This window comes from Carcharhinus amblyrhynchos, chromosome 13 (genome assembly GCF_965287045.1).
Source record: "Carcharhinus amblyrhynchos chromosome 13, sCarAmb.v2.hapA, whole genome shotgun sequence".
Classification (NCBI taxonomy): Eukaryota; Metazoa; Chordata; class Chondrichthyes; order Carcharhiniformes; family Carcharhinidae; genus Carcharhinus; species Carcharhinus amblyrhynchos.
In genome coordinates, this window is record NC_137336.1 from 34,839,311 (window position 1) to 34,983,489 (window position 144,179).

A 144,179-nucleotide genomic window follows, 5' to 3' on the forward strand; every position below is an offset into this window, starting at 1 on the left:
GGAGATTCTGCTTTCACAGGTTCTTGAGGAATACAAAGTCAACAGGAATGAGGTTAAACAGGGACTTAAGGAGGGCAAAAAAGGGCCATGAAATGTTCTTGGCAAACAGGACTAAGGGAAATCCCAAGGCTTCTTACGCATATATAAGGAGGAAGAGGGTAGCTAAGGAAAGGGTTGGTTCACTCAAGGACAATGGAGGGAATTTGTGTGTGGAGCCAAATAAGGTCCTTAACGAATACTCTGCATCAGTATTCACAAAGGAGAAGGATGTTGTGAATGGTGAGTGTAGAAAGGAGGATGTTGACATTCCAGGACATGTTGAGATAAAAAGGGAGGAGATATTGGAGGTTTTGAAACCTAGGGCCAGATTGGATCTATCCAGAATACTAAGAGCCGAATGAAGAAATTGCTGAGGCCTTGGCCAAAATCTTTGTATCCTCTTTAGCCATGGGTAAGGTAACCAGAGAATTGGAGAGTAGCCAAAGTTGTTCTTCTGTTTAAGGACAGAAGAGACAAACCGGGAAATTACAGCGCTGCTAGCTTTACATCAGTGGTGGGGAAATTAGTGGAGAAGATCTTTGGGGGCAGAACGTACTCACATCTGGAAGAGAATAGGCTTATTAACGATAGACAACATGGTTTTGTGAATGGAACGTCACAGCTTACAAACTTAAAGTTCTTTGAAGTGACAAGAAAAATTGACCAGGGCAGGGCAGTAGATGTTGTATATATGGACTATGGTTAAGACTTCAATAAGGTTCCTCATGACAGGCTGATAAAGATGAAATTATAGGGGATCCGAGGTGAGCTGGTATGATGGATACAAAACTGGCTTGGGCGTAGAAAGCAGAGTAGCAACAGTGGAAGGGTACTTTTCTAACTGGAGACCTGTGACAAGTGGTATTCTACAAGGATCAGTGCTGGGGCCTTTGTTGTTTGTAATATATATAAAGAAAATGTAAGTGGTCAGATTAGTAAATCTACAGATGATACAAAAATTGGAGTAGCAGATAGTGAGGAGGATTGTCAGAGGATACAGCAGGATATCAATCAGCTGGAGACCCGAGCCAAAAGATGGCACATGGAATTTAACCTGGTTAAATGTGAGGTGATACAATTCGGAAGGTCTACTCCAGAAGGAAAGTATACAGCAAATGATAGAGCCCTTAGAAATATTAGCATTGAGGGACCTAGGCACGTAGATCCACAGTTCCCTGAAGGTGGCAACTCAGGTGGGCAAGAAGGCATATGGCATGCTGGCCTTCATCAGTCAAGTATGATGCAGCTAAATAAGATAGGCTGAGCAGTGTGTATAATTCTGGTCACCACATTACCAGAAGGATGTCGATGCAGAAGAGATTTACCAGTACGTTGCCTGGTTTGGAGGATATGGACCATGAAGAAAGGTTGAGCAAACTATGATTGCTTTCATTGGAGGATGAGGGGGGAATCTGATAGAGGTTTACAAGATTACAATAGGCTTGGATAGAGTGGATAGTCAGAGTCTTTTTCACAGGGTCGAAGGGTTAATTACTTGGGGGAATAGATTGAAAGTGAGGGGAAGAAAGTTTAAGAGAGAAGTAAGGACCAAGCTTTTCACACAGAGGGCAGTGAATGCTTGGAACATGGTTGGTGGTGGTGGAAGCAGATTCTATAATAATGTTCAAGAGGCATCTGGATAGATACATGAATAGGCAGGGAAGAGAGGATATGGACCATGTACAGGCAAGAAAATATTAGAGAGGCACCTGTGACGGCACAGACTTGGTGGGCTGAAGTGTCTGTTCTTATCCCAGAAGGGACCGATAACATTTAAAATGAGATATTTCCTAATGACCAACTCAAGGTCCTGAATGTAGCCCAAACCATCATTCAAGCCAGCCTCCCATCCACTGACTTTGATTACACTTCCCACTGCCTCAGCAAAGCAGCCAACATAATTAAGGACCCCACGCATCCTGAACACTCTTTCTCCATCTTCATCCGTCAGGAAAAAGATACAAAAGTCTGAGGTCACGTCCCAGGCGATTCAAGAACAGCTTCTTCCCTGCTGCTGTCTGACTTTTGAAAGACCTTGATCTTTCTCTATACCCTAGTTATGACTGTAAAACTACATTCTGCACTCTCCTCGTTTCCTTCTCTATGAATGGTACGCTTTGTCTGTATAGCGCGCAAGACACAATACTTTTCATTGTATGCTAATACATGTGACAATAATAAATCAAAAGATTACAGCAAGATTTTATGTTAAGCTTTTACTGTAACAAATAGTAAAATCAACATTGACTAAACATTACTTATTATGCATCTACTAACTTCTTCATGCAACTGAAATCCCCACACAACTTTTATATTTCCTTCTTGACATGCCGATGTAGCTACGCCTGGTGCTTAATGAAAAGGCTGGACACTACTTTTGAAAAACAGAATGGAAAATGGACAGTTTACCACAAAAGATGGAACCTGGGGTACTTGACTGCAAATATACACGAGACTGTCCAAAGCTGGAAGTAGCCTGCTTAAATGGTCAGGACATTAAAATGGAAATTATTTTTGGAGGGATTCTTGTCCTAAGTGAAAGGGGAAAGCTATGTTACATTTGTTACCACAGCAATAGTAGACTAATTACAAAAATCAGAAAATTGAACTAATGAAATTTAATTGTGAACACCAATTAATTACACATCCCTCTATTCTTGTACACCAAAGGTAACCTAACAATGAAAATACCTGCACTTGTTATAACTGGATTAAGATTCAACCAACAAAACATTTGATGTTGTGGCTACAAGAACAGGTCAGAGGCAAGGAGTACTCATCTCATGTCTCTAAGGTCTGTCCACCATCTACAAGCCACAAGTTAGGATTGTGGCAGAATAGTCTCCATTTGCCTGGATGAATGCAACTCCAACACTGAAGAAGCTTGAAGCCATCCAGGACAAAGCAGCAACCTTGATTGGTATCCCTTACACAAAATTTTCAATCTCACCACACCTACAATGATAGTGTGTATTATTTACAAGTTGACCTGCAGGAACTCACCAAGACTCCTTGGGCAGGACCTTTCAAACCTATGACTGCTAACATCTAGAAGGACAATGGCAGAAGAAACCTGGGAACACCATTATCTGTAAAGTTTCCCTCCAAGTCATTTAGCATCTATCTATAAATATATCGGGGGCAATTCTTCCATCCCGCTGCGCTGCTTTTGTAGTGCAGCAGGCCGGGAGACATAAGTGGCAGCCGATTTGCCGGATTCATGCTGGGCAGCAAGACGTATCTCCCAACCTAAGTTTTTTCGTGTCGATGGATCCATGCTGCAAATCAGCGTAGTGGCAATTTGCATTCATTAATATACCTGAACATCTCATTAGCAGGTCTTTTAAAATTTCTGCTTGGTGTGGGGAAGTTCCTGGAGAGCTGCAAGTACTGTCCCCAGACCCAGGGATGTTCCATGTAGTCTCTATGCAGTGGGTAGGGCATCTTCCTGACCGCTGGTCAGGCTGCTCTCTGCAGCCACTGTGCTGTTCCCTTTGGGTACGGCACCTTACTGAGTGCTGATCAGGCTGCAGTCATAACGTGCAGGTGCTGGTGTTGGACTGGGGTAAACACAGTAAGAAATCTACAACGCCAGGTTAAAGTCCAAGAGGTTTATTTGATAGCAAAAGCCACTAGCTTTCAGAGCGCTCGCTGCTCCTTCATTAGGTGAGTGAAATTTCAGTTCACAAACAGGGCATACAAAGACACAAACTCAATTTACAAAATAATGGTTAGAATGCAAGTCTTCACAGGTAATCAAGTCTTAAAGATACAGACAATGTGAGTGGAGAGAGGGTTAAGCACAGGTTAAAGATATTGTCTCCAGACAGGCCAGTTAGTAAGATTTTGCAAACCCAGGCAAGTCATGGGGGTTACAGATAGTATGACATGAACCCAAGATCCCGGTTGAGGCTGTCCTCATAGGATAGGATAGTGTGCAGAACATGGCATTCAGTCTCTGCTCAGTGAGTCTGCACTGTCGTGTGTTGTGAAGGCTGCCTCGGAGAACACTTACTCAAAGATCAGAGGCCAAACGCCCATGACTGCTGCAGTGTTGCCCAACAGGAATAGAACACTCTTGCCTAGTGATTGTCGAGCAGTGTTCATTCATCCATTGTTGTAGCGTCTACATGGTCTTCCCAATGTACCATGCCTTTGGACATCCTTTCCACCAGCATATCAGGTAGACAATGTTGGCCAAGTTGCAAGTGAATGTACCGTGTACCTGGTGGATGGTGTTCTCACATGAGATGATGGCATCGTGTCAATGATCCGGCACATCTTGCCACTTCTTGTCTTCAAACAACCGCACGACCTCAAACAGACCATTGTCCACAGCAAACTACCCAGCCTTCTGGAGAACAGTGACACGACACTACACAACCCTGCCACAGAAAGACGTGCCAGATCATCAACACGGTTGCCGTCATCTTATGTGAGAACACCATCGACCAGGTACACGGTACATTCACTTGCAACTTGGCCAACATTGTCTACCTGATACGCTGCAGGAAACAATGTCCCAAAGCATGGTACAACAGATGAATGAACACCACTCGACAGTCACCAGGCAAGAGTGTTCTCTTCTTGTTGGGAAACACTTCAGCAGTCATGGGCGTTTGGCCTCTGATCTTTGGGTAAGCGTTCTCCAAGGCGACCTTCACGACACACGACAGCACAGAGTCGCTGAGTAGGGACTGATATCCAACTTCTGCACGAGGACGGCCTCAACCGGGATCTTGGGTTCATGGCACACGATCTGTAACCCTCACGACTTGCCTGGGCTTGCAAAATCTCACTAACTGTCCCAGCTGGAGACAATACACATCTCTTTAACCTGTGCTTAACCCCCTCTCCACTCACATTGTCTGTGTCTTTAAGACTTGATTACCTGTAAAGACTCGCATTCCAACTATTATTTTGTAAATTGAGTTTGTGTCTTACGTCTGTTTTTGAACTGAAATTCCACTCACCTGAAGAAGGAACAGCGAGCGCTCTGAAAGCTGGTGGCTTTTGCTACCAAATAAACCTGTTGGACCTCAACGTGACGATGCGAGACTTCTTACAAGCTGCTGTCTACAGCCACGGCACTGTTCCTGTTGGGTGGGGTACCTTATTGAGTGGTCAGGCTGCCGTCTGCAGCCACTGTGCTGTTACATTGTTCTGGCTGTGGGGTGTGGTGAGGAACTGGATTGAGTGCTGGGGTTTTAGTTGGGGGTGGGGGGAGCGGTGCACCATGTGCTTGCTGCCTGAGGGCTCATTAACTCAGCAAATCAGGCAGCTATTGCTCCAAGCAGGAGCACTCATGGTAACAGAGACACTCATGCTGCATGTGCTCTGCAGTGCTTGAGACATCTTGTCTCAAGGAATCTGTCCCTGACCTGCAACACATACCTGGAAGGGAATGCTGTAGTTGCAGTCATGGCAATGGCTCAACGGAGCGCAATGGTTACCCCCACGTACCAATCTGTATGCTCTTCCTCCCTGCCGTGTTCATGATGCCAATGACAAGCAACCTGTCAGGTGACGCATAGCACCACAGATAGTGTAGTGCTGCCAGCATCCACATAATGGAAGCACTGGTCCCAGTGAGGGATGGGGAAGAGGGGCTCGAACTGGGGTAATTGCAAGCAACGATGTGTATCTATCCACCTCTTTCTCTCTAACACCCACTGTGCGAAATGGATCTCGGTCTTATTGATTTAGAGCTGGCCATCATGGCTGAGGAGGAGGAGGGAGGAGGTGGAGGGAGTAAGTAGGCCACCCCTACTGCAGCCAGTGGCAGGTCCTCAGGAAGGAGGACAGGGCTGCCACTGATGCCAATGAGGGGGGAGAGCAGTCTCCCAAAAGAGTGGCCAGGTGAAGGAGAACCTTTACTCCAAAGCCTCTTTAAAATGCATCGATTTCAATACAGCGTAGAGTGTATATTACAGGACTGTGTTAACATTCTGACCTGCTTTCATGTTATATATAAACTGCGGTGGTGATTAGGACAGAGGTCCAAATTTGGGGGTTTTTTTTGGGGTGGGTGCAGTTGTTATAATCAGTTTTGCGGTTCACTCTGCCCTGTGGGGGAATTGGAATGGATTCTGAAACTTCATTTTCTTGTTCTTGAGGCAGTACCGGACCAGGACATCATTTGAGGGCTGATTGGAAGCCTAAGGACATGGTCCAGCACTTCTGTGATATGTTTGTATACCTGGCACCTAGGGGAGGGGAGGCCACCCACTCCCAGTAAATGTTAAAATGACGGTGCACTTAATTCCTATGCAACCAGGCATCCAGTGGCGACCAATATGGAGTCTCGCAGGCCTCAGTCCACAGACGCGTTCAAAAGGTGACAGATGCCTCGTACGCCTTGGTAGGCCATTATATCCGTTTTGATATTGGACAGGGTCAGCAGGAAGCCCAGGCTGCATGCTTCACCACCATTGCCAGGACACCCCATGTCTGGGGGGCAGTGGATGGGCACACATTGCCCTGCAGTCACCCCAAAGTGTGGAGCAACCAATTATTATCAGGATGAGGTTCCACTCCCTCAATGTTCAAATTGTACGTGACCACTGGATGAACATCATGCAGGTCTGTGCACGCCACCCAGGGAGTGTCAATGACAGCTACCTCCTGAGGCGGTCAGACAAACCTGGGCTCTTTGAAGACCAGCCCAGATGGCTCATGGGGGATAAGGGCTACACGCTGAGGTCATGGCTGATGATGCCAATACAGAGGCCTGACATCGAATCACAGGCCCCCTACAATGAAGCCTATGCTGTCACCCAGTCTGAGTGGAATGTTGCATAGGCCTGTTGAAGATGTGGTTCTGCAACCTGGACTGCATGGAGGATGCCCTCCAGTATGACCCTGTGCTGGCCTCACGCCTTATAATTGTGTGCTGCATCCTGCAAGACATTACACAGCAGTGGGGAGACTAGCTGGAGGATAAAGAACAGGAGGATCGATACCAGGCAGAAGTCAACAACTTGCTACATGAGGAGCCGGGGGATGGAGGACAGGCGGCAGATGTCCAGTAGAGCAGGGCTGCACGGGAGGCACTGATAGCAGCCTGCTTCGCCTAGTTGATGCCGTGCATGTGGTGTCTGCTCCTAACATTCTTCCACTACACCCCAGGAGAGCTATTGCAAGAGCAGCACCCCCCTGCCCCACCACCACCCAAAGCTGGCCACTCAGTCCACATTATCCTTCCCCTTTCCCACTCTCTCTCTCACCCCTGACCGAGAAACAGCAGGTTAATGGGCCTGGCTGGCACTGGTAGCGAGTCTTTGGTGAAGGCCAGAGGATTATGATGACTCGCTGTAAGGCACACTGGGATCCTGCCCCTGGTGTCACTCAAGTCTGACTCCTACCTGGGCCCACGATGTAATAAGGGTTGGGAACACAACTGTGTGGAGAAATGGGTTGGGGGCTCAACCGGGTGGGGGGGCACGATAGGGGCTGCAGTTTGACTAAGGATGCAGCGGGTGGTGGAGAAAGTAATGCAGGCGGTCTATAACTTTTGGCTGAGAGCTGGTATCACAGTGTAGTAGTCTGTACCTCGATGCGCGGGATTGGGGTGCACGCCATTCTTTGGGAGAGAATTAGAGACATTAGTACCAGCTATGAGATGCAAATAACATTTAATTGCACTCTTAACATTTACAAAAATATAACCCTGACTACTGTTGACCTTCCTCAGTTAATTTGATTTTGGTTAATTGTTTAGTCAAAAACATTGACCACTGCTGACCTTCATCCAGGCCTTCTTAGCAAACCTACAACTTTCTAATCCTGTGCGGCTTACTGCTTCATCAAGGTGCTCGCCCAGGATGTGCAGAGGTGGAGGGATCCAACTGTAATCTGTGTCCCGTTGCCTGTAATGCTCTTTGTGGCTGCCCTCTGGGTCCAAGAGCCGGAGGGCCCCGGTCGACTTGTGAATAACACTGCTGTTTCTGTGCCACACTGTTCATCCAGCTAGCCCTAAGATGCCCCAGCATGAGGAAGGTAGGTATTGGAAGATCTCAGGACATCCGGAGTCTCACGGGTAGAAGGCCCTGGCTTGGGCTCTAGCTGTTCCTCCTCTCTCAGGGTGCCCATAGACCCTGGGGACACTCCATCGAACACCAGGATAGCAGGACTGAACTTCAGAACCCCCAGCATCACTTGGATCTGCCAGAGCTGGAGACCCATATGCATCTGTGATCCCTTTGCCCTGGCCCTCTCAGACTGGGTCAGCTGTGGAATCCCATCGCTACATCATTCTGTGGAGCAATCCAATCTCTGGAGCCCCTCAGCATTAGTCCTCTGAGACTGGGCTAAATTGTCAAGGCCCATAGCCATGGCCTGCTGTGTGTCCAGAATTCCAGCGAGAGTCCCAGCCATGGCCAGCATCATCCATGGATTGAGGGTGATTTAGCGGTTTGAATCAGGAATTGGCCAGCTGAAAGATAGAGGGTGGTGGTTGATGGGAAATATTCAACCTAGTTCAGTTACTGGTGGTGTACCACAGGGATCTGTTTTGGGGCCACTGCTGTTTGTCATTTTTATAAATGACCTAGATGAGGATGTAGAAAGATGGGTTAGTAAATTTGCAGATGACACCAAAATTGAAGGAGATGTAGACAGTGTGGATGGATGTTATAGTTTGCAGAGTGACACAGATAAGCTGCAGAGCTGGGCTGAGAGGTGGCAAATGGAGTTTGATGCGGAAAAGTGAGAGGTGATCCACCTTGGAAGGAGTAACAGGATTACAGAGTAGTGGGCTAACGGAAAGACTCTTGGTAGCGTGGATGAGCAGAGAGATCTCGGTGTATATGTGCATAGATCCCTGAAAATTGGCAGCCAGGTTGATAGGGTTGTTAAGAAGGCATACGGTGTGTTAGCTTTTATCGGTAGAGGGATTGAGTTTCGGAGCCGTGAGATCATGTTGCAGCTGTACAAAACTCTGGTGCGGTCGCACTTGGAGTATTACGTACAGTTCTGGTCGCCGCATTATTAGAAAGATGTGGAAGCATTGGAAAGGGTGCAGAGGAGATTTATCAGGATGTTGCCTGGTATGTCTTATGAGGAAAGGCTGAGGGACTTGAGGTTGTTTTCATTAGAGAGAAGGTTAAGAGGTGACTTAATTGAGGCATACAAGATGATCAGAGGATTAAACAGGGTGGACAGTGAGTGCCTTTTTCCTCAGGGGTGGTGATGGCTAACACGAGGGGTCATAGCTTTAAATTGAGGGGTGATAAATATAGGACAGATGTCAGAGGTAGGTTCTATACTCAGAGGGTAGTAAGGGCATGGAATGCCCTGCCTGCAGCAGTAGTGGACTCGCCAACTTTAAGGGCATTCAAATGGTCATTGGATAGACATATGGATAATATTGGAATAGTTTAGGTTAGAGGGTCATTAGATTGTTGTACCGACCAGTGGAACCATCGAGGGCTGAAGAGCCTGTACTGCGCTATAATGTTCTATCCAACATGCCCCAGATACCCATGGCTATAGACTGACGCGCCTCCAGGATGCCGGTAACACCCTTGGCCTGTTGTGTCTCCGCCATGACCCACTGTGTCTCCAGAATGTCCTGCACCCTGTCATCTATGAGTCCAAATTCCTGTGCCAGACTTTCCACTGCAGATGCCACCCTTGCAATGCTGGCCTGGTTAACATGCTATGCCAGCACTAGCACCTGCGACAGCACTCTGTTTGACTCCTCTAAACAGTTTTGCAATCGCAGCATGGTTGCTGACCACCTAGAAAAAACTCCCCGGGTTTGCTGATGCACCTCCACCAGCTGTGGGATGAACAAACCCTGAAGCCCGGCATCTGGCTTAGGGCCACCGGCAGACTTGTGTGCTTGAGCCCTGGGATGTATCTGCCTCCACCCGATGTGCATCAGCGGCTGTGATGTGCTCATCTGTAACTGAAGCCTCAGCACTAACACGACCCACTGTGGTGATAGTCTCTTCAGGGCCTCCCTCCTGTCCATGAGAGTTGGTTCAAGTGCAGCAGGAAGGGCCTAGTGCATGAGGGTCCAGCACTGTAACAAAGAACACACCTTAGGGGAAGGGACAGAAAACAGCAGCATGGCACTTACTTCAAAGACAACTCATGAATAGGGTTCAGCTGATTCTCCCTTGCATGCCAGATGCTTACCTGGCTGTCGGTTGCCACTCTAGGTGTATCCTCCTGCCAGCACCAAAGCATAATGCTTTCAGTCGGTTAACAGCTGTAGTTTTGGAACTCTTCTAGCAGTTTTTTTTCCCCTCTCATGGCAGCTGTGCGCATTTTTCTCCTATGGGATCAGAAGCAGGTTTGAAAGCACGATGCATAGAAGTGCATGGGGTGCAATGCGTTGGGACTGGGGAGTTCACATTGGCCGTTTTGGGGAAATGAATCCCCACTGGGGGTGGGGGGGGGGGGGGGGAGTTGGTGGCTGCTCTTGAGGTGTCTGGGGTTGATTTGACATCGTAAGCACAGCACATGTACAGGTTTCAGAATGGGATGCCAACTCACCCTTGTTGTCCGAAGAAAGTCATTCATTTTCTTGCGGTACAGTTCTCCAGACCAAGAGATCAAATTCCTGGCATTCAAAGCAGATGCCACTGCCATCCATAACGCACTTGCTGCGCGACCCCTTGGGTGACAGTCCTGAGTGGGATACAGCAGCTGGTGCCTCTTTTCCACTGTGACTAGCAGGAAGGCTTGCTCACTTTCTGAAAATCTGGGACCACATTTCTTTGGGGCCATCTTCCTGTGTGTCCATAATTGCAGCTTACATACAGCTCTGGCTTGTTAATGGAGTCATGATGTGGAGATGCTGGTGTTGGACTGGGGTAAACATAGTAAGAACTCTCACAACATCAATAGGTTTATTTGGTAGTAAATGCCTGTAGCTTGTGTGGCTTCGCCCCTTTGTCAGGTGAGTGGGGAGTTCTGGTCACAAACAGGGCATATAAAAGGCACACACAGTTTACAGAATACTGACTAGAATGCGAGTCTTTACAGGCTGATCAAGTCTTAAAGGTGCAGACAACGTGAGTGGAGATAGCATTAAGCATAGGTTAAAGAGATGCGTATTGTCTCCAGGCAGGACAGTAAGTGAGATGTTACAAGCCCAGGCAAGTCAGGGGGGTTACAAATAGTGTGACATGAACCCAAGATCCCAGTTGAGGTCATCCTCGCGTGCGCAATCGATGCCATTACACTAGATATATCGATGACATTTTCTTCCTTTGGACTCATGGTGATCAATGAAACAACTATACAATGACATCAACAAGTTCCATCCCACCAGACTCACCATGGACTATTCTCCAGAATCAGTTGCATTCTTGGACGCACACATCTCCATTAAGGTCAGTCACCTCAGCACCTCACTGTACTGCAAGCCCACAGATAACCTCACGATGTTCCACTTTTCCAATTTCCACCCTAAACACGTTAAAGAAACCTCCCCTATAGACAAGCCCTCTGTACACACAGGATCTGCTCAGATGAGGAGGATCACAACAGACACCTCCAGATGCTGAAAGATGCCCTCATAAGAACAGGACATGGTGCTCGACTCATCGATCGACAGTTCCAACACGCCACAGCGACAAACCAAACCAACCTCCTCAGAAGATTAACACGTGACACGGTGGACAGAGTACCCTTTGTTGTCCAGTACTTCCCTGGAGCAGAAAAGCTATGACATCTTCTCCACAGTCTTCAACATGTCATTGATGAAGATGAACATCTCACCAAGACCATCCCCACAACCCCACTTCTTGCCTTCAAACAACTGCACAACCTCAAACAGACGATTGTCCGCAGCAAACTACCCAGCCTTCAGGAGAACAGTGACCACGACACCACACAACCCTGCCACAACAACTGCTACAAGACATGCCGGATCAGTGACACGGATGCCATCATCTCACGTGAGAACACCATCCACCAGGTACACGGTACATACTCTTAGAACTCAGCCAACGTTGTCTACCTGACATGCTGCAGGAAAGAATGTCCCAAGGCACAGTACATTGGGGAGGCTATGCAGATGAATGAACACTGCTTTACAATCACCAGGCAAGACTGTTCTCTTCCTGTTGGCAAACACTTCAGCGGTCCGAGGTATTCGGCCTCTGATCTTCGGGTAAATGTTCGCCAAGGCAGCCTTCACAACATACTTCAGCACAGAGTCGCTGAGCAGAAACTGATAGCCAAGTTCCGCACACAAGGATGGCCTCAACTGGGATCTTGGGCTCATGTCACACTATTTGTAACCCCCATGACTTGCCTGGGCTTGCAACATCTCACTTACTGTCCTGTCTGGAGACAATATGCATCTCTTTAACCTATGCTTAATGCTATCTCCACTCACATTATCTGCACCTTTATGGCCTGATTAGCTGTAAAGACTCGCATTCTAATCAGTGTTCTGTAAACTGAGTGTGCCTTTCGATGCCCTGTTTGTGATCAGAACTCCCCACTCACCTGACGAAAGGGCAAAGCCCTGAAAGCTAGTGGCATTTGCTACCAAATAAATGTGTTGGATTTTAACCTGGTGTTGTTAAGGGAGTCCAGGTGCAGTCAGTTTGGGCCAGTTAAATTTCAAGGTGTATAATGTATAGGCAATCTCATTTCAATCGAAGGTGAGCCATCTCCAAAGATAACTGATTGGCTTGACTCAACACAGTACTGTGTCTGGTGAATTGGTGGAGCTGGTGGGGGGGGGGGGGGGGGGGGTGAATTTGCAATGTTTAAGGTTCTCACTCGACAAGGTAGTGTGTCTGGAGAGTGCAATGCTCAATGCTCTCACTCAACAGGGAGTGTGCGTGGCAGCACAGCAGAGAGAGTGTGTGTGTGTGTGTGTGTGTGTGAGTGTGAGAGAGAGAGAGAGAGAGAGAGAGAGAGAGAGAGAGAGAGAGAGAGAGAGAGGGAGTGGGGGTGGATGGGAAGGGCAGGAGGCCAGCAATGACCGGGTCAGTGGGGGATGAGGAGTGCCAGCGATATCTGGGTCAGTGGGGGATGGTACCTACATCCTAGGAGCTGCAATGGTTCAGGAAATCAGCTCATCACTACGTTCAAGGGAAATTAGGGATTGGCAATAAAATGCCAAAAATTTTCTGTTTTTACGTTTCTATTCTTAATGTAACAATTAAGACACCTCAAAAAGTATGTCGCAAAACTTGCTTCCATTTGCAAATCTTGCTTCCATTTGCAAATCTTGGTTTACATTGAAGTGAGAGCAGGAAAATCGCAACTGATTTTTTTTTTTGTTTGTAACCAATTCAATCCAATCAAAGTCCAATTCAAAGTTGGCTGGACAACAACATCCACATCCCATAAATGAATAAACAAAACTTTAATGAAGGTCCTAAGTGCCAACTGTATTTCCTTCTACATCTTTGAAATAATAATTTGCTTTTGAGGGAGGGTGGTGGGAAGACAGTGTAGGCACTGCCTTATGAATAATATTGCAAAGGGTGATAAAATAATCAATTTTAGTTTTCCCCTCCCAGGCTTCTGATTTTCTCTCGATGTGAACCCACAGAGCCATCTGCTGGTACACCTCAAATTTGAAATTGTGCACTGTTGGATGGCAAATCACAAGACTGCTTCTGCAAATCTTTCATCATTGATGAATGAAGAACAACAATCATTTTTATAATGGATTTACTGAATGCATAATATCCATTTGAAGTCTCTTTGATCCTTTAATATTATTCATCTCCAAGGTGAAACATAATTAGAGCTGAAAAATATGCACTCCACAATGAAAGCAAATTGTTGCTGACCCTGGAACACCCAAATTGCTCGCCCTCTTCCCCTGCACCCCCCACCCCCATCCCTCCAGGGGGAATTACTTACATTAACAATGGAGTATTTCATATGTGCTGCAAGTCAGCCAACATTAGTGCACTAATGCTCAGTCATCAAACTGACTGTATGTAAACTTCCATGTGACAAAATGGATTATAAAGTTAGTGAAAAAAGTTAGTCCTGTTCTGATGTGTAATTTTTCTGGTAAGAAACAAATGATCACCAGAACACAGAACAATCTGTAACTTCATGGCACAGCATATCCCTCACTCTACCATCACCAAACCAGGGGAGAAACTTTGGTTTTGTGAGGAGTATGGGGCAGCATGCCAGGCATTCCTAAAAATGAGGTCCAACCTGGTGAAGCTAGTTTGCAGGACATGCATGCCAAACAGCAAAAGCAACAAATCGATAGAGCAAAGCAATTTTACACCAATGGTAAAAGCACTGCAGAACTGCCACATCCAGCCATGAAGAATGATGGACAGTTAAACAATTAACCAGAGGAGGAGGCTGAAACATTTGGAACAACCTTCAGCCAGAATTGGATTATCATGGCCTCCTCCAGATATCCCCAGCATCACAGTTGCCAGTCTTCAACAAATTTGACTTACTTCACAATTGTTTCTCGACCTTTTGGCTAAGATCAAGTATAATTTTGTTGTCCTGCACTTGGTTGAAGTCATAAGGTTACATTGAGGCTTCTTTAGAAGCAATTTTTTTTAAAGCAGCATTGAGGCCTTTTGGCCAAGACGCAAATGAGATCAAGCCTTGGAGGAGGTGCAATGTCTGCTCCAATCAGCTTGGATCATTTAGTTCAAGCCCAAGTCAGGAAGTGGCCAGCCCGCCTTGTCAGCTTGGATCTGGAATGGCTGAGACTTTGATTGGATCGAATTGGATATATAAACAAAAAAAGAATCAGTTGCAGTTTTCCTGCTCTCACTTCAATTTTAACAAAGATTTGCAAATGGAAGCATCTTTTGCTACATACTTTTGTGTTGTAATTGTTACATTAAAAATAGAAATGTAAAAAACAGAAAACTTGGAATGATTTGGCGCCATTTATAATCTTAGTGGTGGTGTTCTGGCATTGAGAGAAGAATCCTATCTCTGGGCAAGATTTGGGTTTGAGTCCCACCCCAGGATTTGATTTTGATTTGATTTATTATTGTCACATGTACTACCATACAGTGAAAAGTATTGTTTCTTGCGCGCTATACAGACAAAGCAAACCATTCAGAGAGAAGGAAATGAGAGTGCAGAATGTAGTGTTACAGTCATAGCTAGGATGTAGAGAAAGATCAACTTAATGCAAGGTAAGATGGTCAAAGAAGGTGCATTCCTAAAACAGTCAGCTGGAGTACCAACCTGCAAAATCTTTTCAACATGTGCCAATGGCAAACAGTTATAAGAGTTGACAGGAGAAAATCCTGGTCAGCCATGCATGTGGTGGTGTGGCACTCCTCAAGCTACAAGTCTCTGGTGACAGGCTAGTGACTTGTTCCAGGAAAAACTAGTTATGGAAAACTCTGCCTTGTGCACCACTTGGTGCAGAAAGAGAAACAATAACAACCACCATCTGAGGACACTGCATAAAACCAATTAAGAGCACAGTAAAAGTCACATGAATATCAATAATATTGAGTCAAAGCAAATACAACCATTCAGTATCAGTACACAACAGAAGTAATTATAATAGATGTAATTTCTCCATATAATGAAGGACGTAAAGTAAATATGTCCAATTTGTGGTTCTGTAGCTATATGTAGCCGAAACAACTCATTTTTATTTAAATATATATTTCTTATATGTTGGTTGGTCTGATTTGAAAGGGGTGATGTTTTGAAACAGATTGTTTTTAGTGTATGTACATTGAAGTTGGACATATCCCTGGTCAGACCACTAAAATCTATGACCTGCATGTTGCAATTTAGGCAAATTAATGGAAATATAGATTTAAACCATCTACATGGTAACTTTTTTTTAAAACATGACTTGTAATGATAAAAGCTTGGAAAGCTATGCTGTGTACAAACATAAGCAACAGATGACATGCATGGCTTTTTTCTCGTTCGTCAAGGATATGTACTTACAGAAATCTGTCAAATTTTTGTTCCAGCACTTTTTGAAACAGAAAGATGCCCTAAAATGGAGTTGGACAAAGGAATTTTCCTAATGATCAATCCATTGAAAAATGGTGACAGCTTTGAAAGTGATAATTTGGTGTTCACCATTCTAATTATTGCCACGAATCTCAGGGCAACTGCTTGAAAAAAATCTGTAAATTACTGTTAATTTATCACATCAAAATATGTGAAAGTCTAAAATAATTTATTTTTGCAACTTCAAAATGTATTACAACATAAGAAAAATGGAGGACTTGTAAATATCTGGTTTTTTCAGTCTGTTCCACACAATTATGAAACCATTGCAATATGTACACTCTCCACCCCACCCAGACCCACATAATCTCCTGAGAAAGGCAAAAAAGATAAAACCCCAGTCAACTTAGTGGGTAAACAATCAGGGAAATTCCTTTTTGACCCAATGAGGTGACTGAAACTAGGCCAGGAAATCTCACTGACCCTGAATTTCTTACCTTTGTAAGAGGTGATCAAAAATGAGTATAGCTCTTGCTTAATCATTTCAATAAGAGAATACAACAATAATAAGCAGACGATAGTGACTTTATGAATAAAATTAAGAAATAGAAAAGCATTTAAAACTAATGGGAGTTATGTATAAGCTGCCCAGTGGCAGTTGGGAGGGAGTAAATTGTATAAATACTTAGACAAGCATGTAAAGGTCGACTGATTTTTGTGAATATTTTAACTTACATAAAGATCACAGATGCCAGCCTTCAACCAATTGGATTCACTACATGTGATGAAGAGCTAGCTGATTTCACTGGTTACATCAAGTTTTATGGGCACCCAAAACATTCTGACTGTGGCGCTGAAGACTTGTATTCCAGAATCAGCTGTGCCCTCAGCAACTCTTCTAATACAGCTTCCATACTGGCTGCTACTTGACTATGTGGAAAACTACCCAGGTACATCTGATCCATAAAGAGCAGGACAGTCCGAATTTTGCTAATTGCTATCCCATATTGGGGAGGTGATGGCCTTGTGGTATTATCGCTAGATCATTAATCCAGAAACTCAGTACTGTTTTGGAGACCTGGGTTCGAATCCCATTATGACAGGTGGTGGAATTTGAATTCAATTTTAAAAATCTGGAATTAAGAATCTACTATTGACCATTAAACCATTATAAATTGTCAGAAAAAATTCATCTGGTTCACTAATGCCCTTTAAGGAAGGAATCTGCTGTCCTTATTTGGTCTGGCCTACACCCGACTCCAGATGCAGAGCAATATGGTTGACTCTCAACTGCCCTTGGGCAGCTGGGAATCAGAAATAAATGCTGGCCAGCAAGCCAATGCCATGTCCCATAAATGAATAATAAAAAAAACCTGCTGACAACACCTGCAAAATGTTAGGAGTGCTATCAAATGGCACTCATTTACCTATAACTTCTCCATCAATGCTTAGACACTCAGCTCCAGACCTCATTGCAGCCTTTGGCCAAACACAAAGTAAGAGGTGAATTCTGAGGTGAAGAAAGAGATGATTGTCTTTGACATCAGGTGGTATTTGACCAAGAGTCAAGGAGTCCCAATAAAAATCGAGATCAATAGAAATTCTTTACTAACTGGAGTCATTTAGCATTAAGGGAGATAGATTGTTGGAGGCCAATCATCTCAGGCCCAGAACATCGCTGCGAGTTTGGCAGGGCAGTGTTCTAGGTCCAATCATCTTCACCTGTGTCAATGAACTTTCCTCCATCATCACGTCAAAAGTGGGAATATTGACTAACGATTGCAGTCTTCAGCTCCACTCAAAACTCTTCATTTTATGAAGCAGTCCATGCCCTATAAGAACAAATCTAGGCAATATTCCAGCTGGGCTGATAAGAGACAAATAACATCCGTGGCATACAAGTGCCAGGAAATAACTATCTTCAACAAGAAATAGACTAAACACCTCTCTTTGGTAGTCAATGGCATTACCAATTCTGAATCACTCTAACATGCTGAGCTAACCACTGACCTGAAATTTTAATTGAAATGAAACCATACAGATCATCATCCAGCATTGTATTCTCCAGTGCCTAGGTCAATGACAAAGTCAGCCATGTTGACCTTGCAAAGTCCTCCTTACTAATACTGGAGGAGAGCTAACTTTAACTGGTCCCACAGACCAGTTAAGCAACAGTCTGAAATAGTGATACTCAAGGAATCACACAACATCACAGACATCACCATTACCAGGTCTGACCTGTTCCAAACACAGGACAATTTAATCAGAAGTAGAGGCACAGAGGTTTACAGAGGGGATTAGAGTTGCCTAGAAATCCTCAGCAATGGCTCCAGACTCCATGAAGTCTCATGGCATCAAATCAAACACAGGCAAGGAAACCTACTACTGATTAACATGTATCATTCCCACCCTAACCCTGCTCTTCCTGAACTGCTGAATCAAAACTCCTTAATGTTGAACACCACCTGGAGGAAGCATCGAGGGTGGCAGAACACAAAATGTACTCTGGATGGGGGAACTTCAATGTGCTCGGGAGCACCACTGCTGACTGAGTTGGTCAAGTCCTAAAGGACATAGCTGCCAGGCTGGGTCTGCAGCAAGTGGTGAGGGAACCAAGAGGAAAAATCATACTTGATCTCATCATCACCAATCTGCCTGCTGCAGATGCATCTGTCCATGGTTGTATCAATAGGAGTGATCAGTCCTTGTGGAGGTGAAGTCCCATTTTCACATTGAGGATACTATCAATTACGTTTTGTGGCACTAACACCATACTAAAATGGGATAGATTTGAATAGATCTAGAACTTTAAACTAAATAATGGGGAAGGTGGGTTCAACTGCATGGAAAAATTATGAAAAAAGTTAAGGGAAGGAGGGCTCAGGAGAGGTTATTAATGTCTCCAGAACAAAAATTGGACAGAGAGTTTGAAAACGTTTAGAAATCTTATATACTTCCTATAGTAGTAAGGGGACGACTATGAGAAGGGGGATGGTCAATGCAGGGCTGAGGGTGTTGTAAATATGCGCAATATACAAAATAAGGTAAACGAGGTTGTAACGCAGATTGAAATTGTAGGGTACAACATTGCAGGCATCACAGATGTGGCTGCAAGGGGATCAGGGCTGGGAGCTAAATATCCAAGGATACACATTCTATCAAAAAAGGTAGGCAGGTAGGTTGCGGGGGGTGGGGGGTGGGGGGGGGGGGGGAAAAGGGGTTGCATTGCTTGTAAGAAATGAAATTAAAATCAACAGCAAGAAGCGATATAGGGTCAGAAGATGTAGAATCTGTGTGGGTAGAGTTGAGGGACTGCAAAGATAAAAAGACCCTGATGGGAGTTATGTTTAGGCTGCCCAGTGGCAATTGGGAGGTAGTAAATTGTATAAAAATTCAGACAAGCACGCAGTAAAGATCAATTGATTTTTGTGGAATGTCTTAACTTACGTATAGATCACAGATGCCAGCTTTCAACCAACTGGATTCACAACATGTGATGAAGCAGCTGATTTTGTTAGTTACAGTAAGCCTCCAAACAGTAGCCAGGATGTGGGGCACAAAATATGTTAGGAGATAGAAAAGGCATGTAAGAAAGGCAATGTTACAGTATTCATGGGGGACTTTGATATGCAGATGCACTGAAAAAGTCAGGTTGGCACTGGATTCCAGAAGAGGAATTTGTAGAATGTCTAAGAGATGTCTTTTTGGAGCAGCTTATGGTGGAGCCCACAAAGAAACAATCAATTCTGTATTTGGTGATGTGTAATGAGGCAGACTTGATCCTCATTTCAAAAGGCAGAGCTTAAGGTGAAGGAATCTTTAGGAGGAAATGACCCATAATATTATAGAATTCACCCTGCAGTTAGAAAGGAAGAAGCTGGAATCAGATCTAATGATATTATAGTTGAGTAAAGATAACTACAGAGGCATGAGGGGAAACGTACCAATGCAAGGTGGCAGATTTTCAAGGAATGTTTGTCTGGAGTTCTGCACAACAACTTTCTGATGAGACAGGGAAGTTTTGGTAGGTTACAGGAATTGTGGTGCACGAAAGTTGTAATGAATCTAGTCGAAAAGAAAATGATACAAAAGGTTCAGGAAACTAGGTAATGTTAGGGATCTAGAAGAGTATACAGCTTGTAGGAAGGAACTTCAGAAGGAAATTAGGAGAGCCAGAAGGGGTCATGAGAAGGCCTTGGCAGGTAAAATTAAGGAAAACCCTAAGGTGTTCTAGAAATGTGAAGAATAAAAGGATGAGATGTGAAGGAATAGGACCTATAAAATGTGATAGTGGGGAAGTTTGTATAGAAGCAGTAGAAATAGCAGAGGTGCTCAATGAATACTTTACTTTGGTATTCACGGTGGAAAAGGATCTTGGTGGTTATACTGCAGGCTTGCGGGGGACTGAAAAGCTCGAGTATGTGGACATTAAGGAAGAGAATGTGTTGGAGCTTTTGAATAGCATCAAGATAGATAAGTCACCAGGACTGAATGAGATGTACCCCAGGTTACTGTGGGAGGCGAGGGAAGAGATTGCAGAGCCTCTGGCGAAGGTCTTTGTCTCATCGATGGAGATGGGAGAGGTTCCGGAGGATTGTGGATGTGGTTCCTATGTTCAAGAAAGAGAATAGGGATAGCCCAGGAAAGTATTGACTGGTGAGTCTTAACCTTAGTGGTTGGTAAGTTGTTGGAAAAGATCCTGAGAGACAGGATTAACGAACATTTAGAGAAGTATAGTATGATCAAAAGTAGTCAGCATGGCTTTGTCAAGGGCAGATTGTGCCTTATGAGCCCGGCTGAGTTTTTTGAAAATGTGACTAAACACATCGATGAAGGAAGAGCGATGGATGTGGTTTATATGGACTTCAGCAAGCCGTTCAATAAGGTCCCCCATGCAAGACTTACTGAGAAAGTGAGGGGGCATGGGATCCAAGGGGACGTTGCTTTATGGATCCAGAACTGGCTTGCCCACAGAAGACAGAAAGTGGTTGTAGATGTGTCTTTTTCTGCATGGAGGTTGGTCACCAGTGGAGTGCCCCAGGGATCTGTTCTGGGACCTTTGCTGTTTGTGATTTTTATAAATGACCTGGATGAGGAAGTGGAGGGATGGGTTGGTAAGTTTGCCGATGACACGAAGGTTGGAGGTGTTGTGCATAGTTTGGAGGGATGTCAGAAGTTGCAGTGTGACATAGATAGGATGCAAGACTGGGCGGAGAAGTGACAGATGGACTTCAACCCACATAAATGTGTGGTGGTACGTTTTGGCAGGTCCAATGGGATGAAGGAATATAACATTAAGGGTAAGACTCTTAGCAGTGTGGAAGATCAAAAGGATCTTGGGGTCCAGGCTCATAGGACTCTCAAATCGACTTCGCAGGTAGGGGATACAGTTAAGAAGGCGTATGCTGTACTGGCCTTCATTTATCGAGGGATTGAGTTTAGGAGTCGGGAGATAATGCTGCAGCTTTACGGGACCCTGGTCAGACCCCACTTGGAATACTGTGCTCAGTTCTGGTCGCCTCATTACAGAAAGGATGTGGAAGCCATTGAAAGGATGCAGAGGAGATTTGCAAGGATGTTACCTGGATTGGGTGACATGCCTTATGAGGATAGGTTGAGACAGCTTGGTCTTTTCTCCTTGGACAGATGAAGGATGACAGGGGACCTGACAGAGGTGGATAAGATGTTGAGAGGTATTGATCAGGTGGATTCTCAGAGGCTTTTTCCCAGGGCTGAAATGGCTGCCACAAGAGGACATAGGTTTAAGATGCTGGGGAGTAAGTACAGAGAAGATGTCAGGGGTAGGTTATTCCACTCAGAGTGGTGGGTGAGTGGAATTGGCTGCCGTCGGTGGTGGTGGAGGCAAATTCGATAGGGTCTTTTAAGAGGCTTCTGGATAAGTGCATAGGACTTAAGAGACTTCTGGATAAGTGCATAGGACTTAAGAGAATTGAGGGTTATAGGTAAGCCTAGTGAGTAGAGATGTGATTGGCGTAACTCGTGGGCTGTAGGGCCTGTTTGTGCCGTAGTTTTTCTATAATTCTATGAGGGAGGAGCTGGCCAGAGTTGATTGGAAGATGAGCCTAGCAGGAAAGATGGTGGAGCAACAATGGCAGAAATTATTGGGAATAATTCAGGACATACAGCAGAATTTCATCCCAGGGAAGAAACAACATACTAAGGGGAGAATAAGGTAACCAGGGGCAGCATAAAAGCAAAAGAACCACCATGCAATATGCAAAGATTGTGGGAAGCCAGGGGATTGGGAAGCCTTTAAAAACTAACAGAGGACAAGAGAAAAACAATAAAGGGGAGAGATGAAATGAGGGCAAGCTAGCCAGTAATATAAAAGAAGGTTGCAAGAGTTTTTTTAGATATATGAAGGGTAAGAGAGGGGCAAGAGCTGCTGGAAAATGACACTGGAGAAATCGTAACAGGGAACAAAGAAATGGCAGAGGAACTGAATAGGTACTTTGCGTCAGTCTTCGTGGTGGACGACAGCAGTAACATACCAAAAATTCAAGAGAGTCAGGGGCAAAGGTCTGTGTGGTGCTGAAGGTGCTAGGGAAGCCAAAAGATCTGAAGGTGGATAAATCACCTGGACCAGATGGCCTACATCCCAGAGTTCTGAAGGAGATAACTGAAGAGATTGTGGAGGCATTGGTGATCTTTCAGGAGTGATTGGAGTCAGGGAGGGTTGCAGAGGACTGGAAAAATCACTAATATAACACCTCTGTTTAAAAAGGGAGGGAGGCACAAGTCAGGAAATTACAGGCCAGTTAGCCTGACCTTGGCCAATGGTAAGATTCGAGTGTCCATTATTAAGGATGAGATTTTGGAATATTGAAAGTGCATGACAAAATAAGGCGAAGTCAGCATAATTGCATCAAGGGGAGGCCATGCCCGACCATCTTTTGGAATCTTTGAGGAGGTTAGACAAAGGAGAGTCAGTGAATTTTATCTGATTGTATTTCTAGGCCTTTGACAAGGTGCTGCTCAGGAAACTGCTGAATAAGATAAGAGTCCATGGTGTTAGAGGCAAGGTACCAGCACAGACAGAAGATTGGCTGACTGGCAGAAGCCGAAGAATGGGTTCCTTTTCACAATGGCAGCCAGTGACTAGTGGAGTTCTGCAGGGGTCAATGTTGGACTACAACTTTTCACTTCATACATCAATGACCTAGATGAAGGAATGTAGGGCATTGCGGCTAAGTTTGCAGATGATACAAAGAAAAAGGTGGAGGGACAGATAGTGTTGAGGAGGTGGGGAGACTGCAGAAGGACTTGGACAGGTTAGGAGAGTAGGCAAAGAAGTGGCAGATGGAATACAACGTGGGAAAGTGTGAGGTTACGCACTTTGCTAAGAAGAGACATAGACCATTCTCTAAATAGGGAGAGAATTCAGAAATTGGAAGCACAAAGAGACTTGGGAATCCTAGTTCAGGATTCTCTTAGGGCTAACTTGCAAGTTGAGTTGGTAGTTAGAAAGGCAAATGCAATGTTAGCATTTATTTCGAGAGGCCTAGAATACAAAACCCCTGCTGAGATCTTAAAAGATTCTGGTCAGCCCACATTTAGAATATTGCAAGCAATTTTGGGCCCGTATCTAAGGAAGGATGTGTTGTCCTTGGACAGAGTTCAGAGAAGGTTCACAAGAATGAATTGCTTGACATATGGGGGGGCATTTAAAGATGGAGAGTCTGTATGCGACAGAGTTTAAAAGAGTGAGAGGGGGGATTTCATTCAAACTTACAGAATACTGAAAGGCCTGGATAGAGTGGACATGGGAAGATGTTTCCATTAGTAGGGGAGACTAGGATCCAAAGGCACAGCCTCAGAGTAAAGAGGCAACCCTTTAGAGCCAAAATGAGGAGGAATTTCATCAGCTAGAGGATGATGAATCTGGAATTCATTGCCACAGAAAGCTGTGTAGGCCAGGTAATTGTGTGTTTTTAATAAAAGAGATAGATAGGTTCCTGATTGGTAAGGGGATTATGGGGAAAAGGTGAGAATATTAGGTTGAGAAATAAATCAGCACGATCAAATGGTGGAGCAGATTTGAGGCACCGAATGGCCTAATTCTGCTCCTATATCTATGGTCTAACTCAAGACTGAGCAACCATGAGGCACTGTGAGCCTAGAATGGTGCTCAACCACAATCCATAACCTCATTCCTCATTTTACAATTACCATCAAGCCAGGGGTCCACCCTGGTTCAATGAAGAATGCAGAAGGGCATGCCAGGAACACCAGGCATGTCTAAAAATTAGTTGTCAACCTGGTCAAGCTACAACACTGGGCTACCTGTGTTTCAAACAGCATAAGCAACAAGACAGAGTGTTAATCAATTCCACAGCCAACAGATCCAATGCAAGCTCTGCAGCCCTGCCACACCCAGTTATCAATGGTGGTGGAGAATTAAACAACTCACTGGAGGAGAAGGCTCCACAAGTATCCCCATTTTCAGTTATGGGGGAGCCCAGCACATCAGTGCAAAAGACATAACATTTGCAATAATCATCAACCAGAAGTGCTGCGCGGTAACTCAGTCTCCTCAAGGTCCCAGCATCACAGATGCCATTTTTAGTCATTTGATTCATTCCATATGGTATCAAGGAACAGCTCAAGGTATTGAATACTGCAAAGAGCATGAGTCCTGACAACATTCTGGAAACTGTCTTGAAGGCTTGTGTTCCAAACCTTGCTGTGCCCCTAGCCAAGCTGTTCTAATACAGCTATAATAATAGCACATACCTGGCAATGTGGGAAATTGCTTAGGTACACTAGAAACAGGACAAATCCAACTCAGCTAATTAGCATCCAACAGTCTACTCTTGTTCATCAGTGAAGTGGTGGAAGGGGTCATCAATAGCTGCACTTGCTAAGCAATAGCTTGCTCATTGGTGCTCAGTTTGGGTTCCACCAGGATCACTCAGTTCCTGACCTCATTATAGCCTTGGCTCATGCACAAAACAGCTGAACTCCAGAGGTGAAGTGAGCGTGACTGCCCTTGACACCAAGGCCACATTTGACCAATTATGGCATCAAGGAGCCCTAGCAAAACTGGAGTCAATGAGAGTCAAAAAGAAAACCCACTGTTGGTTGGAGTCATACCTAGCACAAAGAAAGATGGCTGTGAATGTTGGAGGTCAATCAGCTCAGTTCCAAAACATCACTGCAGGCGTTCCTCAGCTCAGTCATCTAAGCTACTTCATCAATGACCTTCCTTCCATCATAAGGTCAGAACTGGGGATGTTTGCTGATGATTGCATAATGTTCAGCACCATTAACAATTCCCCAGCTACTAAAGCAGGCCATGTCCAAATGTAGCAAGACCTGGAAAAATTACAGGCTTGAGCTGACAAGTGACATGTAACATCTGTGCCACACGAGTGCCATGCAATGACCACCTCCAACAAGACAGAACCTAATTACTGGCCCTTGACATTCAATAGTATTACTACTACTGAACTCCCGCTATCAAGTGGAACTGGATGAACTATATAAATACTGTGGCTGCAAGAGTAGGTCAGGGGCAAGGAATCCTGCAGCAAGTAATTCGTCACTTAACTCCCCAAAGCTGTAATGGAATTCGCTCCACTTGCATGGATGAGTGCAGCTCCAAAGAAATTCAAGAAACTTGACATCATTCAAGGCAAAGCGGCATACTTGATTGGTATCTCATCCACAAACACACACTCCCTCCACCTCCAAATTATAATGGCAGCGTTGCATGTCATCTACAAGATGCATTGTAGAAACTCGCTAAGGCTCCTTCGGCAGCATCTTCCAGAAGAACAAGGGCTGTGGACATATAGGAACCCACCACATGAAAGACCCTCTTAGCCACTCTCAATCCCGACTTGAAAGTATGTCACTACTTCTTCAGTTGCTGGGTCAAAATTCTGGAAAACAGTCCTAACAGCATTGTTGGTCTACCTACACCAAATGGACTGCAGCGAATCAAGAACATAGCTCACCACCACTTGCTCAAGGGCAATTAGGGAGCGACAGTAAATGCTAGCCTAGCCAGGAATGCCCAAATTCCTTGAATGAATTTTTAAAAATTCGATCATGAACCAAAAAATGTGATATTAGGAGAGGCAGCCAAAACTTTGGACAAAAAGTGGGTTTTATAAAAAGTCCTGATAGAGAGGTTTCAGTAGGGAATTCCAGTTCATGGGGCCTAAACAACTGAAAGAAAAGCCACTTATTGTGAAGCAAAGGAAATGGGGAAGTTAACTCATTGAATCAGAAGAACGGTGTGTTCTGGGGCACACAGGATTGGAGGTGGTTACAGGGATAGGGAGGTGTAAGTCAATTAATGGATAGAAATATAACAAAATAATTGGATTTATAGCACCCTTAAAATAGTGAAATGTCACAAGGTGTTTCACAGGACTGTTACAAAACAAAATCTGACATTGAGCCACACAAGGAGATATTACGGCAGATGATCAAAAACTTCAACAAGGTAGGATTTGAGGCACATCTTAGAAACAATGAAGGAGACAGTGTTTTCGGGAGGGAGTTCCAGAACTTAGGGTTCTGGCCACCAATGCGAAACAAATGATTTGTTCAACAGCTTAGAACAGAGATCTCAGAGGGCTATAGCATTGGAAGAGATTACAAAGATAGAAAATGGTGAAGCAGTGGTGGGATTTGAAAGCAACAATGAGAACTTTAAAATTGAGGCATTGCTTAACCAAGATCTTACATAGGTAAAAAGCACAGGGGCAATGGGTCACTGGAACTTTTGCAAGTTAGGATCCCTAAAGCAGAGTTTTGATTACTGAAGTTCAGAGGTGTGTGGGCAGCCAGGAGAACGCTTGAATATTTGATTTTGAAAATGGCATGAATGGTTAAGAAACTGAGCACCAGATGAATAGACAATATTACTGAAATAATTGGTGTGATGTAGTTATGGGTCAGAAGCTCAGCTTTGGTGAGAGAATAAGACGAGTTTACAAACTGTTTGGTTCAACTTGAAGCCTTGAGTAGGGACAGGATGGAATTAAACCAAGAGTTTGGAATCTTGCGGCCTAGCCTCTGCTCTTCTGTCACCAAGCCTTATAACCCTGGTTCAATGACTGTTGAAGGGTAGACACCACATAGACTTGAAAGTGATGCACTGTTGAAATGCACATATCCCATTTCACCATTGAAAACTAAAACTATACTGGGCCTACCTTATATTAAGCTGATTCTTCTCTACACCTTAGCTATGACTATAACATCCATTCTACACCATCTCCTTTCGTTCTCTATGAATGGTATGCTTTGTTTGTATAGCATGTAGGAAACAATACTTTTCACTGTATACTGTGATAACAAAAATATAAAAATCAAAAATATAGGCAGAGTTAAGTGATCCAAAAACCAAGCAGAGATTGGATAGAAGGGCAATTAATGAGAAAGATAATGGAGGAAAGAAGTAGGTGATAAATAAAGAGGTTATTAAAAGGGAGATGAGAGCCAGAGTAGAGGGTACTGCTTCAATTAAGAGGCCTCAAAGGAATTGGGGCATGGGGCTGAAAGAGGATCTCAGAGCATCATACCCCTGACCTAGATTGTTCAGTTAGTGGTATCTGTGATGTAACGTAGGGCCAAGCAGCCTTACTGAATGTGCATGAGTGACTTGGAGTAAAATGCAAGTCAGAAATATGGAAATAATATTGCAGCACAAAGTTGTGGACAAGAAAGGCCTAATTTGCAAACACAAAAAACGTTTTGCTGGAAAATAACCACAATTATTGACTTTGATAGGAAGTTTTGCTCAAAACAGATTAGAGGAGTTAAAATTCAGGGGAGTCATTCACCTTGAACATTCTGATTCTCTCTCTAAAGATATTGGCTGATCTGTTGAGTATTTCCAGCATTTCTCTTAAAACGATGGGGATAATAGAGATAGTTGGAGTGTCAATAGCAAAGGGCAAATGATACAGATAACAGAGACCAGTGAGTATCTCAATTAGAAACTTGAGGAACAGAGGCAGCAAATACTTTAAGGGGGCAAATGCCCTACCATGGGTTGACAGGAAAGATCCGAAATGGGGCAGCACATAATAGAAAAAACTATGGCTGTTATTCTGCAAGAGTTGGAGTTTAATGGAAGCAAAGAAAGCAGCATAAGAAGGCAAAAGAGATAGTGGCTAGAAAAATGAGTGATGTTTTGCCAAAGTTCAGGTGTTGGAAGAACATTTAAGGGTTATATAATTGTGAATGGCATTCCACACCCAGCTGGAGTTGAAATTCTTGGTGCGACCAGGTCCTGACTGGACTACATTGTGGGACTGAAAAAGTAAAGTTTGTTTATTAGTCACTAGTAGGCTTATATTAAATCACTTAGTCGCCACAGTCTGGTGCCTGTTCGGGTACACTGAGGGATAATTTAGCATGGCTAATGCATCTTTTGGACAGAGAGGAAACTGAAGCAGCTGGAGGAAACCCACACGGACACAGGGAGAACATGCAGACTCCACACTGACAGTGATCTAAGCCAGGAATCAAACCCAGGTCCCTGAGGCAGCAGTACTAACCACTATGCCACCCAGTTAACTTCAATAAATTCCAAATTCAAAAAAACAGATATAATGAATAAATATTTCCTAAAAACTCCAAAGTTTTGAAAAAGAAACCATAATATTTTTATCTGCAAATAAACTCCCTTAAAAAACTAACTCCGATAAAGTTTTGAGAAAGAAAACATAATATTTTGACCCTCATGTTGTAGCAAACTTCTATTCCACAATAGGATCTATACACGTACTAAACCATAATACTTGGACACCAAACTTCCCAAAATTTCCTCTGACGCTACTTTTGACGAAATAAACAAAATTTTCAAGAGACATCAAAGAAACAGCACAGCTTGCGCCCAATATTATTGAATCAGTTAGGGGTACAATTATATCCAACCCCTCACACCAAACAAAAGACACCGCTTTCAATATAAACACGCACTCGATAGTTTCTAACCCAGTATCGGTTTATAAGATTTTAAAAAAAGCGTTTGTATAACCTTCCAAATCTATGCCGTCGGATATAAACATCTCCTTGGAAATTATATATGTGTGCGAATACGGAGACAAAATTAAAAACACAGGGTGTCTCCTGACCGCCCGGTTGTGCAGGTGAGCGGCTATCGCTGGCCCCCCCAGAGTCGGCCGTTAGCCCTGGGTAGGCTCGCGCTGCTCTCAAGCGCCGCAGCCCCCACACCCCGCCAAGGGCGCGAGCCCGCCAGCTCCCACTTTCCCCCTTCTGGGCCGCTCTTCACGTGAGGCCGAATGGTACGGTCCGCGCCGCAGCCAATCAGCGAGCCGCAAAGGAGGGGAAAACTCTCCGGGAAATAATGGAAAGTGGGCGCCATGATGATTGTTTGCTTTTAGAACGGGCTCGCTGGCTTCACAGGCGGAGGGAAGAAAGATCTAGAACTTTTTGTTATGTGTTCGCAGGTAGGGGAAAATATGCCTTTTCTCACACCCTCGTTGCGAGGTCCCCCCGCTGATCCCTCCCCTTTCCCCCCCCGGCCCCCTTTTGCTCGGGCCCCAAAATTTAAAAAAAGAGGTATTTATCTGTAACGTGTAAACATGCCAAGCCGAGCGAGGTGTTTGAATTTAGAACTTTCGGCTCAAAGTTTTTTTTAAAAAAAACGACTGGCTTTTCTCTCCACCCCGACTCCGTTTTATTTGGAGCCGCGTATTTCCGTCAAAAGTCACCGGAGACTGGGTCGGACGGAAAAACTCCAGTCGCTTTCTTTTATGTAGTCAATGCGCGGCCTACACGTTGTTGGTAGTAAAGGGGGAGGGGGGAGATGCTTTTATTTGAACGATGGGGCGACCAAGCTTGGTGGCGGAAGTCTAGCCGTCTGCTTTGATTGACAGGCGGCCCCGCCACTCAAACACGACCCATTCACCAATGTGCGGGCCCGGCGGGGTTTTTCCAGCCAGTGGCTGCAGTGGAAGGGCGGGACATCCGCGATGAAGATAGGTTGATCCAGAACGTAGTTCTTTCCGTCCCAGTTTGATCATGGTAAATACTAGTAATAGGTGATATTGGAGCGGGGGGGGGGACTCGATCAGTCTGCAAATTACAGCAGGGGTGTATTTACTTTCTTGTGTGCGGGGAGCATAGTATTTTACCGGTTCACTTGGTAAGCGAACGCAGGTACAGCATCTGGAAAACGAAAGGCAATTCGAACTGTTAGAAAAGTAATAGTTTCACGTTTGTAATTCTCCACTTAACTCGACAGCCACATTTTCAGCCTTCTATCTATTTTTGTTCGACCTGAGCAACTGGTTAAGTTTACAAAACTACCTCTTCAGTTTGTAGACGCGAACTTCGAATGAAATGACCCATTAAAGTCGATAACGTGGACAAAACATCCTATGCTATGATGTTATATTTTTAATGGTAATTCAAAATATACCGATGGCGATTGTTTAAAAAAAGCCCCACCGACCAGTATTTACCACATGCAGCTACTGCGATTGACTGTCCTTTGAGCCACCCTGCAGATTATGAAAAACAGGTGAAAATACAATTTCAACGTTAAGGGCTGTAGTGTACAGGAAGTGTTTTCTCTGATGAAATATAAAGCGCAGGGGCTTCTCTTTTGTACGTTTATTTTGTGATTCAACTTTATTGACTAAACATTTGGGTGAAATGATTTTCAACTTAGCAGTAGAGTTTTATGAACCCAACTACGCAAAGTTACAGTTGGAATCATAAGGTTCAACAGCACAGCAGGTTCTGCAGCCAAATGTACATGTGCCAGGTCTCATTCTTAATTCTTTGTCCTTTTCCTGTAATCTTGGGCGTTTCTTCCAATGTTTCCTACTACCTTCTTTGAGGTTAATGATTAGGAATTTTGCTTCCATCAATATTTCAGGTCAGGCTCTTCAGATCCTTAATTCAGAAATGTCTTCTTTCTTTTGTTTGTCCTTTGTTTAATTTATCAGGATCTCTCACCAATTTTAGTATCTAATTCAGCTCTCCTGTTCAACTATATGAGCAGCTGAAAATATAAAATGAAAACAATGCTGAAAGCACTCAGATCAGACAATGTCTGTGAAGGGAATAGACTAGTTAGCTTTGACTGTATATGTTGATAAAAGGTGCAAATCCAAAAAGTTAATTCCTCGTATGTTGTTTGACTTGGCTTCTAGTATATTCTATTTTCTTTTTCCAGGGCATGTGGTTGCCAGCAAGGCCAGCATTTGTTTATCCCTTATTGCCCTTGTGAAGGTTGTGTTGAGCCGTGTTCTTGAACTACCTTTGTAGTCTTATCTGGTGTAGGCACATTAACAGTGCTGCTGAGAAGGGATTTCCAGGATTTTGATCTTGTGACAGTAAAGAAATGGAGATCTCGTTTCAAGTTGGGATGTTGTGTGGCTTGGAGGAGAACATGCAGGTGGTGGTGTTCCCATGCATTTGTTTTCCTTGTCCTTCGCAGTAGGAGATGTCATAGGGTTTGGAAGGTGCTGTTGGAGGAGCCTTAATGAGCTGCAAAAGTATTTGTTTTATATGATACACACAGCTAACTGCATTGATTGTGGGGAAAGTGAAAGTTTAAAGTGGTGGTTGAGTTGTTGATCAATTGGGCTGATGTGTTCCAGGTGATATAGTATCTTGAGTGTTGTTAGAGCTGCATTCATCCATGCAACTGAAGAGTATTCCATCACATTCCTAACTTGTGTTTTATAGCTCATGATTAGGCCCAGAATTTCCAGGCTCTGACATGCTTTTGTAATTACAATATTTATATGGCTGGTCCAATTCGGTTTCTGGTTATTGGTAACCCCAGGATGTTGGTAGGTTTGCAGGGGTAGTAATGGTATTGAATGTCAAGGATGGATAGTTGAAATTATGTTTTGTTGGAAATGATGTTACTTGCCACTTATCAGGCCTAGCCTGAATGTTAATCATAGAGGTCCACAACACAGAAAAGGCCCTTCGGCCTATTGCATCTGCACCAGTCAAAAGCAGCCACCTAATTATTCTTATCCCATTTTCCAGCACTTGGCCCATAGCTTTGTATGTCTTGGCATTAGAAGTGTCCATCTAAATATTTAAATGTTGGGAAGGACTCTGCCTTCACCACCTTTTCAGGCAGTGACTTCCTGACTCCCATGACATTTTGCGTGAAAAAGATACTCCTCACAAGCTCTCTAAACCTTCTGCCCCTTGCCTTAAATCTACCCTTCCCAGTTATTGGCCCTCCACCAAGAGGACAAGTTTCTTGTCTGCCTATGCCTGTCATAATTTTATACTTCTCAGTCATGTCCCCCTCAGTCTCCCCTGCTCCAAGGAAAACAACTCTAGTTTATCCATGCTCTCTTTGTAGCTTAAAACCCTCCAGCCCTGGCAACGTCCTCATAAATCTCCTCTGAATCCTCTCCAGTGCTATTACATCCATCCTATAATATGAATGCCAGAATTGAATATAATATTCTAGATGTCACCTAACCAATGTTTCATATAGTTCCAGCATAACCTCCCTGATCTGAAACTCTGCCTACTGTATGCGTTTTTAACTAATTTATCCACCCATCCTGCTACCTTGAGGGACCGCTGTACATGCGCAACAAGGTCCCTCCGATCTTCGGTGCTTCCAGGATCTTGCCACTCATTACGTATTTCCTTGTCTTGTTTGTCCTCCTCAAGTGCATCACCTCATTCTTATGCTGATTGAATTCCATTTGCCACTGATCAGCCCATCTGATGAGCTTGTCTATATCCTCCTGCAGTCTAAGGCCATCCTCATTATTTACCACTCCACCAGCTTTCATTTAATCCGTGAACTTATTGATCAACCAGTCTTGGCATTAGCTGTATCAGCGTCTGTGGTGTTGGAAACAGAAGCTAACATTGCACAATCATCAGTGAACATCCCCAGTTTGATCTTATGTTGGAAGGAAAGTCATTGATGAAGCAGCTAAAGACGGTTGGGTCTAGGATATTACCCTGAGGCACTTCTGCAGCAATGCCCTGGGACTGAGGTAATTGACTTTGAGCAGCTACTATCATTTTCCTTTTATGGCTTGGTATGACTCCATTTGTTTTCCATTGGCTTCACTTTTGCTAGGGCTCCTTAATGCCACTTTTTCCTTGATATCAATTTTTATTGCTCTGTCTGTATCTTCTCTATTCTCATTTCATAGCTTAAACCGTTGATCCTGGTACGTTATACTCTCCCACAACCTGCCATAACCCGGTGTTCAAACTTCAACATGATGGTTAGACTGTGATCTTTTCCAAATAATATATTTAGTGACAGACTATATCTTGAGACTTTAGGTGGGATTCTCCAGCTGTTCGCGCCAGCAGGATATTCCTGCACTGCTGCAGTGAACAAAGATCTGGCAATGCTGGCAAGGCCTGAATGGCTAGCGAATTCCAGCCTTTGTTTCGGTTCTTTCCATGTAATAAGATAGGTTGGGATAACAGAGACCATTTGGCCCATTATGCCTTCTTACGTTATAACTACTAGAATTAAGTAACATTTCCTCGTATAACAAGCTATCCAGTACTTCCATTTAGGGTCTTGATGCTATCTGCCAAACTCCCATAGGCACTAAACCACTCTCTGTCTGTAACAACCAATTCACTTAGCTAAAGGTTTTAAGCTGGAAAAAGCTAAGAATATGCAAATATTGTTTGCACCTCACTCAGTCCTATATTTTGTGGTGTGCTTCATGTCAGAACTTAAAGATGGATACAGATAATTAGGACTGTGTAACTTACGCAAGCCATTAATTTCTATCTCCTAACAATTTGGTAGCTTGCAACAATAATCAGTTTAATTTTATGGATTTAAAAATGAACCAAATTTCTTTTTAAACAGACATATTTTCTTAAGCATAATGTAAAGTTTCTGTATGAGAAATGTTTTTGAATGTTGCTTGTAAATCTTTCTGTAATTGCATATGGATGCTGCTGTAGCAAATTAAGATAATTCGCTGTGACTCTTGAGTGGATGTTTGAGGAAAGAAATGCATGTAGTATGTTAGGTTCTCCATTGAAACTGATCACCAGGTATTCAACGTCAGTTGTTAGCTGAAAGAATGGCATGGCAAGATTTCATCTTCTAAAATCTTTTCTTTAACAAATGACTAAACACTTTTTTTTGTCAGCAGCTTAAACTGTAGCTACAGGAAAGTGACACTGCCTTGTATGTTTATTATCCATGACAATCTCCATGAATTACAGTCCTTTTAGGAAACAGTCTACAGTTATTCCCAGGTTCTATTATCTCCATTTTGCTGAGTAGTAACTTCGTGACCAACTCCAGGTGTTTTTTTCAGCTCTCTTAGAGATTCATAAATTCTCCACCACCAGTAAAGTTCCAATGATTGTCCTTCTCACTGACCATGCCAGAATGAGTCTGCCAGAATCCTTTGATGAATGAAGAATCTCTGTCCCCAGTTTGGCTGTAATAGCTTGCAATGTCAAGCAGCCCTTTCTGTCTGCTGTCTGTGGTATTAACTGATTTGTAGAAGTTGATCTCAAAAATGACTTTGCTCTCTTCCCCATTGCAACTTGAGACACATTCGCTTTTCTTCTAAGATACAAGGTTAGCTGTTCTTCATCTCAACTCCCTTTCATCTTAGAAGTACAATCCCAATACCTTTCTGGGATTTTGGGAATCATAGATTTCCTTCAGTGCAGAAGGAGGTCATTCAGCCCATTGAGTCTGCACTGACTCTCTGAAAGAGTGTCTCTCCCAGGCCCTTCACTCATCCTTATCCCCATAATCCCATTTATAATGCCTAATCCACCTAACCTACTCATCGTTGGACACCAGAGGGGAATTTAGCATGGCTAATTCATCCAATCTGCACATTTTTGGATTGTGGGATGAAGCCAGAGGAAACTCCCACAGACACAGGGAGATTGTGTAAACTCCACAGAGACAATTATCAAGGCCGGAATCGAATCCTTAACGAAGTGAGGAAGCAGTGCTAGCCACTGTGCTGCCGATTCTCATGGTCTACTCATTGTAAATTCAGAGACTATTGTCTCAACCATAATTACTTTGTATCTTGTCAGTTAAACAATCTGAACCTTCCTTTGATTTCTAACCAAACCACCCAGGCCTTACTGACAAGCAGATGCTTTTCATTTACCACTGTTCAATTTCTATGCCAGTTTCATGAAGGCCTCCCTTCTTAATCGTGCCCCTCACCTGAGGTATAGTGATCCTCAGGTTAAATTACAACCAGTCAGTTCTTCCCCTCAGAGGGGAGAGCAGCCTATGGTCATCTTGGATAATGATGAGTTTATCCTAAATTTGAAACTACAGCCCTAAAATATAATAACCGAATAATTGTAACTAATAACTTAATTCTAAGCACAGTATCTGGTCAAGTCTGTTAAGAGTAAATGTTTTCAACCATGGCTTCATTGTCAATGCAAAAAAAACCTGCTCTTCCACCTCACTTGCCTTGCAACCCTTCCTACGTCCATCCCTTTCCTGACTAGACTCGCCATTACCTATTTCCCCCTCTCCAAATAGTGTGCAAGAGCATGTTTCTTTCAATGAAATCATATTCTTTGTTCAGGTAAAAGAAAGTTCTAATTTGGTGGTTTGTGATTTGATCTTGGGTAATGGTGGGACATTTATTTATTAACACACTGCTTTCGATAAACCAAAATCATGGACAGAGGATTCTTAGTTCTGTGTTATCGTTTGTACTGATTTTAAAAGTGTGTGGTAAAAGACGTAGTGCTTTTCCATGGATCAGAAGTTCATGGAACTGAAATATATATAAAACTTTGATTGCAGGTAGATTATTTTTAAATCTTTAAAGTTTCAAGGGTACATTGATATCTTTTTTATCAAATAGAAACCAACAGCCTTTTATTTTAAGTTGTAGATTCCATTTAGATTTTTGTTGGTATTCTATGAAGTGTGGATCTAAAGATTGCTTTATCATATGATTTATATTTATAAAATATTCATTGTTATTTCAAATGATTTATGCTGTTTGCTCAGCTTCTGTTGGTTTGAAGTTCTGGAATAACAAAACAACTTGCATTTATGAAGTGCCCTGAACAATAACATCCAAAGTATTTCACAGGAGCATTATTAGACAATTTTACATTAGATCATATTAAGAGATATTAGGTTAAATGATTTTGGTATGGCGATTAACAGAGATATGACAGTGATTGTACAATTTGAATATGTCCAACTCTGTGTTGCTAAGAACCGTTGAAGCTTATAATTTAAAGACTCTAGGCCTGTTAGTCAAAATGTTATTTTAATTTGTAACAAAACAAGCTGTGATTTATTTTGCCTTAGAAATGAAAATTTATTTACATTGTTTGAATCATAGAATTGTTGAAGATAATTTTGTCATTTATGTTGAGTCATAGATCTGTTCTTTGAGCAAAAGGTCCTAAATCTTACTTTTACAATGCCAACGTAGTTGTGGCTGGGAGGCTTTGATTTGGTTCACTTTGGTCGGTGCATTATTAAGATTGAAGTTATTTGCTGTTTAATGTTTTGACAGTTGCATTTTATGGAAGGATTATAACTTAATTACCAAAAGCAAAATTGTTCCTCTCTTCAGATGACAAGTGCAGCAATCCCTGTATTACAATCAACTTAGAGAGCTATGGTTAGGTTTACCTTGAACATTAATGTGTTCACTAATATCTAGACTGCTGCACCAAATAATTTGCAAGTCAGCATTTCAAACTTTGCAGTTTATTGTTCAATTGTTAAAATTGCAAGGTGTCTCTTATTTAGTTAATTTTAACTTGAATGTATTCGTAATTATATATTTAGTTCTGCTTTTTTTCTATCCCTTCCCCTTCAAGAGCAACCTCTTTCAAACATTGCCATTGTGTGGATTTGCACTCGAGCCACATTTGTGACTTTTTAATTTTATCTTAAATTGCTCTATTTTCTCTGGCTCTTTCTGTGACTTCCTTTTTTGACTTGCAGTTTCTCACTTCTCTTGTTATGTTTCCCATTCTATTTCTTCACATTGATCACTTCCATCAGCTCCAGTATACTCTTTTTCTGATTATTGAAATGTACAGTACATAACTCACTCTTACTGCAAACAACTTTCATTTTTGTGTATCTGATTCTCTCCATGGTCTTCAAAGTAGCAGAAATCTTTTTTTATTTCTTTCAAGATATGGTCTCTTCATCATTTAAGAGTAATTGTTGACAGATAAAACTATTAAAAGGACAACAGCATTTTGAGTTTTATAAATTGAGTATCAAGAACAAGAATAACAAAAATACCAAATAAGTAAGTCACAGTGCTGGAGCACAGATTTAGGCATTAAAACCACCATGAAGCATTCCTTCTGATTCACAAGGATGGTAGTGGAACTGAGAAACTATATTTATGAGGATGAACTAAATCATTATTTCCACAAGAACAGTAATGACTGTGAGGAGACTTAATGAGGAGAGAGATAAGGCAAAATGTTTTGACACCGAGAGTTCCAACTGCCTGGAATTTTTTCCCAAAGGCTGTTAACAGGGAATTGTGTCTTTTAGGAGAAATCTTACATATTTGATGCAGGTGATCCGGGTTACGAGGGATGATAATTTTGGATTGCTACGGTAAAGAAGCAGCACAATAATGGTGAACCAAATGTTTGCCTCCTAGGTTGTAAAGTTTTGTGTCCTGTGGTTGTTACTAAGCTTGATTTCTCATCCTGTGAAGCACAGTGTGATTTTTTGCAACATTAAGGGACTTATAGAAACCCAGTTGTTGAAATTGAAGCTTGTTGCATTGTCTTCTTTTCCTAACTTGCTAGAACTACATGGAAATGTGGAAAATTGCCAGATATATCCTATGTACACAAAGCATGAAAAATCCATCTGGCCAACTACCGCCCCATCAGTCTACCTTTGAACATCAGTAAAGTGATAAAAAGGGTCATCAACAGCACTACCTAATGGCACTTGCTTCACAATAATCTGCACTCAGTTTGTGTTCCATCAGGGTCACTCATCTCCTGACCTCATTACACTTTGGTTCAGACATGGACAAAAGAGCTGAATTCCAGAGGTGAGGCGAAAGTGACTGCTCTTGACATCAAGGCAACATTTGACTGAATGTGGCATCAATGAGTCCTAGCAAAATTAGAGTTAGTGAGAATCAAGGGAAACCCACTGCTGATTGGAATTATACCTGGCACAAAGGAAGATGGTTGTCATTGTTGGAAGTCAATCATCTCAATTCCAGGACATCACTGCCACTGTTCAGGGTAGTATTCTAGGCACAGCCATCTTATGTTGCTTCTTTGGTTACTTCAAAAGTGGGGATGTTTACTGATCCATTTATGACTCCTCAGATACTTAAGCAGACTATGTCCAAATGAAACAGGCCCTGGACAATATCCAGCCTTAGATTGCCAGGCAATGACCATCTTCAACTAGAGCAAATCTTGACTAAGACCCCTTGATATTCAATGGCATTACTATTGCTTAATCCCTTACTGTCAACGTTCTGGGGTTACCATTGACCAGAAACAGAACTGGACTAGCCATATAAATACTGTGATTAAAAGTGCAAGTCCAAGGCCAGGAATCCTGCAGCAAGTAACTCACCATCTAACTCCCCAAAGCCTGTCTGTCATCTACAAGGCATAAGTCAGGAGTGTGATGGAACACTCTCCCATTTGCCTGGATTAGGACAGCTCCATCAACTCTCAAGAAGCTTGACATTATCCAGGACAAAGCAACCCTCTTGATTGGCAGCTCTTCCACAAGCATTCTCTCTGCCTACCATCAAAGAATAGCGGCAGCAGTGTATTTCATTTACAGAGTGCATTTCAGGAAATCATCAATGCTCCTTCAGCAGCATCTTTCAACCCACGACTGCTGCCATCTCGAAGAACAAGGACAGCAGACACAGAAACATCAACATTTGGAAGTTCCCCTCCGAGTCACTCACTTTCCTGACTTACAAATATTTTGGCATTCCTTCACTGTCACTGGGTCAAAATCCTCGATTTCCTTCCCTAACAGCACTAAGTGTACTTACACCTTAGGGACTGCAGCAGTTCAAGAAGGCAATCCACTGCCACCTTCTCGAGGGCAATGAAGGATGGGCAATAAACTCTGACCTACTGTTTTAAAATTCCCATTCTCAGGATCAATTCCTTTCATGTCCTCTCTACCTGTAACCTTCTCTAATCCTTCAACCGTGAGACTTGATGCACCTCATCTCTGACCTTCTGTGCATCCCCACTTCCTTTTGTCTCACCGAAGGCTGTAGGCTCTGGAATCCCCACCCTTCTCACCTTTCCTCATTTTAAGATGCTCCTTTCTACCTCTTGGACTAAGCTTTTGGTCACCTGAATTTTGACACCATTGGCTTAGTTTAAATTTTTATTTGCTTATAATCCTTGGGACATTTTACAAATTTAAAGTTGTTACATAAACGATTATACTTAGGAAAATTAGCTTTGAGTATGAAGGTGAACTGAAAGTGGCCACATTCCATGTATACACATTTCTTCTGTGTGTATTAAATGATAGAGATTTATTTTGCTACTTTAATTTATGCTAGTGATCTAAAACCTTATTGTTTCAAATGATTCCTGCATATGCTATAATTTACATTTCCCAATTGCTAATTTTACTTATTTATTTAGTGCTTGTTGGGGTTGAGGAACTATTGTCTGACTAGCTTTAATATTTGTGGAGCTTGCACAGGTAACATTTCTGCCTTTGCTCAAAAGAATAGTGGAAAAAAGGAGTTTAAGGTAATTGCCAAAAATTGGTGCCCTTTGTAATATACCCTGGACATTCTCTCTCCCACCTTCTTCTATTGGGAAAAAGATACAAAAGTCTGAGATCATGTACCAACCAACTCAAAAACTGCTGCCATCAAATTTTTGAATGGACCTACTTCGCATTAAGTTGGTCTTTCTCTATTCCCTAGCTACGACTGTAAGACTACATTCTGCACTCCTTTCCTTCATTATTTACAGTGTGCTTTGTATAGCACGCAAGAAACAATACTTTTCACTGTATACTAATACATGTGACAACAATAAATCACATACAGTGTCCTGCCAATTGTTTCAAATTACCTTGGGAAGCAGGCCATTTGCACAACTTCTGGTCAGATGGTCATGTAGTGTATAACAGCAAAACTGATCTCTACAAAATTATCACCAAGTCTTTATTAAAAATTGGTTCATAAAAGTTTTTCCGATTTTCTTTGATATGTAATTCCAGTTTGTTACTTGTTCCTTAGTAATTGGATAATTTTTATGGCAGTAAATGACTTGCAAGTCCAAGGAACTGATCACATTTTTAGTTTATGCTTTCGTGATTCCCCACTTGCAGGAATTGAACCTTTGATCAACTGTGGTCATGGAAAATTCTAAAATTTCAACTGTTATATGTTTCTGCTGATGGTGGTACTGAGGACCTGAAAGACTGAAGTATCATGGGGAAATATAGATTACTAGACGTTAGTAACCTGTGTGAACTTTGAACATTTTTGATTTTGTCCAGTTTGAAATATGCTATTCATAAGTTTCTGTATGAATGAGATCTGAAGACTTGAAAGGTCCTTCAGCGTCCAGGCAGTGAAGCGGTGATGCCATTTGTGTTTTAGTTCTCAAATTTTAACCAAATGTCATGGGAATAGAGGGCCGGGGTGCTTATGAATTATTCTGTGCAGCTGGATATGTTGAGTATTTATTAAGGGTAAAGAAACTATATTTTCGTATCCTGTTGCTAATAGCTGGTGATGATAAAACCAGGACTGTCGGCTTAAAGACTTTTAAGCCAGAGTCTTTAAGAAGGTTCGGACTTTGGATTAGGCATCACTGGATTAGTTGACCTGAAAAGATTGTGGTGTTCTTAAACCACTCTGCAACAGTTTGATAGGTTGAGTGGCTTGCAGTTCAATAAATTTAGGGAACAAGTTAGATTTTTAGGACACTCCAACACCATCATGATCATTTTTACTGGTATTGGTTGTTTATTTTTCTCCAGAATTTTATATGGTCTCATTTAATTTCTGTATTCTCAGAATTGCTAGTCCAGTTGTCTAACCATTACAGTACTGTTAACCAAATAATTGCCAGGAAAAATGCAAAAATTGTTTATTAATTGAGTAAAATCATGTACATAGTTTCTAAATTTGTATGTCTTAAGTCCATAGTTCAATGTAATTTGCTTCTGTTGATAAACGTAGAAAATAGGTGGAATAGGCTATTTGGCCCTTTGACCCTATCCCACCATTCAATATGATCATGACTGATCATGCACTTTCAGTATTCCCCTCCCACTTTCTCTCCATACCCTGTGATCCCTTTAATTGCAAGGCCCATGTCCAGCTCTCTCTCGAACATATCTAACGAACCGGCCCCAACAACTTTGTGGTGGAGAATTCTTCAGCGACTATTCCACCATGACACTTGGGTCATGTTGCACTTCCTGTTTTCCTAAATGCCACCATTCAGATAATCTTCTTTCCTGTTTCTGCCATCAAAGTGAATAACCTCGTACTTATCCACATTATATTGTATTTGCCCACTCAGTCAGCCTGTCCAAGTCACCTTGCAGCCTCTCAGGTTGTATTTCTTATAAAATGCATGCATGCATTTTAATGTTTCATTAGCTAAGCTGACCTCATAATTTCAGTATCCTGTACAGGCTATCTTGTCTTCACTTTCTCAGTTCCCTTAAATGTGATCCTGAACATGCCATTGCAACATAACTATATTAGAAATACCATTTAAAATACCTGTAATATTGTAAATGTGGTACATGCCATTTTGCTGCCAAATGTTACATTTGGTCTTTTAAAAAAAAGTGCCATCTCTAGTTCTGGTAGATAAATGTTGGTAACTCATTGTGATAATTGAAATAATATTCATTGCATTCAACTTTTACCATAATATCTTGCTTATGGAAAGAACACCAAATAAATTGAAGTAGAACAAAATACGAACTGATTAGTGTTGTGTGTCAAGCAGCTCTAAAATCAGTTTGCCTATGATTGAGGCCATATGAGCAGTCCTGTGTAAATTATTTGTTCACTCTATATATAATTCTAAGAAACTAGTTAAACGTAGGCTGATTTGGCCTCCAGTGAATGTGCTGGCCTGGCAACAAGTGCATTATGTTATTGGACACAAATTTTTATTTTGGGAGCGAGTGATGGCGGGAAGAAAATTTTGAAACCTCAAAAGATGTGCATTTCAATTTTGTGGAATAGATGCAAAGGTAAAGGAATAATCATTGGAATTGATAGCAAAATTAAGTTGTAATTCAGCTGCAGTCCTCAGGAAGCTTTCTTGGAACACTGTTGAGGGCTATTTTGTATTGCGCATGCAAAGTGGCTGGATGAAACCAATTATTAAGAGACCAGTATACAGGTAAATGGTTGAGTTCAAATTAAATCTATAGTGCAAATTCTTTTTAGAGTTGAATTCATCAGCAGTGTGCTGTGATTCACTGCCATAATTGAACATTTCACAAAAGCAAAGCTACAATTCTATTGTGCAACATTCATGTAGAAGCTATGTAATGATTCTTTAGAGTGAGGGGAGAAAAATAGTTGCAATAGATGAAGGGACAGAATCCTTGCTGGAGTCTGTGGACTCAAAGATGAGAAGGGTTAGTGAGCTGTAGAAAACTGCAGACGAATGCTGGAATGGGAACAGGGAAATTTGGAGATGAGATAAAAAATTCAATATGATGAGAGACTAGGAGCTAATGTACATCACGGAGGAGGTTGGTATGTCTGTTCAGGATGCTGTGAAGGGATGTAAGTAAGCTTGACTGTGTACAAGACCTAATGCAAGCATGTATATGCATTACTTGGAGTTTGGTGGAAGATATGCCAGTAGGAATTAAATAAGTTGTTTTGAGATTGCAAAAGCATGGATCAGGGTTTCAACCGTGTCATGCCTCAAGTTAAAATAACCAGTTCTGGTAAGAAGGATGTGTGGTTTGAAACTGAGCTCTGAGTCAAACGGACAAGGTTTTGAATCGTCTGGTTCAGCTTCTGAGTGCATGGGGTAAAGATTATAATGGTTGACAAGAGTGTAATTTATGGTGTAATATTAAATTTGATTTTACTTTCTGGAAATGTAAGCACACTGTATTTAATTTATGTTGCCATTTCAGTGTAACCGGAATGCCCAAGGAAAAATATGATCCTCCTGATCCACGGAGAATGTATACAATTATGTCTTCAGAAGAAGCAGCAAATGGGAAGAAATCATACTGGGCAGAATTGGAGATCAGTGGTAAGTATTGTACATGGAACCAGGCTAATTAGAACATAGTCCTGTTTAATTAAGAATCTGTCATTTCACCTATTTTTTTTTATTTAAAAATAACGCATCAAACTTTGGAGAACATTAAGTATATTTACTCACTCGAAATATATTGCAATTATCATATGATTTCACAAGGACATTTTATTTCAGCTGACTATGAAGGTTATAAGTTTTAAGCAATGCAACATACTTTCCCAATGTTAATCATTGAAGCCAGTACAGCACAGCTAGATAGAGTAATGCTCTTTCTGTTGTGTTTGAACATAACTTTATGTTCTGGTCACCTGTTTATTTCCCTACCCTGGTATGATTTTTGCTCTTGTTAAGTATCAGTAATGGTAAAGACCAATACTATTAATTTGTGCTTTCACATGGAAGACACTTTGCAGAACATAATAGAAGTTCTTCCTGTCATCTAATGTGTGCTGTTTGTTACCATAAATAGTGAAATTACAGATACAGAGTAAGGCCCTTGAATCATATGAAATTTGAGTAATGTAAAGCAGTGGTCTTATTTATTCTTCTTTAACCACATTGTGTTGTGGGCTCAGACTGTAGGAATCTAATATGCAAATCATTTGGATACTTCCATCAGATCATTCTGTACTAGATTTGAATGTCATCTGCAAAGGCCACCAAGAAGGGTTGTGAGGTCAAATGCCACCATGGCAGTTTATGAAATTGAACCCATAAATCTCGTCATTTGTGAGATACTATTAAAATAAAGCGTCTCAAGCTACTGGACCGTAACTAATATACTGCAGAGAAGGGAATCCTCTAACTCTTTCCTAGTCTGTCGTATACGATTTTAGTTCAACCCTGCATGTTTTCTCCTCCATATACAAGGTGTACGAGTCAGAAGTTTGAGCCTTGTTTGTGCCTCATAAGCCTCATTAATACTATTCAAAAAAGAGCACCTTGAAAGATATGGTACAAACACGATAGACCAATTGGCTTCCTTTACTCTATCATTCTTATGTGGGATCTTGCTATGTCCAGTTTGGTTGCTGGTTCCTACATTGCAACCAGTACAATCTTTTAGAAATACTTAATTGGCTATTAAATGCTTTGGAATGACCTGAAGTTGTGAAAGGCACTATATAAATTCAGATTGTTATCTTGGTAAAATACCTATACTGATTTGTACAGTTATAATGTTTAAAGCTGAAAAGAGTCTGGAGAGAATAGTTTGCTTGTCTGGTGCCTCTGTCACTACATTCTGTATCCAGGCCTTACATTGCTGGCACCCACTGGTTGCAATATCTAAAGTTTACAAGATGCACTCAGGATAGTTTGAGTGTGATCCTTTTATAACATTTGCATAATTTCAGACTGAGAGCACAGTGTAATAGTGCCTTTCTCTGTCTTCACCTAGCTGCTGCTGAAAATATTATCCAAACTTGACTTCCAACTCTCTCCTGAACAGCACTCATCTTACAAACTTCACAAACATCAACTCATTCAGAGCTCTGCTGTCTGTATCCTAACTCTCAGCAAATTACTGTTTGCTGACCTACTCTGGGATCCCAATTTGATAGCACGTCAAATTTAATTTTTATCTATGTATTCAAGTTGTCTACAGCCTTTCTTCTCCCTGTCTCTGAAATCTCCAGCTCTACCACCACATATCTTTGCATTCCACTAATCCTGGCATATATCCATCCCTAATTTCCATTACTCCATCTTTGATTGTGCTTTCAACTGCCTTGACTTCAAGCTTGGCATTTGCTCCCTAAGCCTCTCTTTTTCTCTTCATAACTCCATAAAACCTGTTTTTTAAATTATGTTTTTGTACACCAATCTTGATGTTTAATGTGGCTTGCTGATGCTCCTGTGAAGCACTTTGGGACTTTAAAAAAATAGTGGGATGTGCGCATGGCTGGCCAGGCCAATCTTTATTGTCATACTTAATTGCCCCTATAAAAGAGCTGATGGTGAGTCAGCATGTTGCCCTGTTTGCAGCCTTTGTGATATGGGTGCACCCACATGCTGTTAGGAAATACCAGGAATTTAAGTCTGTGTTCCTTCACTGTCGCTTAGTTCAGCAAAGGTAATGCCATTGCATATCAAAGGGCAGGATTGGGTTCTGACTTGTTGGTTGCGGTCATTGCCTGCCATTTGTATGGGGTAAATGTTACTTAGCATCCCAAACTTAAATGTTGCATGCATACTCAAATTACCTCAGCATCTGAGGAGTTACGCATGTATTAAACATGTGCAATTGTCAGCAAACATTCCCACTTCTGACTTTATAATGCAAAGAAAGTCAATGGCCATTATTCCAGGAAAGTCTTGAAACAATGTCCTGGGGATCTGATGATGGGGCTGCAAAAAGCAGAGAGCATTCCACTGATTCCTGATTTCAATTTTGCTATGGCCACAGTTGTGGTCAAGCATAGTCACTTTCAACTCGCTTTTGAAATTCAGCTCTTCTGTTCACATTTTGGGCAAAGGCTGTAATGATGTCTGGAATTGAGTGCCTATGGTGGAACATAAGAACATAAGAAATAGGAGCAGGAGTAGGCCATCTAGCCCTTCGAGCCTGCCCCGCCATTCAATAAGATCATGGCTGATCTGTTGTGGCTCAGTTCCACTTTCCCGCCCTCTCCCCATAACCCTTAATCCCCTCTCTTATCAAGAACCCATCAACCCGCTTCTTAAAAATATTTAGCGAGGCAGCCTCCACCACTTCAACGGGCAGAGAATTCCAGAGATTCACCACCCTTTGAGTGAAGAAGTTCCTCCTCAACTCCGTTCTAAACCGCCTCCCCTTTATCTTGAGGCTGTGCCCCCTAGTCCTACTGTCTTTTTTGAGCGGGAAGAGTCTCTCCACCTCTATCCTATCCATCCCATTCATCATCTTATACGTATCAATGAGATCTCCCCTCATTCTTCTAAACTCTAACGAGTACAAGCCTAGTTTATTCAGCCTCTCCTCATAGCTCAATCCCCTCAACTCCGGTATCAGCCTAGTAAACCTCCTCTGCACTCCCTCCAGGGCCAAAATATCCTTGCGCAGGTGCGGCGCCCAAAACTGCACACAGTACTCCAGCTGCGGCCTCACCAATGCCCTATACAGCTGCAGCAAGACCTCCCTACTTTTATATTCAATCCCCCTCGCTATGAAGGCCAGCATCCCATTCGCCTTCCTGACCACCTGCTGCACCTGCAAGCTGGGTTTTTGCGACTCATGCACAAGGACCCCGAGGTCCCTCTGCACCGTCGCCTGCTGCAGTTTTTCGCCACGTAAGTAATAGTCCTTCCTACCATTCTTCCTACCAAAGTGGACCACCTCACACTTGCCAACATTAAATTCCATTTGCCATTTCCTGGCCCATTCGCCCAGCCTATCTAGATCCTTCTGCAGACTCTCCACACCCTCCGCACAATTTGCCTTTCCCCCAATCTTGGTGTCATCAGCAAATTTCGACACCCTGCACTCGGTTCCCTCCTCCAGATCATCTATATAAATGGTAAATAGCTGAGGCCCCAGCACCGACCCCTGGGGCACCCCACTAGTCACCAACCGCCAATCCGAATAGCACCCATTGACCCCCACTCTCTGCCTCACCCAAACTGAGATTTAGTGAACAGGTTATTGCTGAGGAACTGCAGCTGGACAGTACTGTCAATGACACTTTCCACATTTTCTACAACTTGGCAGATGGTTTGGGAGGATTTTATGCCCATTTTAAGACACCTATTTAATTGCAAGGTATTGTTGAACCTATAATGTTTCTGATTATTCCACCTGCTTTAGTTTTACCAAATGTTAGCTCAGACTGTAGGACTGCCTAAAGTTACTTCATGGATGAACTTTTTGCTGTCAAGTTGTCAAGTCATTTTGCAGCACAGAAGCTGACCATTTGGCCGATCATAGAACATAGAACATTACAGCGCAGTGTAGGCTCTTCGGCCCTTGATGTTGCGCCGACCAGTGGAACCAATCTAATGATCGATTCTGCCAGCATGCCATGAAACAGTCCAGTCAGTCCTGTTTTCTCTTTCTATCCTTGAAAGTTTATTCCTTCAAGTGTCTAACCAGTTTCCTTTTGCAATGATTGATTATCTCTGCGTAACCACCCCCAAGGAGAGCAAGTTTCCAATCATTGTTACTCACTGCATAAAAAAAGTTATTCTCCACAATGCATTTGCACTTCTTCCCTAAAGCTTTAAATCTGTGACGCCTAGTCTATGATTTGTGTTATGAATATTTTGTTTCTATTTAAATTGTATGGAAGACGAACTTCTATACTTGAGTACTAATGCATACATTAGGAACATATCAGACGGCAGCAGAGTTATGAATGTTAGCGTATATGTATATTACTTAACTCTCAGCCTATTTGTCTGAGGGGAATGGAAACAAAATGGAGGGGAACCATAACTTTTTTGTTTATTTATCTATCATGCAGGGAGAGTTAGAAGTTTGAGTTCATCATTGTGGTCACTAACACACTTGACTGCATTGCATCTTGGTGACAACTCTCTTTCACGTATTCCACCTGACATTGCCAAACTGCATAATCTGGTATATTTGGACCTATCGTGCAACAAGATAAGGAGTTTACCGTCAGAGCTTGGAAACATGGTATCACTCAGGTAAGTTTTTCAAATGAAAAAAAATTATACTGTGATTTATTATATTTCAAAGATTTAATGCTTATAAGCTCTTTGTAATGTCAGCACACCAAGGAAATAAATTCTTTCCAACAAAAATTCGAATTCTTTTACCGTGCTGTATTTTTAATTCAGCATTCCCATTAATTTATTTTGAGGTTAACAGCAGTGAGCACAGCTGACGAGATGATTTGTTTTGATAAATTACTAATGAGTTGAAGATTATTTTGGGCACTTGAACTGCTTGATGTTAGATTTTTGAAAATTACAGCCATTCCTGTGATGCAGTAGGTTTATCTTTACTGTTCTGTCATCTGAATGGCTGAAAACATGCCTTTTCAGTTAATAGGAGACTGTTTTAAAGAAGGTTTCAGTCTCCATATGGCTGGTGGAAGTGGCACAATGATATTGCTGCTGGGCCAGTAATTCAGAGACCTAGTGTAATTTTGTGGGCACACAGGTTCGAATTTAAATTAAAGAAAATATCTAGAATTAAAAGTCATGACTATGAAACCATTGTTGATTTGTTGTAGAAAACCATCTGATTCACTAATATCCTTTAGGGACGGAAACCTTCCGTCCTTACCTGGTCTGGCCTATGTGTGATATCAGAACCATCTGAAAAGGCCTTGAAAGTCATTTGGATCCAACCACAATAAAGAAAACAAAGGAATGAAACTGGATGGACCATCGAGCATCGATCTATGCACTGGAAACGTTAATGGCAAACAGAACCCTGCTGACCCTTTAAAGTCCTCCTTTTAATAGTGGGAATTTGTGCCAAAGTTGAGAGAACTGTCTCATGGACTAGCCAAGCAACAGCCTGACGCGCTCATGGAATTGTACCTTGCAGATAATGTCCCAGACACCGCCATTACCATTCCAGGATATGTCTTGCATCACTAGTGGGACAGACCCAACAGTGTGGCATCACAGTGGTTTGCAGTCAAGAGCTGGTTTCTCTGGGAGTCTTCAACATAAGCTCTGGTCCCCACGAAGGCTTGTGGCACCAGTTCAAACCCGGGCAAGAAAAACTCGAGCTGATTACCACGTATTGTTCCCCTTCAGCTAATGAATCAGTACCCCCATGTGGAACACCACTTGGGGGAAGCACCAAGCATGGCAAAAGTACAGAATGTATTGTAGTTGGGAGGCTTCAATATCCACCACCAAGTGGCTTGGAAGTACCACCATGGTGCGAGCTGGCCAGATCTGAAAGGACTGAAACTGTGACACCGGCAGGTGGTGAGGGAACCAACAAGAGGAAAGAGCATACTTGACCTCATCCGCCCTAACCTACTTGCCACAGATGACAGTATCACTAGGAGTGACCACCACGCAGACCTCATGGAGACAGAAGTCCTGTCTTCATGTTGAGGATATCCTTCACTGGGGTGTGTGGCACTACCATAGTACTAAATGGGATAAACTATGAACCCTAAAACCGAGTTGTCAACCTGGTGAAGCTTTTACACAGGACAGCTTGTGTGCCAAACAGCAGAAGCATCAATTTGTAGACAGAGCTAAGCAATTCTGCAACCGACAGATCAGATCTCAGCTCTGTAGTCCTGCCACAGTCAGTCATGAATGAGAACATGAACGGTGGGGACAATTAAACAACTCACTGGAATTTGGAGGTTCCACGCACATCCCCATCTTCAATCACAAGCCAGCACATCAGCGCAGAAAAGAAAGCTGAAGTATTCACAACCATCTTCAGGCAAAAGTGCCAAATGGTTGATTAATCTTGCCCTCCTCCAAGGTCCCCAGAATTAAAGCTGTCAATTTTCAGTCAAGTTGATTTACTCCATATGATATCAAGAAATGCTGAAGACACTGGGTACTGCAAAGACTATAGGCCCTGACAATGTTCTGACAACAGTACTGAAAACTTGTGTTCCAGAACCTTGTGTTACAGAACTTGCCATGCCCCTAGCCAAGCTTTTCTAATACAGCTACACTAATGGCATCTAGTCAGCAATATGAAAAATTGCTCAGAATTACAAGAAAAACAGGACAAATCCAACCTGGTCACCTACCTTCCCATGAATCTACTCTTGATCATCATCAGTAAAGTGATGGAAGGGGTCATCAACAGTGCTATCAAGTGCACTTGGTCAGCAATAACCTGCTCACTGATGCTCAGTTTGGGTTCCATCAGGGTCACTTGGAGCTGACCTCGCGACAACCTTGGTTCAAACATGGACAAAAGATTCCAGAGACGGGGTGAGATTTGACAGAGTCTGGCATCAAGAGCCCTAGCAAAAGTTGAGTCAGTGGGAATTGGGGAAGGAAACTCTCTGCTGGTTGGAGTGATACCTGACACAAAGGAAGATGGTTGTAATGGTTGGAGGTAAATTATCTCAGACCCAGGACATCATTGCTGGAATTCTTCAGGGTAGTGTCCTAAGCCCAACATCCTTAAGCTGCTTCATCAATGACTTTTCTTCAGAATGGGGATGCTCACTGATGACTGCACAGTATTTAGAATCATTTGAATTCCTCGCAAACTGAAGCAGTCATTGTCCAAATGAAGCAAGACCTGGACGTTATCCAGGATTGGGCTGACAGGTGATAAGTAACAATTGCACCACGCATGTGTAAGTTGATTACCATCTCGAACAAGAGAGAATCAAACCATTGCCCCTTGACATTCAATGGCATTACTGTCACTGAATCCCCCACTTTCAACATTCTGGGGTTACCATTGACCAGAAACTGAACTGGACGAGTCATACAATTACTGTGGCTACAAGGGCAGGTCAGAGACGAGGAGCTCCCGACACCCCAAAGCCTGTCCGCATGTACAAGGCAAAAGTCAGGAGTGTGATGGAATACTCTCCACTTACCTGGATGAGTGCAGTGCCAACAACACAACACCATCCAAGACAAAGCAACCCATTTGATTGTTACCCATTCCATAAACATTCAGTCTTTCTCTGCCAACGATGAACATTGGCAGCAGTGTGTACCATCTACAAGATGCACTGCAGGAACTCACCAAAGCTTGTTAGGCAAATCCATGTGTTGACATCTAGAAGGACAAGGGCAGCAGATACCTGGAAGCACTACCTGGAGGTTCCCTACCAAGTCTCTCGTCATTCTGACTTGGAAATATATAATTATTGCTTCACTGTCGCTGGGTCAAAGTCCTGGAAATCCTTTTCTAACACTACTCTGGGTGTACATACACCTCGGGGATTGCAGTGGTTCAAGAAATCAGCTTACCACTATCTTCTCGAGAGCAGTAGGGATGGCAATAACTGTTGACCGAGTCAACTTATCCTATGGATGAGTGCTATCATTTAAAAAGTAAAGATTTTTTTAAAATTAGGAAATCAGGAATTCTGGCAGAAAATTTTCCAAACTTTTATTGTTCCATTTTTATTTTCTGTTTTGACCATGTTCATAAAAGTGAATGAAAATCTTATACAAAATATGAAAATACTTTGAATAAATGGTCAGAAAGAATGAACAATCTTTGCTCAAAGCCTTGCAGTTTAGTGAAACAATCAGGCTGCATGCAACTCATGTTCCCTTTTAAATGCGCAAGCATGATCACACAGCAATCTTAAAGGAACCGCAAACTGCAACCAATAGGCTGTGCAAAACAAATTAAAATTGTGGGAATGTTGCTGGTGATAGATTTTTTTTTTACCTTAGATTGGAGGGAAGTAAATAGTGGTGTCCTGCTGTGGTCAGTCATAGATAAATTGGTGAAATGGGAAAAATGGCAGATGAAATTTAACATCAATAAGAATGAAGTGATACATTTGGTAGAAAAATGAGAGATGATATAAGCAAACTGAAACAATTTTGTTTTGGAATGGAGGATTAGAGAAACTTGGAAGTGTGCTCACTCAAATCTTTGAGGTGACAAGATAGTTTAAAACTATTGTTTTTGTTTTAAAACACATGGTATCCTTGATTCTTAATAAGATGAGTGCAAATGCAATGAACTTATGCAAAACCTTAACACTCAGGCCCCATCTGGCATATTATCATTAGTTCTGGACACCAAGCTTTAGGATAGATGTTGAAATGTTAAGAGTTGACACATGAGATTTATTAGTGAATAAATATTGAGAAGAGAGCAGAGAATGTAGGGTTCATCTCCTTGGAGTAGAGATGGGTAAGGGGATGTTTACTGAGGTATTCAAAATCATGAGGGATATTGATAAGAGTAAATGAGGAGAAACAGTTATAGAAGGGTCAGTAACCAAAGGACACCGGGTTAAGGTGATTGGCAAAACAACCAGAGGTGACACGGCAAATGGGCATGATCTAAAATGCAGAGCCTGAAAGGGTGACGGACACAAACAGGAAGTTTCATGAGGGAACTGGATGAATACTTAGAACAGAAGAAAGAGGGAAAGAGCAGGGTGTGGGATTAATTATATAGATCTTCCAAACAGAATGGCCTCCTGTGCCTATGATTTCTACATAATGCAGCATTTTTTTGATTAGGATTTCAGTTGGTTTTTAAAAAATGATTTCCCAGGTTCCGATAACTTGATAAGTCCCTGGTTTAATCTGAGATTGTGTAGTAAGACCATCAATTAGATAATAGAAGGTAATGCAAGATTTGATAAAGATACTCCTGAGACCAGGAGCTCATGGTTCCTGAAGCAGCTGGCAGTCAAATTTAATGACATTCATGTCAAGAATTGTGCAAATGCACTGTTGAGCAACTTCAGTTGAGACTCAGGTAAATGTAAATTTGTTCCAGTTGAATAACTAATGCATTTTGGTAACTGTTGAATAACTAATACATTTTGGTAAAGCGTAGTTTTGTTCTGTAAGCTCTGCACTTTTAAAACCTATGGTTTGATGTGTAGAATTGGCAAGCTGGAATGAATTGCAAGAAATCTGGGGAATGGGAGACAGAATACTCTTACCACTGAGTTAAGATTGCTAGCTCAAGTCACAAAAAACAAGGCTGAAACTCAATTATAGTACTGAGGGAATGCTGATCTCTCTTGGATAGATGTGAAAGATCACATGGCATGATTTTGAAGATGAACAGGGAAGTTATTGCCACGCCCTGGTCAACATTTGTTCCTCAACATCACAAAAACAGATTATCTGCCCAACGTCACATTGCTATTTGTAGGAACTTGTGTACAAATTAGCTGCCACACTACCTATGTTACCATGGCTACTTAATTAACTGTAAATCACTTTGGGATGTACAGAGGTTGTGAAAGACACAATATAAATGCAATTCTTATATATATCGTATCAATTTTAGGATGTTTAGTGCCTTTTGCCCCTAATACGAAGGGGATTTATGTGGTGTTTGGCCACAGTTCTCCTAATGAAGATATTGAAATGCCTAAAGTTGCTTCTTAGTTGTTTAATGGTTAAGTGAACTGCCTGCTGTGGCTTTGATAACTTCAGTTCTAGAATTATATTGTTTCATATGTCATATGTGAGCTGAAGTATCTTTTTATAACTTCAAATATTCCCATAGCAGTCTGCAGTGTGTGTTCAGACTAGTATGTTTCCTGTAACTTAACTGTATATTTTAGACTAGATTCAAACATTTTTCCATTTGTTGTTTCTTTTGTGGGAAAACTGATGCTTTAAGTGAAACTGGTTGAAGCATCCATTTGTTGAATTGAATATTATATTAAATTTCAAATCACAAATGTGTCTGTTTCGCTGTTGGATAGTATCTTGATCTATAAGAATTTATGACACAGTTGTCATTTAAAGTTTAACTTCTAGCTATTTTAGCACTCATAACCACTTCTGTATTTTTGGAAGTGACAAAACAATGCATTTCATAACACCTACGTAGTTCTGGCACTTAATTGTTATGTCACTGAGCAAATAAAGTCCTGTCATTTTTACACTAGTTTGTAGTTTAGAATTAAGTTTTATCTGAGCTTACATTGATCACATTTGAGTTATGTTTTAAAAAATTTCCAAAAACATCTTTCAAGATGCAAGCTCTTGGTTGCTCCTTGCATTTTCATTAGCCTTCTAATTCATGAGGGCGGGGGTGGCGATTCTCCCAAAAAATTTGAAGTGTCAAATTTGCTTGAAAACTGGAGTAAATTGCGCTGGTTTTTTTCAGTGGGAGTTCAGAGAAGAATCTCCCACACTCTTTATGCTACAGAGTGCGCTAGCATAAATCCCATTAAAAAGCAGGGGCCTATTCCTGCTGGAGAGACCAGCAGCATAATGCTGAGTAGCCGACTGCGTATGTGCCAATCTGTCAGTGCTGAATTCAGCGCATGCGCAGTGGCTCCTGTCTACTGCCCCCCCCCCATTGATCCTGACTACAGTGTGGCAGCTGGAGTGCCCTCCCCCCAACCATCAGGTGTGGAGCAGTTCCAAGGTGCCCTCTGGACATTGGCAGTACCAGGCGCCCAGGCCACCAGCTCCCCGTAAGTGGAGAGTCATAATAATTCCCACTGGAGTAAAATATTCCTGGGAAGGTTGATGCAGGCCTGGAGATTTCAGTCCTGGGCCCACTAATTGTATTCAAATTGCATTTAAATTATGTGCTACATATACAGCTCTGCACCTATTTCTGGCATGGAGCTGACGGCATTGGAAATCTGGCACTGCGAGATGCATTCAGGCCTGGGCGCCAAGCGCAGATCGTGGTAAACTGGCCACACTTAAATCTCCGGGCCCACTGTGCTAAAAAAATCAGCTCAGTGGGATGGGGGAATCGATGCCATGATGTTTATATTAAAGGGGAATTATTATAAAATAAGAAAGCACACATATGCCATCTGCAACATTTCTATTAGTCTTTGCATAATGGAGGATGGTTACCATCTGTGCACAATACAGTTGACATCTACCTTTTTATTTGTCAGTGATTTTTTTACATTTGATAGTTGCATTTAACGTGATTTCCCAGTCTTACCACCTTTGTGTATAGGTATTTTTAGGGTAGGAAACCAACTTGTTAAAGCAGGATTCTAAATTGTTACAATTTACTTCTCGTTTATTCATAGCTTTTCAGGTTTGTTTGTCTTGTCTGTGCGTTGATTTCAGGTAGTAATAGGTTGACTAATTTTGGTGAACAGGTGGTGTGGTTAGATAGTCTCTGGCCATGTTTTCCTATAAAGACAGCCCATTGTGTATGCTGAGACAGCAGGCTAAATCTTGCTGGTGTGAAGCACATATGCCATTGGAATTTTTCATGCTGTAACAATCCCATAGTGCAAACTGAAAGCAGTGTGGAGAGATAAACAGCCAGCAGTTATTTCCTTAACTAATGAAACTTAAGGATTGAGAGAATCAGAGAATGGACAGAGAAAGAGAATGAATTAGCCAGATCAGGTGTGAAAGGAAGGAACAAATGATTGATTGGATTAAGAGAAGAAACAAAGAAAAAGCAATTTAAGTATATGTGGGAATAAGATAAGACAATTTGAAGTGTTGCCTTTTTGGACCATGAATTTGATGGGAAATGCACTAACAATTGCCAGAATTTAACGGGTACCCGGCTGCATAATAATTACCAGCCTTAAACTTTCTTCACTGAGTTTCACAGATAATTATAGTGCAAATCTAGCAATCTCTTAAAAATAACAGGCTCAAGATGAGCAGTTATTTTTGTAAAGCACAAAGACCAGTGCAAATTGACCAATTCTGAAGCCATTCTTTTACATTTTGTGTGCTTGCTGGCCAATTTCTGCAGTTGTAACTGCATATGTCCACCACTAACCCTTTGTGTTAGGCAAATATGTAATGTTTTGTTCTGTCCCAATCTCCACACTGATAGCATCACAAGTTCTTTTCCTTAACTTCCATCACGAAGGGTGAGGGAAGAAGCAGATTTCTTAACATGATTCAGACTTTCTTATATATGTGTAGACCCAATCATGTTGTTCTAACCCTTGAGGTTTACAGGGTACACATTTTTTTGATTTCCTTTTGTTTCTTTCAGGGAACTGCTTTTGAATAATAACCTTTTACGGGTTCTACCATTTGAACTTGGAAAGTTGTTTCAATTACAGACCCTGGGTTTGAAAGGTAAGAGGAATCATGTGGTGCAATGCTGTACTGAATCATTTACTTTTAGTAAATAGTGAATTCCATAAGGTAATTTTATTAAACGTAGAAAGTATTTTCTTTTCACAATTTTCATTTCTCCTTCCACTTCAGGAATTATTGACCCCTGGTGCAGCAAGCTTCCATAGTTGCCATTTGACTTCTTGCATTTCAATCAAATTATCATTTTGAATGAATGAACAGGTGGCAAGTGTTGGAAGGCTGTGTTATACTCACCCTGTGATACAAGCAACTATATTGAAGCAGCATAGTGAGCGGCGCAGCTCTGTATATAATTTGCAATTTGATTGACACTTTGCTACTTGAATTCAAAATATCGTGCATGAGAATGCTAATGCAAAGTTTTAAAAAAATTATTCATTCAGCAGATATGGATGTGGCAAGGATAAACTTTATTGCCCATCCCTATTTCCCTTGGTAGTGAGCCAGTCCATATGTTGCAGGTACAGCCACAGCGCTGTTAGGGACAGAGTTCCTAGATTTTGACCCAGTGACAGTGAAAGAATGACTTAGTTCCAAGTCAGGATTGTGCAGGATTTTGAGCAGAACTTGCAGCTGATGGTGTTATCATGCATCTGCTCTTGTCCTTCTGGGTGCTGAGGTCCCGGATTTGTAATGTGTTGTAAAAAGAGGCTTGCTTTGTTGCTGCGGTGTATTTTGTAGATGATGTACATTGTCATCACTGTGCACTGGTGGATAAGGGAGTAAATGTTTAAGGTAAATAGTGGTGAAGGGAGTTTGTTGATGGGGTGCCAGTCAAGTGAGCTGCTTTTTCCTGTATATTGCAAGTTTCTTGAGTACTGTTGGCACTGCACTCGTCCAAGCAAGTGGAGAGTATTCCATCACACTTCAGACATGCTTTCTAGACGATGGGCATGCTTGGGGAGACAGGCATTAATTCAAAATTCCAAACTTCTGACCTGCACTTGTGACCACAGTACTTGTGTGGCTGGTCAATGGTCTTCCCCTCACCCAGGATATTGATGGTGGGGAATTCAGTAATGGGATAATGCCATTAGGCATCATGGGGGGATGGTTAAAGATTCTCTCTTGCTGGAGATGGCCATTGCTTAGCACTTCACCATTGTTACTTGTCACTAGTCAGCCCAAGCCTGAATATTGTCCAGGATTTGCTCCATTTAGAGAGGGACTGGTTCAATATCTGAGCAGTTGCAAATGTTACTGAAAACTGAGCAGTCATCAAAGATCATTCCCATTTCTGATCTACTGATTGAGAGAAGGTTGTTTAATTGGCTGAGGCTGTTACCCTGTGGAACGCTTGCAGTGATGTCCTAAGACTGTGATAATCAGCCTCCAACAACTGCAAACATCTTCCTTTGTGTTTAGTATGACTCAAACCAGTGGAGAGTTTTCCCCTGGATCCTCATTTACTTTGATTTTGCTATAGCTTCTTGATGCTACACCTGATCAGATGCTGCCTTGAGTTCAAGGGCAGTCATTCTCACTTCGCTTCTGGAATTCAGCTCTTCTGTCCATTTTTGGACCAAGACTACAATGAAATCTCGTACCAAGTACCTCTGACAAAACTTAAACTGGGCATTTTTGAATAAGTTGTTGTGGAGCAAGTGTTACTTGTTAGTACTATCAATTAGGCCTTCTATCCTTTTTGCTAATAATTGAGAGCAGCCTGATGGGGCAATAATTGGCTGAATTACATTTTTCTCTTTATACATGACATGGGCAATTTTCCCCATTATTGGGTAAATGTTAGTGTTAGAGCTATCATGGAGCATTTTAGCATGGAACATGGCTAGTTCTGGAGCACAAGGCTGGAGTACTATGGCTGGGAAGTTGTTGGTGCCCATATCCTTCAATATATTCAGTGCCTTTCTGTATTGCCCTTGCTTGCAGTTACTCCAGCAGGTGATCTGCTGCCATGCTATGTCACATTGGTCTGCCTTGCACCATCCTCACTCATCCACTGTGGCTTATCTGCAACTACTCAGTGATATCTGTCATCTAACTGCACCTACGTTGACCTCTTGTTTTGTCCTCCACTTTGATCTCCAGAAAACACTTCTAGTTTTTCAGTTCTGATGCGATGGCCAAACCACTGTCATTTTATTTTCTGGGTGTCACTGTTGTTCTTTTTGCCCTTCCAATTTCGGACATCTGTATTTGTCTTCTGGTCAGTGATGGAATTTTAAGCATACCTTATAACATCAGCATTTCAAAGGCCTCTTTTTTTTTTGTCCACAAATTTTTATTTATTGCCCAAGTTTGTGTGGCCTACAGGAAAATGGATAGAGTATGACATCTTCAAGTTTTTTTTCTTTGTTTCAGGTTTGAGTTTTCTTGATGCTAACACCTTCACAAAATTACTTTTAGCTATCTCTATCCTCGCCCTGACTTCAGCATCACATCCACAATCTTCTGTTATCATTTTGTCCTAAGCGGACAGACTTGTCTATTTATTCCAGTGTGGCACCATCCACTTGAAACTTGAGTCTGGTTCCTTTTAATGTATTCCTTTTGACTCCCATTAATTTACCTTTTCAATGTTTATACTCATAGCTTTAGTCATTTCTTAATGTGTGGAGTGAATTAAATTTGCTGAAGGCAGGACTTTGATCCAGTGACAGTGAAGAAAATTGGAGGGAAACTTGCAGGTGGTGGTGTTTGCATGCATTTGTTGCCCTTGTCTTCGGAGGTAATAAGGATTGCAGGTTTGGAAGTGTTCAAAGGACCCTTGGTGAGTTGCTGAGTATCTTGTAGAAGGAATGCACAGCTGCCACTGTGTGCAGCCATGATGTTGATAGTGGGGTATTTGGCAATGATAATGCCACTGAATATCAAAGGGAACAGGTTAGATTCTCTCTCCTTGGAGATGGTCACCACCTTGAACTTGTATGGCGCCAATGTTACTTATCAGCCAAACCCTGAATGTTGTCCAAATTTTGGTGCTTAGGTGCAAGGTCTGCTTTCGTGTCGGAGGAGTTAAGAATGCTTCCGAACATAAACAATCAAACATCCCCGTTTCGGACCTTATGATGGGGGAAGGTCATTGATTAGGTAGCTGAAGAAGGACATTGAGGAACTTCTGCTTTATGTCCCAGGATGGAGATGATTGACCTCCAAGAATTGCACCAATCTTCCTTTGTGACTCCAACCAGTGGAGAGTTTTCCCTCTGTTTTGCTAGGATTTTTTGATGCCACACTCAGTCAAATATTACCTTCATGTCAAGAGTAGTCATTTTCCCCTCATCTTTGAGTTCACTTTTTTCCATATCTGGACAAAATGAGGTAAGTAGCTGATTGGCCCTGGTAGAACCAAAATTGATCAGCTGAGAGCCGGCTATTGCAAGTAAATGGAAACTAGAAGCAGAACTAGGCTATTCAGTCCTTTGGGTCTGCTTTACCATTCATTTTGGTCAAGGCTGATCATCAAATTCAATATCCTGATTCCGCCCCACCCCAAAGTAAGTGGGGGTTGGTTAGCTAGATGGCTGGTTTGTGATATGGAATGGCGCCGATAGTGCGGATTCCATTCTTGTACCGGCTGAGGTTATTCATGAAGGTCTGCCTTCTTGACCTTCCCCCTTGCCTGAGGTGCGATGATCCTCAGATTAAATCATCACCATTCAGCTTCTCCCCAAAGGGGAGAACAGTCTATGGGCCATGTTGTACAATGGCACCTTTATTGTGGAGAAGTACCATTTGATAGCGCTGTCGAGGGCACCTTCCATCTTTGCTAATGACCGAGAGTAGGTTGATAGATGGAAATTGGCCATATTGGATTTGTCTTGCTTTATGTGTACAGGCCATATCTGGGCGATTTTCCATGTTGTTAGGTAGCTGCCAGTGTTGTAGCTGTACTGTAACAACATTGTTAAGGGTGCAGCTAGTTCTAGAGCACAAGTCTTCAGTAGTACTACCTGAATATTGTCAGGGTCCATAACCTTTGCAGCATCCAGTGTCTTTAGCTGTTTCTTGATAACATGTGAAGTGAATCGAATTGGCTGAAGTCTAATCTGTGGTGATGGGGATGTCAGAAGGAGGTCAAGATGGAATATTCACTTGATACCTCTGGCTGAAAATGGTTGCAAAACTTCAGCCTGAATGTTTGCACTGATGTGCTGGGCTCCCCTATGATTTGAGGTTGAGGATATTTGTGGAACTTACTCGTTTTTCATTGTTTATTTGTTCACCACCACTCATGATTGGACAATTTCATAGCCCTATCTTACGCTGCATGACATGCAAATAGTCTTGTGTTATAGCTTCGCCAGGTTGATCGCTCGTTTTTAGGTATGTCTGGTGCTCCTCCTGTACTACTTGTTAAAGCAGGGTTGATCTGCTGTCGGCTTGATGGTAACAGTAGAATGGAGGATATACTGGCCATACAATTCTGCTGGTGCTTGTGTTTCATTGCCCAGTTTTGAATTGCTGGATCTATTCCAAATCTATCCCATTTAGCATAGTGTTAGTGTCACTCAGCACTATGGAAGCTATCCTCAGTGTGAGGATAGGACTTTGTCTCCACAAAGTGGTCACTCCACCCTACACTTTCATGGACAGATACATCTGCAACATATAGATTGGTGAGCCTGAGGTCAAAGTAAATTTTCCCTCTTGTTGGTTCCCCCGTCACCTGGCACAGATCCTGTCTAACAGTTATGCTCTTTTAGGACTCCGCTAGCTCGAGCCACTCCTGGTGATAGACATTGAAGTCTCTCATCTAAAGTACATTATGTACCCTTGCCATCCTCAGTGCTTCTTCTAAGTGCTCAACATGGAAGAAAACTGATTCATCTGCTGAGGGGATGCAATAAGTGGCTTAGTCAAAAAGAAAAAGGAGGCATATGTAAGCTTTAGGAAACTGAAGATAGCCCTCACAGAATATAAAGAAAACAGGAAAGTTAGTACTTAAGAAGTTAGGAGGGATGAAAGGGGCTGTGAAATGACCTTGGCTAACAGGATTAAGGCATTTTATACCTATATAAGGAGCAAGAGGGTAGCTAGGGAAAGGGTAGGTCCACTCGAGGACAATGGAGGGAATTTATGCATGGAGCTAGAAAAAGTGGATGAGGTACTTTGCACAAATATTCACAAAGGCAAAGGACATAGTGGGTAGTGAGCCTAGAAAGGGGTATGTTGATATTCCTGGGCATATTGATATATTTAAAAAAAAGTGGTGTTAGGTGTTGTGGAAAGCATTAAGGTAGTCCAGTCCCCAAGAACTGATGGGATCTATTCCAGAGTGCTGAGGAAGGTGAGGGAAGAAATTGCTGGGGCCTTGTACAAAATATTTGTCTCCTCTTTAGTCACAGGTGAGGTCCCAGAGAACTGGCGAATAGCCAGTGTTTTTTGTTTGTTTAAGAAGAGCAACAGTGGATACTCCGGGAAATTACAGGCTGGTGAGCCTCACGTCAGTGATAGGGAAATTATTGGAGGAAATTCTTAGCAACAGGATTTATTCAGATTTGGAAAAATATGGACTTATTAGCGATGGGCAGCATGGCTTTGTGTGGGGGAGGTCATATGTCACGAACTTGAACTTTTTTTGAAGAAGTGACAAAGATGATTGAGGCCAGGGCAGTTGGTGTTGTCAACGTGGACTTTAGCAAAGCCTTTGACAAGGTCCCTTGTAGCATACAAGATGAAAATACATGGGACCCATGGTGAATTGGTAGGATGGATACAGAGCTGGCAAGGTCATGGAAGACAGAGTAGCAGTGGAAAGGTCTGTTTTTCTGATTGGAAATGTGTGACCAGTGGTGTTTCGCAGGGATCAATGCTGGGAACCTTGTTGCTTATAATATAAGATGTATAAATATAATTGATTTGGAGGATAATGTAGGTGGTTTGATTCGTAGGTTTGCGGGCAACATAAAGATGGGGGGCACTGCAGACAGTGAAAAGGATTGCCGGAGAATTCAGCAGGATTTAGGCTGGAACTTGGGCAGAGAAATGGCACTCGGAAGTTAATCCGGGCAAATGCGAGGTGATACGTTTTGGAATGCAGGAGGGACCTACACAGTAAATGGAACATTGGAAGCATTGACATACAGAAGGATCTAGACATCCAGGTCCACAGTTGCCTGAAAGGTTACAACACAAGTGGATAAGGTGGTACAGAAGACATGTGGCATGCTTGCCTTAATCAGTCAGAGCATGGCAATTTTTATATTCTGAGTCATGCTGCAGCTGTGTAGAACTTTAGCTGGGCCACATTGGAATATTGCATACAGTTCTAGTCACCATGCTACCAAAAGGATGTGGAGGCTTTGGAAGGAGTACTGAAAAGGTTTACCAGGATGTTGCCTGGTTTAGATTGTATTAGTTCTGAGGAGAGATTGGAAAATAAACTTGGTTTATTTTCACTTGAATGTTGGGGGCTGAAGGGCAACCTGATAGAAGTTTACTAAATTATGAGAGGCATGGATATTCGGAGTCTTTTTCCCAGGGTACGTAGGTTTTAGGTAAAAAGTGAAAAAGGTAAAAGTTTGAAGGAGATTTGAGAGGCAAGTTTTTATTTTACACAGAGGGTGGTAAGTGCCTGGAATGGTCTGCCAGAGGAGGCAGTAGAAGTAGATACAAGAGCAACATTTAAGTGGTATCTTGACAAATATATCAATAGGCAGGGAATAGAGGGAAATGCGCCATGCAGGGGCAAAAGATCTTGAGTTTAGAAAGGGTTGGTGGCCAAAAGGCCTGTTCCTGTGTTGTACTGTTCTTTGTTCATCCTACAATTGTCAGATGAAAAATAACTCACTCCTGTTCTTTGTTCAGGAAATTTTGTTTCAAAGTTTGTGTTTGACCTGATGCCACGAAGCATCATGGAGTCGAGTTAAATATTGAGAACTCCCAGGGCAGCTCCCTCCTAACAAAATACTACTGTGTCTCTTACCAGTGGGAGGGAACATACCGGAGAAGAGGGTGGTGGTGTCTGGAACAGTGTCTGTAAGGTATGAATATGTCAGGCTGTTACTTAGTTGGTCTGTGGTTCAGCTCTCTCAATTCTGGTACAAGCCTCCAGATGGTAGTAGGGAGGACTTTGCAAAGCGGACAGTGCTTTGATCAATGCTAAGTGTTTCATTCAGTTTCACTCCTTTTTTGTAGCTGGTTTGTACAACTGAATAGCTTGTTAGGCTGTTTTGGAATTATCCATATTATTGTGGGTCTGGAGTCACATGTAGGCCAGACTAGGTAAAGATGGTAGATTTCCTTCCCTCAAAGTCATCAGTGAACCAGATGGGTTTTTACAAAAATCAACAATGGTTTCATGATCACCATTATGATATTAACTTTTGATGCCAAATTTGTTAATTGAATTTAAATTCCACCCGCTGCCATAGACCCAGAGCATTAGCCTGGGCTTCTGAATTGAGTCCAGTGACATTACCACCTCATCACCACCATCCTGTAATGATTTGGTGAGTATGACTATGGCTGTTGCTTGACGAGTCAGTGGAACAGCTCTCCTAATTTAAGCACAAGGCTCTAGATGTTGGCAAGGAGACCTGAGCAGTGTTTGCCTTTATCATTTCTGGTACCTGAGTTGATATCAAATGATTTGTCTGGTTTTATTTTTCTTTGACTTTTCTGTAGCAGTTTGATACACAATAGTGAATTTGCTAGGTTATTTCAAAGGGCATTTGAAAGTCAGCCACATTGCTGTGGATCTGGAATTGTGTGTAATCTAGACCAGGTAAAAACAGCAGATTAATTTCCCTGAAGGATATTAGTAAAATAGATTCTTGTGTTAAACATTGGATAACGTAATTACCATGATTCAGTACAGTATGACAAACCTAATTAAATTGTTTTGCTAAATTTCATAAAACAAAATGTATCAAATTTATGTTCAGTTTTGTTACAAAATTTGTCATTAGTAGGGTGATCTCCCTTCAGATTGCTCTTCACTGCTGACAGGACTAGCCTGTTGAAATACTAAAAATGATGTCACATGACATAAATGCCTTAATCCTGCTCACGTTGTCAAGGGGTGATTTTAAAAAGAAAAATTTTAATTCAGTCTGAAGTTATGATACTCAGCAATGTAAGGGAGCTGAATAAAAATTCCAATGGCAGGCTGGCTTAATATTATTATATTAGACAGACGATGTCTTCATAATAAAAAAAAAACTCATCACATCAGTGCCCAAGTCCTCCATCTTGCGATGAGCCTCATATATGGAATGCATTCCATTAAGTTACATATGTGTTCTTAGATTGTTGAGCAGTACTGACTGGTAATTTTAATAGCTAATTTGGACTGTCATGTAAAATGCCAGTACGCAACTCCAGGTATAAATACAAAGTTAGCTCAGCTGAGGTTTTGTTTTATAGTTCGTTGCCAAAACCAGTATTTTCTGCACAGTACTTCTCAACACTGAATTGGGACTTAGCATTTGAACCACCTCAAGGTGCAGGGCTTGGCAACTAGGTTTCTTAAATCAGCTAAATTGGCTCAGGTGTTCATCATGCGCACTTACATAAGAACATAAGAAATAGGAGCAGGAGTAGGCCATCTAGCCCTTCGAGCCTGCCCCGCCATTCAATAAGATCATGGCTGATCTGTCGTGGCTCAGTTCCACTTTCCCGCCCTCTCCCCATAACCCTTAATCCCCTCTCTTATCAAAAACCCATCAACCCGCGTCTTAAAAATATTTAGCGAGGCAGCCTCCACCACTTCAACGGGCAGAGAATTCCAGAGATTCACCACCCTTTGAGTGAAGAAGTTCCTCCTCAACTCCGTTCTAAACCGCCTCCCCTTTATCCTGAGGCTGTGCCCCCTAGTCCTACTGTCTTTTTTGAGCGGGAAGAGTCTTTCCACCTCTATCCTATCCATCCCATTCATCATCTTATACGTCTCAATGAGATCTCCCCTCATTCTTCTAAACTCTAACGAGTACAAGCCTAGTTTATTCAGCCTCTCCTCATAGCTCAACCCCCTCAACTCCGGTATCAGCCTAGTAAACCTCCTCTGCACTCCCTCCAAGGCCAAAATATCTTTGCGCAGGTGCGGCGCCCAAAACTGCACACAGTACTCCTGCTGCGGCCTCACCAATGCCCTATACAGCTGCAGCAAGACCTCCCTACTTTTATATTCAATCCCCCTCGCTATGAAGGCCAGCATCCCATTCGCCTTCCTGACCACCTGCTGCACCTGCAAGCTGGGTTTTTGCGACTCATGCACATGCTAGCTAGTGCAAGTCACTGACATTTTAAACAGCTGAGTAATGCTTTACTCAATACTGGATTTGGGCTATCAGCAGTCCCAGAGGGGGACCATCATACAATAAACATATTATACAGTTTCCACGTACAAGGTTTTGTCTACATATACGCACACTTTTTAGTCTAGTGTAGGAGATAGAATCAATAGGTAATATCCTACTGCAAATTATTTCCAAATGTGCAATTAGAACAGAATAGTTAATTATTTTGTCTCTGGGATTATGATGAATACTTTTCTAAACTAAAAATAGTTTTTGATCAAACAAGAACCAAAGCTGAATGAAGACTGTGTGTCAGGTCCATGCAGAGAACTCTCAAGGTTGTGCATGGATGTACCCATCAAGCCAAATTCTGCCATTTGGACTGTCATGTAAAGTTCACCATGTGAATAGTAGTGTTGGGATCCCTCAGGCAGTGGACCGGTTGTTTTCGACTTTTTTGCTTCTGAGGGCCCCCAACCATGTATTCCCCTAACACAAGTAATTTTTCTGTGTAAAAGCTGTTTCAGCACTCACCATGTTATCATTGTTGCTTTCACAGCACTGCAGAGCATACTGGTCCTTGTGCCCACCTTACTTCCTCTTTCCTAGCCATAAGTTCCAATCACTTGTCCTCCATAACCAACCCGGACGTACAAACTTCTCTCCCTGAATGACCCCTAGGAACACCATGTAGACCTGCACCCCCCCATTCCACAGATGTGGTCAGCGACATGCACCCACAACCTCCCCACCTCAAAAACAAAAAAAAGGAAACCCCTTTCCACAGAACAACTTTCCAACACAAGCACCAGCCCATTCCTGAGGAACACAACAAAACTCCCTTACCTATGAATCCCCTTCCCCCTAACACATCACCTCAACGAACACCCCTCCCCAACTACCTTAAATATAGCAGAACCCATGAACCCATACACCCACTGCCCTCTTCCACTAGGGGCATCCACCAGCCCTCCTACCATTTTCACCTACATGTACATCAAAAACCTCCATAAGTACCTGACGTAGCCTCAGTACATCATCCTGTACCCCCTACAACTAAACCAAGTCAGAATCCATCGGATCAAATGTCCAGACGCTTCAACAGCGTTGGCCCCTTGAAGAAATCACATAGAGGAAATGGGGACGAGCTGGGCAGAAACTCACTGGGAAGAGGTCAACCATACCACCACGGTCTAACCATCTAGAGTCATAGAACTATTGAGACGTGCATTGGAGGCAAGACCCTTTGGCCCACCGAGTCTGCTCTAACAACAAATACCATTACAGATGGGTTAACCCCATTTTCCTACATGGGTTCCAGAAAGGGAATATTAAGAGATCTCAAAGACCCACCCAAATATAACCTGAAAAGTGGTAAGTCCCATTTACCTTCCCAAGCAGTGCATCCCAGATGGCCACCACCTTTTAATAAAAAAGGTCTTTTCTCAAATCCCTTTTGAATCTACTAACTTTTACCCTAAAATTATGCCCTCCCGGGATGGACCTCTGATCCAAGGGAAACAACTACACCCTATCCTAATCAGGACCCCCACAGTCTTGTACACCTCCATCGCATCCCTAAGGGAAACCCAAAAGAGAAGTACTCACTCATCACCCTCACAATACCTGGCGCACTCCTACACACAGATCCTCATCCTCATCCTCATCCCCTGTTAACCACTGCTGCTGTAGGCATTTACAAGATATTTTAGGATTTTGCCCAATACGGTATGCAATCCCTGTCTCTCTCAGGCACCCTCTTAATCCACCCCACCCCCCAAACATACGACATGAACAAAAGATCCCTCCATTTCCTTTTTTCCCCCATTACACAAATACACCCCCGTTCACTATTCTGCACAAAAAAAGACTAACATGAATAAAAATAGAAAATCTCCAGGGGACAAGAAGACAATGAGCCACAATAAAAGGGCAAGGCATCACCAGGAGCAACAAGACTTGGATGTGAGCCGACCGAAAAGTGGCAGAGAATAGAGAGAGAAAATAGAAAAGTACAGCAACAAGCCCTTCGCCCTTCGAAGCCCATATCAATCAAGATGCCCTAACTGAACTTAAAAAAAAACCTTCACCTGGTTAGTCCAATCCCTTTCTTCCCTCCCTATTCATGTACCCATCCAGATGCCTTTTAAATGTTGCTAATGTGTCTGCTTCCATCACCATTGGCAGTGCACCCATGACCCTCTGCGTGATGAACCTCCTCAGCACATCTCTCTTAAACTTTCCCCCCTCTCACCTTAAACCTGTGCCCCCTTGTAATTGACACTTCCTCTCTTGGAAAAAGACTCTGTCTATGCCTCTCGTCATTTGTAGATCTCTATCAGACCTCCCCTCAGTTTCCATCTTTCCAGTGAAAACAATCCTAGTTTATTCAACCTCTCCTCATAACCAACACCTTCGAGACCAGACAACATCCCGGAGAACCTTCTTTGCTTCCACGTCCTTGTGATAATGTGGTGACCAGAACTGCACACAATACTCCAAATGTGGCCTAACCAAGGTTTCATATAGCTGCAACATGACATCCCAACTCTTGTTGTACTCAGTGCCCTAGCTCATGAAGGCAAGCTTGCCATATGGTTTCTTAATCACCTTGGTCATCTGTGGGAACTGTGGACCTGCATGCCCATATCCCTCTGTATGTTAATGCTCCTAAGATTCTGGCATTTAGCATATGATTCACGCCTAAATTTGATCTTCTAAAATGCATCACCTAGCATTTGTTGGGATTAAACTCCAAGTGCCATTTCTGTGCCCAAGTCTCTGATCTATCTATGCCCTGTTGTATCCCCTGACAATCCCCAGCGCTATCAACAACTCCACCAATCTTTGTGTCATCTGCAAACTTACTAGTCAGACTACTCACATTTTTCTCCATAACATTTATATATACTACAAACAACTGAGGTCCCAGCACTGATCCCTGCGGAACACCACTAGCTACAGATCTCATTCTGAAAAATACCTTTCCACTGCTACTCTGTCTTCTGTAACCAGTCTAGTTCTGTATACACCTAGCCAGCCCACCCTGAATCTCGTGAATTTAGTTTTTTTTTACCAGTCTGCCACGTGGAACCTTGTCATACCTTACTAAAGTCAGTATTAAGTACATCAGCCGCCCTTCCCTCATCAATTACCTTTGTCACCTCTTCAAAAAAACTCAATCAAGTTGGTCGGACATGACTTTCCCTGTACAAAACCATGCTGTCACTAACTAGTCCATATGGAAAAACCCATCTGGTTCACTCATGACATTTAGGGAAGGAAACCTACTGTCATTTACCTTGCCTGGCATACCTCTGACTCCAGACCCACAATAGTGTGGTTGACTCTCAATTACCTTCCAAGAACAACCAAGGATAGGCAATAAATGCTGACCAGCCAGCGATACCCATGTCCATAAATTAATTTTTTTTAAAAAATTCCACCGTGGCAGATGATGAACATGGGAACATAATAAGAATAGTTATAAACCTATTTCTTATAACATAAGAAATAGGCTAATTCAGCCCTCAAGCCTGCTCTGCCATCCAATCAGATCATGGCTGATCTCTGCCTGGCCTCAAATTCGCCTCCCTACCTGTTCCCCCTATCCTTTTGACATGTTTTTTTTAAATCAGAGATATATCACCTCCTTGAAACCATTTAATGATTCAGACTTGACTGCGCTATGGGGCAGCAAGTTCCTTTTGAATTGAATAGAAGTCCGGAAATGAAAGTCTAACGATGATCATGAAACCATTGTCAATTGTCATTAAAAACCCATCTGGTTCACTCATGTCCTTTAGGGAAGGAAATCTTCTGTCCTTAACTGGTCTGGCCTACATTGGTTCCAGACCCACAGCAATATGGTTGACTCTTAAATGTCTCAGGGATGAGCAATACATGTTGGCCCAGCCAGTGACTTGTACGTCCCATGAACAAATTAAAAAAAGTAGTCAATCCACTGATGCTAGAATTCCTTACTGGAAGTAAAAATTGTTTGTGAATGTTTCATTTGCCCAAATGACTTCAGTTTATGGATGCAATTTCTTAGATGAAGTCAGGTGTAGTTGCCTGAGATCAAGTTAAGAGCTGCAGGGGAGAGCATTTCTATTTAATTGTCTTCAGTGCCTTCTACGTTTTGATTTAAGGGAAGAGAGAATGTAAGTATTGTGTGTTTGTTTTACTGGAAAAGAGTGATATTGCTGTTTACATTGCATCGATTTGTGGACCAGTTTGTCTCATAAATTTCCATATGATTCATAGGAAATCCTTTGGCACAAGAAATTCTTAGTCTCCATCAGGAACCAGATGGAACTCGTAGGCTACTGAATTATCTGCTTGATAATTTGGCAGGCACTTCAAAAAGAAGTAAGTATATCAAACCGTGTTTTATTTTTATTTAATTTTTAGGTACAGATTTTGTGAAATTAACATACAATTTGATCTTCAATAGTTCAGCCAGAACAGCCTCCACCCAGGTCATGGATTGTCTTACAAGAACCAGAACGGACACATCCTTCAGGTGAAATTAAGTTTATTTTCTTGAAATATCGTATTGAACATTGAATTACTAGTTTTTTTTAATCCAATAAAATTCAAGTTTTTAGATGTTAACCATATGATCCATAGATACAAATTCAGTGAAGATTACCTTGATTAGTAGGTGAATTCTTCGTAATGTGCACTAAAAATCAGTGCTGTGCAGGTACTGGGGACTTTTGAGTGGCACAGTGTTTAGCACTGCTGCCTCACTGGGACCTGGGTTCCGGCTTCGGGTTATTATCTCTGTGGAGTTTGCGTCTGCGGGTTGTGCCTGCGTGGGTTTCCTCTGGGTGTTCTGGTTTCCTCCTGCACTCCAAAAATGAGCAGGTTAGGTTAATTGGTCATGCTAAATTGCCCCTGTCAGGGAAATTAGCGGGTGGCTGCATGAGGTTACAAATAAGGAATGGGTGGAATTGTTGCTGGTGCCTACTCGGTGGGCTGAATGGCCTCCTGCATTGTAAGGATTCCACGATTCTATGAATTATCTGATATATAGTCTGGGAAAAGTCTAAAGGACAAATAGAGGAACTCCAAGTATACAGGTTTTTAGCAAGTTTTTAAAATTTTTCTCAATTCAATGAGGAAAGTAGATATAATTCTGGGAAATGAGGTGAGCTATATGGAGTATGTTTCAGTGGGAAAGCATTTGAGGGAACTGGTCACAATATTATTTTGTTTGTTTAAGTTGAGTTGTTATGGCAAAGGATAAAGATGAATCAAATCTGAAAACTGGAAGATGACTAATTTCAGTGGGATGGAAAGGGGTCTGGCTGTGGTACGTTAGAATCAAAAATTGGCAGGTAAAAAAGTAAATGAGCAATGGTAGGCTTCCAAGTGGGAGAGCGTTTCGAGAAATAAACACATTCTTTTGAGGGTTAAAGGAAGTGCATCCAAAGCTACAGCTAACTACAGAAATTAAATTAAGAACAAAGAACAACACAGCACGGGAAACAGGCCCTTCGGCCCAACGAGCCCGCGCCGCCGTCCTACTATCTCAGTGACCTATTCATGATTTTAGTCTACGCCTAACGTGCGAGGATCAGGGAGGTCCAATTTAGGGACAATTTTAGTACCCAATCAATCAGCCTAAAAGCACATCTTTGGGGGATGTGGGAGGAAACCGGAGCACCCGGAGGAAACCCACGCAACCACGGGGAGAACGTGCAAACTCCCACAGACACAGGCCCAAATCCATGTGTCCGCACAGCAACAGAGATAGTCTCTGAGCTGTCATGTTGCCCTCGAGATGGTCCAGTTTAAGCACACTAACGACATGAAGCAATAGGCAACTCCCGAAGCAACATCCAAGAGCAGCCCACTACAACCTGCCGCCTGCATGCCCCTTGCTGGACTTAAATGCCTGTGGAGACAAAAAAATTCATTATTAAACAGGCAAAGACTAACATTCCTGAGGCAAAACGTATTCCCAAGCCTACAATGTTCAGTAAGGCCTACTATATCCCCCTATATGTAGCCCGCTCATATGGCTGTCTAAGTGACTCTTAAACAACCCTAGCGTGCCTGCTTCCACCACCTTACTCGGCAGTGCATTCCACACCCCCACTACCCTTTGCGTGAAAAACTGCCCTCTAATATTTGTCTTATACCTAGCCCCCCTCACCCTAAGCCCGTGACCCCTCGTTCTATCCATTTCTTGTAGCGGAAAAAGCTTACCACCATTTACTCTATCTATCCCCTTCATAATCTTATAAACCTCTATTAGATCCCCCCTCAGCCGACGTCTCTCAAGGGAAAACAGCCCAAGTTCATCCAATCTTTCCTCGTAAGACAGCCCTTCCATACCAGGCAACATCCTGGTAAATCTCCTCTGCACTCTCTCCAGGATCTCTACATCCTTCCGGTAGTACGGCGACCAGAACTGGACGCAGTACTCCAAGTGAGGCCTAACCAACGTTCTATACAACTGCAACATCAGACTCCTACTCTTATATTCTATACCTCTTCCTATGAAGGCTAACATACCATACGCTTTCCTCATCACATTCTGCACCTGTACCGACACCTTCAGGGACTTGTGCACTTGCACCCCCAGGTCTCTCTGCGTATCTATACTCCGGATAGTTCTACCTTTTATCGTATAACTCCCCTCCACATTATTCCGGCCAAAGTGCATCACCTCGCATTTCTCCGGATTAAATTCCATTTGCCATCTATCTGCCCAATCTACCAGCCTGTCTATGTCCTGTTGCATTGCCAGGCACTGCTCCTCAGTACCCGCCAATCCAACCATCTTGGTGTCATCAGCAAATTTGCTGATCACACCACCTACCCCCTCTTCCAAGTCATTAATATATACCACAAATAGAAGAGGTCCAAGTACCGAGCCCTGCGGCACACCACTGGTGACAGGCCTCCAATTGGAAAAGGAGCCTTCCACTACTACTCGCTGTCTCCTCCTCCCAAGCCAGTTCTCCACCCATCTACATACCTGGCCTTGTATCCCATGAGCCTTCACCTTTTCTATCAGCCTACCATGAGGGACCTTGTCAAACGCCTTACTGAAATCCATATAGACAACATCAACGGCTTGTCCTTCGTCAACCGTTTTTGTCACCTCTTCAAAAAATTCCACTAGATTCGTAAGGCACGACCTCCCTGTAACGAAGCCATGCTGCGTATCCCTGATCAGATTGCAGCGCTCCAGATGTTCATACATCCTATCCTTGAGGATCCTCTCCATTAGCTTGCCTATAACTGAAGTCAAGCTCACCGGCCTATAATTCCCTGGGTTATCCCTCTGACCCTTCTTAAACAACGGTACTACATTTGCAATGCGCCAGTCCTCTGGGACCTCACCTGTGTCCAAAGAAGAGACAAAGATTTGCGTCAGAGGCCCAGCAATTTCATCCCTCACCTCCCTTAACAGCCTGGGATAGATGCCATCAGGCCCCGGAGATTTATCCGTCTTTATACTGTCTAAAAGTCCCAACACCTCTTCCCTCGTGATGACTATATCCCTCAACGGATCCTCAAACTCCTCAAGCACAGCACCAGACATCAGGCACCTCTCCTGCGTGAATACCGACGCAAAGTATTCATTCAGGATCTCCCCCATTCCCCCAGGCTCCAAGCATAGTTCCCCTCCTCTGTCCCTGAGAGGACCAATCTTCCCTCTAACCATCCTTTTATTTCTAACATAGGAGTAAAATGCCTTAGGATTTTCTTTAATCCTACCCGCCAAAGCCATTTCATGGCCCCTTTTTGCCTTTCTGATGCCCCTTTTAAGTTCTCTCCTACATTCTCTGTATTCTTCTAACGCTATCTCTGTCCTCAAATGCCTAGATCTAATGTACGCCTCCCTCTTCCTCCTGACCAGGTCCTCAATATCCCTAGTTACCCACGGCTCTCTAATCCTACCCTTCCCATCCTTCCTCTTGACCGGCACGTGCCTTTCCTGCAAAGATTTTAGTTTTCCCTTGAGAGACTCCCACATACCCAGCGTCGACCTGCCATCAAGCAGCTTACCCCAGTCCGTATCTTTAAGATCCTGCCTAATCTGGTTGTATGGGAAAATGTCAAGTTTCTAATACACCAAGTCACATTCGCCCATCATCCCTGTCCTTGCTGACAAATATTAATACTATTTAAAGAATGCCTTGATTTTAAAATCCTCACCCTTGTTTTCAAATTCCTCCATGGGCTTGCACCTCCCTACCATTGTAAATTTCCCCACAACCCTCTAATCCTTCAAGATATCAGCGTTCTCCAATTCTGGTCTTTCGCGCCTCCCCAGTTTTAATGTCTGCGCTGTTGGCAATCGGCACTAAGCTCTCCTTCCCTAAACCTCTCTACCTACTTAAAACCTTGCCCTAATCTCCTTGCATGGCTCTTAACTAATTTTGTTTAATGCAGCTCCTGTAAAGTGTCTTGATGTTTTAATACATTAAATATGCTATGTAAATGCAAGTTCTTTTACAATAAAGAATCCTGCAGTGGATTTAAAAATGCAGCAGTAAATGAAAAAGAATGGAATGCATCATAGGTTTCTATTTGAAGTAAGTACAAAAATAGCAGAGGCTCCGTCCGCGATCTTTAAAATATCAGTGGATATATGAATGTTGCTGAAGAACTGGAGAGTTGCAAATGTTGTATTCTGTCACAAAAGGGAAGAGACATGAACTGGGAATCGACAGGCCAGTCAGTCTAGCATTAGTGCTGGGTAATGTTTAGGGACCATAATTCTGGGAGACAGTTCATTTTTACTTGGAAGAATCGGTTGACAGACGAGAGCCAAAAAGAATTTGTTAAAGTTTAATTCTATTTGGCACATTTGATTGAGGTCTATGCAATACAGAGAGAAGTGCTGATGTTGTGTATGTGTACTTTCCAAATAAAATTCTGATTGTGACAACGTGTCTATTATGTGACACTATTGAAACCCACAGGATTTAAGGGCACTCCTTTTGTGAATGCAAGATTGGGTGAGAAAAAGGAGTAATGATGAATCATTTTCTTATTCCATATCTATGATTACATAGGATATATGGCACAGAATCAGAGCATTCAGTCCAGGCAGTCCATGCCAGTGTTGAAGCTCCAATTGAGCCTCATTTCATTTTATTCTCATTAAAAGCTATAATTTTAGTCATCTATTCCCTTGTCACTCCTGCTTTTCTAGTTTCCCTGTAATTTTATTTATAATATTTGTATCAACCAGTCCTTGTGGTACCGAGTTCCACCTACCTTACCATTCTTTGGTATATGAGTTCCCTGATGGATTTCTTGGCGTCTTCTCAATGTCCTGTTGGTTTTCTTGGGTATCAGACAGGAGGGAAGTTTACAAAGCATTCCTTTGGGGCCAGATATGAGTGAACTGTTCTTATTGTAATGATTTATGATCTGGGCTCATAAATCATTTTTTTAGGCATTAGGAATTGGGCATAATTTTATGCAGCCAAGAAATGTAATGAATGGTGAGGATTATAGCAGACCTTAGAAAGACATAGACCGGTGAAATGGGCAAACACACGGCAGGTGAAACGTAATGAAAAGAAATCTGAAATGATGCATTTTGGAAGGAAGAATAAGGAGAGGCAATGGAAGCTGTTATGGATGAGAGAGGATATCATTTGTTTTGAAATATTGGTTACTTGCAGTTCTAATTATGTTTTTACTGTATATAAATTATTGTTTTTATACAAGTGTATATGCAAATATAAACATAATATATATTTATATATGCAGAGACTATCTTTGCATTTTAAAACCTGTCATTTTATTCCGGTCTTCAAATCTTCCATAAGGCAGATTGAATTCTGAGATTTATTCTGCTGAAATCCCAGAAATAGTAATGCCGTTCTGAGCAAATTATCATGCATAATGACACTTTTTATTGTAGAATCCCTAAAACTGCAAATAGTATTCAAAATATGACTGTTTTATTTGCATCAAATTAGAATCATTCATTCCCTCAAACTTTACCAAGAGCCTCAAAAACAATTTTGCATTGACTGCTTCCTTTAAGTGAAGAATTGTTATACCTCTATTTATTTCTTTTTCCATCTTTTGCTACTTGATTTTTTTTAAAAAAAATATTGTTTCATGGTAACTGCAATCTCTACTGCATCCTTGTAGTACTTTAGGACCATAACAAAATTATTTATTGGGCGCCACATTCAAGGGACTTACTTAGATTTTGAGCTGGATTTTGAAGGGTGGGCAATTCAGGACAACAATAAGTGAGGGAGGGTGGAAGTGCTATCTGGCCACTTTCTTTCGGGAAAGAGTCATGCCTTAGTTTATGAAGTGGTATAGAGAGCATTGGTTAGTATTCATTCACAGAAGAATGTGAATATGAGTGAGGCAGGTTAGAGGACCATAGGTGTGGAGCTGGAGGAGCTGGAAGTTTTACTCTTATCCAATAGATATGAGGTTCTGACAGCCAGTGGGATGAGGATGCAGTCTGCAGGGTGGATAAACAAACTGACTATGGCACTATTGTAGAAAAGATAACAGAAGTGTGGGAGTGAAAAGGAATGTGGTAGTACTAAGAGACAGTATAGGTGTGGAATTAAGAACCATTCTCTGCAACTGTGACTGGTAGTTTGGAAGTTGTGATATACGACTTGTTACAATTTGTTGGAGGTGAGGGAATAAAAATAAAAGTTTAGGTTTTAATATTATTGCTACAATTGGATGCCACCAATCAATGCACTCCTCATGCAGTATAAATTATTTATTTTGCATTTGATATTCTTCTGCATTGTGCCATTGAGTGCAAGATGAAAAGTTTCGACAACGCCTTTCTTCAATAATACTTAAGTTCTGTACTACCAAATGACTATATAGAAAAATAATGTTTTTGTTGCGAGTGAGAGAATAAAAATGGCAATGGTTGAAGTTTTAATATGATCGCGTAGTGAGGTTTAAGAATTAATAATTAATAAGAAAATACTAGAAAAATTGTTACAGAGTCCTTTGTTACAGAAAACCATCTTTCTTTCTTTCTTTCTTAATACAGCTTGCAGGATCTGTGCAAACCAACCTTATCAGCAATAATAAGTTTTGGAGTCAGGCAAAAAAAAAGATAAGAGATAGAGGATAGGCATACCAAGATAAATTAGGAGCCTCTGCAATGGGGACAAGGTTAAATATGACGAATACAAGATGTGCCTGTTTTGGTAAAACCTACATTATTGTTGAATGAAAATTTAAACAATGTCTGAATACGTGCAAAGCATGATACAAATATATGGGGCTTTCATATAAACACCAGAGTCTAATCCAGAGACCCTTCTTTGAAGTAATGCTGTCCCTGCATATGCTTGAAATAAAGCAATCATAGCCTGTTCTGAGTCTCGTAGGAAATCCGTGATAACATTTGAGTCCTTGATGCAACAAAGAGGTGGACAAAGGAGAACCAGTAACATAGTATATTTGAATTTCCAATTAGCTTTCATTAAGTTATCATATAAAATATTACCATACAAGATAAGAACTCGTGGTCTTGTGGATAATACATCAGCATGGTTAGAGGATTGGCTAACTAACAGGAAGCAGAATCAAGATAACTGGGTCATTTTCAGGATGATCCGACAGGGCTCAGTTCTGGAGCCTCAACTATTTACAATGCCTTGGCTGAAGGACCAAGTTTTCTGCAGCCAAGGTTGCTCAGCATGCCCAGTGAATGTAGTATGTTTTGATTTTTCAAAAGGCAAGCAATAAAAGTGCCACACAATGTTGTTGCATGCAATAAGGTAGAAAAGCAATTAGAGAGGGGGAGCACAGTCTGCAATGTGATAAAGATAGACTAAGTGAAAGGGCAAAAATTTGGAAGATGGGAATATCTTGTTGGAAAATGAGAGATCCTCCACTTGGGCAGCAGGAATAGTAAAGCAGAATACTTTAAATGGAGAGAGGTTGCAGAATGCTGTGGTACAGAGAGATCTTGGTGTTCTTGTACATAAATTACAAAATGCAGGTGCAGCAAGTAACTAGGAAGACAAATTGCATATTAGCCCTTATTGCAAGGGGATGGAGTATAGAAGTAGGGACATTTTGCTCCATGTGACTAACTAGAAAGCTTAAGGATAGTACTAAATGAATTGCCAAGAAGAGTAAAAAGCCTGATGATTGGAGAGTTTGATACCTTCAAAGGATGACCCAAAATTGCTAGAGTAAACAGAATATGAGTAAAGTAGTCAAAATTATAAAAGCAAATTATAAGAAATCTTACAGATATTTAATGGAGAGTAAATAGACAACAAATACACACCAGAAATACTGGGGATTGATGTAGCTAAGGAAAGGGTAGAACTTGAAGTAATTTAATAGTAAAGAAATTAATAGGACTGAACAATGACAAATCCCTGGGATCTGATTGCCTTACCATTAGAATTCTTAATAAAAGTAGTTTTTGCAGAGATGGTGGATGCAATGGTTTTGACCTTCCAAAATTTCCTAGCTTTTGGAAGGTAGCAAATGTAGCACTGTTATTCATAAAAGGTGGAAGAGAGAAAATGGGGACCTACAGGCCTGATGTCAATTATCAGGATAATGATGAAGTTTATTATTAGGGAAGTGGTAATAGTAGACTTACAGAATCATAATATGATTTGGCAGAGTCAACAGGGTTTTACGAAAGAAAAGTGCACTTACTAAATCCGTTAGAGTTTTTTTAAGAGTACAACTAGCAGGGTAGACAAAGGGGAAGCAGTGGATAGGTATATTTAGAATTTTAAAGGTAAGTAGTGAAAATGCTGCACAAAATATTGTTGCACATGCTAAGCGGTCATGGCATTGGGGGTAATACGTTTGCATGGATAGAGAATTGGTAAACTGTTGGAATAAACTAATAGCTTTCAGGTTGGTAGACGGTTACTGATGGATTGCTGAGGCCTCAGCCATTTATTCTATATCAATGACTTAGATGAGGGGAATGTAATATATCCTAGTTTTCTGATTATGCCAAGTTAGATGGAATAGTAAACTGTGAAGACAGTGCAAAGGAATATACGTAAGATAAGTAAATGAGCATGAGGTTGTGGTAGATAGAGTATAATATGTAATGGATATGAGTGAATTCACTTCAATTGGGAGAATGGGGGCAAAATAATGTTTTTTAAGTATTGATGAACTATTAAGTGTTGGTGTTCCAAGAAATCTGGTTATCTTGGCACAAGAAATATGAAATGTTAACATGCAGGGAGCATAAGCAATTAGGAAGTCAAGTGGTTTGGAGAACCAGAACAAGGAAATTTTACTGCAACCGTATAGAGTTTTGGTGAAACTAGATCTCTACAGTTTTAGTCTCTGTACCTAAGAAAGAACATTCTAGCCTTTTAGAGGGTTGCAATTAAGATTCATGAGAGATTCCTGCAGTGAAAATGTCTTGAGAGGAGTGATTGAGTAGAAAAGCTATACTGTAAAGTTCATAAGAATGCAAGGGGTGATCTCATTGAAACACAAGATTCTAAGAGATCTTGATATGGTAAATATTGGGGATGGCATATTCCTGTTCTGCCCACCGTGGGAATCGTAGTGGGTGGTACACAGACCATACAAAGGTCCGGGATTTTCCGGCTTTGGGGCGAGTCCAGCCTGGGAGTCTGTTTCCCCTGGTCATCAATTCTGAAGCTGGGGGGCATTTTCTCAGGATGTAGGGACAGCCATTTCAAAGGTTGAGATGAAAAGTTTCTTCACTCAGAGGGTTGTGAATCTTTGACATTCTCTATCCCAGAGGACTTTGGTGATCAGTCATTGTGTTATGTTCAAGGCTGAAATCAGTGGATTTTTGGACTCTCAGCATTGAGGGCTATGGGGGTTATGCAGAAAAGTGGAGGTGAGATTGAGGATTAGTCATGAACTTAATGGTGGAGTGAGCTCAAAGAACCATACAACTTATTAATACTCGTATTTCTTTATGTTCCTATTTTCTTGTTGGAGATAAATATGGTAAAGTAATCCCTTCGTCCTGAAAATGATTAAGAAAATCTTGAATAGGTGAGATAGAAACAGTCTTTCTCTGCAAAATGGATTGAGAGTGTTGCATAGCAGGAAAGGTTTTATTTCTCCATCTAGGGTTCAGTTAGTATTGTGATGAAAGTTAAAAAGATTTTTCATTTCTTATGTTTTCACTTGGAATGTGAGCTGTTGAGCTAGTGTTGATGATAGGTCTTGGTTCCAGCTTAATATGAGAGATGATGAGCAGCATCTCGTGTCTTCCAAGTGCTAATAACTTTGTGCATGCACTCCTCGTATTGGCATAAATGTTGAGTATTTATTAATTACCAAGCTGTCTTTGGATTTGTTAAATTATTTTTAAAAAATATTGTTTTGCAGCATTGTTCTCAGTCATGTGCTACAACGTACTATGTGACAAATATGCCACACGACAGCTGTATGGTTACTGTCCATCATGGGCATTGAATTGGGAATATAGGAAAAAATCAATTATGCAAGAAATCTTGAACTGCAATGCGGACATCATAAGTCTTCAGGTGAGTCTTGTCACTCGGTTATTTTGCTTAAGGAGTTCTTTGCAAATATTTTTGAGAATTCATAGCACAGAAATAGCCAATGTGATACAATACTTACTAAATCTCTTTTTAAAAATGTACAGGTAATGTTCACATTGATGATGTTGTGTCAAACTTGTCAATATACTGGAACTGACGAATGGAAGCATGCTCACAATTGTACCATATTCAAGGAGGTTCCTGTCCTATATTTGGACACCGTTGTACTAGGATTACTAACAATTCTAGTCACTTTAATGGCAATTGAATTTTTTTTTGTGCAGGAAGTTGAAACTGAACAGTACTTCGCTTTTTTCCTGGTTGAACTTAAAGAACATGGATATGATGGTTTCTTCAGCCCCAAATCCAGAGCCAGGACGATGTCCGAATCTGATCGGAAGCATGTAGATGGCTGTGCAATATTCTACAAGACTGAAAAGTAAGTTTTTAATTAAATGGGCAGAAATTGGTGTTTTAACCAATGCCTTTATTTAATAGCCTAGTTTCAATGAACTGTTTAAAGAGGAACATTTTGGGAAATGGATTGAAATAGTCATAAGTTAATGCACAATTGTCATTTGTTTTAATGCACTCCAACTATAGCTAGCAACCCTAATCTTGCTTTTCTATATCTGTTTCATTTTGTTTTATTCTAATGCACATTTTGTATTGCAGTCTTTTAAATACATGCATGAAACCAAGTTTTTATGTTGTGATAATCATCTGTTTAAAATATTTCTAGCTTTCTCTTTCAACATTCTGGTTATAATTCTGAGTTTATTCCCCTTTGTTACAATCTACCATCCAATTAAAATCATAGACTGTTTCACTGCTTTAGTGCTATGGACAAAACCTTTCATCACTCTAAAAAATGAGATTCTACCTTCCAATTTTTTCTATATCAATGGGTAATATTAGTATCTGATTTATATAACTACAATCTCTCTCACTTTTATTCTCTTGAACCATTATTCTACCTTTTTTGGTAGAAGTGCACAGGGGTTTCTTCAAAGTTGCACTTATTTTTCAGTGCAGCTCAACCAATCCGATGAAACGATGGCAAACTTTTGCATTTGATTTGATTATGCTTAAATAGAGTTTCTGCAATCTTTTGTACTTGTTTAAAAACACTGTTATAATGCAGCCTAAAGCCCAAACTGATCAGACCATTAGATATATTTAATTTTGGCTTCTGCTGGCACTTTGGCACTTACAGACCTTCAAGGAGATCCTTAAGCTTTTCTGGCCATAATTGCACTGCAATTATGATTTGCAATACTTAATTTATTAAAAACTGAGTACCCTATACCAATATAACTAGTTTATTTCATTCAGTGTGGCTTTGCTGGCTAGCCCAGCTTTATTGTTCATCCCTAATTATCCTTAAAGGAGGTGGTGAGCGACCTTCTTGTATCTCTGAATTTTGTATGGTCTAACTACCATATTGTTGGAGGGGGAGATCTAGGATTTTGACCCAGCAACAATGAAACAATGGCGACATATTTCCAAGTCAGGATGGCAAATGGCTTGGGAGGGGATCTTCAAGATGCTGGTCTTCCCAGTGTTTCTGCTAGCCTTGTCCTTCTAGATGTAGTAGTCGTGGATTTGGAAGGTGCTGTTGAAGGAACTTTGGTGAGGTCCTACAGTGCATCTTCTAGATGATATGTGCTGCCCTACTGTGTATCAGTGGTGGAGGGAATGAATGACTGTGGATGGGGAGTCAGTCAAACCATCTGCTTTGTCATGGATGATGTCAAGCTTCTGTAGTGTTGTTGGAGCTGCACCCATCCAAGTAAGTGGAGAGTGTTCCCTTCACTCTTAACTTGTGCCTTGTAGGTTGTGGACATATTTTGCAAAATCAAGCGATGAGTTATTCGCTGCAGAATTCCTAGCCTCTCTTGTAGCCACAGTGTTTATTTGGGCAGTCCACTTCAGTTCCCGGTCAATGGTAACCCCCTGGATGTTGCTCTGGTTTCCTCCCATGTCCCAAGATTTGTGGGTTAGGTTGATTGACCATGCTAAAAATTGCCCCTTAGTATCAGGGGGACTAGCAGCATAAATACATAGGGATACAGGGGTAATATGTGGGATTGTTGCCGGTGCAGGCTTAATGGGTTGAATGGCCTCCTTCCGTACTGTAGGGATTCTATAATCGGGGAGATTCTTTCTGAATTTACCTTGTCAACTGTTAGAATTTTATAAGTTTCTGAGATTCCCAATAACTCTTGTAAACTCCAATGAATATAACCCTAAATGACTTAGACTGCCATACGAGAAGAGACTAAGTCGCTTAGGGTTATATCTATTGATGAAAGTTGTGATTTAATAATTACGACACTAAAAGAAATGAGTTACATTTAAAGCTAGCAGCACCAACTGAAGTGTATGCTCTTGTATAATGCTGCTAAAATAACTTACTTGGCAACCTGCCATGACAGACCAGCCAGCAGTAAAAGCCAATTTCAAATGTGACAATTTCCCTTCTCCCCAGGTTACTTTTAATAAAGTATGTTTATTCATGTCACAAGTAGGCTTACATTAACACTGCAATGAAGTCACTGTGAAAATCCCCTGGTCACCACACTCCAGCACCTGTTCAGATACACTGAGGAGAAATTAGCGCAGCCAATACACCTAATCAGCACGTCTTTTAGACTGTGGGAGGAAACCGGAGGACTTGAAGGAAACCCAGGCAGATATGGGGAGAAAGTGCAGATTCCACACAGGCACTAACTAAGCTGGGAGTGAAACCAGGTCCTTGGCACTGAGGCAGCAGTGCCAACCATTGTGACATGATGCTGCCCTTATCCTCAGTAATGTAAATTTCTCAATTCTGGAAGTATATTTGTTTCACCCTAGCTTTGTCACTGTATTAAACATTACATTTGAATGCAATTTCTGCCATACTAAAGAAACAAAGGCTGTCGCGTGCAATTTTGAGAACTCCAGAAATGTAAAATATTGGATCTTCAATGCCTTCAGACTCTGAATTGACCTTCCTGTGGTTGTGAAACAACAAATGCAGCTCATATTTATGTTGCACCTTTAAGTATAAAGCACCCCAAGGTCCTTCACAAGAATGTTACAAAGCAAAATTTGACTGAGGCAGACAAAGTTATTAAGGCAGCTGGCCAAAATCTTGGTCAAATGGATAGGTTTTAAGGAGCACATTAATGCAGCAAAGAGGAACTTGCGGAAGGACTGCCAGAGTTTGGGGCTGAAGTAGGTTGAGCAATTAAAATCAGGAATGCTCAAGAGACCAGAATTAGATGAGCACAAGTATTTTGGAGGTCTGTGGGCTGAAGAAGATTCCAGAAGAGGAGTGGCCACGGGGGAAGTAGGCAACATGGATGCAAATTTTAAATTGGCTACTGATCAGGAAATGCCTCAATGCAGGCCAGTAAACATGATGGTATCAGGGAGCAGACTTGATGTGAAGAAGGACACATGCAACAAGAGTTTTGGATGACCTCCAGTTTGGGGAGGGTCGAATGTAGGAAGCTGACCAGGAGTGTGTTGGAATAGTGTATTCTTGAGGTGACAAAGGCACAGCTGAAGGTTTCAATAGTAACTATACTGCCAGAGGTAAAGTCAGACGATGCAACAAATGTAGAAAAGGCACTGTTCGTAATAGTGCCAATTTGGATAAATGTGAAGTTATTCATTTTGGAAGCAAAAACAAGAAGGCAGATTACTACCTGAATGGCTATCAAGTTGGGAGAGGGGAGTGTGCAGTTGGATATGGGTGTCCTTGTGCACCAGTCACTGAAGATAAGCATGCAGGTGCAGCAGGCGGTAAAGAAGGCAAATGGCATGGTGGCCTTCGAAGGAAATAAAGGAGAGTGTTAAATAGAAAACCAATGCGTACAGAGCGGCTAAAAATAGTGGGGAATTAGAAGATTGGGAAAGATTTAAAAAAACAACAAGAATGACTAAGAAAGTGATAAAGAAAGAAGATAGAGTATGAAGCTAAACTAGCTCTAAATATAAAAAGTAAAAGTTTTTACAAATATATAAAGAGGAGGAGACTGGCTAGAGTGGAGGACAAGAGGGGGGATTTAAAGGTGGGAAACGAGGAAATGGCTGAGACTTTAAATAAGTTTTTTGTGTTGGTCTTCACGGAGGAGGACACAAATAGCTTACTGAATAATAAAGATAGAGGATTGGTAGGAGATGAGGTCCTTAATACAGTTACTGTTACTAGAGAGGTAGTGCTTGGTAGACTAACAGGACTGAGGGTAGACTCCCCAGGAATACATCCCAGGGTTCTGAAAAAAATGGCAGAAGTAATAGCAGATGCCTTAGTAATTATTTGTCAAAATTTGCTGGACTCTGGGGAAGTGACAGTGGATTGGAAAACCGCTATTATTATGCCGCTGTTTAAAAAAGGTAGCAGACAAAAGGCAGGGAACTACATGCCAGTTAGCTTGATGTCTGTAGTTGGAAAAATGCTGGAATCCATCATCAAAGAAGAAATAGCAGGACACCTAGAAAAGAACAGTTTGATCGAACAGACGCAGCACGGATTCGTGAAGGGGAAGTCGTGTTTAATGAATTTACTGGATTTTTATGAAGATGTGACTAGTGCGGTAGACAGAGGGGAACCGTTTGATGTGGTATTTTTGGATTTCCAGAAGGTGTTCGATAAGGTGCCTCACAAAAGGTTGCTGCAGAAGGTTAGGGTACACAGAGTTGGAGGTAAAGTGTTAGCGTGGATTGAGGATTGGCTATCTAACAGGAAGCAGAGAGTTGGAATCAGTGAGTGCTTTTCTGGTTGGCAGTTGGTGACTAGTGGAGTGCCGCAGGGATCGGTGCTGGGACCTCAACTGTTTACCATATACATAGACGATCTGGAGGAGGGGGCTGAGTGTAGGGTAACAAAGTTTGCTGATGACATGAAGATGAGTGGAAAAGCAAATTGCGTGGAGGGCGCGGAAAGTCTGCAGAGAGATCTGGATAGGCTGAGTGCGTGGGTGAGGACCTGGCAGATGGAGTATAACGTTAGCAAATGTGAGGTGATCCACTTTGGTAGAAGTAATAGTAGGAAGGAATATTATTTAAAGGGTGAAAAGTTGCAGCATGCTACTGTGCAGAGGGACCTGGGGGTCCTTGTGCATGAATCGCAAAAACTCAGTCTGCAGGTGCAGCAGGTGATCAAGAAGGCAAATGAAATGTTGGCCTTTATCGCGAGGGGGATAGAATATAAAAGCAGGGAGGTCTTGCTGCAACTGTACAAGGCACTGGTGAGGCCGCAACTGGCGTACTGTGTGCAGTTTTGGTCCCCTTATTTGCAAAAGGATATATTGGCCTTGGAGGGAGTGCAGAGAAGGTTCACCAGGCTGATACTGGAGATGAGGGGATTAGCTTATGAGGAGAGATTAAATAGACTGGACCTGTACTCGTTGGAGTTTAGAAGGCTGAGGGGGGATCTTATAGAGACTTACAAGATAATGAAGGGGCTAGATAGGGTAGTGGTAGAGAGATTCTTTCCACTTAGAAAGGAAACCAGAACTAGAGGGCACAGTCTCAAAATAAGGGGGGGGGGTGGTTGCAGTTTAGAACAGAGTTGAGGAGGAATTTCTTCACTCAAAGGGTGGTGAATCTCTGGAATTCTCTGCCCATTGAAGTGGTGGAGGCTACCTCGTTGAATATATTTAAGTCACGGGTAGATAGATTTCTGATAGACAGGGGAATTAAGGGCTATGGGGACAAGGTGGGAAAGTGAAACTGATGCACTTCAGATCAGCCATGATCTCATTGAATGGCAGGGCAGGCTGGAAGGGCTAGATGGCCTACTCCTGCTCCTGTTTCTTTTGTTCTTATGTTCGTGGCAAGAGGTTTCGAATACAGGAGCAGGGATGTGTTGTTGCAATTGTACAAGGCCTTGGTGAGGCCACATCTAGAATATTGTGTGCAGCTTTGGTCTCCTTTTCTGAGGAAGGATGTTCTTGCTCTCAAGGGAGTGCAGGATGGTTTACCAGGCTGATTCTGGGGAAGGAGGGACTAACGAATGAGGAGAGATTGCCTAGGTTAGGATTATTTTTGCTGGAGTTCAAACGAATGAGGGGGGATCTCATTGAGACTTATAAAATTCTAACAGGACTAGACAGGGTAGATGCAGGGAGGATATTCCTGATGGTATGGGAGTCCAGAACCAGGGGTCATAATCTGAGAATTCAGGGTAGACATTTAGGACGGAAGTGAGGAGACATTTCTTCACCCAAAGAGTGGTGAGCCTGTGGAATTCATTACCACCATAACCCATGATTCCCATAATAAGAAATCTTTCTATCTCAGCCTTAAATAGACACAAGGGTTCTGCCCGCACAGCTCTCTGTGGCAAGGAGTTCTAAAGACACTCAACCTTCTGAATGAAGAAATTCCTCCTCATAATCTTAAATTAGTGCTCCTTTACTCTGACACTGTGCCCTCTGGCCCTAGACACTTTCATAATGGGAGGTCACTTAGCAAAATTTAGACTATATTAGCTTAATGAGACAATGCCACACTTAATCAATAAAACAATACCATGTTTTATTTGACATAGTTTCAATCAGATCATCATACTATTAACGTGAAGCATTTGCTTAACAGGTATGTCTCCTGCTGCTTCACAGTGATGTGCTCTTTTTTAAAAATGTTTCATCATACACAGTTGAATTAAGCATATGAATTTTTTTGTTAAAACTGATAATTTTGTACTACAGTTCTGAATCTTTATTAACATGTCATACACATTCTGGTGTATTTGGTGCTTATTTCCTTACACAGTCACTCGGTTTGCTGCTTGTGCCAACAGACAAATTCCAGTTTTAAGTCTGCATTTTTGATAAAAATACGTAGGACAAAGGACTGGCAAGGCTATAAACCTGCACCTGTGCGCAAATGCTATTTTCCAATTTTCTGATAATAGCTATGCAGGGTTTATAGCCAGGATCTTGTAGTTGTTTGGATGAGTCACCTAAAAACAGCATGCATCAAACTGGCTGCAGTTTAGTGCTCAAAAATTTAATGCTGCATATTTTTGAATATAGTGGCACTAGCTGCAGAGCAGGAGTACTAAATTAAGCAGCAGCTGTAGATCATCTTGCGATAGACACATTGGACTTCAGATGTACATGAATTAGTGTTGTTGGTTAAATGCTGACAGGATAATTTTTGTAAACCAAGAAATGGTTAACTTTGACTCAATCTATATAAAAATTGTTTGATATCTAGAAATGTATGAGAAACCTATTAGCATATGAAGGGGAGCATTTCAGGTAAAGGTAAATGTCTGTAGAAGCTGTCTGACCACTGGATCTTTAGTTTTTTTTTTATTTTTCAGACATCTAGTAATTACCATATTTTTCTGATTTGTACTTGATAGAAGTCTCACTGAATTGAGAAATTCTAACAATGTTAATGGAAACTTTTGCAATTACTGCTCATACTGTTTCTGTTATAGATTTTGTCTGATTCAGAACCATACTGTTGAATTCAACCAGTTGGCCATGGCAAACTCAGATGGCTCAGAAGCTATGTTAAACAGAGTTATGACGAAAGACAACATTGGAGTTGCTGTACTCTTGGAGTTGCAGAAGGAGTCTTTTGAACTGTCCCGTAAGTATATCTCTGGCAAGCTTGAATGCGGCATAATGCTATTTATTATTATGAAATATTGCTGAGTTCTTCCAAATTTCTTCAACAAATATAAATTAAATCTTCCTCCTCCATGGAAGAGTAGAAAGAGAGTAGTATAAGGCTACTACCCCATTTTAACAAGTTGGTGCTTTTAAGCTGTTGAGTTATTTGCTTCCCCTCACACTATTTTCTTTTTGCTGTATTATAAACCTCAAGTCTTGGCTCAGTTATTTCTTTCATCAAAGATATCTGGTATTTCCTGTTGTCTGTAGCAACTGAGGTGCTTGATTTTTATTTTGTCTATATTTTGACAGTTAAATAAATTGGGGCTAGGTTTTTAAAATTTTTATTTGGCCAATGTATTGAAGGTAATTGATGAATTCAATAATATTTATTTATATAGCACCTTTAACAGTGAATCATTTTGAGTCAAAGTGGTTCATTTTGGCAGGAAGAATGAGAAGAGGCAAAATGAACGGAATCATTCAATTTTAAAGGAGGTGCAGGACAGAAAGACCTGGGGTGTAAGTACACATCTTAAAGTGGCAGGAAAAGTTGGGAAGGCTCTTAAGGTGTATCTGATGCTTTGTTTTATGAAGGGAGGCAAGAAAATCGTGCTAAATCTTTTATAAAACCATTTATTAGGATCCAAATGGAGTATTGTCGTCAATTCAAGATGCCATATGTAAGGAAGACTGTCAAGACGCAAGAGGAGACAGAAAGATTTACAATAATAGTATGAGGGATTTAGTGGAGACATTAGAGAAACTGGGGTGGTTCTCCTTGGAGCAGGGAGGGTTAAGGGAAGATTTGGCAATGGTGCTGTAAACCATGGAGGGTTTCGATGACAGTAAGTAAGGAGAAACTGTTTTGTGTGGCTGAAAAGTCAAGTGAACAGAGGGCAGAGATTTACAGCAGCAGATGGATGTCAAAAGAGAAATAAATTATGTACGAGTTAAGTGCTGCCTGAGATAGTAGTGGTTGGCAATTCAATAATATTTCAAAAGGGAATTGGTGATTTTCACAGTAACTTCATTATGGCGTTAACGTAAGCCTACTTGTCATGAATTAAAAAAAAAATTGAAGGGAAAATTTGGAGTAACAAGGAAGGAGTGGGACTAATTATACAGCTCTTTCAAAAGCACAAAGTGGTCATGTCATGTATCATTCTGTGAATGTATGGAAAATGTACCAAGGCATTTTAAGAAGCATGATCAAAAAATATGGCGTCAAGAGGAAAAAAATATTATAAATCAAGCTTGGCAAATGGGTAAGTTTTGAAGAATCACAAGGTTTGGTAGCAGTGATTACAAGGACTAACTTTGGGGTTTTATCTCTGAATGTCATTGTGTGTGATGCGAAGTGTGATGATACTGTGCTATTAAGAAATGTGTTTTTATCATCTTTCTCTGCACAAATTTTTTTTCAAGCAGGCCTTGTCTTTTATTAGCTCTGGGATGTCTGTACCAGTATCTTTTTTCAGTGCTGTGGCAAGATAATTGAAGCAATATTTATTTTTAATTTGGGCTAATGCAGTGTCCTGGAGTTTTATTCTTCCTTTTTGAATTGTTGGGGGAAGAATTGTTGTCAGGTCAGGTGGTACCTTGGGACATTTTCAGGGAAAATTCAAGGTTTAGTTTCAGTTTGTTAGAAGCTGTTTGGACTGCAGACTGGAAGTAGTCTTTTTTGCTCCCTTTCTCTCTCTCTCGAAAATTTTGCTGTTGCTGATTTGCTAGCTGGAAGTTAGTGGCTCTATCTACCTTGAGGTGTGCTGGAAGCTCCAGGACTGGAGATTTTAAATTCTCCTTCCAAAGGACTGATTGACAGCAGGTGTTGCAAAACTGCAAAATCCAGCATCATATAAGCGTTCTTGCTTTCTGTGCTAAACTTCAAATGGGCTGCATGTTTGTAGGGATGTTTGGTTGGAACAGTATACTTAGCTATTAAGGTTCATACAACATGATAGTTGCGCTCGTGCAATTTGATAAAAGTATTCTTAAATACCTGTATTCTTAAATAAACTTTGCTTGATGAAAGCTCCCTAGTGGGTCACTTGAATCATATGTGCTCACCTGTGCCAAATTCAAAGTGCAAGACTTATGGTCTGGGTTGACTTCATAAAACGCCTTGGAGTTATTGACCTGGATTATAACACAGGATAACCATTGGCCTAAACAGCCTCTAGTTTTGTCAATTCTGCCTCTAAAAGCATAATAAATCCAAGTGTGTGAAGTGTGATTAACATTATGCTGGCAATTCCAACATACCGAAGAACTGCTCATTTAATAGGTACAAACTTAAGAATATGAGGTTCCAACATGAGTAAGAAGAATTAGATAGAACCATAGAAATTATACAGCATGGAAGTGGGCCATTTGCTTGTCTTATCCATGCCGATCCAGAAACACTATGACACGACGTTCAAGAAAAAAAAATCAAGTCCTCTTCTAATGTGCATATTTGACAATGGAAATGCAGATACTGCTAGGGAAGTTAGGTCAGGGAAAATGTGGTTGATGTTCACGAAGTTGCATGCTTTCTACTTTGGGCACTGCAGCTGCAGGCACCAGGGTTCTACCCAAGTTGATCACTGCATCATCTTATGATTCCACAGCATTGATAGAGATTCAGCTAATATGAGATTATTAGGAATATGGCCAAATAAGAGCCATTTTTGAGCTGGCCTTTGGAAGTACCTGTCTCTTAATACCATATTACCTGTGCTGAAGAATTAACCATCCCTATATTAACAAGTGTTGTGGCATAGAATCTATTTTAAAACAAGTTCAAGTGTGAAACAATTAATCTCAATAGGAAAGCTATAGAATTTCATTTTAAATTAATATAAAATGTTAACTTTTTTTGAGTGGGAATAAAACTTCTATGATGTTGCATACAGAGAATCGAGATCAGGTGTAGCCTTCTGGTGAAGTGGGGTTCAGCGTCATTTTAGATTTGGTACACAAATGTCTTTTAGTCTCATTAAAGCCTCATTCAGGGTGTCACAGTGGTTAGCATTGCTGCCTCATAGCGCCAGAGACCCAGATGCCATTCTGGCCTTGGGTAACTGTGTCGAGTTAGCACATTCTCCTTGTGTGGATTTTTTCTGGGTGCTCCACTTTCCTCCCACAGTCTAAAGATGTGCAGGTTCGGTGGGTTAGGAGTCATGTTAAATTGCTCCTGGTGTCCCAGGATGTGTATGTTAGATGGATTAACCAGTGTAAATGTATGGGGTTGCAGGGATAGGGCTGGGAGAGGGCCTAGGTAAGAAATTCTTTAGAGTTGGTGCAAACTTGGTGGGCCAAATGGCCTCCCCTGCACCTTGGAGATTCTATTTTATATATTTTAGTCCATGAAATCGATGTATTGTAGAAGATATTACAAATAAAATAAATAGCCATTTGAGATGTATACAGAACAGCCAGTTGGAGAGTAGGGGTTTCTCTGGCCTTCCTAAAAAGAAGTGTGGATGTACCTACAACATTTGGACTGCAACAGTTCAAGAAGGCAGCTTACCACCACCTGAAGAGGAATGAGAGATGGCCCTCGCCAGTGACATCCACATCCTGTGAAATAATTTTTTAACAAGCACAGATCAAACAAACTAGGGTAGATGAAACTAAGGCATGTTCAGCTTACATGGCCAGATACTTTTATAAATGCAGACATGGGGTATAGCTAGGCAAAAATATGACAAAAGTACTGTTTTCAAGTGTGACTTTATTATCAGTGTGTATACTTGAATAAAGTTGAATGCCATCAGCTTCCTGATTTTACTTGAATATTAAAATTATTCTGACCTTTTGACATTTTTCAATCTTAGCTGGCAAGTCATTTCATGGCGTGGAAAAGCAGCTTATTCTTATTGCAAATGCACATATGCATTGGGATCCTGAGTATTCTGATGTGAAATTGATTCAAACCATGATGTTCCTGTCTGAAGTGAAGAACATAATTGAAAAGGCTTCTCGTACACTTAGACCTGGTGCGGTCACAGGAGACCTTAATGTCATTCCTCTTGTACTATGTGCAGACCTCAATTCATTGCCAGATTCAGGTAAGGATTGCTAATCTGCCTTGAGTTATATGATGATGACTGCTAGTACTTTAGTGCACCAAATAAATTGGGTCATTTCTCCCCAGAATTTTAAGAGAGCTGTTCAGACATAAATCTTGTGAATTATGAATGAAAGTTTTGCACTTAGAATTTTAGAGTTAATGTGAGAGCATAATGATGAGCTGCATGTGTGGCTTCAAATGTGTCACTTCCAAAATGTCATTTACTCAAAGTATAAAAGTAAAAAGAATTGTGACTGTCGAACTGTTGCCCCTCTCAGCCACCTCCAAGTTAAACTGTTTGGTTCTGCAATCCTCCAGGAATTATAAACTCCAAGGTCTTGCTTCCTCCAACCACACTTCTCCAGTGTGTGCTCATGCTTTTGCCACATTCTTCCAATGCTGTTTTACTAAGTATCCTCCACCTTTCATTGTCATTAAGAAAAGCCTTTTGCCATCTCCCCATTTTCATCCCCACGCTCTCAAACTCTCTTCCTAAATCCATTGCATTTTTTCCCAACCATCAAAACATCTTCGTCCTCATTTTACAGCACCTTCTACCTGCTCCACTAATCTATCTTCCACTTCTTGAGATTGAATCAAAATTAAGGCACTTCGGATATTTTGTTATGTTAAGGGTTCTTTATGAATACAAATTGTTGATGAATCAAGTAGCCTCCATGGTGGAATTTTCTGGCCATGCTCGCCCCAAAACTGAAAAATTCCACCCTAGGCCAACAGACCATTGCATGCTCTACCCGCTATAATTCTTGTGGCGGGCAGGACGAGAAAATTCTTTCATGTATATCACTGAATCATCTGATTGTCAATTTGGAAGCATTAAAAAAAGGAACAAGTGATGAGCAGAAAATCATGCAATCGTATTCCCCAGTTTTTTTTATATCATTTAGTATCCAGTAACTAGTGAAAAACAACCAAATTCTTATTTAATTCTTCACAATTTTTGTCCGTCCTCACTCTTCTTTATACTTGGCATTGTTAATTATTAAGAAGTACACACCTAGAAAAATATCATTGAACAAACTTCTAAATTTGGTTAACTAATGTTCCCTGAAAGAAGTTTCCCCTACTTAGACTGCTTCAGTCTGGAATCTGACCTCAAATTGGAAATTTTACCTATGCATGTGTCCCAATTGTATGAAAGATGTATCTTGGGCATTGCCATGATCTAATAAGCTGTCTTTTTCATGGCTTCAGAATCAGTTGTAAATTTACTTCCTAGTTGCGATGGTGCTGTTTGAGTATTTTATGAGTAGAATGTTGGTAAATGTGAGATCGTCCATTTTGGTAGGAATAACAGAAAAATGCACTATTATTTAAATGGTAAAAAATTGCAGCATGCTGCTATGCAGAGGACCTGGGTATCCTCGTGTAAGAATCTCAAGGAGTTGGTTGCAGGTGCAGCAGGTAATTAAGAAGGCAAATGGAATTTTGTCCTTATTGCTAGAGGGATGGAGTTTAAAGGTTATATTGCAGCTGTATAAGGTGCTGGTGAGGCCACACATGGAGTAATGTGTACAGTACTTTAGAGAGGATATACTGGCAGTGGAGGGGGTATAGAGGAGATTCACTGGGTTGATTCTGGAGTTGAGAGGGTTGGCTTATGAGGAGAGACTGAGTAGACTGGGATATACTCACTGGAATTCAGAAGAATGAGGGGGCATCTTATAGAAATATGTAAGATTATGAAGGGAATAGATCAGATAGAAGCAGGAAAGTTGTTTCCACTGGCGGGTGGAACTAGGGGGCATAGTCTCAAAATAAGGGAGAGCAGATTTAGGACTGAGTTGAGGACGATCTGTGGAATTCCCTGCCCAGTGAAGCAGTGGAGGCTACCTCATTGAATGTTTTTCAGGATAGATAAATTTTGAACAGTAAAGGAATTAATGGTTATGGTTATGGTGAATGGGCGGGTAAATAGAGCTGAGTCCACAAAAAGATCAGTCATGAACTTATTGAGTGACTGAGCAGGCTCTGGGGGCCAGTTCTGCTCTGAGTTCTTATTAGAATGATGATACATTACCCAGAGTAAGCTATCACACCTGAGAAGGTAATTTACAACTAACTAATGTCAAAGTAATCTAAAATATATTAGAAATAAATATATTCCTTATTTCAACAGTAACATCTTTGTCAAATTGATGGGCTGAATCAAGCACTAAAATAATAGATCATGCTTCAGTTTATTGCACTGTTGCTTTTGTTACTATGTGGCTCTTTATTGCTCAGTTCAATTTCTCTCTAGCTCCTGTGTCCAGCTTTATATTTAACGTTGACCTTTTCAAAATGTGTAAGAGGTATTAGCTATTTATCATTTGAACAGAAGTTTCTGGCCACTGAGGTTTCTTTCTTTATCCCTAAATATGATTTCACTGTTGTTCATATCATTTCTACAATGCATTCACTTTCCATGGAACTCTCTGGCTTGGTGGTCGCTTAGAACTCGGTTAATTCTGCATTTACGTTACAAGAAAATAATTGGTGACAAATAGTTGCTGGTATGCCCATTTAGACTTGCCCATTGTTATGTTGGTGGAATCTTTCCAAGCATTCTGTGCTATCAGCTATTATCAAGACCAAATACTTCAGAAATATGTTAGTTATTTTGGCTGAACCTTGTTATCCAACTAAAACTGTTGGTTGTAAGTATGACTCTTGAATGATGCAGCGCTTCATCAGCAAAGCAATGTTCATTTTTTTAGTATATGCCTTAACTTATCCTTGTGGAACTGAGGACAAGCATAATGTCTGCATCATATTGTTTATACATAGCTTCCACTATCCACCTATCTTTAGCTCTTGAATAATTTTATAAAATGATATTCAAATGAAACTTTTGCAGAAATAAAAGTCTTCAAATATCTATCCTTTTGCCACTATCTTTTGGTAGCATATATTCTCTGTTCAATGTCAGTGGTGTTACTGGAGTGGCAAATGAAAACTTTGTTGTAGCTAGGCAGTTTTTGACACTCAGCGAATGACTCATCACTCCTCACAGTAAATCAGTGAACGCATTATCTTGTGAAGTAAGCTATTGCGTAAGGACAGAAACCTTTTACCATCTAAAATGCCATAGATTATTCCGCTAAAGAGCAGAATGCCTTTTAAGGTTGCAAGAGGTTCCTGACTTTCAGATTCCTGTTATTAGAATGTGCTTCACTTTTTATGACGTCTCAAGAAAGGAGACAAATTCGACTGCAGAAATTCCTACTCAGAGTAGGATTTTCCTACTCTGTCATGGGAAAAGTCATTGCAAGAATCCATCTTCCACCATCTTCTCCCACTGGCTGAAGAGCTCCTTCCCGAGTCCTATTGTGGCTTTCACCTGTCAAGAGTCACAATGGGTATGAGATAGCAAATCCAGGAAAAGTGCAGGGAGCAGCATGAACTTCTGCATATGGCCATTTTTGATCTTACAAAGGCCTCCAACCCTGTCAACCGTGAGGAACTGTGGAACATCCTCCTCAAATTCGGCTGCCTGCAGAAATTTGTCACCGTTCTCTGCCTGCTTGATGATGACATGCAAGCCCTGATTCTCGCCAGTGCATCTTCGCACCATCGCTCTTCTCCATCTCCCTCGCACCCCATCAAACTGAAGCTCTTGCTGGAGTGGAGCTAAATTACCAGACAGGCAGGAAACTGTTCAAATTCTGATGCCTCCAGGCCAGAACTAAGTTCACCCCAACTTCTGTCATCAAGCTGCAGTACACAGACAACGCCTGTGTGTGCGCCCACTCAGAAGCTGCACTACAACTCATCTTCAGTGTGAAAGAATGAGCCTCAGACTAAACATCCTGAAAACAAAGGTTCTCTACCAGCCCTCTCCTGTCACAGAAAACTACGGACCAACTGTCAAGATCCAGTGTGAGCACCTGGACAATGGATCGTTTCCTGTACTTTGGGAGCCTCCTCTCGGTCGTTAACAATAAAATCCAGCATTGACTCCACTGTGTCAGTGCAGTCTTCAGATGCCTGAGGAACAGAACGTTTGAAGACCAAGACCTCACATTAAGTGCAAAGCTCATGGTCTACAGAGCAGCTGTGGTCCCCACCCTATTTTATGCATTAGAAACATGGACAATATGCAGCAGACATCTATCCCTGGAGAGAGATCCCCAATGTTGCCTTGCAAAATCCTGCAAATCCACCAAAGAATAGGCATACCAACGTGAGCATCCTTTCCCAGACTGATTATCCCCACCATCACTATTCACACTTGGCTAGTTCTGATGGGTGGGCTACTATGTCCACATTGCCCAACACAAGACTCCTGAAACAAATACTCTATTCCAAGCTTTGCAATGACAAGCAATCACTAGGAAGATAGAGGAAATGATATAAGGACATTCTGAAAACCTCCCTTAATAGATGCAGCATCCTTATCAACACAGGGGAATTGCTTGCCTTAGAACACACAAACTGGAAAAGGATTTGCAAAGGTACCGGTCACGTCAGTCGTCACGTGGTACATGTGGAGGCCAAGCTTAAACAGTGGAAAGAGAGCGCAGAATGCAGAGCGTCCCACCTACCTACCTCATCAGACAACACCACCGCCAAACCGGTGTCAGTCTGCCGCTTCAGGATTGGACTATTCACCCACCTCTCTGGAGTGGAAGCAAGTCATCCTCGAACCTGAGGGGCTGTCAAAGAAGACTTTTTTTGATGCGATGTTTAACAGACAAGAAATGTATGCCAGACATGCATTTTTATAATAAAACTAACTGATTTCACACTGCCATGCTCAAAGTTACAGGTTCTAAAAGTGTTATGCCAATTGTTATCAACTGGGACTAAAAAGGTAATCATTGTAGGAATCTGAGAAAATGCTAGTAATGGAAATACCAATTACTAATACCAATTGATGGGCCGAATGGCCGCCTCCTGTACTGTAGGGATTCTCATGATTCTTTTGTGATGGGAAGATGATGAGCAGTTGCAACTTGTTTTGGGTGATTAGCCCATTGTAATCCTGTTGCTTTGCTGCAAAAGTTAGGGATTCCATTTAGCATCATAGGAACCTTGTTAATGGGACAATATGTATTTCCGTTTTAAAAGTCATAAGCAATTATAAGAGCCTGCACACAATCTGGATGCTGGTTAAGCTGATTTGTTTAACTGTTAAATTGATTTTTGGGTTCTGGCTGAGAGTAAATAAATTAATTTCAGCTTGTCAGGATTTAGTCGATGCCCCACCCTGTCCGCAAGCAGCCAACAATTTTTATGCCGATCCTACATGTACTACCTGAATTAAAATCTGTTTAAATCAAACTTTCAGCAGGGGACTCTTTTATATGTTGTTTTTACCTGTGCAACATGGAACAACATATTTCCCTGTATGTAATAAATTTTGTTTTAGTAACACAATGTCCAAGCTGCCACATTTACATTTTACTAACCATTCATATCCTTACACTTCATTGGTTAAGGATGAGCTATCGATTTTGTTGTTCCCCAAGGTCACACTATAGGTCTTGCCTCACCGTTATCAATTTGTAGTTCCAGTAATTTGTAACATCAAATTGGAGTTGAAGAACGAGGGGAGAAATCTCAATTCTTGCCATTTGCAGTGTGATGCCCTGTTCAACCAAACTTTGAGTTAATTGCTTCTGTATCTTTGGGTGACCAGTGAACTGCATTATGTTGCTATTTGCTTTGCACCACTGGATGGTGCTGCATGTAAAGAAACCTGCATCATTGCTTTGTTTCTATATAGTTAAATATAAAGCTTGAGTGAGCCTGGGGAGAAGATACCTGGGTTTTCTAGGCTTTGCAGAGCTATCCTGAGTTCTAGCCACAAAATTGCTTAGTTTAGGCCTCCACTTCTTTGATATTTTGTCATTGTTTTCTTATTACATTGAAGACTTCTTTTTATTGTTCATTGGTCCATTACTAATTGTCTAAGTTTAGCCTGTTAGGTGATGTCTAAAAGGCCTTCCATGTGTGTTTGTAAAATGATATGGAACAAATGTTATGAGATCACCAGACTTTAGTTAGAAGAAGGTGTAAAGGAATATGGGACAATAGTGAACAAGAAGTTGAGTCTGTTGTTTGGCCTTTTGAGGCATCTCCACCATTCAACAAGATCAGGGCTGATAATTTACCTTGCCTTTCCACATTCAACTTGAGGGGTCAAATGGCTTATTCTGTCACTACATTCCTACCTGCCCTTTGCACAGTCGTTCACCAGCTAAGTGCAGGTGCCTACCGACCAAAGACTTTTCTCTTTGATCTGTGCAGTATTAGCTGCGAGTTCATGTAGCAGCAGGTCAATTACATTTGGCATTGTTCCATCAGGGAAAATCAAAAAGTATTCCTGGATCTTCTCTGATCCTGTCCCCTTCTCTAAAATAAAAATTTGGGTAAATATCCAATGATCCTGATTGGAAAATAATCCTTTCTGGACAACCAGTTGAGGACAGGATTGAATGTCGTCTGTGTCAAGTTGTCTGTAGTCTGCCATTAATTACTATCTCGGTTCCTTGCATGGTTTTCCTTAAGGAACCACAAATCTTTATGTTCAGGAGCTGAGGTAGGGAGAGAAATTTAACATACTGGAGGAACAAACAAATTGGCATTTGACATTAAAGCAGACTATTTTATTTTCTGAATAGTTAACAGTTTTCAAAAATAATGACATGCCATGTCACCATTGCCATTATTATTTTATGGATTTCTACTTGAAAATTTCATAAGGCAGGTAGCTGAAACAATTTGATGTCAATATTTTAGATTTTCTTAAGCTCACCCTGCCAGGTTTTATATTATATGAGATAATTCTGTGGTATGTGGAGGTTTATTTAATTACAAAGAATATTCTATTTGGCAAACAGAGGTGAGCCGCTACAACGGAGCTTCATTTGCCTTCAATGCAGATTGAAAATGAAGACCTCCACTGTCCATAATCCCCCTGCTATGTTTATATGATAATTTTGTGAATGCTTTCCACATTTCATATTCATGATTTAAACCAGACCTGGCTGTCAATACACTTTGGCTTCCTGCATACGTTTTTTGATGTAAATGCCAGCTTGCATGTTATTCCTAATTGAGACTACCTATCTAATTTAAAGAATAAAAATATAGCTCAGAATATGATTTTGCACATGTTCATTTGTACATGGTTGGTTATGGAGCAAAGTGCAACACCTCCCTGCACATGCTTGTTCACCTACTTGCTCCGTGGTGCCTCCTGCTCACTCTCTTCCTCTCCTCAACCCCACAAAGCACTTCAGAATGATTTAAAAACTGAAAATGTTGGGAAAGCTCAACAGATTTGGTGGCATCTTTGGAAAGAAAAAAGGAGTTAATAGTTCAAGTCCGTATGATTTCCTCAGAGCTGATTTCTAGATTAAAATTGTCATCTAAACAGAATTATTTTATTTTAACACTAAAGATCTATTTATTTTCCTGATCTTCAGGTGTTGTAGAATACTTGGCTACTGGAGGAGTTGATACAAACCACAAGGATTTTAAAGAGCTGAGATATAGTGACTGTCTAATGAAATTCAGTAATATTGGAAAAAATGGAACGCCAAGTGCAAGGATCACTCATGGCTTTAAGCTAAAGAGTGCCTATGAGAATGGCCTGATGCCTTATACAAATTATACCTTTGACTTCAAAGTAAGTACCTCATTCAGTTGATGTTTAACCATTTAGAAGGGGAAATTGTTATACTTATGAGTTGCACATCAATATTAAAATTTGATTATTGGTTAACTTTGACATTTGGGGATCAATGGAATTTTTTGGATTTAGTGCATTTTTCAATATAGTTCAAGCTGTCAGTTATCCATGTTTAGTGACATTGCTTGATTTAATCCTGCTTTATTTTCCCCCTTGTGTATTTGTCCCACTCCCTTCAGTTTAAATGTTGTGTAGATTCTCGTCTCTAGGTTTTGAAGGCCTGGACTGTTGCTTATCGTCCACTCTTTCCCCCTAAATAAAGACTTAAGTTTGAAAGTATTCAGTATAATGGAAAGATGAGCAGGAAGAGGCTGTAGCCGGGCTCAGATGACAAATGAGGGATATAATTTTGAAATGCTGCCATGAATAAATCAGTTTTGTTAGATTATGTACTTGTTGCTGACGCGGACAATCTATGGACTAAAGCTTGACTGCAATAAATACCTTCAATTTTGGAAGAGTAAACAAATCACACCACAGAAAATGTCTGCAAGCATAACATAAGGATTTCCAGATTCTATGTTATTAAAGCATGTTAAAAATTCCTGTATGTGGAAGCAGATTACAAAAACAATGGGGTTTTGTGAGCAAATGCTCCTTGGGTGCTGTCCTCTGCCATCCAATCACCTGGCCTGCCCAATTTTATAGCAGAGCACGAATTCACATTTGGTCAAAGATAGCCAGGGAGGAGCAGCATCTGTTTGGGAAAACCATATTCAACTAATCCATCCATATTCACAGCTCCCATCCTTCAAACTGACATTAGACATTGGGGCGGCACAGTGGTTAGCACTGTTGCCTCACAGTGCCAGGGACCAGGATTTGATTTCCAGCTTGGGTCACCGTCTGTGTGGAGTTTGCATGTTCTCCCCATGTCTGTGTGGGTTTCCTCCGGGTGCTCTGGTTTCCTCCCACATTCTGAAAGATGTGCTGGTTAGGTGCATTGACCCGAACAGGCACCGTAGGGAAATTTCACAGTAACTTCATTGCAGTGTTAATGTAAGTCTTGTGACTAATAAATAAACTTTCAAGGAGACTTTGTTGATTTTTATGACATGGAGATACTATTCTCTTGATGGTTTTGGTTTAAAGGCAACTGATTAAGAATGTTGCCTAATAGTTTACGTGGATTGTTTGGATCAGTGAATAATTCTCAGGCTGATCGAGATTGAATTTGGCCACAGAAATGCAAAACCTTTGTCCGCGTTTTCTCTTTGCTCACATCCTGAAATAATTTGTCAAATGGTATAATGTGATGCATGTCAAGCTGTTTCCATATATGGTATCAGTAATCTTTTGTACAGACCTGTAGTTTAATACCAGAAATCTAAGAAAAACTGATGTTGATTGTGACTACTGAAAGTTGATGATATTTTTTACTTGACTGCAGGGTATTATTGACTACATCTTCTACTCAAAGCCTCACATTAACATACTGGGTGTTCTTGGACCTTTGGATCCTAATTGGCTAATTGAAAATAGCATCAGTGGCTGTCCGCATCCACATGTCCCATCTGACCATTTCTCACTTTTTGCACAACTGGAGCTTTTACTGCCCTTTGTGTCACCAGTAAATGGTATCCATCTGCCAGGCAGAAGGTAGTTGTGTGTGTACTTTCTGGAGGGAAACCTCTTAAACAATCTTGTAAAATTGTAAAATCAAAGTACTGAGGAGTGAAGTATGGCCAGTAGGATTGTTGTCTAAATTATGTTCTTAATCAATTTTTAAATTTGTTTCTTGGATAGCTTGTCAAAGTAATAAACAATAGTAGTCCGGTGCTATTTACAGATAATGAAATTCTGAGCCCTGTTTCCTACTTTGTATACAGTAGACAAATGCCGAAAATGGGTTTCTTTACAAAGCTTCTACTGCTTTTTGCTTCTTCATTTTTGAGGTAAAATGAAGCAAAATCTCCAGTCTCTATGGTTATACAGTTGATTCCTATTAAATTGGGCGGGGGAGGAGGGAGGCAATTTGCAGCAATGTTTTATTAAAGTAGGAATGTTCACAGAACAGAAACTCACACTTTAAAATGCAACTGTGCACTTTGAAAACAAATTAAGTGAATGAAACATTTTACACTGTCCCCCTTTATCAGAACTTTTTGTAAAACAATGGAAAGTTTAATAAATAGCTACATATGGCATAAGAGTGCAACTGGATTGGCAATGGGGAAAGAGAATTGTGTAATCTAAAGATATTTAATTGTTTAAAGGCATGTTCAAAGGTGAAAGTAAAGACTTAATCTTTGACAAAAAAAATCTTTTCCATCTGCTCTCCTAAGCTTAATTTTTATTCATATTTAAATTGTCATGTGGTAGTCTCATCCTGGTCAGGGCAACAGTATTCTTTTTCCCCCATGTCTAGACGTGGAAATATGGATACTTTCCCCTCCCACTCCTTTTTTTTTAAAAAACCCTCTGCCTCAATGTCTAGTAGCTCACAAGTGTGCTTTTTTCTCAGTAGAAACTTGGGAGTGCTTCAAACCAAAGTTAAACAAGAAGAAACTAAAATGTTTCAGTAATGTCCTTGTAAACATCCCAAAAACTTACTGCTCTGTGAGGTCTTAACCCAGAGTGTTTCATTACATGTTAATCAAAAGTAAATATACAGTTGTAAAAGGAGTGTGAGTTTGGTTTTCAAATTGCCTACTTGACAAAACAGTAAACTTATCTTACTAAAGTGGAATCAACTGTGTATTGTTGCACAAAATTCTGTCTAGCACTACCTTTTCAGGCCAGTAGTAGCCATTGAGGACCTTTCTTTCCATACTTCACTCCCACAATTTTGAGAAGTGTTTGTATAAATTTGAATTTGAATTTAGCCTTTAATGATTGTATATGAACCATAGAAGACCTGATTTAGGGCGTTTTGTACTAAAAAGATTTAAAACAGATTTGGAAAAATGATTGTATTGTAAACTAAGGCTAAATTTTTATCTGTTTCATGCTTTAAAAAACCATTTGTAAAGAAAAAAGAAGTTGCAACAGGTTTCCTCTGCTAATATTTGCACTGTTCTGGGTTTGTAACTCGTGTACTACTTTTACAGTTGAGGACATTGTTGATTTAAATTCAAGTATTTCACTCCTCAGGATTTGGTATCAGCATTCGAACCTTATAATCTCTGAATTTACCCAAGTTCCTCTGATTTAATTTTTTTACATGACGTGCCTCATCAACTTTTTTATTTTTTTGAGGGGTTTTTTGGAACCAGCACTGCCTGTGCACGCGGAGAAATCCTGAGCATCTTCTTTTGAGATTTTTTTAAAAAATAAAAACTGTTAAGATTTGTGAGATTTTATGAAGACACTTTTGTATAAGCTCTGTGGCATTTTTTTTCTTGTGGAGCAATGAACACCACATTGTTGATCAGGTTGGGTACAGTAGGGAACAGAGTATAACTTTAGCCCATTGTACCCTAGCACTGCTTCTGTCCCTTTGCACAGTGCTACTTTTCACCAAGGAAAGCTGCATCATGTGAGACCATACACCATCAATGTGTGCTTTGATCTTGTAGGGAAGTAGCATTCCTTGGCAGGAATTTTAATGTTCTGAAGCAGTGTAAACTAGAACTGAGCTATATTTTGCATGCAGGTCTTCCAGACAAAGTTTCAAATCCATTATTTTTTTAAATAGTCATGATTTTGTGTTTTTCAGCTGGACCAGAGCTATATCTCTACTCTCTGTTCATTGTGCCATTGGTAGCATATTCTTAAAGCCAAGTGTGCAAGCTTTAGTAGGTTAGCTTTTGCTGTGCTTTTGTTTAAGGTGCTAGGGGGAAGAAGGGGAACCTTTGGAATTAGCTTGTACTATATTATGCATTGAATGAGCCAGAGGTATAGTTTGATCTAGCTTTTTAGTTTCGACTGCAGGCAGAGAGACAAAAGAACACAACATGACACTAAAAAAAATTGGACCAGTCTTCATTCCGGTTTACAGTTAATGTGGAATGCAGCTAAGTGGATTGTGACAAATTTTAACTGTTTTAAAACATTTAATTAAAAAGACAAAGCACTTAAATAAAGGTGGTGCAGACAAAACTAGGATGGAATGAACAATTTGGGAAAACTCGCTAAGTTAAAACTGTAGTAATTACCCATAATAGATTAATGATGAACCCTTGTCTGGGACCTGCAGTCGTCTTTGTTTGTACAATTAGCAAACATGTCCAATTTATAATCAGTAAACTAATTACTGGTAGTATTGTTTGTAGTAGATTTAATGAGTAGCTTTTTGTAAAGTGTGAATAAAAGGTGTTTACTCATGTTTTCCTTGCTTTACCATTTTATTAATGTACATCATGAAACCCCAAACTGAAGTAAATTAGGCGAAGTGGCCAATCAGTATTGATTTCCATGTTTCAGCGTCATGGTCACTTAGAATGGATTTATACAGTTCACAGTTCAAAGGGGCTGTTAATTCACAGACCAAATCCAAATGCTATTGTATATTTCATTTCTGTGACTGTTTAAAGTGTGGCGTCTTATTTAAATGCTGTACTGAAATTAAATTTTATCTCTTTGGTAGGGTATTTGTGGGAATTTTTATATGCAGTATTTTTTTTGCATAGTCCTACAAATGTAGAGATGTTTGGATTTACAGAATGCAAAAAAAACTCCAATCGGTGCATTTCATGTAAGTTTAAGACCCCCTTTTTACATCTATTCAGGAAAGTAACAGACCAGGTTACTTTTTGTGTACAGTCAAATTTACTCCCATGTCCAAATTAAGTGTATTCCAGTGAGTCCTTGATGGTAACTTGTAGGCTACATAAATCTGAACCTTCTCCACATTTTCTTTAGTGATGATCACTACTCAGGATAGAAGGACATCTTTAGTTCTGTGCTAAACCTATTTCTACAGATTTCACTATATAATGCACTGCAGCAACTCTTGTTTACCATTTTTCATGGGTGCACTGATCAAACCAGCAATTACATCTGCACTAAGTAATTTTAAAAATTACAGCTACCTAGGCAGCTCTAAAGTCAAAATTGAGATGAAGTGGTAAACGAGGGCTTTTTAAATGTTATGTGAACTTTTTGGCTTGAATAGCAGTTGATAGCACGATGTTTTCCATAAACAGGGTCTGCTTGTTCCTGTGCACAGGTGTATTTTTCCTACTCACAGCTTGGACAATAAATTGTATATCTATTTCAAAGTTTGTTTGCTGTATTTATTCACACTAGTAATGCATAGCGCAAACCCAATAATATCTACATTCACAATTTGAATTTATATTGACGTTTAAAGATATTTTGTGGAGGCATTAGGAATGATGGCTGAAACAGGAGCACAGGTCAGGTGGTATCATGGAAAGCTTGAATGAGAAACAAATTTTGAGAAAATGTTAAAGGGTAGGGTGAATTGAAAGTGCAAAAGCATCTATGGGCAGACTTCCCAATGTGGCTGAAACATGATTTCCTCACTTAATGTCCATTAGGTTCTTTGAAATCACTGCAACAAGTTATTCATAGCTTTCATGAAAATAAGTGTTAAAGCCAAATTGGACATTTCTCACCCAGATAATCCAATATACAAGTTGAAATACAATACTGCACGTGACAGTACTGTGGATTCCCAAGTGAAAGAACTTGAAATATCGTAGATCTTTTATGGAAGAAATGCTACATATATCTAAATGCCAGATATTTTTCAGTTTGCAAGATACTTTTGTTAAGTGAAGAAATGGTAGCAAATATGGTATCTATGTACTGCTACAGAGATGTCATTTTTTCCATCCCATTTTGAAGATTGATAAATCCCCAGGGCCTGATGATCTGCACCCCAGAGTACTTAAGGAAGTGGCTCTAGAAATAGTGGATGCATTGGTGATCATCTTCCAGGATTCTGTAGACTCTGGAATAGTCCCTGCAGATTGGGGGATAGCTAATGTCACTCCAATATACAAAAAAAAGGAGGTAGACAGAAAACTGGGAAAGACCTGCAAACCTAATATTGGTAGTGGAGAAAATTCTCAAATCCATTACCAAGGACTTCATAGCAGAGCATTTAAAAAGCAGTGACAGGATCAGACAGAGCGTGGATTTATGAAGGGGAAATCATGCTTGACAAATCTGTTGGAATTCTTTGAAGATGTAATTAATAGAGTTGACAAGGTGGAACCAGTCCATGCGGTGTATTTGGACTTTCAGGAAGTGTTTGACAAAGTCCCCCATAAGAGATTATTGTGCAAGATTAAAGTGCATGGGATTGGGGAAAGTATTGAGATGGATAGAAAGCTGGTTGGCAGAGAGGAAACAAAATGTAGAAAATGATAGGTCCTTTTCAAATGGGTAGGCAGTAACTTGTTGGGTGCCACAGGGATCGGCGCTGGGACCCCAGCTATTCACACTATAAATGATTTGGATGAGGAAACAAGATGTAATATCTTAAAAGTTTTCAAATGATACCAAATTGGGTGGGAAAGTGAATTGTGAGGATGCAGAGATCCTTCAGCGTGATCTGGGCAGGTTGGGTGAGTGGGCAAATCAGTATAATTTGGATAAATGTGAGGTTTTTCACTTTGGAAGCAAAAACAAGAAGGTAGTTTGTGAACTGGCTGTTAATTGGGTGTCCTTGTGCACCAGTTGCTGAAGGTAAGCATGCAAGCGCAGCAGACGGTAAAGAAGGCAAATGGTGTGTTGGCTTTCATTGTGAGAAATTTCGAGTACAGGAGCAGGGATGTATTGCAATTATTCAGGGCCTTGGTGAGGCCACACCTAGAGGAAGGATGTTCTTGCTCTCGAGGGAATGCAGTGGAGGTTTACTGAGTGGATTCCAGAGATGGCGTGACTGATGTGAGAGGAGAGATTGACTAGGTTAGAATTGTTTCAAATGAGGGGAGGATCTCTTAACTTATAAAATTCTGACAGGACTAGACAGGGTAGATGCAGGATGTTCCCAATGGTGGGGGTGTCCAGAACCAGGAGCCACAGTCTGAGGATACAAGGTAGACCATTTAGGATTGAAATGAGACATTACACAAAGAGTGGTGAGCCTGTGGAATTCATTACCACGGGAAGTAGTTGATGCCAAAACATTGTATGTATTCAAGAGGCAGCTAGGTGTAGTAGTTGGGGGGAACGGATCAAAGGTTATGGGGCAAAAGCAGGATTAGGCTATTGAATTGGACAATTAGCCATAATCATGATGAATGGAGGAGCAGGCTTGAAGGGTTGAATGGCCTCCTCCTGCTAGTATTTTCTGTTTATAGAAGGAAGTTATAGTTACCCCAGGCCAAGCGTCTCAAAAGTATAGGGCAGGATTTTCTGATCATGCCCACCCTGAGACCAGAAATTCCCACCTGAGGTCAACGGACTTTTAAAAAAGTAGTAGTTAGCACTACTGTCTCTCAGCGCCAGGGACCCAGATTTGATTCCTGACTTGGGTCACTGTCTGTGTCTGCATGAGTTTTCTCCCTTGGTTTCAAAGACATGCTGATTAGGTGCATTGGCCATGCTAAATGCTCCCTTGATGTACCCTAGTAGGTGCCAAAGTGTGATGACTAGGGGATTTTCACAATTATTTCATTGCAGTGTTAACGTAAGCCTACTTGTGGCTAATTAATAAAAAAAAGTCTGTCATATCTGCAACGCTTACCACGGTGGATGGGACTGGAAAATTTATCCAACTGTCCTAACAATGGCTAAGAAGTACTTCATGAAATGAAATGGCATTTTTCCAAAATACTCATTAGTTAAAACACCAACTTTTTTCTTAAAGTAAATTTTTGTGTACAATACTCTCTTCTGTGGAATGAGGATTGTTCTTTATTCTCTCCTTGCCAACACTCATTCGTTCCCATCTTTTGTAGCGAACTCTGAAGTCAGAATGGACTCCACGTAGAGTGTGAATTTACTATGCCTCTATTAGTGTGGTAAAGAGGAATGATTAGAAGGCAAAAATCAGAGGAACAAAATTCAGGAACCACTGGAAGTAAGATAGCATGGAGTAAGATTGGTACTTGTAGACCAAGAAAGAGATTTTATCTTTGATTTACTTTGGCACATTAAGTCAGTAATTGACCAGAGTGATTTTGCGTGGGCTAAACACAAATGACAAAATTTTAGCCAAGCTGGAGTTTATGAATAAAGGAGAATGTCATTCCAGAGGAGACACCTTGAACAGTTCAGATTGCAAGTGACAAATGTGCACAAAACAAGTACTTCAACAACAGACGGGCTACAGTAGAAACAGTGGCAAATAATATTGCAGTGGTGGAAGTAAAACTTTCTTGGTTACAGATGGAATGTAGAGATTAAAACTTGGCTCAAATTCAAATATTGTAGTCCATTAAAGTTACGCTTGTCATTTAATCTGGGAAAACACTCAGAGAAGATTCAAGTTAGGCTCTTACAGGATTTCATGTCTGACAGCACATGCAGCTAAAGAAAAAGGTAGCAGTGATACATGATTATAAAGGACAGTTGGATTCAGCTTTTTTTAAAAGGAGGGGTCAAAGTAGATTTGAAGGAGAGGATTGGTATTTACAAACAAAAAATCATTTGTGTCTTAGAGAGCAAAGGGCCTTGGAGGTGAAAGATGAGGGAGAAAATTTTAATGACTTATAAATTTGAGTGCAGAAGATAGGAAAGTTTAACAACATAGAACCATGTAACAGTAAAGACAGCTCCATGGAAGACACTTCAGGGAGAGGAGCAGGGTGCGATCTTACCAAAAAAAATTTAAGTTCTGAATGAGCATGAAAACAGGACAATTTCAGATCCACTTTTTTCAGCCAGGCCACTGTCGAACCTTATGCAGTCTGTGGATTTCTGCCTGTCGAGGGAATGAGTGGGGACTAAATTGCCCAGCAAGGAGGCGCCACTGTGCATGTTTTTGTGCTGCCTCATGTTGTAGCCAGCCTCCATGGCTCAGCACCCCACTCCACCATGCTACCATGGAGCTCAGAGATCACAAATCTCCCCCCTGCCCCACCAATTGCCAATGCAGATCAGCAATGGTCCCCCCTTCCTCTGCCCCCCACCAATCGTACAGAGTGCACAGTGGATTCCCCCACCCACCTCCCCAGCCAAATAGATCACCTCTGGTCTAGCCCTGACCCATGGCACTGGTGCCCAGTGGGCACTGCCAGGCTGGCACTGCCCAAGAGGCCCCAACTTCCCAGGTGGGCCACAATGGCCTTCACTTCCACTGGTGAGACCTTTACATCATTCCTGTTGACAGGAGGCCATACATAATCCTCGCAAGGGACAACCTTCTCCGGCAAGGCCACGTAGACGAGTGATAGCGGATGATTGCGTCCCAGGCTCGCTAATTCTACTGAAGTGAGCATTTTAATAAATTTAGATAATATATTCAGTCTCATGCTGGACATCCGATGCTGGCAAGACCACGAGAGACAAGAAATCGGGCATGAACCTACTTCTCATCCTGCCCATAGGCCGGCAGTTGGCAATAGTAACTTCCCCACCGCACCCCCCCCACCCCCCCCCCCATCAGCCCCCTCCCTCCGCACCCCAGATCTCTACCTTTGAGAAAATTCAACAAGTTCCTTGCACCTTTGTGGAGTGATGGTAACAATGCAGGAAACTGTGATGAAAGGTCATCGATCCAAGATATTAATTGTGGTTCTCTCTCCACCGATGCTGCCTGACTTGCTGTGTATTTCCAGTATGTTCTATCTTTCAGATTTCTGCCACATTATGCTCTTGTGATAATGTTACATTAGGACCATTTTGCATTAAAGACAAATTGACTATAATGTAGTTGGTTCCCACAGTATTGCATGTAAGGAACCAAGATCAACAGTAAGCTTTGGCAAAGGCTTGACTGGAATCTGGGAATAACTGAAGCAGGATTACACAAGATATGTGCCACTAAAACAGGCTGTTCAGCCCCACCAGTCCCTGCTGCTGCTGCTGCTGCTTAAGTTCCACTTGAGCCTCCTCGCATCTTTCTTGTTTTAAATCTGCATTCATAATTTATTATTCCCTTCTCCTTTGTGCTTGTCTAGCTTTCCCTTAAATGCATTTGCTTCAATCACACTGTGGTAGTGAGCTCCACATTCTCACCACTTTGAGTAAAGTCTTCTGAATTTTCTGTTGGATTTCTTGGTGATGATCTTATATTTACAGGTTCTAGTTATGCTCTTTCCCACAAGAGGGAGCATTCTCTGTGCATCCACCCTATCAAAATATTTTGTAGTTTTAAATACCTCTATTAAGTAACCCTAATTAACCAGAAATTAAAGCCATTTATATTTCTACTTTTAGTTACCCATTTGACAGCATTTCCAACACCACTCCTGACACTTAATGCTACATATACTGGTAGTGATGATGATTTATCTGGCAAAGATCACCCATGCTTCATTGAAGGAGATCTCATTGGCATTCACTTCCTCCAGTAACTAGGTGCTGCAAAACACGAGTCCTTGTCTTTCAACAATCCGGCTCTTTATTTTCTTATTTAGTTTTTTTTTTGTTTTAACTATACACCATATTTATTCTAGATGGTTTAACACTTCAAAAGATTATAAATTAAAATACATTTTTGGTGTTTTTTTAATAGGTGAACATATTAAGTAATAGTACATTCGGAACATAAAAATATGATCATTATTGTGCTTACTATCGAATTCAAGCTTTGATTTCAGAATGATCTCTAATTTAATACGTACAAGCAATGCAATCATTGATTTTTAAAAACAAATTTCAGTGATATAGCAATTTCAAAAGTTATAACAACTACATTTTTATTTTTCATTCACATGATTTGACTTGATATAATTGATTCAATAAATGATAAGCTGTCAATACAAAATGATATATCTCAGGAACATTCACAGAGAAATCCTTTTATGATAAACACATAAGTAATAGAATTTTGCCAATGAATTGATGCTGTCTTGTTATAACAAATAATACCATCCGTTATTACCTAAGCTTATTTTATCAGTAAATATTAGCAAAATTATTTTTTAAAATTAAACTTAAAGGCTCAAGTAATCTAGAATAACATATGCTTGGGATAAAGTCTTAATATTTGTGAGGTCTACACCCTGAGACCAGAATTGTAAATTTTATTTAATTAGCTTAAAAACTGTAAATCATCATCACCTTTGTAATTCTTTACGAAAGAGAAAATAATGGTTCATCTAGCTAATTTCTTCAACCTCTTCTGTGTTCGGCATAGTTCACTTTAAGTCAGTTCTCTTTGTTAGTTTTCTTTATGCTGCAAAGATAATTATTTTTATTGTAATTACAAGCAGTGATGAAAGGTTATGGTGTTAATGAAAATGTTAACTTTCGAAAACACATTTTGCTTATTTATTTTAAATTTAATCTTTGAACCCAAGGGCATTTTTAGACAACTTATCATCACCAGTTGATTTGAAAATTTGTGTAGAAGTATCACTGGACATGTTGCTAATTCCTCTACAAGTATGTTTTAGGATATCTGTACTCATTTTAATTCGTGCTGTACAAGTAAACAATTATGCCTCCCACTCCCCAATTATAAAGTGTAGTTTTTATAGTTTGCACATGAGTTTGATACATGATATAACTTGTATTAAACTCTGTTCATCTAGTCAAGTCAGAAACAAAATCAACACTTATAGCCTTGCCTAGAAATTATGCTACTGCCCACAAACTTGGGGGGGGGGGGGGTGGGGTGTGGTGGTGAGGGGGGAAAAGTAAACAAAAAGTGAACAAACAAAATTATATTTCATAAAGTTCTACATAGCGAGGGGATTGAATATAAAAGTAGGGAGGTCTTGCTGCAGCTGTGTAGGGCATTGGTGAGGCCGCAGCTGGAGTACTGTGTGCAGTTTTGGGCGCCGCACCTGCGCAAAGATATTTTGGCCTTGGAGGGAGTACAGAGGAGGTTTACTAGGCTGATACCGGAGTTGAGGGGGTTGAGCTATGAGGAGAGGCTGAATAAACTGGGCTTGTACTCGTTAGAGTTTAGAAGAATGAGGGGAGATCTCATTGAGACGTATAAGATGATGAATGGGATGGATAGGATAGAGGTGGAAAGACTCTTCCCGCTCAAAAAGACAGTAGGACTAGGGGGCACAGCCTCAAGATAAAAGGGGGGCGGTTTAGAACGGAGTTGAGGAGGAACTTCTTCACTCAAAGGGTGGTGAATCTCTGGAATTCTCTGCCCGTTGAAGTGGTGGAGGCTGCCTCGCTAAATATTTTTAAGACGCGGGTTGATGGGTTTTTGATAGGAGAGGGGATTAAGGGTTATGGGGAGAGGGCGGGAAAGTGGAACTGAGCAGCAACAGATCAGCCATGATCTTATTGAATGGCGGGGCAGGCTCGAAGGGCTGGATGGCCTACTCCTGCTCCTATTTCTTATGTTCTTATGAGTAAATATTGTATTTACTGTACCTCTCCATTAAGTTAATAATATTCTTTCCAGTGTTGGACTCAGGATTCAAACAGATTTTTCCACCATTTTGCAAGGTGACACTGTAAAGTGAGGGGGAAGGATAATTAATTAAAGTTTTTATTCATCTTGAATATGCTTAATGATGAAATAAGTAAATGATGGCTTACATGATTTCCACATTTTCACAAAAATTCTGTTTCAACAAGATTTTAACATTGCTTATTTTCATTGAACGGTACAACGCGTTTACTGTCATGATACATTTGCAACGACTCTGGGTTGGCAGGCGAGGTTGAGCTGCAAAAAGCAAATAAAAAATATGCTAATTATCTACTGCCGAGTCCAAATTGTAAACCAAATTCATTCATCTCATGTAACAGTTTCTTCCATCTGAAGTTAGAATCTAGTTTCATATTTATTATAACTGTATTCAAAACATTTTAAAAGCAGAATACATAAAATCCACAGCATCTTACCCTCTGCAAATACCAGACATAAAACAATGACTGGCAACACATTGAGTAACACTTTGCTGACCATTTTTTTTTGTCAAATCCCTCCTACTTCCTCTTCAACTTGTTTTTGGTAGTTTTGAAACCCAGTAGATGAACCTCATTTATCTAGGCTGTGTGGTTATATTTGCCAAGACAATTGGATACATCATTTGCCTACGTAATTGGAAATTTGCAGTGGGGGCAATATAGTTTTTGCAATGGAAATTCTATCATATAATCAAAATTACCTCCATGCCTGGGAAAGTGTATAGTTTGAAATGAATGTTGATGATGTGATTATTAAATGTATTGATATTTAACGGAAGTCAATTAAATAAGTTAACACTATGCAGTTAGATATGAGTTCTGTACAATATTGTAATATACAAGTTCCAATCCAACAAAAACTGAACAATGAAATGGCACTCAGATGAATTATAAAATTGCACAAGCATAGCTTTAAGTTCATTATTAGATTATAGAATTCGCCATTCTAACACATTTTTTTCATGCAACCTCTTTTTCAAGCAGTACCGTTGACTGGGTGGCGCATTCCAAAATGCTTTCATCTGGATAGATAATATATTGTGTAAGCTTATTAAAATTTTATGACCTTTATAAAGTAAATTATTTTGCTGAAAATTTAACTCCAGCTGTTATTCTGTCTGCAATGTCAGGCAATAGACTTGTTGTCAACCAAAGAGAGCTTATATCAATTATTTCACGGGGTGGTATTGTGTTGTGGTGTCAGGGGTCTTGCCTGCCAGCTGGAGAGCCAGTGAGAAAATCACCATGCTTTTTGGGAAGACCCTCTGAACCACATGTTGATGCCAGTAGCAGCTCTTCCCCTGGAATCAAAACTCTGGGAGTGGAATTCCCACCTATCGAGAACGGCTAGTCAACCAAAAGCTGGTGGCTCTTATGCTCAGCAGTACTATTGGAGAGGCCATGGATGCTTCCAGATGGACTCACCTGGACGTCCCAGGATCACAGAGCACTCAGAGTGTGGTGTGGGTAAGTAATGTGGGGATCTGGATTTTTGCAGGGTGGGGGTACTGAGGAGAGGAGCAAGGGGGTTTGGTAGTAAGGGCAAGAGGTTGACTTTAAGTGTCCATCCCCACTCTCTCAATATCCAATCCATCAATCAGGCACTGATTGCCTTTGATTGAGGGACCATCACCCCACTCCCCTAACCCCAGATAACAAATGACCTCAGGGTAACAAGTCATTAATTAACCACTTAAGGGCTTCAAATGATGATAAGATGGGAAGGTCGACCATGCATCTCAAACCCCTCCATCTCCCCAGACATCAAAAGAGCTCTTGGTAGAGGCAGAAAGGCAACAAAGTTTAGGTCCACCACCATCCAGACAAGGTCTAGCTGGTGGTGAACTCCAAGCTCGTTTTTGGAATTCAACAGTCTAACGAAATCTGTTAAGTACTAATTTTGACATCTATAAATCATAAGTACTTCTAAAATAACTTTCAAAAACAAAATTTAAAAATACAAGCTTTTTAGCTAAAATTCAACTAATTTAACACAACAAACTACATATTCTGAATTTATAATTTGCTGTGTTTAATTTCATAACTTTAATAATTATTTGTGGTTTGGTTAAAATTATGGTTTTGAATTTTAGTGATTGTGCACAATATAATTACATTTATTTCTTTGAAGAAGAGATGTTGAGAAATACTGATGGTGTTTGATTTAGAAACAGCCATTTCGCCCTCACAGCCAGAGGGCAGCAAAGACCTGCTGCAACAGAAACAAACCAGGCAGTCCAACAGCAAGTTAAAAAAGTTCAAAACATTTCTAAGGTTTATACAAACAACATTTAACGTGTCTTTTAGTTAGATTATTTATGATGATACATGCAATTAACATTTTAAAATGTTGGCATTTCTGCCTTTGCCTATTTGTTAAAGATGGATCAAAATGGTATCAGTAAATGTAAATGTCTGCTTATGAAAATTAGAAGGCTAAATATAACCTCTTGGCAACCAATATACTCTACAAATATGCACTTGTTCTCTCACTCCAGTGACTATGCTTCCAGTTATCTAATGTTCCTTAATTCCACTGAGTGTCTTTGAGTTTTATTTAGTGCAATTTACAAATATTGTATGTAAAACACTCACTGGTAATTTGTATTTTCTTATAGATGAATTAACATTTCGGGTGATTTTTAAAAATTATTTCAAGGGACATGGGGGTCATTAGCTAGGCTATTATTTATATTACCCATCCCTCATTGTCCTTGAGAAGGTGGTGATGAGCTGCTGGAGTCCAGGTGATGTAGGTACATCCACAGTGCTGTTTGGGAGGGAGGTCCAGGATTTTGACCTATCTGTTTATCACCTGTTTGAAAAATGCACGTTTCTCTCATCAAATATTTTAATTACTCAGAAATCAGCAATTCCTGAAAATGTATGTTCACTAACAGGTTTAAAAAATAAGTATGAAAGACCTACACTAATAACCTTCTAATGCTTTTCAGTAAACCAACTGTAAGTGTGCAATGTTAGTGGTAAGTAGATTGACACCAAAATTAAAACACAGTTGAAAATCAATTTATTACAGAAAGTCTAAAACACAAATAAGGTTGTTCTCTTTTGGAAATGATTGCCAAGTTGTTCAGAAAGAAGAATGAATGTGAGTGTGAATCATGGGTATTTGAAAGAAAGTGTCTAGCACATTGTTTGAGGTATTCAATTATCTGTATAACACCATTAGCGTATCCAACACATTGAAGCATGTTACTAGCACACATAATGTCAATACACTACATAAATGAATGTAATCATTACTCATTTCTGCCACCTGCTTTTTCAGATAGCAAAGTGAAATCTTTCACTCTTGAACCAGGTTTGAAGATAAGAGCCAGAATCTTAACATCATTCACTTCGGTGGGATTTTCCCATCTCGCAGCAGTGAACGGAGATTTGGCTGGTCGCTAAATTGTCCGATCACACTGCAGCAAGAGCGCGGCATGAACAGCAGATAAGATCTCGCCTTAGGTCTCAGAACATTATGAAGCTTTGAAACCATACTGTCCCGTAGGTGCTTGCCCACATCAAGAGTTGGGATCCTCACTCTCCTTTGCAGAATGGAGAAAGTCATTCACCCCTTTGTGGCACTATAGTCAGGTTCTATGGATGTCACCACCATCCAGGTGTGCTTGGTCCAGTGGAGTTGTCTCCTATTCCCATCCCTTGGAAGGAAAACCTCCCACTGTCCGGTCACAGCCCAGAGAGGGCCTCAGGTGTCGTCGCTGGAGTATGGGGCCTCTCGTGACCTTGCTTTCACCATTGCCTTTCCTCAATCTGTGCTGAAGGGCAGAGAGCTGGATAAACAGCAGTCATGGTGAAGACTCAAGAAGTCTGGGCTGGTAAGGAGAGTGGTCACCCCTCAGTCTACAGCAGATTTTTAATCACTTGTCCCTTGCACTGCACTTTAACCCCCTGTTGCAATCCCTCTGCCCTGGTATACACTGCCTTATAAACCACCCAGCTGCTCCCTGGTAAGTGCCCACCTGCATTGCTACCCAACAATCTTCCCTCCTCCATTTATTTGCCAGCCTTCCCACGGCTAACCTGTCAACCAAGGCATTTTCCTGACATGAGCACCACGTTCAAGGTAGGCATAGGCTTACCATGCACTCCTGATTCTACAACTGCAACTCCTCAGCTTGGGAAGAAATTCTCACCATTTTGTGAGATTTTGATCATAGTTTTCAGGAGGAACATAAGAACATAAGAAATAGGAGCAGGAGTAGGCCATCTAGCCCTTCGAGCCTGCCCTGCCATTCAATAAGATCATGGCTGATCTGTCGTGGCTCAGTTCCACATTCCCGCCCTCTCCCCATAACCCTTAATCCCCTCGCTTATCAAAAACCCATCAACCCGCGTCTTAAAAATATTTAGCGAGGTAGCCTCCACCACTTCAACGGGCAGAGAATTCCAGAGATTCACCACCCTTTGAGTGAAGAAGTTCTTCCTCAACTCCGTTCTAAACCGCCCCCCCCCCCCCCTTTATCTTGAGGCTGTGCCCCCTAGTCCTACTGTCCTTTCTGAGCGGGAAGAGTCTCTCCACCTCTATCCTATCCATCCCATTCATCATCTTATATGTCTCAATGAGATCTCCCCTCATTCTTCTAAACTCTAACGAGTACAAGCCTAGTTTATTCAGCCTCTCCTCATAGCTCAACCCCCTCAACTCCGGTATCAGCCTAGTAAACCTCCTCTGCACTCCCTCCAAGGCCAAAATATCCTTGCATAAGTACGGCGCCCAAAACTGCACACAGTACTCCAGCTGCGGTATAGAGTGAGTTACAGATCCCTGGTATCATTGAATCTTCGCAATGCAGAAGGAGGCCATTCAGCCCATCAAGTGCACCAACTCTCAAAGAACATCTTACCCAGGCCCACCACCCCTGCCCTCCACTCCCTGAACCCCACGTTTACCACAGCTAATCCACCCAACCTACACGTCTTTTGGACACTAAGGGGCAATTTAACATGACCAAAGAACCCAACCTGCACATCTATGGACTTGAAGAGACCTTGAAGAAATTGTGCTGGTGGTGGATGATGTGGAGGAAAGTTTACTATCAAATAAAGTATGAGTTTACTATCAAATAAATTGGTTGGACTTAAACCTGGTGTTGTCAGACTTCTTACGAGGAAAGATGGAACAGGAGACCTTATGTCCCTCATGACAATAGCGCATCTGTTTCCACAAAAGGTTGGTAGAGCATAGACACATACTGAGGAAGAATTTGGTTCTTTGAAGATGTAAGTGGTAAAGTCACCATAGTCCCAGATGACTACAGGCAGCTCTCCCTTTTTGACAGAGATTTAACCTGAGGATCACCAACCTTAGACAAGGGATAAGTTTGAGGAGGTAGGGCATTCCATGAATAACCTCAGCTAGTGCTTATATGTGTATACTGATATATAGGCAAAAACCATGCCAGATTAAGTTCAAAGTGATTTGTTTTTTTATGGTGAAAGACTTAAAAGCTGTGGAGGAGGAAGGGAATTAGAGAAACTGTTTCTTCTAGCAGGGAATTCCGAACAGAGAACATGGTCTTAAAGTTGGAACTGGGCCATTCAGGACTGATATGAGGAAGCATAGTCTTTCTCAGAAAGAACTGTAGAGATGTGTAATCCTCTTCCCTGAAGGGACAGATTTTTGTTATTGTTGAAAAGAAAGGCATGTTGCAATTTTTCGTCTTGCATTCATCAGGGCAAGTGCAAGAATTCCAAATTTCAAACGATCACAACTATTTCTACAACAGTAGAAAAGTCTGCTGATTAGTGAAGGTTGCCTGCCTTCACCAGTCAATATACAGCAGTGAAGCTGGTAACATCATGGGGACATGTGCTGGATTGGCTCCCCAACAACATCCTACCACCAAGGAACTGGACAGACTGCCTAAGGAGGGTTGGTAAGTAATGATCAGTCCTATCAAGTATCCTTTTATCATATCTTTGGCATTTTGCTCTCTGCAGATCGATCCCCACCAGCTTTTTTCTTATTCGCTCATGACACATGGGCATCGCTGGTTGGTCAGCATTTATTACCCATCCCTAGTTGTCTTTGAGAAGGTGGTGGTGAACTGCTTTCTTGAATCGCTGCAGTCCATGTGCTGTGGGTTGACCCATAATACCATAACGGAGGGAATTCCAGGATTTTGACCCAACGACTGCAAAGAAGTGGTGATATATTTCCAAGTCAGGACGGTGAGTGGCCTGAATGGGGGGGAAATTGCGGGTTATGGTGTTCCTATGTATCTGCTGCCCTTGTCCTTCTAGATGGAAGTGGTTGTGGGTTTGGAAAGTGCTGTCTAAGGATCTTTGGTGAATTGTTCAAGTGCATATTGTAGATCATATGTAAGGAGACTGGAAATGAAGGTTACCTCTCAGTGGCAGCCTGAAGGTGGCAAAGGTTTTTCAAAGCATTAAGAAGTTCACAGGTAAGGAAGCCAAGCCTTATCACCAGAGGGGTTCCCCTCCAGCATTCAATGCTATATCATTTCAAAAGATTTCTTCTTTCCTACATGCTGAGGTTAGCAGCTCTCCAGCCTTCCTCAGCAGTGGTCACCTCTTCTGGTGATCTTGCTGAGTTGTGGGCCCTTTGCCCTAGCAACCTCCATGTAATTGTTTGTCACCTGTAAAATTCAGAGGGGGTGAGTGGAACTCTCCAGCTACCTGAGTGTGCTTGGCATTTCCTCTCAATGCCAGGCTGTCTGCCCAATCGGCAAAGTTCTGCTGTGTTTCAGGTCATTGACTTTTCAGCAGAGCGAGGAAAAAGTTAGAGGGGAGGCAAGAACTAAAAGCAAGATCTGTTTTTGAACAGAAGGCAGAACCGAGGTATAAAAGGCATGATGGTGGAAGGCCAACCATTTAAAGGAGCCCTTCAGTTAAAACTGGCCAGACATTCAGCCTTATCACACGACCATCACTGACTCCCACAATTACCAGCCGTCTACAGAATTCGTCTCCAGGCTAAAATCCAATCCTACCTTTTAAACTGGGGCAGCACTGCTGCCTCACGGTGCCAGGGACCCGGGTTCAACTCCCAGCATGAGTCACTGTCTATGTGAAGTCTGCGTATTTTCCCCGCGTCTGCATGGGTTTCTTCCAGGTGCTCCAGTTTCCTCCCACAGCCCAAAAGACATGCTGGTTAGGTGTATTGTCCATGCTAAATTCTCCCCCCGTGTACCCGACTAAGTGCTGGAGTGTGGCAACCAGGGGATTTTCACAGTAACTTCATTGCAGTGCTAACATAAGCATACTTGTGACACGAGTAAATTAAGTTTAAAAGTAAAGTTAAAAAAGTGAATCGTGTCTTCAGATAATACTTTTTGTTAAACACTTGGATTTTTGGGATAAAATTTCTGGAGCAATCAAACTTCTAGGTGCGGCATTAAAAATTGACATTGGATCACATAGAATACAAGAACACAACTAAGCAATTTTATTATCATAAATGGTCCCTTTAACACAATACAAACATCACAATAATTCTGAAAGTTACGTAACATATTTTCTTGCATGAATATCATCAAAATCGATACAACGGAGTAACATTAAACTTGTCTTCGTTATTCACTTAAGCCCATGATTTTTTGACTCATGAGAATACAGTCACTGGGCCACATAACTGATGTGACTCGCTTTTCTAATTTAGCGAGGAAATAATCAATTATTTTAGCTGAATTCTCATTGAAACTTTCCATCGCTTTTGGTTATTTTATTACCTGTCAAGTTTTTTCTTCACTGTCAATTCGCATGCAATCTTGGAGTGGATTTATTTGTTAAAAAAATCAGTGGTAACTTGACGAAAAGCAATTTCTAAACAGCAGTTTATAAGATCCCTTTGCTATTGATTTTCTTGATGCTCTTGCTAATTCAAATTATGCCTGATTGTAAACCTTGAAGAAAAGGATAATGTCAATTTATTTAATCATAGAATTCCTACAGTGCAGAAAGAGACCATTCAGCCCATCAAGCCTGCATCAACACAATCCCACCCAGGCCCTATCCTTGAAACACCATGAATTTACCTTGCTAAGTCTCCTGACACTAAAGGGCAATCGAGCGTGGCCAATCAACCTAACCAGCACATCTTTGGATTATGAGAGAAAACCAGAGCAACTGGAAGAAATCCATGCAGCCATGAGGAGAATGTGCAAATTCCACACAGTCAGCCGAAGCCAGAATTGAACTTCGGTCTCTGGCACTGTGAGGCAGCAGTGCTAACCATTGTGCTGTACCCTGCATTTGTTAAATTTCATGTCAAAATATATTACAGTTATGTATGAAACCAGAGAGCACAAACTCAGGCTAAAGGGACAATCCTTTAAAACAGAGATGAGGAGGAATTTCTTCAGCCAGAGAGTGGTGAATCTGTGGAACTGTTTGCCGCAGAAGGCTGGTCATTGAGTGTCTTTAAGACAGATAGAGATAGGTTCTTGATTGATAAAGGAATCAAGTGTTGTGGAGAAAAGGCAGGAAAATGGGGATGAGAAAACTATCAGCCGTGATTAAATGGTGGAGCAGACTCGATGGGCCGAGTGGCCTAATTCTGCTCCTACATCTTATGGCCTAACATAGAAAAACACAAGTAAGCAATTTTATTATCATAAATGGTCCCTTTAATACAATACAAACGCCATAATAATTCTGAAAGTTACACAACATATTTTCTTACATGAATTGGAGTCAATGATTACTTTTATATTCTATGTACAGTGGTATACAAAACGGGGAAAATTCAGGACATGAAAGCTCTTGGATATCAAATCAGCACAGAACACAGCCACAATCTTGACGACTAACATTAGGCTTAAAATTGGACTAATTATTTTATTAATGATCTAAAATAGCTTATTTGTACCAAAATCAGTGTCAGCGTAATTATAAACAAAAAACTGCAGTCGCTGAAAAATATGTTTCAAAAACTGAGGTTTTTTAACAAGCGTAAGAGCAAACTAATTTGTGTTACACGCAGGTGTTTGAATGATACTGAGATGTCAGTAAGCAAAGATTGCCCAATCTTTGTGCTACAGACAGATCAATTTATTAAATGTAAAAATAAGAATTCAAAGCATATAAGAAATCATTTTCTTTCCAAGTATTGAATAATCAACAAATGGTTTTCAGATTGTGCAATTGGAACAATCAGTCGACAACTTAAGAGTTTCCATTGTTCTCCATGTATTCGTTCATTAGTTCATTCTCCTGTGAAGATATGTCAGATTAATTTATTGAAAAAATATACTTTCGATGATAGAATGTGATTAATTGTCAGCCATGTTTTCTTGTACAGTTTTATTAATTCAGTTGAAAATAGGTTTTAGACCAACAATAAGCTAACACCAAACCTCCTCCGACAGCACCTCCCAAACTCTATCGCCAAGGAAGACAAGGGGAGCTGATGCATGGGAACGCCACCATCTGCAAATTTCCCCTCCAAGCCACACATCATCCTGGCTTGGAACTCTTCTCCATTCCTTCACTGTTGCTGAGTCAAAATCTGGCCCTCCTTCCCAATCAACATTGTGGGCACACCTATACCACTTGGAATGCAGTGATTCAAAAAGGCAGCTCATCACCACCCTCTTGAGAGCAATTAAGGGTGGGCAATAAGTGTTAGCCATGCCAGTGATGCTCACATCCCAAGAATCAATCATAAAAGAAGAGTGTTCAGTCTTTCATTTATCAGTAACCCAATTAAAATAATAATTGAACCAATGAAACAAACCATAGTGAACCACTTACTAATTTCATTGATGTACACTCGTCCTTTTTTTTCGCAAAATAAATACTTCTTTAATATAGAAAGCTTTTAAAAGATGCCCACTTTTGACCAAAGAAAATGGATACAATTTAAAAAGCCTTCTAATCATCACAATTTCCTGGGGTTGTGGCTAATTTTGTAGATAAGACCCAATTAAGGTGAATTTCCACAATTAGCATTAAAAAAACATGGAAAACATGAGATGTCAGTGATCTTTAACATATTTAAAATCCCCAATCCTTTACATTGGTTGGGATGATTCCACCTAGGTTGCATTGATTTTAGTCATGTAAACAATCTACACTGCTGTGAACATTAAAGCTCTCCAGTTTCCAATATTACACATAAATATGTTTAAATTTCTTGCATACTTACTTTCTCATCAGAGCAATCATTTTTTTCCCAACTTCGGAGCTGGGATTTAAGCACATCCTTCTGCGATCTTGCAAGTTGACACTTTGGGAAGATTAAACCACAATTAATTGAAAGTTATTCCATCTAAAAATCTGTTTATCTATATGTATGTGTGTGTATTATATATATATAGTATAATATGTAACAATATACTAGTATATGCAGTATGTAAGAAAGAAGGTAACTTACATGATCTCAATGTTTCGGCATAAACCATTTTTGAAGAAAATTTTAACATTGCTGATTTTCATAGATGGTTGTAACTCTTCTGCTTGGTCAATGCATCTGCAACGTCTCTGACTAGGTAAGCGTGGTAGAGCTACAATAGGAAATAACAGACTCTTAAACCCTTGAGAATTTTTGTAAATTTCTGATGTGTTAAAAGATACCAGCAGTGTGACCCATAATATAGCATTGTTATTGTTAAATCCAGAATAAAAAAGACCCTATAATTGTAAATAACTTACCGTCTGCAAACACCAGGCACAGAGCAAAAACTGATAAAACGGTGACTGAAGCTTTGCTGACCATTTTTCTATCAAGTCACACTTACTTCCCCTCTGGTATGAGGTTCTTCGTCCGTGTCGAAGTAGGAGGTTATTTTATAGTGTCTGAGGTTGTAATGACATCAACTGTTCCATACATACCAAGATTAAATTTGTCACAGGAAAATTTTTTTTTAAACTTATAGCAGATACCACAAGGTTGGTGATTAGAAAATGTTCTAAATCCCAATAGAGTTAAAGTTAATCCCTGCTATGAAAAATGAAGAATAAAATGAAATAATGAAATACTTCGTCTTGCCAAAATCATAGAAATGTTAAACAAAATAGCATTGTGGCTATGAAATTGGCTTGGCAAATCATTATACTTAAAAGCCAAACCAATGAAACTGATAACACAATGCTGAGCATTCATAATATTGCTGTTCATGAAGTCTTGTGCTTCTTTAGTGTCAGGAGCTGAGGTCTCAGATCTGCTTGGGGCCTGTTCTACTTCATGCTTTCTAATGAGGTCCGACAAAATGTTTACTTGCACGGAGAGCCTGTACACCTGTTATGTGCTATTAAGGCCCTGAGAAAAATGCAACTGAGGTAAGAGCTGCATAATATAGTCACAATACAGCATCCTAATGAAATGCATGTCACAAGGGATGCAGCCATCAGTTAAGCTGAACATGTACTTTGTTAATTTGTTACCACTAATTTCAAATTTGATTTACCATTTTGCTATTTCCTGACTATATCTTGCTTGTTTACATCTATTTGCGCGATTAATTCATCCACTTTATTGTGAATGCTTCACGCATTGAAGCACAAAACCTTCAGGCTTTTCTTTTTAACATTACTTGTCCAGTTCCCACTATTTTTTTGCTGATGCCCTGTTTGACCCTTGCCCCTGATTTCTCTACCTATCACTTTTCTTATTCCCCTTTCTGTATTTTTGTCTTGACCTTGATTACTCCTCCTCTGATTCCTTGCTGAGTTTCCCATCTTCCTGTGATTTATAAGAATAAAGGCTATTCCTCTGGGTTCCTCTCTATTTGTGAGTTCAGGAGGAGTAAGCTTGTTTGAAGATGTGTTTAAAAATTTAGTCAATTGGGGAAGAGTTATTTACATGTAAATGGCTGAAAAAGCTGCATGCGGGCGTTAGCTGCCAACAGGGCGGAGATACGCTCGGCTATGTGTGTGAGGTTAACACCTTCACAAACAGACAATGTCAGGAACCCAAAATGTTGCTGCTGTCTCCCATATTTAGTGTAGTTGTTCAGCGTGAGCAGGAAATCTCCTTGAAGTTGATGGGTCTGACGTGGCTGGATTTTACAGAGTGCTGTCATCCCTGGCCACTCAGTTAAAGCACCAGTGGTGAACATGCCCACCACAGTGACAATGCCTCCCGACTAGCTCAGTTGGTAGAGCATGAGACTCTTAATCTCAGGGTCGTGGGTTCGAGCCCCACGTTGGGCGCCATTCTTCTCCGGGTGTTAGCGATGGAAAGGTGGTAGGACTGGAGGGTCTTAATGACATTACTGTTACTAGAGAGGCGGTGCTCGACAGACTGGAGGGGCTGATTGTGGACAAGTCCCCAGGACCGGATGGAATGCATCCGAGGGTTCTGAAAGAAATGGCGGAGGTTATAGTGGATGCCTTGGTGGTTATTTTCCAGACGTCGCTGGATTCCGGGGAAGTGCCAGAAGATTGGAAAATGGCTAATGTTACACCGTTGTTTAAGAAGGGTGCCAGGCAAAAGGCGGGGAATTATAGGCCGGTTAGTTTAACGTCTGTTGTAGGTAAAATGTTAGAATCCGTCATTAAGGAGGAAATTGCAAGGCATCTTGAAGGGAATTGCTTGATAGAGCAGACGCAGCACGGTTTCATTAAAGGGAAGTCGTGTCTGACAAATTTACTGGAGTTCTATGAGGATGTGTCTAGGGCAGTGGATAGAGGAGAGCCGGTGGATGTGGTCTTTCTAGATTTTCAGAAGGCGTTTGACAAAGTACCTCATAAGAGGTTATTGCAGAAGGTCGGGGGACATGGAGTTGGGGGTAGGGTGTTAGCGTGGATAGAGGATTGGTTGTCAAATAGGAGGCAGAGAGTGGGGGGTCAACGGGTGCTATTCGGATTGGCGGATGGTGACTAGTAGAGTGCCCCAGGGGTCGGTGCTGGGGCCTCAGCTTTTTACCATTTATATAGATGATCTGGAGGAGGGAACCGAGTGTAGTGTGTCGAAATTTGCTGATGACACCAAGATTGGGGGAACGGCAAATTGTGCGGAGGATGTGGAGAGTCTGCAGAAGGATCTAGATAGGCTGGGCGAATGGGCCAGGAAATGGCAAATGGAATTTAATATTGGCAAGTGTGAGGTGGTCCACTTTGGTAGGAAGAATGGTAGGAAGGACTATTACTTACAGGGCGAAAAACTGCAGCAGGCGACGGTGCAGAGGGACCTCGGGGTCCTGGTGCATGAGTCGCAAAAACCCAGCTTGCAGGTGCAGCAGGTGGTCAGGAAGGCGAATGGGATGCTGGCCTTCATAGCGAGGGGGATTGAATATAAAAGTAGGGAGGTCTTGCTGCAGCTGTATAGGGCATTGGTGAGGCTGCAGCTGGAGTACTGTGTGCAGTTTTGGGCGCCGCACCTGCGCAAAGATATTTTGGCCTTGGAGGGAGTGCAGAGGAGGTTTACTAGGCTGATACCGGAGTTGAGGGGGTTGAGCTATGAGGAGAGGCTGAATAAACTAGGCTTGTACTCGTTAGAGTTTAGAAGAATGAGGGGAGATCTCATTGAGACATATAAGATGATGAATGGGATGGATAGGATAGAGGTGGAGAGACTCTTCCCGCTCAAAAAAGACAGTAGGACTAGGGGGCACAGCCTCAAGATAAAGGGGAGGCGGTTTAGAACGGAGTTGAGGAGGAACTTCTTCACTCAAAGGGTGGTGAATCTCTGGAATTCTCTGCCCGTTGAAGTGGTGGAGGCTGCCTCGCTAAATATTTTTAAGACACGGGTTGATGGGTTTTTGATAAGAGAGGGGATTAAGGGTTATGGGGAGAGGGCGGGAATGTGGAACTGAGCCACAACAGATCAGCCATGATCTTATTGAATGGCGGGGCAGGCTCGAAGGGCTAGATGGCCTACTCCTGCTCCTATTTCTTATGTTCTTACGTTCAACAATTTAACATTAGGAACAAAGTTAATTGCTTTATGGGAAGATTTCCATCCCTATCTCGGGAGGAATTAGAGAGCTGTTGCTTAATCAGATGGTTGGCAGATTTGTAATCCCAGCAACATCAGGCAGCAGCCAAACCTGTTGAGGAGGAGCCTGGACTTCAGGTATTGTGGGGGCCAGATTGGCAGGCCTCAGATGGAGGGAGGGGTGGATCAGGGGCTGGGGTGTCATATTTGGAAGACTGGGGGATGGTAAAGGGAGAAATATGACCTTAGGATTATTTGTGATGAGCACAGGAGGCCGACAAAGGACGTTCCCCCTTCCTTGTCTGACACTTGATGTTTTAACTGGGCAGTCAGGAATCATGGCGCTCTAACATCCAGTCCTCAATGTCAGATCCATCAGCTTCAAGGCGATTTACCTGCTTAGCATTGGCCTCCCCCGTTTTAAAATTCATTTCTGGAATGTGGACATTGCTGGTCTAACCCTAGTTGCCCTTGAGGTGATGATGGTGAGCTGCCTCTTGAACCACTGCAGTCCCTGAGCTGTAGGAACACCCACAGAGCAGTCAGTGAGCAAGTTCCAGGATTTTGACTCCACAACAGTGAAGGAGCAGGGATATATTTCCAAGTCAGGATGATAAGTGACTTGGAGGGGAATCTCCAGGTGCTGATGTTCTCAGGCTTTGTCCTTCGAGGTGATAGTGGTCATGGATTTAGAAGGTCCTGCCACAGGTAAAGTATGGGTTGGGGTGAGAGTCTTAAGTGGCTAATAACCAACACTCTCCCCATCCCCATGGAGGAACACGGGGCCCCAGGCACCTGAAGGGAAGAGAAAGAGGATGGGCTGGAGTGAACCCTAGGGCCTTTCACCCAAGAGACCACGGGAGTGTCCAGTCCATCTGACACACCCCCTCCCTAAAAGTGAATCACTTCCAGCCCCACACATCGAGGAGGGTAGCACCCGAGCTCCCTGAAAAGTAGGCCTAGACACTCAACATCCTGGACCCAGAGGACACCCGCCAAGGTCATCTCAGTCAAAAGGGCATGGAAGTCAGCAGGTTGCCTCAACTTCAGCTGTGGATCCTGGGGATACACCTAGACATAGTGGCAGGGTAAGGAAGAGTGAAGGCATTTGGTGGACCTGGGTGAATGTAGGCACTAGTGTGGATGGATCATCATTGTCACACAATTCTTGAATCAAAGATGCTGTGTTCACCTACAGAACCTCTACTTTATCATTTAAGGGCACAAAGCTTTGTAAACCCCTACACTCACTCAGTGCCTCATCCCTTTGGCATGTGAGAATAGCAACACTATGTCGCTGCCACACTGGTGATGCAATAACAATGTGCTTTTGGTGGCTCGGGTGTATCCCACCCCCCCCCCCCCCCCCCACCCTGCTCAACCTCATGCCCCAACCACCCTCACCCATGAGATAATGAAGCCTGAACCGCCTACCTCGCCCATGTCCACCAATGCTCTCCAGTGATTAGGAGTCCAAGGGCTGTCAAAGTGCTGAGAGCTTGTCCCCCTTGCATGAGATGCATATGGACACCAGGACTCTAACCTCTGAGGTGTCTATAGTAGCTGAGGCTAGTTATCCATGTTTCTGAGCCCATGACAAGCCCATTCATTGGCAGGGTACATTCAGCTCCTTGCCAGGCAGAAGTCAGACATGTTGCTAAGCATCACTCTGTCCTCAATGCAAGTCACCATAGTTCTCCTGGAGTTCTCAGCTGGAGTACTGTGTGCAGTTTTGGGCGCCGCACCTGCGCAAAGATATTTTGGCCTTGGAGGGAGTGCAGAGGAGGTTTACTAGGCTGATACCGGAGTTGAGGGAGTTGAGCTATGAGGAGAGGCTGAATAAACTGGGCTTGTACTCGTTAGAGTTTAGAAGAATGAGGGGAGATCTCATTGAGACGTATAAGATGATGAATGGGATGGATAGGATAGAGGTGGAGAGACTTTTCCCGCTCAAAAAGACAGTAGGACTAGGGGGCACAGCCTCAAGATAAAAGGGGGGCGGTTTAGAACGGAGTTGAGGAGGAACTTCTTCACTCAAAGGGTGGTGAATCTCTGGAATTCTCTGCCCGTTGAAGTGGTGGAGGCTGCCTCGCTAAATATTTTTAAGACGCGGGTTGATGGGTTTTTGATAGGAGAGGGGATTAAGGGTTATGGGGAGAGGGCGGGAAAGTGGAACTGAGCAGCAACAGATCAGCCATGATCTTATTGAATGGCGGGGCAGGCTCGAAGGGCTGGATGGCCTACTCCTGCTCCTATTTCTTATGTTCTTATGTTCTTATGTCCTGCAGAGTCTGGCCAATGGCTTTAGCATCCTGCCCATGAAATCAGGTAACGTCACAGGAACATACCGTTGGCACCACATTATAGATTAGCTGTTACACTCCATGGTGGGAGAGGTCTTCACTCCTGAATCCTGTTCTTCCCTGAACTGAGAGACTATGATGGCCTCCCTCGTTCTTAGGCTCACTTGTCCATTATTCGGTCTGCTTCTTCCTCCTCCATGTGGTCACCCTCCTTGATGTTCTCCTTATTCAAGGAGATTTCGTTCCTCCCACCTCCTCCAGGTAGGTCTCCCGTCTGTGGCACCAGTTTGCGCAGAGTGCAGCAGACCACTATGATGTGGGAGCAGTTGAAGAGGGCATGCCCTGATTGGTCCAACCACCAGAACCGCACCTTGAGCAGTTCAATCACTAGCTCGACCAGCACATGCGTTGAAGTGTGAGCCTCGCTGTAATGAGTCTCCGCTGGTGTTTGTGATGGTGTGTGGCTGGTGTCATCAACCACCCCCTAAGAGGACACCCCCAGTCCTCAAGGACCCAACCCTCCAGCTGCTGCTCTCCCTCAAAGAGAGGTGGGACCTGAAAGCACTCCAAGGTGTAGCTGTAATGGAAGTTTCCCGGGAAACGGGCACAATGCATAACGTGCATTGTGGGGTCACAAATGAATTGAATATTGAGGGAGAGTTATCTCTTGTGGTTCATGAATGGGGCTGCATGTTGCCATGAAGACCACAGGGCCATGTGAGTACACATCTTGCACCTGGGTCAAGCTTGCGAAGTGGGTGAAGCCCATGGCACTTAGACACATGGCGCCTTGGTTTGCCTGGTTCTGGTCCAAGTTTATCTATGTGTGGGCCCTTACATAAAGGGCATGTGTAACTTCCCAGACGCACGTGTGTGTGGCTGACAAGGAGATGCTACACAGGTCACTCGTGCTGCCCTGAAACAAACCACTTTCTTAAGAATTCAAAGTGACGGTAACTTTAAGGGCTACAACAATGGGTGTCCTCCCATTCCATGAGGCGCCAGCTCTTTCAGGATTTGGCAAAGATGGTCCACTGTTCCCCGGGATAGATGCAATCATCAATGGCACTAAATCTTCGATATCTGCAGGTAGGATGACTGATGTTGGAAGATCCTTGGCCAGTACTGTCTGTTACAAGGCTCCAGCGGATGGGCAGGAGTACAGCCTGGGGCATTCAACCCAAGAGACCATGGAAGTGTGCAGTCCATCTGACCCACTCCTTGCCTATGAGTGAAACACTTTCAGCCCCACGCATCAAGAAGGGTAGCACTGCAACACCCATGCTTTCCAAAAAGCAGGCATGGATCCTCAACATCCTGGATGCTGGAGGACGCCCACAAAGATCAACTCAGTCAGTGTGGTGCTGCTATTGGAACAAGCTTTCACTCCTCTGAGGCCACTGGTCCTAGCCACGTGCCCACAGCACGTCAATGTCTCTGCTGCTGCTCTAAGGAGTAGAAAGCAGGTTTAAACTGCTGGGAAGCAAGTATAGAGGAGATGTTAGGGGAAAGTTTTTCACTCAGAGGGTGGTGAGTGAGTGGAATCAGCTGCCGTCGGTGGTGGTAGAGGCGAACTCACTGGGGTCCTTTAAAAGACTTCTGGATGAGTATATGGGATCTAATGGGATTGGAAGTTACAGATAGTTCTATGGCTTGGTAGGTATAGATGTGATCGGCGCAACTTGTGGGCCAAAGGGCCTGTTTGTGCTGTAGTGTTCTATGTTCTAAAAGCCAACTCCACAGGTTCCATGATTCTCCAGAATATATCACCCAAACACTTGCCATTCAGTAAATGCCTCACTGCCATCCCTCACACTCTCCCCTCTCAAATTATCCTCACATTGGTTCCCTCACAACTTCATCAGGATGAAGTGCATAGACCCTCCAGAGCCTTAGGGACGAGTGATCACAATATGGTTGAATTCCTGATACAGATGGAGGGTGAGAAAGCAGAGTCCCAAATGAGTGTCCTCTGCTTGAACAGAGGGGAGTATAATTGGCTAATGTAGACTGGGGGCGCAGACTGGTTGGTAGGATAGCTGAGGAACAGTGGAGGATTTTCAAGGAGGTCTTTTTTGGTACTCAGCAAAAATATATTCCGGTGATAAAGAAGGACTGTAAGAAAAGGGATATCCAGCTGTGGATATCAAAGGAAATAAAGGAGATTATTAAATTAAAAACCAATGCATACAGAGCGGCTAAAAATAGTTGGGAATGAGAAGATTGGGAAAGATGTAAAAATCAACAAAGAATGACTAAGAAAGCAATAAAGAAAGGAAAGATAGAGTATGAAACTAAACTAGCTCTAAATATAAAAAATTATAGTAAAAATTTTTACAAATATGTAAACAAGAAGAGAGTGGCTAGAGTGAATGTTGGACCCTTGGAGGACAAGAAGGGGGATTTAATGGTGGGAAATGAGGAAATGGTTGAGACTTTAAATAAGTTTTTTGTGTTGGTCTTCACGGAGGAGGACACAAATAGCTTACCGAATATTAAAGATAGAGGGTTGGTAGGAGATGAGGTCTTTAATACAATTACTGTTACTAGAGAGGTAGTGCTTGGTAGACTAATGGGACTGAAGGTAGACAAGTCCCCGGGACCGGATGGAATGCATCCCATGGTACTGAAAGAAATGGCAGAGGTGATAGCAGATGTATTAGTAACTATTTATCAAAATTCACTGAACTCTGGGGAAGTGCTGGCAGATTGGAAAACAGCTACTGTTACGCTGCTGTTTAAAAAAGGTAGCAGACAAAAGGCAGGGAACTACAAGCCGGTTGGCTTAATGTCCGTAGTTGGGAAAATGCTAGAATCCATCATTAAAGAAGAAATAGCAGGACACCTAGAAAAGAACAGTTTGATCAAGCAGACGCAGCATGGGTTCATGAAGGGGAAATTGTGTTTGACGAATTTACTGGATTTTTATGAAGATGTGACTAGTGTGGCAGACAGAGGGGAACTGGTGGATGTGGTGTTTTTAGATTTCCAGAAGGCGTTCGATAAGGTGCCTCACAAAAGGTTGCTGCAGAAGGTTAGGATACACAGAGTTGGGGGTAAAGTGTTAACGTGGATTGAGGATTGGCTATCTAACAGGAAGCAGAGAGTTGGAATCAATAGATGCTTTTCTGGTTGGCAGTTGGTGACTAGTGGAGTGCCACAGGGATCGGTTCTGGGGCCTCAATTGTTTACCATATACATAGACTATCTGGAGGAGGCGGCTGAGTGTAGGGTAACAAAGTTTGCTGATGACACGAAGATGAGTGGAAAAGCAAATTGCGTGGAGGATGTGGAAAGTCTGCAGAGCGATTTGGATAGGCTGAGTGAGTGGGCGAGGACCTGGCAGATGGAGTATAACGTTGGCAAATGTGAGGTTATCCACTTTGGAAGAAATAATAGTAGGAAGGAATATTATTTAAAGGGTGAAAAGCTGCAGCATGCTACTGTGCAGAGGGACCTGGGGGTCCTCGTGCATGAATCGCAAAAACTCAGTCTGCAGGTGCAGCAGGTGATCAAGAAGGCAAATGAAATGTTGGCCTTTATCGTGAGGGGGATAGAATATAAAAGCAGGGAGATCTTGCTGCAACTGTACAAGGCACTGATGAGGCCACAACTGGCGTACTGTATGCAGTCTTGGTCCCCTTATTCGCGAAAGGATATATTGGCCTTGGAGGGAGTACAGAGAAGGTTCACCAGGCTGATACCGGAGATGAGGGGATTAGTTTATGAGGAGAGATTAAATAGACTGGGCCTGTACTCATTGGAGTTTAGAAGGCTGAGGGGGGATCTTATAGAGACTTACAAGATAATGAAGGGGCTAGATAGGGTAGTGGTAGAGAGATTCTTTCCACTTAGAAAGGAAACCAGAACTAGAGGGCACAGCCTCAAAATAAGGGGGGGGGAGTGCAGTTTAGGACAAAGTTGAGGAGGAATTTCTTCTCTCAGAGGGTGGTGAATCTCTGGAATTCTCTGCCCATTGAAGTGGTGGAGGCTACCTCGTTGAATATATTTAAGTCACAGGTAGATAGATTTCTGATCGATAAGGGAATTAAGGGTTATGGGGAGCAGGCAGGTAAGTGGAACTGTTCCACTTCAGATCAGCCATGATCTTATTGAATGGCGGGGCAGGCTCGAAGGGCTAGATGGCCTACTCCTGCTCCTATTTCTTATGTTGTTATGTTCTCAGCAACATCTAACCCCTCACAGCGATTCCCAACCCCCAACCCTCAAAAAGCGGGCATATTGTGAAAGGGCAGTTTGGTGGCTGCATGAAACCAACATTTGTGTCCTGACAGGGTTCTTCTAAGGTGGCCCCCATTATGATATTGAATGGAGTGAGAGATGATGGACATCACCATCCCACCTTTAGCAGGGGGACACATTAGTGTAATCTGTGTCATGCTGAAACTTGGATCAGCTTTGCATTCCAATACTTGGGGCCCAGGGTTCCAAATCGTTCGGAGCTTGGCTCCAATCAGTGGCACTGATATTTAGCTCTGGAGCTTTAGTTAGCAGGATTGGCTCGCCAAGGAAGGGCGAGGTTATTGTTCTGGCAACTGACCTCCTCTTATGGCTGATGCGGCACAGTTGATTCCAAGTAAGATTGCAATTAGCTCATTCCGAAAGGGAACCCTTATCCTCCCAAGTCACAAGTGCTGTAGAGTTGAACTGCCTTCCGTCAGCCACAGCCACAGCCATGCTCATCCAGGCTTATTCTTGACACTCACACTTCCCTGAGAAGCGGATTTGAACTTCCGTGCAGATTCACCCCTTTGGTCTCACGCTGTTGTCTGAGTGTGGGTTCAGAACACACTGCAGTCGCACTTCCCCAAGTGAGAGAATCTTCATGCCCCAGGAGGCAGGGAAGCACCCCCCTTGCAGCCTGACCCCTCATAGAACTCCACTGAGGGACCTTATAATCACCCCTCGTGTTGCCCCTCTGTAATAGCTTCTTCCCATCCACTATCAAGCTCCCACCAAGGAAGGGCACTCAATCAGTGACAACTTGGACGCAAACCCAGGAAGAAGGTCAGAGGAAGCATTGCCTGTATATCAGCCAAGAGGAAGGTAAGGCCTGGAAGGACCCGTTCCCCAGATTCGTGGCTTCACCCCTCCCCCCAAAGTCCACTCATCTGTATCGTCCACATCCGCTTTGATGCCCCATTAGCATTGAACACTCTGAAGGATGATGACTGCTTGAAATCTCACCTCCGCCATCTCTCTTGAAGGTGAGGTTGTCCGGTTCACGTTTATGGAGACCTGTTGTAAATGGCATTGCTGCTGAATGTTCAGTGAGGTGAAAAGTTCCGGAGTGACTTCTGGATAATGATATGTTAATGTATTAAAATACGGTTCCTGGCCTCCTGCAGTGTGTTTAGGGTTACTCCACTGGCAAGGGGGCTTGAATATTGGAAATCACGGTCTCACCAGGGAGAATCCCATTTTCCGATTCTTTATGGGATTTTGCGCCTGCACTGGTGATCCTGAGTTTGGCCTCAAAATTGCCCCTATGGCCTGGGATTGAACCTTTGGCAAGCCGACCATCCTTGCCGGAGATTGAGTCGCTGGTAAAAAGAAGCCCCGTTTCTGGCATTCCCTGAAAGAGAAGGGAATTTAGAATTGGCATTTTGCTATTTGCTTGCAGGAATGGACCTTGTGACCAGCCCAAAGACACATGAAAAATTTGAAAAATCTGAGGATTTCTAAGCAATTCCAGGAATGATTCCGATTAGGAAAACGGGCTTAGTGGCTCCCATTTAGACCATTCTTTCACGTATTCCAGCATCTCGCAGGTATACTTCCCCCTATCCAGAGAGAAGTTAGTGAAAATCTAATGGACTTTCTGAATCATGCCCCAAGATTCCCCCTTCCTGTACCCAAAACAAGTTCAAAGCCATAAATTTGAGATCCAACACGTTGAGTGAACTAATCAAAAAAAAACTCAAGTCAGTCATTATTTTGTTACAGGCTCATCTCTGTATGACTAAGTAATACTGAATGAACTTTGCTTTGGAGGTAACATAATTACTAAGAAGCGAAATGATGCATACATATCAACTGGAGTTTCCCAGCAATAGAAACAAAATCAATATGCACCAAGTCTGATCAACATCAGACAATTCCTTCTGCTATTGTAGCAAAAGACCACTGAAAGCAAATGTTAGCACTATTTCTGCACTGTGGCCATGTTTCCGGGGAACAAGGATCAGTGATGTCAGAAACGCTTGCCTCAAGCAGTCATCACTTCTTATTCCCACTCCCGCTCCCTTTCAGCCATGTCAAAGGTTACTAATTGCTTCAAATATGCCTTCTAAACTTTTTCAAATGCTTTCAAGAACTTAGCTCCTATTCTGACACACCCTACCTTGGGTTGACAAAAGAATATTGGCATTCATGCCATATAAATGCCAGATAAAACTATTTCCCATAAAAAAATGCCCAAGCACCTGCCCTGACCTTCAATTTGACCTTGGTGGTCAAGGGCCACACCAGCAATCTCTTTGAGTTCACCATTGTGGGATAATGGTGGCATAATAATAATATCGCTGGAATCCTCAAGACCAAGGCTAATAACCTGGGGACATTGGCTCAAATTCCATCACAGCAACTGGTGGAACTTGAATTCAATTCATTAATTCAACTGATTAATATAAAGCCTGGAATTGGAAGCTGGTCTCAATAATGACCCCACGGTACCAAAACACCCATCTTGGGTTCACTAATGTCCCTTTAGGGAAGGAACTCTGCTATTCTTAGTTGGTCTGGCCTATACTTCATTTCCAACCCATAGCAATGTGGTTGACTCTGAAATGACCTAGCAAGCCACTCAAATCAAAGGCAGTTAGGGTTAGGCAATAGACGCTCTTCTTGCCAGTGATGCCCAGATTTCATGGAAGAATTAAAACACAACTAACCAGGTATTTAATTGGACCAAACTAATTGGCATTGTGACAACGACAGCAGCACAGAGACTTGGCTACTCAACTGAGTTGTTCACATTCTGCCCTTCTCACCTCTGCTTCTCCCTCCTCCTCCCCCCGTCTTCCCTTCGCCCTCTCCTCCCATCTCCACAGCACCCTTCATGCACTGCCCCACCAAAGCTTTCCATTATCCAGAAGTCTCAAATCCCTGGGATTTTCACCACTCAACTGGATGGGCCCACCGACAAGAAACCATCAAGGACAGCGGAATCTGCTATTTGACTCAATTTCTACCTTCCCAAGAGAAACCAATGAAGATCAGTAAATGTCATCCTAGCTAGCAATGCCCACATCATGGGAATGATAAAAAAGAAATGCAGAGTCTAGCTATGAGTTTTTTTTGATTATGAGTAGTTATGAATCTATTGAAATTAGTCAATGTGCTTTTTAATCAGTGAGAAAAGTGTTAAACTTGCTGAAATATGTGACATTTGTTTGGTGGGTTTATATACATAATAATGATATAGTAAAATAAATGTTTGGTTGTAAATATGGTCACAATTAATTTGAATGTAATACAAGACCATGAAGGAACATTATATGAATTAGAATTTGATCTTCCTTGGAAGTGCAGCCATTCAGATAATCATTTGTCTTTTCCATAATTAACGATAAATCCATATTATAAAAATGTTTTGCCATCAGCAGGATCAATTGGAATTAAGTTGGTATTCCGCATCAACCAATAATTATAACAATCTAAGATAGACAAGTGGAAAATATTTCCGATAAATATATCAATGCGCTGTGGTAATTTTTAACCAATGGAACAGATCATGCAATTGCAGTCTGAGCATTTCCTTTCTGGTTGCCATCTGCAAAAAGGTGTGAAAAGCGTCTCTGGTATCAGTTCCTGTGCTCATGACAGCTTAACATTGTGGTGAAAATTTTAAAAGTCTTTTATGTTTTGAATTAAATGTATTAAATGAAGTTTTACACAAACACCAACTTATTTTGATCTTTTTTGACTTTTTGCTTTCACTTCACTTTCACTTTTATATTTTAAAATAAAATTGGAATCTATCCATTCTCCCTTAATATGTTACAATTCAGAGCCTTTTGCTCGCTGATTGACTGAAGACTGTTGCTGTGACATGTATCATTGTTCATCTGTGACCTTCCCAGCAAAACTGCATTATTTTTTGTTTGAATGAATATTCACAAATAATGTAGTTGGCTGTTTTGGAAGAAATGGGAAAAAATAATTCTGTGTACTAAACACCACAAAAATGTTTTCAGCTACCGCAAACATCCTGATGAACAGGACTCCTATGAAGAAAGCTACACAAGCATTCCACTGCAGCAACCACCGCATAATTCAATGCCCTCCCAGAAGTTCTCCGAAATTAACCACAATGATGTTTCTAAAGTTTTAGCGCATCTTTCAGTAAGATCTGTGTTTTCCCTAAAACCAACAAAGCTAATGGCAACTTCAGTGCTATTGTTTAACAAATGCTGCAACTTTTCAAAATGTATTTACTCAAATGTTGCTATCCAAGCATGTGGTACAAAGATGGATAAAATCATATAATTGTTGGCAGCAGGGCTAGGAGATTTTAATATGTACTGGCCTGCTATGTTACCCTTTACAATTACTTAAATAAAACAAAGTCTAAAGAAGACAAGTGTGATGCTACCAGGACTTGATGGTTTGAGTTATTAAGAGAGGCTGGACAGACTGGGACTTTTTTCCCTGGAGCGTAGGAGGTTTGGGGTGATCTTATCGAGGTCTATAAAATAATGAGACAGACAATGAAAAGTTATTTTTGCAAAGCTAGTGGCAAAGTGAACAAGTTAGACAGCAACATTCTGACAATTGAGTTTAACCGTGCATCTGTCCTTGGCCTGAAGTTGCTTTGCGAATGAATAATAGCATGAAGTTTGCCTGTTATCTGCAACTCTTTGGTCGGGCATGTGGTAATCATGCATTGCAATTGTCTGCCTCACTACTAAAATGCATTGAACGGCGTGATGTTACTGTATTTGTGTGAACTAAGCATGCCACTGTAAGTTATGCCTTGCTCCTTCCTGCCTCAGTATTTTTTTAACAAAGTGGTGGGTGTTATTTACTGCCAAATAATCCTTTTGGCAGTGCACTGAAAATTAACTCTCACATTATTTCAAGTTTTAACTGTTAGATACGTTAAAAATGCAAATTGAGTTCAGCTACACAAGGGATTCACCACTGGCACAGTTTAAAGAGATCCATCTAACTTGCAGGTTAGTTCCTTATTATTATCTTCTAACTTGTGCGGAATTTGTAAGAATTCCAAGTTGTTGAAATTGTTCTAAAAAGTTGGTAAAGTCAGTAGTGAGAGGTGTTATTTGTTCCAGGAAGGCCTCTGAATACACAGCTGCTCTCAGTAATGGAGGCTACAGTTGCTATCCCCAGTGTTCGGTGTGGTGCCAAGCTGGGCCTACATGGTATCAGCAGGGACTTTTTTGACCTCAGTGTAAGTTTTCCAGAAGCATGTAGAAATTGTGTGGCGCTGTCTGTGCTGCAATAGTAGCTGAGCATTGACCATCAAATGCTGCATCATAGCTGGGTTGCAAGTATTATCATGGGGTTGGCTACCACTTCCACACTGGAGAGGATGAGCTCCAGGCCCTGTGCTGATTTGGAGCCAGGCCCTCCATGCTGCTTGACAGTGGCAACAGACTGTATGGAGGCTCCCAATGAACCAAATTTGTTGGTGCCCCCAATGCAGCCATGCTGGCTGCTGTTGCCACCTATTATTCGCCACCTTGTCTTGTGAGAGAGAGGAGAGTGTGTCAGTGGGTGTGTTGCCATCTATGTGGGCGATATATTTGCCATATTTGAATAGCTGGCAGTCTGTGGAAGCTGCGAAATGTGAATAGGCAGCTTCCGGCAGTGCTGAGCAGCCGAAGATTGGGTGAAGCATATGAACATGAAGTTTGAGTAGTGTTTTATAAGTTGAAGGGCGTGTGAATGGAGCAAAGTGTGAGGTTAATGGTGCAGTTGGCAGTATTAGGTATGTATAGTTATATGCATTGACCTTGACTACTCGTGTGAAGTCATTAATTTTCATGCAGCATTGCATTCAGGCCCTCAGTGCCAAACTTTGCCTTGACCACCTGTCCCTACTGAGTTCTGACCCCTGTCTGGAGGCCCTCCCAAGCTCCTGAGGGAAAGGAACCTCTCTCTTCTGGACTACCTTATGCACCAGTGACTGGCATGGTATCTGAAAACCTAGGCGAACACTCTCCTTTCTTTTGTGATAGTTTGCTTCCTTTCTAAAGTCTTCCAGATGTTAACCTGCTGCAGTCAGATTGCACCTCACTCATAAGAGGTGTAGGCTGGCTTTAAGTAATGCAAGCTATTTCTTTATTTGTTTATTAGTGTCACAAGTAGGCTTACATTAACACTGCAATGAAGTTACTGTGAAAAACCCCTCATCACCACACTTCTACATTTAGCATGGCCAAAGCAGCTAGTGAGCACATCTTTCAGACTGTGGGATGAAACTGGAGCACCCGGAGGAAACCCATGCAGACATGAGGAGGATGTGCAAAGTCTACACAGACAGTGACCTGATACTGGGAATCGAATCCAGGTCCCTGGCGCTATGAGGTAGCAGTGCTAACCACTGTGCCACCGTGCCGCTGGATTACCACAATCATGGAAACGAACAGATAACATGAAGTTTGCCTGTTATCTGCATCACTTTGGTTGGGCATATGGTAATCATGCATTGCAACCCCTCCACCCACAATATGACTGCAGAAGCTAATCAGTATATCCCCCCACTAACTGTTGAAGAACACTGATTGTATCTGTGTCCTGTCAAGTTACTTTGAAAGAAGGAATGGCCGATTCAAAAAAACAAGTGCATTGTTAGAACATTCTGAGCCCTTGCCTTTTCATCTCAGGCCATTTGGTGGTGGGTACAGGGCTTGGAAAATGCTGGTGCTCTGATCCTTTGAGAAGAAATCAAGAACAAGCACAAGTTTTCTTATAAATATTTGCTACCTCCAGAATTTTCAAATACAGATCATCCACATCTCCCACTATAAGAATATTTCATTTCACTTTAATAGCTGATTCTGACATCTATTGTGCCTCATCTCACAAAATGCAACTGACCCCAAGGGCATGGAAGTGTTTGAGTTGAGGAAACCCCTGTGCCCAGCACGACTGGCTTAGAGGCAAAGGCCTCTAAGGCCTCTAACCACAAAAAGTCAGTGGTTAGTGAGAGAATCACAGAATAGCTCCGGATCAGAATGAAACTCTGGGCTGCCTCATTATTACCAGTTATGATGTAGAGATGCTGACATTGGACTGGGGTAAACACAGCTTCTGTAAACTGTATGTGCTGTTATATGCTCTGCCTGAGGCTAGAACTCTCCACTCACCTGACGAAGGGGCAACCCCCGAAAGCTTGTGGATTTACTATCAAATAAATTGGTTGGACTTTAACCTGGTGTTGTGAGACTTGTTACTGTTATTAGTACCAGAACAGCTTCCCTGAAACTTTATGAACAAAAATACTAAAGTCATTCCAGCTCCAGGAGCAACAAAACAATTCAGGACCACGGTGATTTCAGATATTCACTATGGATATCTGCTTACCAAATAAACTTTCTATCTTATATTAAAATGTTGATTTTAATGTTCTAAGCTATTGGTTACAGCATGGAAACAGGCTCTTTGGACCGACTTGTCCATGCCACCCAGTTTTTACCACTATAGTCCCAATTGTCCACCTTTGGCCCATATCCCTCCATACCCATCTTACCCATGTAACTGTCTAAATGCTTTTTAAAAGACAAAATTGTACCTGCCTCCACTACTGCCTCTGGCATTTCATCCCAGACACTCACCATCCCCTGTGTGAAAAAAAAATCCCCTCTGGACCCTTGTATCTCTCCCCTCTCACCTCAAACCTATGCCATCTAGTTTTAGACTCCCCTAACTTTGGGAAAAGATGTTGACTTTGGAAAGATGTTGACTTGGAAAAGATGCCCCTCATTATTCATCATTAGCCTCACCACTATTTTAACAAGATAATCTGGGCTATTATTACTAATTCTGAAAATAAATTAACAATATATTCAAAAAAAATTTTGATTTTTAGTGGTTTGAAAGTCCAACTAATTAAACCAAAAGTAACGGATATGGCTTTTTAAACTTTAAAATTTAGCCACTAGATAATTTTTACATTGTAAGATGCTTCAGATTCAGTATTAGGAACTGCTTTAATCTAACAGGTGGTTAGAACTCTTCTGAGGTACCAACCAAACTTTGCTTTCTATTACTTTAAGACATTTCTCATTATCATTTTATCTTTTAACACTTTTCAGTTAACTCAAACCAACTTACACCACTACGGTGTCTGTGTTTTCCCAATGATGGTTTAGTCTATGCTTTGTGAAATTATTGTATCTCTGTTCTGAGAAACACAACCAGAAAGAATCGGAAATGCAGAATTTATAATGTAACATCAACAAGTTGTAATAAGTCTTTGGAGGCAGAAGTCCCTTCACCAAAATCCCTTTATTTACAATTCAGTACACCGAGTGCCATCAGTCAGCAGTCTACCGTTGGGAGTGCCAGAGGAATTGACAAATACAAGGAAAATACTTCCTGAATGACTCCTTAATCAGGGAGTTCATGTTCCAATAGGCAACCTCAATGGCCTGATTAAAGTCATTACACAAATCTATTTTATATAATTTGGTCAGCGATTTTACTAATTTATCTCAGTATAGCCTTGTCTTTTCTTGAGGTGCATTTTTTGCAGTGCTTCATTTTGCATATAGCATTTATTTACATATCATAGAATCATAGAAACCCTACAGTGCAGAAAGAGGCTATCTGGCCCATCAAGTCTGCACTGACCACAATCCCACCCAGGCGCTATCCCCATTTCCCTACACATTTACCCACTAATCCCTCTAACCTATGCATCTCAGGACACTAAGGGGCAATTTTAGCATGGCCAATCAACCTAACCCGCACATCTTCAGTATATTTGCATAATGTTGATTCCATGCACAGAAATCAGTGCAAGTGAGTGTGGGTACAAATAATAGGCAAGCTGATATTGGCCTTTAACTTAAATGGGTTGGACTATAAAGGGGACAAATTTATTTTTCAGTTGTACAGAGACTTGGTTAGATCTTATTGCACCTCAGGAACACATACTGTCCTTGGAAGGGCACAGTACAGATTCATAGAACAATAATGGGGCGTAATGGGTTCAAATATGATCAAGGGTTGCAGAAAGCAGAAAATGCTGGAAAAACTCAGCAGGTCAGGTGGCATCTGTGGAGAGAGAAATGTGGGGATGTGGGGGGGTGGTGATCTTGAGTCCGTGTTTGCAGGATTGCCGGCAGGGGCTCAAGATGATGTCAGACTTGCTGAGATTTTCCAGCAATTTCTGTTTATTTTCAGATTCCGGCATCTGCAATAATTTTCTTTTAGCTCCTACATTAACTCTGTTCCTCTCTCTACGAATACTGTTTGCCCTGATAATTATGTCCAACATTTTCTGTTTTGATTTTGGGCCCATTTTATGTCAGCAATCTGTATTATGGGGAGGAATTATTGGAAACATAGATAATGTTACAGGGGATCAATTTTCATACAAGGTTCAGAGATGAAACAAAATTTGTACAGGTGGGAAGCACAAGTTAACAAACGTCCTCACTGCAAAATGCACCACCTGGTAATTCAGCCACAGCGTGCTCTGCACATATTTGTATGATCTGTGGCTTTGTATCAGAGTGAAGCCTAGCACTAGCGGAAGAACCTGTAAGAATTGGGTTTCTCTAGGTGTGTTGGAGTTTTTAGTGTTGGTTGGAAAGTTTGATCATTTCTGCCTTATTATTACAATACTTCATTAGTGCATAATATTACTTCCTATTGCTCTGTACAACTCATGTTTTGCATTGCAGCCTTTTAATTAAATATCCATTTCCTACAACAGTTGCTTCCAGTTGCACGGGTGGCATGGTGCCACAGTGGTTAGCATTGCTGCCTCACAGCACCAGCGTCCCATGTTCAATTCTGGCCTCACGTTACTGTATGTGTGGAGTTTGTACATTCTCTGTGTGGGTTTCCTCCAGGTACTCAGGTTTCCTTCCACAGTCCAAAGATGGACCGGATTGATTGGCCATGAAAAATTGACCTGAGTGTCTAGGGAATTAGCAGGGTGAATGCGTGGGGTTGAGGAAATAGGGCCTGGTAGGATTGTAGTTGGTACAGACTCTATGGACCAAATGGCCTCCTTCTGCACTGCAGGGATTCTATGAATTTTCAGTCAGATAAATGGCTGGTTAGATTACACAGGCTGCTGCTCTAATCCAATGAGTCCCAAACTGTTGTTGGGAGTATTGTTGGGGGACTCCTTTTGAAATGGATTAATAGTCACAGACCTCCCCTCTGAATTATATTCTATTATACTCAAAACATGCAAGTGTAGCACTTAGAGTGTTTTAATGATGGTTTTAAGAAAACAGGCACTTATTAACCAATATTAGAGAGAAAAGTGTTCTTGCTACAGCATCTGTCTATCCATGTTGTGATGTTTGACAATGAGATCCATTGTCATTTGATATAAAACCCAACTTTCCTTGCTTTTTTAATTAATTCGTAGGAAATTCACGCATCGCTAGCTGGCCAGCATTTATTGCCCATCCCTCGTTGCCCTTGAGAAGGTAGTGGTAAGCTGTCTTCTTGAAATACGTGCTGTGGGTTGACCCACAGTGCCATTAGGGAGGGAATTCCAGGATCTTGGCCCAGTGACTGTGCAGCAAGGATGATATATTTCCAAGTCAGGATGGTGAGTGGGTTGGAGGGGAGATTGCAGGTGGTGGCATTCCCATGTATTTGCTGCCCTTGTCCTTCTAGATGGAAGTTGTCAAGGGTTTGGAATGTGCTCTGCATGGACCTGTGGTGAATTGCTGCAGGGCATTTTGTAGATAGTACACACTGCTGTTACTGAGCGTCAGTGGTGGAGGGAGTGAACATTTTTGGATGTGGTGCCAATCAAGTGGGCTGCTTTGTCCTGGATGATGTCAAACTTCTTGACTGTTGTTAGAGCTACACCCATCCAGGCAAGTCAATGAGTGCACTTCACATCACATCACATTCCTGACTTGTGCCTTATAGATGGTGGATAGGCTTTGGGGTCAGGAGGTGAGTTACTCATTGCAGTATTCTTAGCCTCTAACCTGTTCTTGTAGCCACTGTGTTTATGTGGCGAGTCCAGCTGAGTTTCTGGTCAATGGTTGTGTTAGTGTAAGTAAATAGAATTGCAGAATGTGGTCCCTCAAAACATCCATGTAAATCCCATGCATTTAAAAGCAGAATTTATTTTACTCAGCGTGACAAAGAGCACTGGCAGACTGGCTAAATATGGCCTGAGATTAGATTGACAGCTTTCTTCATCTCCTTGAGTGACGAGGCATCAGTGTGAGCGGTTACAGAACCCATTTACATTTGCCACATTATTCAATCCTGGGCTTCAACCAAAATGTCAGTGTCTTAAGGAGTGGCTAGCAGTGTTATGTGGCTACATGGTGGCCATCTGAGATCTAAACCCTGACCACAGCATCCTGGGCTATCACCCACATCATCACTGTAAGCGCAAGCTTACTTTGCGAGAACTTTCATCTTCATTTCACAAACTCCTGGGTGTTAATAAAGACTTTCCTGCATCTGTGGATTCTGGTTTGAGAGCAATTCATGTTCATCTGCCAGTACCCTTGCATTACACATCTACAAAGAGAGATAGCCAGCCCCAGCTTTGATAGGTTATTTGGGAAGGTGGAGATTGTCATTCACAGAGCAATCTGGAATGGTAGACCCAATGGACAGTTAAGATATGTGAGCATCTGGCCAGTTGTAATGTTGTAAGTCCCCTTGGAAGCAGCCCGATTACTGTGTGCTGGGATTTCAATAACTCTGCATGGAATAAAATATGTCAGAATGTACTCTGACTGGCTGCACCAACCAAGATACCAATAACCATCAGCACCTTTCATCTGAGTCATTGCAAAGGAACAGAGAAAGTGGAGGAAGATGATGAAGCCTTCCTCATGGATTATGAGGTTGGTGATAAAGGCAAGGTGAGGGATAGGGTGATGAAGCAGGAGAGAAATTCAAGGTTATGTTTGCTAAGGAGTTCCTGTAACAGGGTTCTGTCCTGTGTTCATTTCCTAACAATCCTTCAGATCTGACCTGCTGGCTTTTCCTGAGCACATACCAGCTCAGAGGTGGAGGAATTTTGATCATGGTATTGGGTGTGTGGCATTAGGTGAACTCCTGTGCCTGAGGAAGGTGGCAAAGTGAGAAATTGTTGAGGAAGTGACAACTACTTCCCACCTGGGGAAAAGGTTGCTAACATCATCAGAGTCATGTTACTCGGACTTTAAAAGAAGAAGGTTCAAGAAATACCACATCTACAGCCATGTTCTGAATTTAATCTTTGAGAACATGAGACAACTATTAATCAGATAATTGTTTGCAGCAACAGCAGGGAAATTTTTACATTACTCCAGATGTCTATGTAGTGTATTGCACATTATTGTAATCTGTGGAAGAACACAGCAGCAAGCCATCTATTAGAGTCTCCACCTCTGTGGGAGTACAAAACACCATCCTGGTGTTAATTGGGAGTAA

General features: G+C 41.6%; 3 protein-coding genes and 1 non-coding gene across 4 annotated transcripts; 2 read left to right on the plus strand and 2 right to left on the minus strand.

The window, feature by feature from the left end:
• The first annotated feature begins 29,276 nt into the window (after positions 1–29,276).
• Positions 29,277–103,502, plus strand: LOC145351836 (CCR4-NOT transcription complex subunit 6). Its single transcript, XM_080201522.1, has 12 exons — positions 29,277–29,393; positions 43,070–43,191; positions 47,640–47,826; positions 55,760–55,845; positions 69,336–69,440; positions 69,526–69,594; positions 79,416–79,573; positions 79,876–80,030; positions 87,039–87,193; positions 91,038–91,271; positions 98,710–98,912; positions 100,366–103,502. Exons 2-12 carry the CDS (start codon positions 43,080–43,082, stop codon positions 100,576–100,578), a joined length of 1,677 nt encoding a protein of 558 aa, XP_080057648.1. The 5' UTR covers positions 29,277–29,393; positions 43,070–43,079; the 3' UTR covers positions 100,579–103,502.
• Positions 103,503–109,398: 5,896 nt separating this feature from the next.
• Positions 109,399–111,925, minus strand: LOC145351490 (interleukin-8-like). The gene is made up of 4 exons (XM_080201088.1): positions 111,816–111,925; positions 111,507–111,636; positions 111,339–111,419; positions 109,399–110,175 (listed from the first exon to the last, which is right to left on the minus strand). The coding sequence occupies exons 1-4, from the start codon at positions 111,877–111,879 to the stop codon at positions 110,148–110,150; spliced, it is 303 nt and encodes a 100-aa protein (XP_080057214.1). The 5' UTR covers positions 111,880–111,925; the 3' UTR covers positions 109,399–110,147.
• A 6,870-nt stretch (positions 111,926–118,795) lies between these two features.
• LOC145351491 (interleukin-8-like) lies at positions 118,796–122,155 on the minus strand. The gene is made up of 4 exons (XM_080201089.1): positions 122,025–122,155; positions 121,747–121,876; positions 121,519–121,599; positions 118,796–120,584 (listed from the first exon to the last, which is right to left on the minus strand). Exons 1-4 carry the CDS (start codon positions 122,086–122,088, stop codon positions 120,572–120,574), a joined length of 288 nt encoding a protein of 95 aa, XP_080057215.1. The 5' UTR covers positions 122,089–122,155; the 3' UTR covers positions 118,796–120,571.
• Positions 122,156–123,448: 1,293 nt separating this feature from the next.
• trnak-cuu (transfer RNA lysine (anticodon CUU)) lies at positions 123,449–123,524 on the plus strand. Its single transcript has one exon. It is a non-coding gene; the product is annotated as a tRNA-Lys (tRNA).
• The last annotated feature ends 20,655 nt before the right edge of the window (positions 123,525–144,179 follow it).

Bases quoted from the DNA above. Each gene is read 5' to 3' on its own strand.
- LOC145351836 (XM_080201522.1), top strand. From the start codon at position 43,080: ATGCCCAAGGAAAAATATGATCCTCCTGATCCACGGAGAATGTATACA. The intron at 69,595-79,415 runs GTGAAATTAAGT...ATTGTTTTGCAG, and splicing joins AGAACGGACACATCCTTCAG to CATTGTTCTCAGTCATGTGC. The intron at 87,194-91,037 runs GTAAGTATATCT...TTTCAATCTTAG, and splicing joins GGAGTCTTTTGAACTGTCCC to CTGGCAAGTCATTTCATGGC.
- LOC145351490 (XM_080201088.1), bottom strand. From the start codon at position 111,879: ATGGTCAGCAAAGTGTTACTCAATGTGTTGCCAGTCATTGTTTTATGT. The intron at 111,637-111,815 runs GTAAGATGCTGT...TGCTTTTTGCAG, and splicing joins ATGTCTGGTATTTGCAGAGG to CTCAACCTCGCCTGCCAACC. The intron at 111,420-111,506 runs GTAAGCCATCAT...CTCACTTTACAG, and splicing joins TGTGAAAATGTGGAAATCAT to TGTCACCTTGCAAAATGGTG.
- LOC145351491 (XM_080201089.1), bottom strand. From the start codon at position 122,088: ATGGTCAGCAAAGCTTCAGTCACCGTTTTATCAGTTTTTGCTCTGTGC. The intron at 121,877-122,024 runs GTAAGTTATTTA...TTCCTATTGTAG, and splicing joins GTGCCTGGTGTTTGCAGACG to CTCTACCACGCTTACCTAGT. The intron at 121,600-121,746 runs GTAAGTTACCTT...ATCTTCCCAAAG, and splicing joins TGCCGAAACATTGAGATCAT to TGTCAACTTGCAAGATCGCA.